The 109,680-nt window shown below is 38.6% G+C and overlaps 2 protein-coding genes and 1 long non-coding RNA gene across 9 annotated transcripts; 1 reads left to right on the top strand and 2 right to left on the bottom strand.

The window, feature by feature from the left end:
* Positions 1-11,925: 11,925 nt before the first annotated feature.
* Positions 11,926-27,671, top strand: ADNP2 (ADNP homeobox 2). 5 transcript variants are annotated; one of them, XM_080579189.1, is made up of 5 exons: positions 11,926-12,307; positions 17,732-17,883; positions 18,962-19,081; positions 22,695-22,784; positions 24,256-27,671. In XM_080579189.1, the coding sequence occupies exons 3-5, from the start codon at positions 18,974-18,976 to the stop codon at positions 27,265-27,267; spliced, it is 3,210 nt and encodes a 1,069-aa protein (XP_080435315.1). In that variant the 5' UTR covers positions 11,926-12,307; positions 17,732-17,883; positions 18,962-18,973; the 3' UTR covers positions 27,268-27,671. The 5 variants fall into 5 exon arrangements, with proteins under 5 accessions (XP_080435315.1, XP_080435314.1, XP_080435317.1 ...); XM_080579188.1 differs by having other exon boundaries at positions 14,460-17,883; XM_080579191.1 differs by lacking the exon at positions 11,926-12,307 and adding an exon at positions 12,381-14,647.
* An 8,392-nt stretch (positions 27,672-36,063) lies between these two features.
* On the bottom strand, positions 36,064-95,890 carry RECK (reversion inducing cysteine rich protein with kazal motifs). 3 transcript variants are annotated; one of them, XM_080579195.1, is made up of 23 exons: positions 95,635-95,691; positions 92,463-92,521; positions 91,933-92,077; positions 85,698-85,772; positions 82,763-82,799; positions 76,900-76,985; positions 71,168-71,215; positions 70,101-70,142; positions 62,875-62,908; positions 61,789-61,986; positions 58,988-59,255; positions 57,379-57,558; positions 56,208-56,420; positions 55,303-55,439; positions 53,536-53,676; positions 52,467-52,655; positions 50,526-50,648; positions 49,846-50,017; positions 47,602-47,794; positions 45,262-45,472; positions 43,811-43,884; positions 39,598-39,753; positions 36,064-37,347 (listed from the first exon to the last, which is right to left on the bottom strand). In XM_080579195.1, the coding sequence occupies exons 4-23, from the start codon at positions 85,698-85,700 to the stop codon at positions 37,132-37,134; spliced, it is 2,721 nt and encodes a 906-aa protein (XP_080435321.1). In that variant the 5' UTR covers positions 85,701-85,772; positions 91,933-92,077; positions 92,463-92,521; positions 95,635-95,691; the 3' UTR covers positions 36,064-37,131. The 3 variants fall into 3 exon arrangements, with proteins under 3 accessions (XP_080435321.1, XP_080435319.1, XP_080435320.1); XM_080579193.1 differs by lacking the exon at positions 91,933-92,077 and having other exon boundaries at positions 95,635-95,890; XM_080579194.1 differs by lacking the exons at positions 70,101-70,142; positions 91,933-92,077 and having other exon boundaries at positions 95,635-95,890.
* LOC308189303 lies at positions 87,553-91,924 on the bottom strand. Its single transcript, XR_013946269.1, has 2 exons — positions 91,109-91,924; positions 87,553-88,726 (listed from the first exon to the last, which is right to left on the bottom strand). It is a non-coding gene; the product is annotated as an uncharacterized lncRNA (long non-coding RNA).
* Positions 95,891-109,680: the final 13,790 nt, after the last annotated feature.

Below are 109,680 nucleotides of genomic sequence, written 5' to 3'. Positions count from 1 at the left end.
AACAGATCATAAGCAGTAAAATTGTGCATTATTTGCTCAGTGGAAAGTCAGTTCCAGTATTTTTGTTCTTCTCACTGCTGAGATGCATTGCAAGGAAAAGGGAAATTTCTTCCACTCTTCATTCTTCCAAATTCTCCTGTTTGCAAAAATTCCAATGGAGATCAGGCTCACTTTTTAAAAAAAATATTATTATTTTTAATTTTTGTAATAAGAATGGCATTAAAAATTATGAGGGAGCAAGCTGGGACAAGCTCTGCATATCATGTCATCAGTGTTTGAATGCTAACAGGACACAGCTAAGTACTCTCTGTGTGCCACTCTGGTTTGGATACCTGAATTTTGACTTCCTCATTGGTACTTCTGACTTCTTTGTCAAAGAGCTCGATATTGTGTGCTTTTATATTTCTGTCACAGCAGCAGTAGTTGGTGGGAGTCAACACTTGTATTAGAATACAAAATGAATGTGTATCACTTAGTAAGCATCAGATCCTCACGTTGATGTTTGCCTTTTGGTGTATGATTCTTCATACTTGTGTCCCTTTTGTGTTAGGATCTGTAGGATGAAAATCTTTAAAAGTCATTATTCTGATTGCATTGCATATCAAGTTCATACTTTTTATTTATGCTGACAGGTTATTTGCTGGCAGATTCACGGGAAGTTTGTCATAGTAAAGAAACACCCCAATTTGCAAGCCCAAAAGGTTAGGCTTGCTTCTACTTTTCCCAATAGGTTTGCCTTTCAGTTTTATAAACTATGCAATTACTTTGTGTTTTTGATCTTTCTGGGAACATTTCCAGTAAGTTTCCAGTAAAATGAGATGAGATGAACTGAGGGAGAACAGAACACGCCTATCAAATAGCACTGCCTCTTGCAGTTGTGGTCCTTTCTGGTCTCCAGGTCCTAGCATTTTTGATATCTGACTGTGCGCCATCTCCTGTGTAACTGTTAGCTGTAACAAAGTTTTATTTGATAGTGCCCAAAGAACATTTTTTTTTCGTATTATTTCATGTGACTTTTTACTTTCCTTTTCTTTTTAAGACTACCTTCCCAATTGTGTTACCTTACCTTATCTTAACAGATGACTGTCTTTGACAGTATTCTTCAGTTTTCTCTCTTCAGAGAGGTTGGCAATTTCAAGGGAAACTAGACACTATAGAAGAGTTGACGATAAACTGCTATATAAAAGAGCCGTGAAAAAAGAATACACCTCACATTAATGGAAAGAAGTACTTTAATGTATGTGTTTATCTTATGGAAAAGTATATTGATATTTTGTCTTCAAAGCAGAATCTTCCATTCCAAAGAATTGAAGACAGTGTAATTTTTCAAGCTCACTAGCCTGCTCTAGATAATTACAGTCTGACTATGGTTTCTGGTCAGCTGAAAGTGAGAATTGCAGTAATATGTAGGATTAGCATGTTAATCGCCTTCTTGATTTGTCTCTTCAAATTCATTAGTGCTTTACGTGAGTGAGCAACTGTAATCTATGCAGCTCTACCTATGTGGGGACGAAGTGTGAGCCGAGAGCCTATGGGTGAGGATTAAAGGGCAGGCCAACAGAGGTGACATTGTGGTGGGTGTTTACTACAGGCCACCAGACCAGGAAGAAGAAGTGGATGAGGCCTTCTACAGGCAGCTGCAAGTTGCCTCATGTTCACAAGCACTTGTTCTTATGGGTGACTTCAACCACACAGATATTTGCTGACAAGACAACATAGCTCAGAAGAAACAGTCCAGGAAGTTACTGCAGAACACTGAGGATAACTTCTTGATGCAGGTGGTAGGCGAGCCAACAAGGAGAGTGGCCCTGCTGACCTGGTACTAACAAACAGAGGTGGTCTAGTTGGAAATATGAAGGTTGAGGGCAGTCTCGACTGCAGTGATCACAAGATGTTGGAGTTCAAGATCCTGCGAGAGGGAAGCAGGGCAAAAAGTAGGACCGCAACCCTGGATTTCAAGAGAGCTAACTTTGACCTATTCAGGGACCTAACTGGAGGAATCCCCAGGGCCAGGGCTCTAGAGGAAAAGGGGGCCCAGGAGAGTTGGCTTATATTCAGGCACTACTTCCTTCAAGCTCAGGATTGGTGCATCCCTCAGAGAAAGAAGTCGAGCAAGTGGGGCAGAAGACCTGTGTGGATGGGCAAGGAGCTCTTGAGAAAACTTAAACAGAAGAAGAAAGCTTTCATGATGTGGAAGAAGAGACAGACTACCTGGGGGGACAATAGGAACACTGTTAGAGAATGCAGGGATACAATGGGGAAGGCCAAGGACCAGTTAGAATTAAATATAACAAGATACATCAGGGACAACAAGAAGGGCTTCTTCAAATACATCAGCAGCAAAATGAAGACAAAGAAAAATGTGGGTGTGCTGCTAAATGAGGTGGGTACCTTGGTGACAGTGGTTGCAGAGAAGGACGAGTTACTGAATGCCTTCTTTGCTTCAGTCTTCACTGCTAAGACTAGCCCCCACGCACTAGTGAGCCTGGAAACAAGAGAGAAAACCTGGTTGAAGAGGATTGGGTTAGAGGTTATTTAGGCAAGCTAGACACCCACAAATCTATGGGCCCCAATGGGATGCAGCCAAGGGTGCTGAGGGAGTTGGCAGATGTGATTGCCGGGCTGCTTTCTGTCATCTATCAGCGGTCATGGCCGTCTGGAGAGGTCCCAGATGACTGGAGACAGTCCTGTACAGGCCTGTCTGCCTGACCTCGGTGCCAGGAAAGGTGATGGAGTAGGTCATCTTGAATGCAATCACACAGCATATGCAGGACAACTGGGGGATCAGGCCCAGCCAGCATGGGTTCATGAAAGGCAAGTCCTGCCTGACCAGCCTCATCTCCTTCTGTGACTGGGTGACCTGCCTGGTGGATGAGGGAAAGGCAGTTGATGCAGTCTACCTAGACTTCAGCAAATCCTTTGACACAGTCTCCCACAGTATTCTCCTGGAGAAGCTGGAAACCCATAGCTTGGACAGGTACACTCTTTGCTGGGCTAAAAAATGGCTGGATGGCTGGGCCCAGAGAGTGGTGGTGAATGGAGTGAAATCCAGCTGGCAACCGGTCATGAGTGGTGTTCCCCAGGGGCTGGTGTTGGGTCCCATCCTCTTTAATATCTTTATTGATGATTTGGTTGAGGGAATCAAGTGCACCCTCAGTAAGTTTGCAGACAACACCAAGCTGGGGGGTAGTGTCGATCTGCCAAAGGGTAGGAAGGCCCTGCAGAGGGACCTGGACAGGCTGGATCGATGGGCAGAGGCCAATGGGATGAGGTTCAACATGGCTAAGTGCTGGGTCCTGCACTTTGGTCCACAACAACCCAATGCAATGCTACAGGATTGGGACAGAGTGGCTGGAAAGCTGTGCAGAGGAAAGGATCTGGGGGTGCTGATTGATGCTCGCCTGAACATGAGACAGCAGTGTGCCCAGGTGGCCAAGAAGGCCAATGGCATCCTGGCTTGTATCAGGAATAGTGCAGCCAGCAGGACCAGGGAGGTGATTGTCCCCCTGTACTCTGCTCTAGTGAGGCTGCACCTCGAGTCCTGTGTTCAGTTTTGGGCCCCTCACTACAAGAAGGACATCGAGGCCCTGGAGTGTTCCCAGAGAAGGGCTAAGAAGCTGGTGAAGTGCCTGGAACACAAGGCCTGTGGGGAGCGGCTGAGGGAGCTGGGGTTGTTTAGTCAGGAGAAGAGGAGGCTCAGGGGAGACCTTATTGCTCTCTACAACTACCTGGAAGGAGGTTCTGCAGAGCTGGGGGTTGGCCTCTTCTTGCAGATAACCAGCAATAGGACTAGAGGAAATGGCCTCAGGTTGTGCCAGGAGAGGCTTAGGTTGGAAATTAGGAGACATTTCTTCTCAGAAAGAGCAGTCAGGCATTGGAACAGGTTGCCCAGGGCAGTGGTGGAGTCACCATCCCTTGGGGGTGTTTAAGGAGAGGCTGGATGTGGTGCTTGGGGACATGTTCTAGTGGTTGATATTGGTGGTAGGGGGATGGTAGGACCAGATTATCTCGGAGGTCTTTTTCAGCCTTAATAATTCTATGATTACTTTTTTTTTTTTTTTTACTGGTAGTGTCAGTTCTGTCTGATGAGCTCCAGATAACGCTGCTAATGCCTTGTCTTGGCCTCCGTTCAGTAGCTTTAAAGCAGAGCAGTAACTGTGTTAGTGAGACATGCTGAACTAGCATGCTTGGTGACTTGGAGAATTATGAATGCAAGTAACTTAAGCTCAGGAGACTTGACCTCTTCACTCCTACCTGTTCTACCTGTTTTGTTGTTGGTGTTTTGCTTTGTTATTTTGTTTCTTTTGTTTTGTTTATTTGTTTGTTTGTTTTGGTAAGTAGGTGATAATCTGGTAAAGAGGTTCCATCAGATGTTTATTATCAGGAATGTTAATGACAACTGGGTTTGTGCCAGTCCTTTATTCAGAAAGGCTACTTACAACTTTGAATTATTTCTGTTTTGAAATGTCCACCCCTACAATCATTTTCAAGTCTCCCATACACAAATAAAAACACAAATCATTTTAAATTCTATAGACCTTTCCAGTTTTATGATTAGTGCACGTACGTTGTTTTTGGAAAAACAGGTATGTTTTTTTCCTATTTTACTACTACTTGCATCCTGCTCCTTTCAGCCTAACTGCACCTGAAGTGGTTGTACTAGGAACTGATCACAAAAGGAAAAAGAAAAAAAAAATCCAAACTGACTCTTTGCTGTTTAAAAGGGAATAAAATAAACAACACAGATGATTTATAGGATAGAAGATGAGTAACTGGTATTCCATAATGAAATGTGTAGGGAATCTTTTATATGTGAGGCAGCATGAGACCCAAGATGATACGATTTTTACTTAATTGGAACTAGCAGAGGAGGACCCTCTGCCACCGCAGATCCACTTGGGACTGTTCTGCTGTTAGGTTAGTTTGGTCTATATTAAATAGTTTAAAATACGAAACCCAACAGGTCTTAAGATGAGTGTGTATAATGAGTGTGTGTGTAACTAAAATAATGAGTGTCATCTGAGTCACAGATATTTTTACATTGTTCTGGACATACCAATCTATGTATATGTATATACATATATGTATATATGCGATTTACAAAAAGGAACTCAATAGCACAATTGCATTTCATTAACTGTGTTGCAAAAAAAAAAAGTAATTTTAACCACCTGAATGTCTGTAAATGAAGTAGCACTTTAATGGTGAGTTCGCTCACAGTGTAGCACTGTGGACAGGAACTCTTCCACCTGAGTCAGTGGTGCACAGCCTCTGAGGAACAGTCACAGGTAGCATGTCTTCCTGTTAAGCGTTTTTCCCTTGATGAAGACTATAGTGCAAAGAGGCCAGAATAGCTTCATTGTCTGCTCTGTTGCTCATTTTGGCATATTTAGTACTCTGTAGGTTCCAGAGAGGTAGAAGGGGTGAGGGCTGGAGTCCTATTTTCAATGTTGTTATTCATGATGGCTTATAAACCAATTGACAATGAAAAAAGCAGTTAACTTTTTTTTTTTCTCCCAATGGAGAGAGATAGATTTATTTATTTATTTATTTATTTATTTATTTATTTATTTATTTATTTATTAGGGGTGTGTGTGGGGTGTGTGCCAGCTAAACTGATACGCATCGTTTGTTGTTAGTGGGAATGTCCAAACTTCCTACAGGTTGATGATTAATCTTAAGTACACAGGCAGTGGTAACTCTTTCCCCATTTTATTTTTGGAAAAAAATAATTTATGTTCAGTAACTTTCAAATTGTGAAAACTGTGGTGAATGTCTTGTTATGATTCACAGGTAGTGTTCTCAGTCTCTTTTCGTTTACAGTAAGAGAAATTACCAAGTGAGCAATTGTTTTCCACCCTCCTATGCATGGTAGAGATGAACTAAGGAAATGCTTTCTTAATAGAACCGTTGAGCCCTTTGCATCCTATTTTCTCCCCCTTTCCCTTTGAGGAGGGGGAGTGAGAGAACGGCTGTGGTGGAGCTCAGATGCCCACCTGAGTAAAGCCACTAGAATACTATCAGGATAAGATAAGCTGAAGACCCTAATTTTTATAAGGTGGTCTCAGAATATTGTCTAAATCAACTTCATAATTTGCCTTCTCTTCAAGCAATACCTAGAATCTGAAGAAAAGAAATTGTATGCACCTAACTTAATCAGAATTTGCTTTGCTACATTGACAGAACCAATCTTTTCTTTTTCCAACCCATGTATTTCTAGTCCAGACCAGCCATCAGAACAGCCAAATTATCTTCTTGCTGTACTGTCAGCTGACCTTTGTACCTCTCTCACTCAACATAAATTTAATCTCTCACAAAACAGAAGGCAAACCTTTCTGTTTGCTTTAGGAATACGTACAAACCAGACATCTCTGAATCTTGCACTATGGAATTCTCTCTTATCCTTTTTAAATATTGTGACTTGGATTTATTTGTCAACGCTGGGAGAGGAAGCAACATTACAACCATTTTTTCATTTATACAGCTGAAACATCTCTTTTCCAGGAACAGGTTGCAAGTCATCAGTGCGGGACACTGGCTAAACTGTCTAGACAGACTGCTACAACTCCAAAGTGACCTTTCATTCTGTTTTATTATTATTACTATTACTTTTTTTTTTCCCAGCAATATTTCATTAAGCCTCTGAATCCATGCAAGAGTAGGCATTGATTGGGGTGTTATATAGGGATATCGTTATAATTGCAAATTTATGTCTTTTCTCTTGTGCAGATGGCAAAGAAGTTTCAGCACTAGAAATATTCAACTGTTATGTTTTTAAAGTGAATAAACTTTTAACTTTTTGAGATTGACTATGAAGACTCATAGTCTCCATATTTAATAAAATTGTTATTTTTTTGGACTTTAAGTTATTGCCTTTCAAATCAATGGGAAAATTCCTTAACATGTGAATAGCATAGGATCAAATATTTAAACATTCACTCAATGATTTCAAGTTCATATCTAGCACACTCTGTGGAAAAATTAAGCTGGAATTTATTTCAAATCGCTCTGCAAACATTTTATCTGGACTGGCCAAAATCAGCTTAGCTACATGGAATTAGCTGAAAGACATTGATTTTATACCTTGTCAAGGACTAGATATAGTATCTGTTCAGTCAGGTAATTTCAAAAACTCCACTTAATGTTAAATCCGGTGACAATGAACCACAGAGTTTGGCTCTGATTATTCCCTCATAAATTACTCTGGAGTTTTGATTAATATCAGCCATTCTATGTTTTGTTTGATCTTATCTCCCACGAAATGCCCAGCACACCATGCTAAGCTGAGATGGGGTACGCATCCTGAAATGCTGCTTTTCCTTAAAGAGTATACCCTATCCAGATCCAGTCACTATTGTGTCTATATAAATACATGCAAACACAAATACAATCTGTTCTAAGAATTTACTAAATATTATTTCTGAACAAAGAAAAATACTTGAAATCTTTGCATAGGGTATGTGTACACACTTTAAATAGAAGCTTGGATATACTGGCTTATAGCTGTCTCTCTAATAACTGTTTGATGGAAACACTCTTTAGTGGAACATAGAAGAAAAGCTGAGTAGGTTAGTAAGAATCTGCATATATAAACATTTATCACACAAATTACATGTGACATGTGCATGTGGGATAATATTAAGCACTATTGAAAACTTACTTGCTGATAAAACTTAAACAAGGAGAAAACAATACTGGTTCATTCTTTATATTATATTCTCCAGTTTAGTAAGTTCAAAGGAGAGTAGAAATGTTAAAATTCTAATAGGATTTATTAGCCTTATTAGTATCACACATTATGAACTGAATATGTTCTCCTAAAGAAAGTGGTATTTAGTTTTGATCCCTTTGATGTTGGTAGAAACAATTCCATGTACTTTCAGGATTACATTGCAAAATTTGGACCAAACTTGAAGGAAACGGGATGGCTGGTTAAAAAGGCAGTGACTGGAAAGATATAATACATTGCTATAACTGTTTTTTTTTTTTTTAATTCTATTTCCTCTTTGAATAATAGTGAATATGTGAAGAATTAAATATCAGAATTGTGTGTGCTAACACAATTTAAAATTACTAGGAGTAATTTTAAATCTATATTTGTAGATAAAACCACATTGATAATTATTGTTTACTTTAATAAATAAGATGATTTTACTTTAGCTGATAATTAATATTGCAATATATATATTTTTTTTTCTTCTGGAAACCTTTACAGTATGGTCATATAGAAAAATATTTGTATAGAAACTGAGGAGAGGTAATTTCATTAAGTATCCAAACTAATACAATTCTTTTAGGGATAAATATCAAGCACAAGTTAACCTTACCTAGATATTGTACTTTGACATATGCCTATGATGTTTTGTTAAAATTACCTAATGAGGACTGAGGTTAGAGGTTGGCACATGCCTCTTCTTTTGTTACTAATGTATCTAACTTCAGCACAGAAATGAAAATCCATTGTGCAATTTCCAAATTAGAGTTTGAGTTTTAAAGAATTCTCAGAAAAGTCACATGCCCTCTAGCTATGACAGCTGCTTGCAGTGAAGAGTGGAAACTCAAAGAGTTGGGATTTGTTACAGTAAATGACACAATAGCTTCCTGAGAAGGAGCTTCTCTACCATTGTTGTTGTTGTTGTTGTTTGTTTATACAATGGTAGTCAATTTTTTCAACTCTGTCATCCTTTTCACTTCTCCAGCACTCACTTGGTAGTGTGAATTAAGCTGTGAAAGCAACCAGATTTTTTGAATATGGTTACTTTTTGCATAACTTGTTTGTGTTCCATTTTGCTTTACCGTTTCTTTGTGTTTTGCTTCTTGACTTCATTTTATTTTCCCAGAGCTATTGCTCTTTCATTCTTAATAAGAACTTGCTTCTTTGTCTACTGCATTCAGTAATAGTCTTTCTAGACTTCAGTGGAATCTTGGGTCATTTTAAGGAAATAGGCTCTATCAGCGTCACCAAACCCTGAGCACAGTAGATATTCTGCTATTTTCACTGGATTTCAGTGAAAAACTGCACTTCAGCCCTTAATACATAGTTGTGTTTGAATTGAGCAATCCAGGAGTTGTGACTGTAGGGTATTGTTGCTTAGGAAGTATGGACTAGAGAATGAAGGGAGCAATGCGGGGATGACAGTGGGAGAACGGTGCATGGACCCTTTGGAAGCTCTTCCTGAACCATCTAGGTCAGTTCCAGTTTGGGATCATACTCCAGGACCTAGAAGACAGCTATAGAACTTAATTCTTCTGTCTTTAATATAGATACTGATGATTCCCTTCTGCCAACACAGCTGTTGGCTGTACTTCTTCAGGTAGGTGCTCTTTGCTCCCGTTGTTCTGTTTGAGTAGAACTAATGTGAAAGAGCTGAAGTTGTGGATCTTGCCTTCAAGAAGAAGACAGGACTAAAGTGCTCAGAAGTCACTGCAAACTGCCAAAGTGCTTGCTTGCTGTTGTCCCTTCCTCCAGACCTGAACTGTCACATAGGATAAGCTAAAATGTTACTTGACATGTTACTGTTAAATGTTAATTAAAATGCTACTAAAAGGGTGCAATTAGCTGAACAAATACTTAAGTCTGTTATGAGAGCAAAGTTACTTGTAAATAAAATACAATCCACCAATTTCTTATGTCCATAGAAAATGCCTTGGAGAACTATTTGTCTTGAAATACATTTCAACGTCTAATCCCATTGTATTTAGTTGCTCAAAGCTATTACTTTTATCTAAGAGGAAATAACTCATCTTTTTACTTTTTTCTCTTCTCTACATTGTGTGTTTTTGACTTCTCTTTTAAATCTACCGTTGTCCTCAGAACCACTTATTTTTATTTTTTTATACAAATATTTTTTATATTTTCACATTGTTGTTGATTTGTGGGAAAAATACATGGCTCCTCCGTTTTATCCCTATCCATTTTTATTCTTCTATGTCATCCTCGTATTTTAATTCTGCATGTTGCTATCCTGTTTGTCTTCTGTAACTGGAGGAATTTGAAGTCTACCCACCAGTTTCACTTTAGAAAGACTTAAGCACATGCTGGAAGCTATTAGACCTACTTTCAATGTGTATAATTAAGTGCTGGTCCTGCAATGTGAAAATGTAACCTCCCGTTCCAAGTAAATGAGCAATAACTCAAATTAATTCAAATAGGAGCTGAATTTATTGAGCACACTGCAGGATTTGACAGCTGGAGATAAGTACATAACAGATTTACAACTTAAATTACCATGTAGGTAGATTTATTTATGCATTTTATAAAGTACCTCCCATTTTTACTACAGTGCTAGAAAACGGGCTGATTTCCAAAGTTGTCTGGAGATGGTCCTCGGCAACCGAATTTAGACGGCGCTTCTTGAGCAGTGGAGTTGGACCAGATAACCTCCAGAGGTCCCTTCCAACCTCAACCATTCAGTGATTCTGCAAAAGTTAAGAGGTTCCCGTTTTGCAGTTCGGCGGTGGAAGGCCCCTTTCACGACCTTTTTCTCTATTTGAGTTAATCTTCTTAACACATCCGCTGTTTAAAACACTCCGTAATTATTTGGTGATGCTTTGTTGCAACAGAAATTTAATGTTGTTGATTATATGGGAGCCACTGGGTGTTTCCATTTTGGCCATGCCATATTTCATTATTTATGAATTATTAGCAACATATTAAAAAGAAGCTAACAAATTTATAAAAAAATTTATGTAGTAATTTACTGTGTCAAATTGTAACTCCTGGCACTAATAACTTTTTATAATATTGTGGCTGTGTATCTACTATGAATAATATATCTTTCATAAATGGCTGCCATTTTTTTGGCATTAAATTTTCTGAGTCTTGACTTGCCTACACCATTATTGACTATACAATTGTGCTGAAAATACTTCACTAATGAATTTGTATTTTATCAGTTTTTAATATAGGAAAGGTATCGTACAAAACATTCTACAAGTAACGTTTCAATATAATTATTGGAACGTTGAATACAAAGATGATTTTTTTTGTGTTCATTACGGTAAAAAAAAACAAAACCAACAAGCTGGATAATTGCCCGTCAAGGTGAAAATTTTATTAGTATTGTTTTTTGGGATGATTCCAGTCAGTCTACTGCTATGGCCTTCACAGCCTTTGATGGGAAGTGGCCAACACATTGACCTGCATATGATCTATATTTACACATACGGTGAAATTTATGGCTAGGCAAATGGCAAAATTTTCTTTCACTTCCATGGGATGACCATTTCATTCACAGCAAAGTCTTTAGTTTGAGAACATTTTGGAGATGCGCCCAAGAGAGGCTGAGTGAAGCCAGAACAACCTTGCAGAGAGAAGTGACACTGGAAGGCACCCCATGAAGGCGGCAGAGGTGGTGGGAAGCGTCTTGTGGCGTGCCCAGAATGGGATCCAGCATGGCGCCACACACTCCTACTGCAACACAACTCTTGCCATGACCTGCATCCCAGCTCTACCAGCCACGAAGCCACACCAGGTGCCCCAACAGTTGAGAGGCACCCACGCCAGCGGTGTGTCTGGCGGGTTTGGTTGCGGTAGGGCTGGTTGATGTGGTCATGCCACAGAGGACAGCCCATGGACACGACCCAAGGGACCAGCCCATGGAGGTGAACCCTTGGATGTCCACCCATGGAGGTGAGCTCCATCAATGCTGCTTGGCCCCGCCCCTCCCAGGATGACGTCACGGCCCGAGATCTCGCGAGACCTGCCAGTGGTGCCCCTCGGGGGGCACGGCCAGGAGGGGCAGGTGCAAGGGCTCAGGTGCGCCCCCGGGGCGCGGCGCCCACCCTCCCACCTGAGGCCCCGCCCACTTCCTCGGGGGAGCCAATGGGGGCCTTGCCCAAGCCCTCTCCCCATTGGCCGCCTGCCTGGCATGCAAATGACCCGCGACGTCACTTCCTGCGGTAAATCGAGCGCCATTTTCTCTTTCTGGCCGCGGATGAGGAGCGGGCGGAGGCCGGGGGCCAGGCGCGGGGCCCGGGCTGTGCGCGGGGCCGGGCTCGGGCCGTGCTAGTGCGGCCGCCGGCCTCGTGGGGCGCGGGGCGAGCGCGGCGGGCAGCAGGCGGCGGAGGACCAGGAGGAGGAGGAGGAGGAGCCGCGGGGCGGGGCGGGGCGGCGGGCGCAGCGCGGCGGGGGCGCGGCGGCGGAGGCGGCGGCGGCGGGGCCGGCGCTGCGCCGAGCGGGAGGCGGAGGCTGCGGAGCGGGCCCTCGACCCGGCAGGCGGCGAAGGCGGCGGGAGCAGCAGCAGCAGCAGCGGCGTCGGCGGCGAGGCGGCAGAGCGGCGGTGGGCGCCCCCTGCTTCCCGGCCGGGTAGGTGCAGCGCGGCTCAGCCCGAGCAGCCCGCGGGCGGCCCGCCCCGAGGGGGGCGCGGGGAGCTGGGGGCGGCGCTGGCGGCGGGGGCGTGCCGGCATCCCGGCCCGCTGGCGGCTGGATGGGGATGCCGGGTGAAACGGGGCTGCCTGGCTCGCTTCTCGGCTCGCTTCACAAAGGGTGTGGGGATGAGGGAGCACGGCAGGGGACCGGCTGCCCTGGGGCTGTGCCGGGCAGCGAGAAGGTCGGCGCTGATGTCGGTGAGCCGGGGCGCTGCTGTGAAGTTCCCAAGTCGTACATCCCGGCGAAGCACCTCGAGGTACCGGAGGATGTTGTGCCAAAGCCTCTCCAGCCATCCCATGTGGCCCGGGCAGGAGCTGTCAGAGGGGCTGTGGCCCTTTGGCAGCCACCCTTTCCATCAGGCCCAAGGTTGGCTCCTGTTGGCTACCAGCACCCCAAAGCCCATCCAGTCCTCCAGGAAGATGCTTTCAAAAGAATGCCAGCATGCTGGCGTGGTGTAAATCATCAATTGACATGCTTCTAGGGATGTAGCTAGCTGCAGAAGACTAAAGCAGGAGGTAGGCAAGGCACGACTCCAGGGTGCTTGGCTTCCTGGTGTGGCTGCTGGATGCCTCTGTCCCTTGGGGAGACTGCAGCCATAGTTCACTAAATTAGTGATGTCCACCTGTTTCTTCTTGCAGACAGCCTTCTGTCTCAAAAGATTGTATCAGAATAATCTCCCTTTCCTGCGTTTGCATTGCACATGGCTGAAAGAGGGACTTCTGGGTTTGCCTGTGATCGAGAACTAGAAATTAGCGTAATGAGGTTTTTTAGCACAGAGTTTTAATGCCTTATGATTAGTGTTTCCTAAACAGCTTCTTACAGCCACATTTTGTTCCAGTTTCTGTCTACGCTGAGTGATGGAGTACCTAAGGAACTGATTTGAAGTGTCTCAAAGTCTGTGGATGATAACTTTTAATTACTTCTAGACAAAATGGATATTTGAAATAGTTTTCTTTCCAGAAAGCTGTAGTGTCCACATGACTAGTATGCGTGCGAAATTACGAATGAAAAGCTAAGGAGTGTTAATGGGATAAAAACTATAGGAAATATTCAGAAACAACGAAAAAGGATATAAAAACAGTTCTAATGTCTTATGTTTTAGCACTGGAAATCCCTTGATTGGGGTTAGTCTTGCTGAACACTGGTAGAACTGGTTTGTGTTTGAATGATTTAATCTTTCAATTGAAACCTATAGCGCAGTCTTAAATAATTTTCAGTTCTGTCCCCTTGCTGAATTACTCAGGTTGTGGGTTATCGATGCTATGGAATCTGTATATGCATCTGTGTGAGATGTCTTTGAGTCATGCCATACCTATGATTGAAGTACAAACACAGTTGAGCTTCTTCCTGGAGTAGCTGGGCTTTGCGTGTGACTCTTCTCCTAACATGCATGGGGCTAATGAGCCCTGCTGGAGTTGAGTAATCTAGAAATAGATGCTCCAGGCCTCCAGAAGAAGTTTGTGTCCTGCTGTTTTTGATCTTTGGCTAATGCTGAATTGCTGACTTTGGAAAGGAGTCAAGCTCTGTGTGATACTACAGCGCTCTAGGAAGGATCCTTGCTCTTGAGGGATGTAGTCCCTTTCTCATAGTAATTGCAGTATTTATTTAAGCCAAAGTAGCTAAAGTTAGTGATCCAAATTTGTTTTGGCTTGACTTTGCAGATAAGATGCAGGCTGATATTGTTATCTATATAATCACATATCTCAGTGCTTTTTACTTTGTTAGCAAATACTGAATTGATGGCCATCTTTTTGTTGGATTAGAGGACTATTTTAAGTGGTATGTGACTTATAGCTAAGAAAAGAGCAACGTTACTGTCATTAGAAGAGATGTATACTTCCAGACCCCTAAAAGTTTCTGATTTAGTTGCAGGAAAAAAAAAATGTTTCACCTGAGATTTTTATCAAGTTGTGCTTGGATTAAAAATTGAAATTTGAGAAGATACAGTGCATTACCTTGTTTGAGAATTACTCTGTTTTATTAATCTGTGTTTTTTCCCTGTAGTCAATTTAATACTAATTTACAACAAATGAAATAGTAAAGAAAAAAAATACCGATTCTAATCAGTTGACTGTTTTTCTATTTTCAGGAGTCAAATCTTTCAAAGCTCTTAAGACACCTACAGATGTTGATAGAAAACTATATATATTTCTTCTCTCCCTTCAAAGGCTTTGGTACAAATGTACTATTAAATTTGGTTAGGGGTATGTCACAAGCATGGATAAGAGTCCAGGGAATGGAGCCATCCGTATAACACACGGTTGAGCGGATATCCAGGCATGACTTCTTTGAGGGCTTGTATGCCTTTCAGAATGGTCCTTGACTGAAACAAAATTGATGAAAGTATAATTTGGCATGACCAAGCTGACCTTGGATTCCATGAGGCAGTTTCGTAGTGTGCGTACCCTCCTCTCTGCTGTTTTTGTCATTCAGAGTTTTTGTTTAGATTTTGAGAATTAGTAGATTGCTTGCTCTCATTTCATTTTCAGGAATGGAATTGGTTTTATTGTTTTCTCAACTAAAATTGACTTACCAACTTCAAATGAGTTTATTAAAATGAGAATAAAAAATTCCTTAGTATTTGTCAACTCTGGGTATCATGGAAATATAACCTAACAAAGAAACCTTTTAAAATGCTTCTGACTGAAATACCTCAAAGCTGTCTTCATAAAACCAATCTTTACAACTCTCCTTCCAGAGTTACTCATTAAGCAGTTTCCTAGTTGAGAAGGTGTAAAAACTAAAAATGAGTGAATTTCCAAAGCAGATAATATGAAAGGATGAAATTCTGTAAACATTTCATAATTTTTCTATTGTAAACAGTTCTATGAGCAATGGCTAGTGAATGTTGGCTTCCTAAGAACATGTCTGCAGATTTAGCTTCTGTGTAGATTATCTGATGTCTAAAAAGGGCCACACTGCGGCCTTTTCTTCTCTGGGTTTTTCTAATAGGGTTTCTATCTAGCTGCCCGTTTGCATGAATTTTCTGGAAACATCTTGCATGCGCGAGGACAGCCTGCTTGTATGTCTTTGGTCCAGCTCCATATCAGCCTCATATCTAATTGGATTGCAGATACCTAGTTTCCTTAGGGGCACAAATTAAAATGGTGCTGATTGATATAAGGAAAAAAAAAATATTGTGAGGACAGTCCATCAGTGGAACAGGTTTCACAGAGCGTCTGGGAAATTCCTCCGTGGAGGTTTTCAAGACCTGAATGGACAAGACGCTGAGTACCATGGTTGCGATTTGTTGTTGTGCCTGCTTTGTGTAGCAGGCCGGGCTGGGTCACCTCCTGGGTGAATGAGAATTGTTTTAAAAAATGTCTAAAAGGAAGGCAAGCAGGAACTTTCATGTTGTGAGTTCTCACTTTCAAGAGGTGAAATGTTGATATTTTTACTTCTTTTTCTAATGCAGAGAAGTTATACTCAAACATAGTTACTTGGTGAACAGGTAGTATTTACCTTTTGCTAGGATGACACTGTCCTGTCTGTTACCTTGTTGTTTTGTGTTGAAATACTTGTTATTACTGAAAGGGGTAGAGCTGCGGTAGTGGTCTTTGTTGAAAAGCTGAATGTAACTGTACATTATAACATGTGATCACAGAATCATCTAGGTTGGAAGAGACCTCCAAGATCACCTAGGCCAACCTCTGACCTAACACTAACAAGTCCTCTGCTAAACAGTTTCGCTAAGCTCTACATCTAAATGTCTTTCAGAGACCTTCAGGGATGGTGACTCAACTTCCCTGGGTTCCCTGGGCCCATTCCAATGCCTAACAAGCCTTTGAGTAAAGAAGTTTTTCCTAATATCCAACCTAAACCTCCCCTGGTGCAACTTCAGCCCATTCCCCCTCGTCCTGACACCAGGCACGTGGGAGAATAGACCAACCCCTACCTCACTACAGCCTCCTTTAAGGTACCTCTAGAGTGTGATAAGGTCACCCCTGAGCTTCCTCTTCTCCAGGCTGAACAATCCCAGCTCCCTCAGCCGCTCCTCATAAGACTTGTTCTCCAGACCCTTCACCAGCTTCGTTGCCCTTCTCTGGACACTCTTGAGCACCTCCATGTCCTTCTTGTAGTGAGGGGCCCAAAATGTTGTAGATGTTGTAGAAAGGGAAGGGAACCTTTAGTGTTATGTAAAACTCCAATGAAGTGTATTGTTACGGTTGTGTTATCTACTTGAACACTAGATGCAGGAATAGATCAATAGATAAAATGCCCAGGAAATGGTTGAATGACCTGTTCAGAACTGTTGATGTTAACTGAGTTTGGATTGGGACACAAGCTGCTGTAATGATTATTTTATCATGCTCTTGTTTCCTTTATAAAATGTGCTGTCTCTGAAAACTTAGTGGACTAGTAGTTTTTCGTAACAATGGTTGGGTACAATTTAAAATAAATTTACCTTCAACAACACAGGAAATGGATCAAGACTCTTTCGCTAGAGTAGCTCAGGTTTAATTTTACTGTAGTGCTTTTATGTTCAATTTGCTGGTTAAGAATGGGGTGCATACTGACAAAAGGTTGACGAAGTTACAGATGGAAACAGTGTAGAAGCTAAGGCTTGAAGAATGTCCAAAATAAGAGAAATAAATCCATAGAAAATGAGTATGGGTAATAAACTGTATAGTAATCTAGGTATTAACTGAGAGCTTGAAGGGTTAACTTAAAGTTGAAATTTCATGACCTTTATGGTAGGACATCGATGTATGTAATGGATACGAGTACACTAGGTGAATAACTTAAAATCTTACTCACAAGCAGCTTGTTTAAAGACCAGCTGAATAACCTTGTACATGGTACAGAAACACATCTGTTTGGACTGAAGACCAACTACTTGAAAACTGGAAAATAATTCACCTGTATTCAAGATTCTCTTTTGCTATTGTTTTTACTTATCTTTCTCCTGGATTAATGGCTGGAAGTCACTTTTCAGAAAGTTTGCTGGTTAAGAAAATTAAGATGTGTGGATGTGATGTACTATATAACCTTTATATACTAATATTTCTGTTTTGTGAGATAGACTTGGCTCAAGAGATGTCTACTTCTTCAGTAGTGTCAGTGTGTAAAATAAAGGACTGAGATGAAGGAACTGTTTCCAGTGGAATCTAATGTATTGAACCCCATCTCCCTCTTGCTGATCTGAGCATCCTGTCAGCTCTGTCATTATCTGCAATGGACCATGGGGTTTGTGCACATAACCTGCTATCATAGAGTGACTGATAATAAAGCTTTAACCAGAGAATACAAGTACCCAGTTGACTTTAGTTTAAAAAGAGGATTTCAAATCTTCATTTTACTGCTTGGATTTTGATAGTAGAATGTCAGACTAGTCACTGTAATTTATTCCATTCCGTATAGGTTCACCCACACCCATGGTGGTATCAAAATGTCTTCCAGACTTCTTGCTAATGAAGATTAGAAAACAAGACTAGCATCTGTCAAATGGGTCTCCATCTCCATTTCTCTCTACATACCTTTCCTTTGGGGGGAGAAGAAGAGGAGAATAGCATGTGAGTTCTTTGACTTTTTTTTTTTTTCAGATTAAACCATTTCAATTGTATGTTTTGTCCACAAATTAAGATTTTCATACAAATGATGCCCCCATAGCCCAGCTGTTGGGGAAGTACTAGGCCATTGCTGGTGGTATGTTTTAGACAGATGGACAAACACATTTGGCAACAACCCTTCAAATAGGTGACCACCAGCAGATTAAATTATCTTTCTGCAATCTGACTGCAGTCATCTTCCTCCTCTATTTATTGACCTCCAGCTATCCCACCTTTCTGGAGGGATTGGGATAGGGTGTAAATCCAAATTCTGGAGAAGGGCAAGGCAATAAAGCTGTGTACACTTCAGAGGAGGGCACTAAAAGCATATATGCATTTCAAAAATTTGCTCTGCTTTAGCATATTTAGCCATCAGTGCCATACAGTTGTAGTTTTTAATGACTTTTTTTTGCTACTATGTTAATCTTGGAATAGCCTGTTTTATGTCAGAGCCCATAAAGCAGCAGATCTCTTTAGGAAGAGGAGAAAAAAGGAAATTCGAGGTTCTGCTAGCAGTCGTATTTAAGACATATATGCATGTGTCAACATACCAGATTATCAGAGTATCTCATCTAGGCACTGTAACATTCAAGGTGAAAAAGTGTTGATATTCTTCTTTCCTAAAAGAACTGATGGCAATTTTTTTTTTTGAAGACAGCTTAGTAAAATTCTTATGTTCACGTTCTCCAGGGAAAAAAAAAAAAGCATTATAGCTTGCATGTAGACATGAAGAGATTTGAAAGAAGGAACTTGAAATTTTGTTTAGATAGCAGAGAAGAAACCAAGGGATTCCATCCTACTACACCTTCACTTCCTACCCTGAAGAAGGAATTGATCTACTGGCTACTATTAATGAGACCACTTCTTTGTTTTAAAGCTTTTGCTCTTACATTTTGAGGAATATATTTTTGAGATTTTAATGTTTTAATACTTTTATTGTTAAATGTTAATACTTTTATTGTTAAAACATAATATTGTTAAATGCAAGTGCCTGTGTTCAAATATGACTTCAAATATTACTTTTTAAATATTTCTTTTTCAGGAAAAGTGCAAAATGTTTCAAATTCCTGTGCAAAATCTTGATAATATCAGGAAGGCTCGAAAAAAGGTGAAGGGCGTTCTTGTGGATCTTGGGCTTGACAGCTGCAGGGAGTTGTTGAAGGTAAAGCATTTGAAATAATGTAAAATAATCTTGAAGAAAAAAAAACTTGAAAAATGTTTCAGTGTTTAGTGTATATATCATGTTTCTCTGCCCTAGATCTTTATGATGGGGTAAAGAAAAGAAAATTGCATATTGACTTGAAGGATTACTTAAGTATGAGTACTTACTTGCTAGGTGTGGAACTTAGTTTTTTAGTACATCAGGTTGAAAGACGCTCCATTTCTCAACAAGATATGTTATACATGGTACTGCGTATTCTCTACTAGTAATAGTGCAACAAAAGGAAACAGTACAACTTGAAGAAAAACACGACAAGTGAAATGTTTCTGTGTAATACACAAGTGACTTTTTTATGATTCTTTTAAAATCACAAGCAGATGAAGACTTGAATCAAATCTCTGAAGAATATACAAATTACTGGAATTTTTAAAACCAACAAGCAGTTGGATCCAAGTAATCTTGCTGCAGGCCTCTAAAACTTGTTTTCAGGGAGAAATACCAAACTTGGCTTATTGAGTTGTAGTTCAGTTCTATATCTCCAAAAGTGTACGTAAGTGTACTGAGGTGATCAAAGTGAATTTAGTGCCATTGTCACCACTTACTTCTTGCACAGTACCTTCCCCTGTATGAAGAATTTATGCCATCAGATTGGCAAGCCTAGTACCAGAAAAAGTGCAAGTATTAGTAATGCAACTCAGTTACTAAACAGTAGTGTATTTCAAACAGCTGATAAGTGGCCTTTTTTGGCTGTTTGATATGTTCATAACTTCACATTGACTGTAGGCAAGAGTTTGGATTAATTCTCTGTGATGGGACTAAAATAATTTAACTCTGTGTAGGGGTGCTGTTGTGTCTTTTGTGGTATGTTTTTTTAAATGAAAATGCATAAGCATTTTTTCAAATCATTTACCTAAGATCTACATGCATATCTAATTCTGGAACATTCTTGGTTATTGTGGTTGAACAACGTTAGCTCTAAATAAACGTAAGAGCTCAGAAAGTGTATTTGTCTAGTAATTGTTGTGCACTGTTTTCATTGTGTTATATATTGTTTGGAAATTAACATTCAGAAGCTGTTCTATTTTGATCCTTTGAAGTAAACATGTTTTGATTATGTTAGTTTTTTTGTTGTGGAATTGATTACAATCTTAAGTTTTTGAAGGCTCTTTGAGGTTTAATGGTGAATAAGGAATACGTATTTCTGTTTTAACTTAAAAAAAAAAAATAAAAAAATGGTGGCAGGGAACCCAGTGACCATTTTGATTCTGGAAATGATGTGAAATGCAGGCCCCCAAAATAGCATTTTAGTATATTTTGCAAATAATTCTCTCTCAACCAAGCTTATAACTTAACTTTTGTTTTTCCAGACAATCTGGGGCTGTCCATGACTTAACCAGCAACAAGGATTGTTTTTAGGATTGATTTGTACTTGGCTTGTATGATGACAGACTGTCGTTTTAGTAGAAGAGGGTGTCTGATATTTTAGTAGGAGAGAAGTAGCTTAAGGTTTTTTGTTTTTTTCTTCAAATATTAAGGTGGATTTCTGGACATCGTGCTTTTGAGGAGGCAGGACAATTGAGAAAACGGTATGAAGTGATATGATGCAGACTTGACTTCTTATCTGGGCTTAAGATTGGTTTTAAAACATTCTAATAAGGCATGACAGTACGCAGTAGCTTGAGGAAAGTGAAGGAACTTAATGTACAGCTCACTATCTCTTTGTAGCTCAGACCAGCAGGATTAGGTGTTAGGCTCAAAGTTCTTAATTGCTCTCTGCTAGGGAGATAACAACCTTTTGTGCTAAATTACATTCGTTTCTCAAAGTAACACTATTAAGTATGATTACTCTAATGTCAGAGTTTTTCAGGTTCTCGGAGGGTTTTATTCTCCTGTTGTTACCTCTCACTTCTTCAGTTTTCCTCCCTGTTTTCCTCCCCTTCTGGTTCCTTCCCTTTCTGGTTGTTTCTGAGACATCAAGCAAGAATTCAAAATAAGCCATTTGCATCACTTACCAGTTGTAGTGATAAGAATGGTTCTTTATCAGTGAATATTTCTCTGTACAAAATAGACATTTCAGCAAAATGATCTAGACCTACTAGCACACGCCTGGGTTGTAGGAATCTGGTGTTCAAGTCTAGGAGCCTCTCTTGGTGGAGGGTACTCAAACAAGAAGCAAAACATTTCAGGTAGGCCACATAAACTTCAGGAAGCTCACTCTGGTGTGTTCAACTAAACAATTGTTAGTAAATCTTGAGTCTTTTTCTCTATCAAGACTTAAAATCACTGTATGCTATAAGGGTGTGGAACTTAACTTCTCTTGCTCAGGGTAAGGGTTCTCTCTAAGTTCATGAGCTTTCAGGAGTGTTTGGCTTAAGAAGTAAACTTGGGTAGTACCAATACCTTAATTAGAACGCAAAAAGTTGGTTCATTGTTTTGAGCTTTTCAGGATTCTCTTTGGGGCAACTTGCAGGTTGAAAAAGCTAGAAAGCTTATTGCAGACTTGATTACACTTCTCTAAATCCTGGAAAAAGTTCATTTAAATCAAATTATCACTAGCATGCCTTTCTGTCGCACAGATAGTGATGCTTACATTAGCACCATGCAGGCAGGAACCTAGTGCAAACAAAGCCTGCATTAAGTAGCATTGACTGCTACAGGATTTTTTTTGTTGCTACTTATATTCTGCGTTGCTTGTAAGTATTGTATCATGTTTTTGACCACAAACTATGGGGATGCATAAATTCCACGTCTCTTGTAGGTGAGCTAATCTTAGCTAGTCTTAATTACCTGCTTCTGCTGTTCCAGTGGTTTTGGTGCATAAATGAAAACTTTTGTTTCACCTAAGACACCCTAGTGTATTGTTGGAGTTGGCCAAGGATCTTTAGAAATGCCTAGTAAACAGGAATCTGTTTTTTTATTTTTATTTTTTTTCATGAAGTTTGTACTTGGAGGTATGTGGGCCTCAGAAAATTGGAGAGGAACTTTATAGTAGTATTTGACTTAAGGTTGGGGAACTTATTGTTCTAATATAATTGCATAGAAGAATGCTGTAAGGAAAGTTGTTTACTCTGATATGGTTGTTCCAGATATAATAATAATGCCACTCTTACAGATTTAGGAGAAATACTGCTAGTCCTTGGGAAAAGGTTCTGGGAATGTCTTTGTCTTTGCAAGTTAAAAGTATAGTAACGCTATGGAAACTTAATACTAAAACCTGTTGCAAAGTAAACCATAGTGATAAGTTAATAAATGGAAGTAAATGCTGAAATACTACAGTTTTAGAAGGAGAAGGTAGAGGGAGAAAAGGTCTTTCATTGTTCACTGTGAACTTGGCTAGAAGCAAGGGAATTAAAGTATAAATATTTTTGCTCCCATATTATTTTAAGTAACCATGAAGTTCTCAGAATTCCCACTATCACAGGAGGCAGTCATTTGAGCTAGTAATTGAGGTAAAATAAATCAAAGTTGAGTTAGAGAAGTAACTCTGGACTGAGTTTTGAAACCTGTATCTGAATACTGTATGAACTTTGCATTCATCCTGTTTACTTGCTTTGTATTGAGACTGTTTCTGTGTTGAGAACAGACCTACCAGATTATTTTTTTTTTTCTTTAGAATCTTAAAAGTTTTGACCCAGGTGAAAAATACTTTTGCAACACTTCATGGAGTGATGTCTCTCCTTGGGAGTCTGTGGGCAAAAGGAAGGTATGTTTTTGTATTAGAAATTCTGAATAGATGTACATGTGGAATTGCTGTATCTTACTAATTTCAGAAGTCCTTCTAAAGCTAAAATACATGTTTATGGGTAAAAATAAATAGCTTTGTTTTCTAAATACTGTTGGGTAATAATCTTTCATTGTCTATGTTCTTTTCTGTAATTCATCAGGTTATAAAGACTATTCTGTTTGCTGTTTGGCGTCTTGAAGGATACAACCCTGAACATTAATATTTCATGTATCATGCTAACATTCTGCCTTTTTAGCCTCATCTGATATGTAGTCTTAACGTGGTTTTGTACACAACATGCTTCTTTTTCCTTCGGAAGGATGAAAATGGGATTACATAGGTAGAAGTGGATTAAGCTGAAATTCTCATTAGCAGCTTGGGATAGGGTTGTAGTGGAAAACACATTCCAGTTAGATTTACGTATGTGAAACAGCTTTTACTTTTTATATAGAATCTTGTGTGAAGCTAGAATCTCGAAGAAAGGCAGGGTTGAGATGGATAAAACGAAGTATCTTAGAAACCCATTGGAGTATAAAATCATCAAAATCCTGTATAAAGCATAGGAGCATATCCAGAGAAAAGATAGTCTTTTCTGAGTCTTGCTGAAGAGTCTTGAGACTCCTTTTTCCATGAGGAAGGCCTTTACAACTTGTAAACAGTAGTAGGTCTCCTCTTTTCATCCTAGTAAAAAGGTAATGGTTTAGAATTGTATGGCGGTGGTTTGCCAGGATTTTTTATCTGCATTTACTATGTTTAAAATGAGAACTAAGGCTATCAAGTACAGTAGTTGCCTTTAATAACAAAGCCTTCAACATCCAGGCTTACCAAATCAATCAGACTTTGCCAAGCTCATTTAGTAGGAAGTGACTTCCCCCTCTCCCATGACCTTTGTCTGCTTTGTCTTCTAGTTCTTAGTTCTCCTTTTCTGAACTTGGATTCACAGGTTTGGGACCAGATGTTGATCCGATTTGCCAAGCTATGTCTTTTGAATGCTAAGCTTGTCTTTCTCTTCAGACAACCTTGGTTCTTTGATCTGTGTCATTCACTTATTTGGTTTCATGCTGCCTAGATTTGGGAGAAAAGAAGATGGTCCTTCAAGGTGTCCTATTCCAAAGTTGCTGCAATAAGGGAGAAAAAGTTGTCAAATCTGTGTTCTTAAAAATGGCTTCATAATTAGTTTGTATGACCTGGAGTAGAAATGAATCCACTCAAGGCGTAATAAATTACAAGGGAAGAAGGTGGGCACAAATTTTTCTCCCTTTAAGTATGCCATCTTTAAGTCTGCTTTTCAACAAAAACAGATCTCCGTGAAACTGAGAAGATACATGCTATACATACAGTGAAAGCATTTTTGACAGGTGATAGAGCAGACTTACTTTAAAACAGATAACAGGGATTTAGGAAATGGCGGTTTCTAAGTGGATTTTGTTTGTTTGTTGTTTGTTTGCAGAGATACAGAACAAAGCCGTACTGCTGTAGTTTATGCAAGTTCTCGTCAAAATTGCTTACTTCATTCAAGAATCACTTGCACCGTTGCCATGAGGATGAAATGGACCAAGAGCTTGTGGTTCCTTGCCCAAAATGTGCATTTGCTTCTGAGCCAAAAATAGTGGGAAAACATATCCGGATGTTTCATTCATCTAATAAGAGAATACAGAACTATACAGTCAGCATTTTGGATGGCATGAAACAATTCAGGAGTGATATCATAAACTTCACGTGTCTAAAATGTAATTTTACAGACACATTGTATTATAATATGAAGAAACATGTTCTGATGAACCACTTTCAAAACTTAATAAGTATATATTTTGGCCAGAGATCTGATGAAAGTGAAGAGAATTTGGTTGAGCACTACTGTAAAAAATGTAATGCTTCTGCAAACAGCCAAGATTCTTTAATGTATCATGTCTTGACAGCTGAAACACACAGAGACCTGGAGAACAAACTTCGGTCTGTGATTTCAGAACATATTAAGAAACCTGGACTTGTGAAACAAATGCATATTGCTCCAAAGCCTCCTCAAAGTGTGGCTGCGCCTGCTCCATCTTCAGGGCCTCCTGCAGCCTCAGCAGGTTCCATCACAGCTCCAGCTTGCATCCAACTTGCATTTCCGCAGAATAATCAAAACCAGACTGTGGTGCAGTCAAAACCAGTTCAGAACACAGTCAGATCTCTGACTGTTCCAAGTGCCTCTGGTAGTGTTCCACATACAACTTCTGCTCCGATTGTTACCCCATCACATGTTACTCTTGTATCCAGTCATCTTCCTGTAGGTCAGAATAGTGTTAATATTCAGCCGTCACCTTCTCAGCCTATAATTGTTTCTCATAGGCTTCCTCTTAATCAGCCTGTCAGGACTGCAGCTGTTCCTCTTCATCATTCTGTTGGGACCCTAAGTAGAACCGTGGCCCCTGCAGTTCTTCCTCTTAATCAACATGTCGGGCCTGGACTCTTTCCTATTAATCAGTCTCTTGGTACTATAAATAGTCCAGTTGCAGCTGCGACGTTACCTGTTACTCAGCCTGTCAGCCCTGCGAATCAGCTGGTTGCGCCAGGAGTGCTCCCTGTGAATCAGCCGGTTGCACCAGGAGTTCTCTCTGTCAACCATGCGGTTGGGAATGTGAATAGACCCACTGGTCCTGGAGTCCTTCCTATGGCTCAGACGGTTGCATCAGGGGTTCTCCAGCTTAATCAGCCTGTCGCACCTGGAGTTGTTCCTGTCAGACAGCCTGTTGGACCTGGGTTTCTTCAGCTTAATCAACCTGTTGCCCCAGCAGTTATCCCTGTAAATCAGCCAGTTAGACCTGCAGTTTCCCAAAATGCAGCTTTTTTGACTGCAGGTTCTATACTTCGGCAGTTGATTCCAACTGGGAAGCAGGTTAATGGGATACCCACATACACGCTTGCCCCAGTTTCAGTGACATTGCCCGTACCTCCTGGCGGTGGAGTAGCAACAGTTACTCCACCACAAATGCCTATCCAACTAATGCAGTCTGGAGCAGTAACTCAGTTATCTCAGTCACCAGCTAGTGCACCCTCTCCACCTGTGCTTTTAACGTCTCAGAATATATCATTACAAGCTCCCCCACCTGGTCCTGAAACAAGTCAGGCTGTCAGACAGGCTAAGCAATGGAAGACTTGCCCTGTTTGCAATGAGCTCTTCCCATCAAATGTGTATGAGGTACACATGGAAGTGGCCCACAAACATAGTGAAGTAAAAATTGAGGATATGCAGCAACCTGACAAACTTGCAGCTTGTGCACCCTTTCTAAGGTGGATGACAGAGAAGACTGTCCGGTGTTTTTCTTGTAAGTGTTTTCTCTGTGAAGAAGAGCTCATGAAACATCTCTTGATGCATGGCTTAGCTTGCTTGTTTTGCACAGTTACTTTCCATGACTTAAAAAGCCTTGTGGAGCACAATAAAACTACTCATAACGGGAAAAAGCAGTTACATGCAGATTATAGCAACAGAGGATTTCAGTTAGGTAATGAGGCTCAGGGTGACCTTGTATTTCCTCACTTTGATTTCAGTACAGTGTTACCAAAAGAAGACATCGGTGAAAGAGAAGTACATTTGGCAGTGCTTGCTGGAGTAAATTCGAGGACGCTAGTCCCCGTTTACATCAAAGTGAAACCTCAGGCAGCAGAAGTGAACAACAGGTGCAGCAAAAAAGTGTTAACCTGTCCCTTTTGTTTTGGAACATTTGTTAGTCAAAGAACCTATGAAATGCATTTGAAAGAAAGGCATCATATTATGCCAACTGTACATACAATTTTAAAGTCTCCTGCTTTCAAGTGCATCCACTGTTGTGGCGTGTACACTGGAAATATGACTCTAACAGCTATTGCTGTGCATTTGCTCCGTTGTAGAAGTGCTCCCAAAGACAGCAACTCAAGCATGAAGATGCAGCTTGAACGTACTGAGAAGAAAGAGTTACTGTTTGTGAATGGTGAAAAGCATGATTCCGTGATACTTAAAAGAAAGCTATCTGATTCCTGTTTCATTGCGGAAGACCAAAGGAATAAGGAACAGCAGCCTCTAAGCTTGTGTACTGGCATAGCTCTATCTCCAGAAGAAGAATTGTATTCAGGGCTAGTGCCTTTCAAACGACAGAAGATTAATAGGACTGAGATAAAGAAAATTCCTTCCAGTGAGGATCTGCATATTCTAGCAGTAGATCCTAAACAATATGATCACAATTCGTATGATGCTCAGAAACAGTTTTTGACAGACTACTTTCATGAGAGGCCCTATCCCTCAAAAAAAGAGTTGGAATTGCTATCCTCGCTGCTGTATGCTTGGAAAATCGATGTTGCGTCATTTTTTGGGAAAAGGAGGAATACATGCTTAAAGGCAATAAATAATCACAAACCATCTGTGCTGCTGGGTTTCAGTATGTCTGAACTAAAAAACATTAAGCACCGTTTGAATATAAAAGATGAAGCGTTAGATATGTAAACAAGCTTTTTATAACAACTAAAAGCAATCCATAATTGTATACTTAACAATTTTGCAATTTATTATATTGAAATATTTGTTTTAACTTGCAGACTGGCCTGTTGAAGGGTTGCAGTAGGACAGAAAGTCTCATTCAGTTGTGACTGTTATTGTGAAAGGCACACATAGTTGTGTATTTGAAACAGCTAAAACCTTCAGATTTACACTTCTGGAATTTGTTTTAGCTTTTTACTTTTTTTGGAGTCTTTTTTTTTGTTCTGTTTCCCTTTTTCCTCCTCCAGGCTCCCATTAGACTTTTTATACCACCATGTAAAACTTTTTGTGCTATTAAATACAAATTTTATTTTATTTTTCTGCAATGTCATCATCTTTTCTAAACAATAAAATGTATAATGTTTAAAATACTGAGGTGAACTAGATGAAATACATCTATTTGATTATTTGTATTTTTCAGTCCTTGTAATTTTTAAACTTCTTTTTTTAATCTGCTGAAGAACTGCTTATAGGCTTTACATCCATTGGTCCCTTCAAATTCTGAATGTGCTGGTAGCAATAAAGTTCCTGGCATTCTCTTTTCTGAATCATAATAACACCTGTGCCAGTGAAGTCTGGTGACTCATAATACCCAACTAGTATTAACGTGGTGGGGATTTGAGGGGCTGGGGGTGCTTACTGAAGTGTTACAGTTAACTGACTTGAAATGGTTGTGTTTATTATCTGTTAAATAGATCTTGCTAACCAGAACTGTTTACTCTTTTTTTTGTTGGTGTTGAAACCTGGTTGTTTAAATGCTGTTCAAAGCTTGGTACCAGCATTTAGTTTTTCCTTTTTCAAAAAGCAAAACTGCTTTGGGTTGTGTCACATTGCTCTGATAGCGTGGAATATGACTTCCATGCACGTAACCGATCTCTAGAAGCCCTACCCAAGTATCACTGAAGTTTGGTGAAAAATCTGATTTTTACTTTCATTTTAAATGGGTGTTGCATGAGGTAGTAACTGAGCAGTGCTTCTTCCCCAGCAAATTAAGTATATCTTTAAGTGCTTGAAGTGAGGAATAATACGAACACAAACTGGTTGAATAGGCGGCATTAAGACTCTGAATTGTCCATTTCCTGAAACAGAGCTATATATATATATAGTGATTATTTTTATTACAGAGAGCATAAGAATGGTATAAAACTCCAATAGATTATCTTGTTCAGTATGATTTAATATCCCTACTACAGGAAAGTTGGTTATAACAAATTGTATATTGAATTATTGGTGGTTACATTGAGGTCTTTAGTTTTGTTCCTTTTTTCAGGATATGCTTGGTTTCAGCTGGCTTGTAAGACAGTGCTTCCAAAATTCATTAATAGCCAGTCATGTAATAACCTATAATTTTTATTATTTTCCTTCCTCCCCCTTGTCTTTCGTAGAAGACAAAAAAAAAAAAAAAAAAGGAAACTGTTCTACCGGTTAATTTGTGCCAGTGTTATAAGGAAAAGGTAATGTCCCCAAACTATTTTCTATTTTTTTAAATTAATAAGCATATGTTTATCGTATGCAATATTTTTTAAAGCAGATGCAGGATTGTTTTTGTGCTGTTTCTAAAAGGATGTGACATTTTAACATAATTTTGTAGCAGCCTACCTGAGGTTCTATAAGCAATTAAAAATTCTATTTTTGATACAATCTTGATATTTTCGTATTGACCCCTTCCAAGAATTTTAATGTATATGTAACATGCAGTTACCTAAACAGTCTATTTGCAAAAATCTATTTGTTTAATACCGAAAAAACTTAGTTGAACAAACTTAATCACCTTCGATGGGTTTGCCCACACCTGCCACCCTGCTACAACAAGTAGTAGTGCATTCTTAGAGCTTAATATTAGCTCATTAAAAAGTCAGTGAATAAACGGTCAAAATTGAGATTTATGCATAGCGCAGTTTATAAAGCAGTTTGAAAGACTCTTAAGTGAGAAAGAGGGATGCTGTAAAAGTCCTGAAATCTTAGGCACTCATTTTCAGTCTCAAATGTTGATACTTTGTGCTGTGTCATCTTTGGGGTAGTTCTGCTGATATCGGTGAGACTCTGGCAGGAAGGAATTTGCCAGTGTGCATCTGGGGAAGGCATATGATAAATGGTTGAAGATTCACCTTTGAGATGAGAGTGCTGCTTGGAGTGGGTAGCTGGGAAGTCATATCAGAGTTCATCTATGCTTGGGGCATCAAGGAAACAGTCCAGTCTTACTGGCTTTTTCCTACATAGCATCTAGAGGTGATGTTAAGCATTTTATATATTGGATTTCACAGTTTTAAATAAACCAGCTTTCTAACCTTCTCTTAGGTGTGTGCGCAAATAATTGTGTGGCGCCCCACTCTACCCCCCCCCCCCCATTATATTTATTTATGAAATAAAATATTCATGGAACTTGGTGTTGAAAGAGACACAAAAGTAAAGTAGGACCTAGATCCAGATGCTTTAGGTAAATATTAAAATGAAATAGTGCCTTATAGTAATACTGTGCATTAAATACTGACTGTTTTCCAGGGAACCGAAGTCTCGGTACTAATTTGCTATTGCTAAATACTCCTTTCTTCATTAAATTAGGACTCCAAAAACGAGCAACAAACATACATTTTGAAATGTGAAACAAGTAACTGAAATATCAAAGCGCAGGTTACAGTACGGTTGTGGTGATCAGAAAAGCTGAGGACGCTGTGTTTAAAAAAAAAAAAAGTTAAACTTGTCTTTTTATCTAAATTAAGCTTAAGCTTTGCTATAGGCTTCTCAAGTGTGAAGTCACTTGGTGAGAAATTTTTATTCTGGGAAGATGCTGCACCTGTCTAGGAGTACATGGTGTGGGTAGTCTGGTAAGTGCGCGTCTCTTTTTGTAAGGAAAGAGCTTAACACTCCTGGTACCTGCTGTTGGGCAAGATGGGTCTAACCAAGTGCTCTGTCTGCAGTAGGCTTTCCAAATGTAAATCCTTAAAGCATGCAGGTAAAGCTCTGATCCGCTGTAAAAGAAATACATTTGGAAGGAATGCCTGGTTCGTTCACAGGAAGATTGTGGCAAGTATTTGTTCTTCATGGAAATAAAGCAAACAAAACTGTATTTATTCTTCTGTAATCTATTGGTTTCATAGAAGCATTTGTGTTTGAGAAATACTTTGTTGTGGTCTCAAGTTTTTGAGCAGGAAAATCATGTTTGTGAAATACTGTGATGGCTTATTATTTGGATATGTAATAGGAAGGATTGTTACTCTAATGGGATTTGGTCGCACCTATTCTGCATACGTTCTAGAGGTTAAGTTCTTAGTGTTTGGTAAACTGACTTTTTCTTGAGGGACAAAAAAACACCAGTGTGATTATTTTCAAATCACAATAGTTCACAGAATCAAATGCTTTTTGTCCTTCACTGCTTTATATTGCTTAGCAAAAATCAGGGGCTTATCGAAGTAGCTGCTATATACAATTTTGGGTCTGCAATTCCTAACAGATACCTCTATAAATCTAGTTCTGCTGCACCTGGCTATGCAGTTTTCAAACATAACAATTGTCATACTTAACTGTGGGCACTTTGCAGGGGGAAAGATGCTTGAAGTCAAGTAGCAAAGTACAGATACATGGAAAGAAAAAAGCAGCAGTCTAATAAATAGCAAGGGGAAAAATACAAAAAAAAAGCCTTCCAAAAATATGCATGGCTTATTTTAAAGTTCATATGAATTTTCACTCCTTCCTTTGCACAACGTATTTGAAAATGACAAATCGAGGGTATTAATGAATGAAGCAGAACTTGGTGGTGCTGCATTTAAAGTCTGACCTAACGGTGTGCTTTAGTGCCATCACTGTTTCTGCTGCTCTGACTTGAGGGGCAAGTTGCAACTGTGACCATAAGTATTTCTTTTTTTACTTAAGTACAGCATCCCCAAACATTTATGACATAGTCTTTATCTCTTTCCTTTGAATTTTAGCTTAACGTTCTGAGTTATACAGGGCATATGCAGCATGTGCTTACAGTACTGCCCTATGTGTTCGAGAAGAATGTGGTTCTGCAGATACGTGGAACGTTAACATGGACTGGATGCCTATCTTCTCATTCTGCATAAAGTGTTATTTGTTAGTGGTATGTTAAAATGCACTTCATAATGAAATCAATTTAGGCTTTGGGTGTCTTTGAAAGTACTGTTCTTTATTTTGGCTGTCTGTCAAAGAAATAGCGGTTCTTGCTATCAATAGCATAAAGTCGTAAAGACTGAAACTGGTAGGTACTTCATGCACTGACCTTCACCAAGAAAGCAAATTGTTGAACAACTGACAGTACAAGCGTATGTCTGAAAGCCATCGGGCATTGACGTTTTTGGAGAAAGATCTGATGAACTGCATTATCTGAGTCAGTGCGTCATTTTAGCTTACAACCCATTTGGAAGTGAAAAAGATACTCAATTTTGAATGAAGTGAAAAGTGTTTAAAGAAGTGTTGCTTTTCATTTGCTGTATGGGTATGTGACAGGCTTGCTAAGGAAGACATTGATGACTTTAGATAGCTGTCCTCAGCATGCTGTATTGCATAGATCTGTGGTGAATGAAAGGACAACAGTAAGATTTGGGTTTTGGCAGTCTTCCTGGTATAATTGCTGTAGTTTTTGCTGCTCCGTGTTTCTTGACTGGCCCACATCGGGAGTGGGACACGTGGTTTTAGAGCAGCTGTTGTATAACCGAAGAACACACAGCTTAGGATTGATGAACTGCTTCAGAAAAACACCAAGGCAGCAACTCGAGCACAGTCAGTATTAGTAAGTGAGTAGCAAAGAGAGATTACAGAGTAAACACTGCAGATTTTATTTATTTTCAGAAGAACAGTGAAAGGGGTGAGAAGTTCATCTGGCACATTCCAGTCTCCACTGAGAGATGCGGAAGATTGTCGCTTGTGGATCGGGCTTGTTAGCCGTGCTGTCATGCACATGGTATACCAAAAGGTCACTTTTTAGAAAAGGTAGTGAAGAAAGGATGCTATTGGAGACTCTGTAAGATACTATCCTTGGCATATCACATAGAAACCTAGTTCCAGAACATGGGTTGTGAGGTATAGTTTCTACATCATGAAGGACAAGTCTCCTTAACAAACTCCCCTTAATTCATCTTGTGTGGTGCAAAACCATGCACCATCATCCATCTACCTGAGAACTGGCATCACGTGCTAAGATAGAGGGTGAGGACTGATTTACGTGCTTGGAGCTTTCAGGATGGTTTCCTCTCCTGATCTGGGTAGAGGATTAGGGTTGCCAGGGTATTACTTATGCCAAAAGAGGTAGTTACCTTTGCAAGTTCTGCCAGTCAGCTCTATGTGCGACCATGCATGTGATAAAGTTCTGTCTGATTACTGCCACAGTGACTGCACTTCATCTTCCAGTGATCAGTAGAGCTAAAGGTAAAGTGTGCTGGTCAACAACGACCCTACATGTGGCAGGGCTGTACGTTAGCAGAGATGGAGGGTAGACAATAGACATGGTAGACATGGACAGTGCAGCCAAACCTACTGTATCTTGGCTTGCTTATTCTAGAATAGAATGCTTAAGGTACTTTTTAGGACAGATCTTACTAATGTTAATAATGTGAAAAATGCAGTTGTGTTAACCAAACTTGTTAATGGAAGAAAAGCTGTGAGCATCTATATAGAGCAGAGCCAGTATCATATTTGAAGAACAGGAGTGCTTCAAAGAGAAAGAAATGGCTGCTGGAAGTGAAGGAGCTGCTGTAATGTGAAACCTGATCTGAAACAATCTAGTGATCATTCTACCACCGTTATAGTCATCTATGCTAGAAGAGATTAATTCAACCTAGTAGAGATTCAGTGAGGGCTACAACCTCAGTGCAGTTAGGGCAAAAAGCCCGTTTTCTGATTAGGGCACAGGACTTTTTCAGTTCTGAAGAGCGAGGTGTGTGTGATAGTTCCGCGCAGTAGGAAGGGGTTGGCTGTACAGGTTTAGGACCTTGCTTCTGGCACTTCTGTGAGGGTTTCTAGCAGCAGAACCTGTAGGGATGAATTTAGTTCTTTTAGGGGAACACAAGGGCCTCGCCTGAAGATGGAGCTGCTGGAGAAACTAGCTGTGTGGTCACCCCAGTGGAGCAGTGGTGCCACCTAACACCAGGCCTTTAAAGGCCTTACTTTGTGCACTTCAGGTGCTGGTATGCAACTTGGGAAACCTATGGAGAATACATGAGCCCTAGTGCCAAAAAGTAATGAAAGAAATGAGCTGATAGTAAACAGTGCTAGGCAATCTCAGTAGAAATAATTATCCACCATCTCCTGTAAAATGATGGTCAATTTACGTACTTCTGGACAGCAGATTATACACATCTCCAGGTGGTTGCATATCAAACAATTCAACGTTGCCATAATTAGAAGATGGGCATTCTGCCCTGACAACCATCAGCAGAGGTGGGATGTTAGCTTTGTGAACTGGAACTGGATCGCATGCACCAAACTGTGTCCTTGACTCTACACCAGTCTTCCCAGTACTCCCCTTACAGAGGTCCCTAATATCAGAGAAGACAATGGTGCTGGTGCCTAGAGTTTATTATTCAGGTTTTAAAATACTAGTTAGAAACACATGATGTCTTTTTTGAATGATAGATAAATGGTCCAGCAACTTGAGATGTTGCCAAATACAGTGTAGAAGGCTTAACGTCTCTTGTTCTTGTCTTCTCCACTGGCATCTCCAGCTATAACTTAAGTTTCCTCCTTTGCTAGTTTTTTTTTTTTGCTATTTTTTTTTTTTTAAGTTTCCTCCTTTGCTAGTTTTTTTTTTCATTACAGCATGACTGAAGAGCAGGGCTATGAAATGACACTGTGGCTCTAGGTGCAGATTTCATGCCCTCCAGCTCCCCAGAAAACTGCTTCTTACAGAACTGAACTATTACCATGCTGAAAATTCAGAGATCCTGGCTCCTGCTGGGCTCAAAGCTCAATAGAACCTGTAAGCCAGAAATCGCTTACTCTGATATTTGTTCCCTTGGCTGGTCCACTCCGGGGGGGGGGGGGGGGCGGGTCATATGAATATGCACTGCTGGCATCTCAGCCTTACTACCACTCTGTTGAGAAGAGTCAAACTAAACAAGCAGAAACAGGACTGAAGCATCTCGCTAGAGCCAATTATTGATGTTAACTCTGGTTTTCAGGAGACAAGAAAATAATGTTTTGTATGTTTCAGCCATATCCTGTAGAAAAACAACAAACAGCCTTATGCTGCTTTGAATTGCTCTCTGTCCCTTCTTAAGAAAACCCAGATTTCCATTCAGATATTGACAGAACTTCATTAACGTTAAATGGAATAGCATCTGAACACTCTATCAAATGTCTCCCCAGTAAGCTCAAATTTCACAAATTGCAAGTAAAATTGTGCTTGGTTTGCTCAGTCTCTTCTGGTTCTTTTGAATTCAAAACCCATAAGTAAATAAGTTTCTTCAGTCCTGTGAGGGAGCCAGAGATCCTGAGAATACCTAGAAAATATTCAAGTAATTTTGTTAATTCAGCAAAAAAGAACCTAAGCCCTGTATGCTTTTGATGCTGGATTTATATTTGGGATTATACTAAATTTCATTGGTTCTGCCTATATTTAACATACCCATTCAAAAGCATCACTGTTTTCCATGAAGTACTAGATGTTCACATATGACTGCAAAAATCCCTGGATTTAAATTCTGCTTTTTCCAGCTTCTTAATTCAGTGTACAAATTGAGAACTATTTTTATATTATCTTTCATCAAATAAAATCTTTACAGGTGTACAAAAAAAAAAGTCACAATATATGCTTATGCAGTTCCACTAGGGCTATGCTTTTAAGAGCTTTCTTACTTTTTCCAGTGTGGTGTAGATTTAATTTCAGTAGACGTCAGATTGCTTCAGCTAAGCACTGAACAAGGTAATAGGATAGATGCTAAAGAGGTACTTACTAATGATTTGGAAAATAGAAGGAATTCAATAAATCTGAATTGCTTGCAGTTTCTGGTGAGATCATCTCAGCCACTCCAGTTAGAAAAAAAAAATAATCTCTTCAAATGTATTCATTACACTTGTGTCCAATTTTTTCATACACAAAAGAATCTTAGAAGCAGGTGAAGATACTCGACAAGTTCTTTCTGTCAGGACTGATGATTATGTGCATCAGTCTTCCTGGAGATACTTGGTGAGAACAGTTCCCAAGAACAGCTGCATTTGTACTAACCTATTGTAAGAATTCAGAAACTATATATTTATATATAAAATATAAAACTACTCTCCACTTATTCACAGACCACAACAACAACAGATAATACATAGACAAGTAGTTGATGGAGGTTTCAAATAAATTCTCTCTGTGGACTTGCAAGAATTCACATCTAGTCACCAGACTAGTTTGCTTTGGAGGAGGTTGAGCCTTAAAGTTTAGGTACAAATAAGGTATTAATTATGTCCTTAATATTTGTGCAGATTTCCAGCTGCACAGGGTGAGGGAAGTGTCTTCCAAATCAAAACTGGATGACAATAACTGTACAAAGAGGGCCCCATAAACATATTTATATGTCTTCTGTCATCAGTCAAGTCTGACACTCATTGCATTGATTTGCATGCATGTGACATTACAAAGAAACGTGGTAAGAAAAAAACCACAAGAAACAAAGACTTGAAATTTACTTCCTTTGGAAAGATTAAGCTATGTAAGACAAATGTATGTAATTGCAGTTAGTTCTAAGCATTGATTTGAGAAAGAAGAAAAGAAAGAAGCACTGTAATGCAGACTTCTATAAAATTACATGCTTTCACATATAAGGACACACAACAGTTTTATTAAAATAAAAAAGCTTTAATACTTTTGTATTTAAAAGATTTAGCAGAAAATAATTGATACAGACATGCTACAGTAACATACATGTTTGAAAAGTTTTCAGTGCTTTCTTTCGACGTTCAGCATTTTGGCAAAAATAAGTTTTTCTGTATATACTTCAAAAGTTGGCTATCATAATACTGATATAAAATACTTCATGTAGACTAAGGTCATGTGCATAAAATAAAATAAGTAATAAAACATACTGTTTGTATAATCATTTAAACATATTTAAAGTATAAATTTCATTAGATAACATGCAAATACTGCAATATTTTAAATGGCACTTAAATATAGATACTGAGATTCTTTATAATTTTGCATCCAATATGAGATTCTGAAATGTACAAAATTATAAAAAGAACATATTTCTTCATTGAAGTCAGGTACTAGTATAGAGCTTGATTGTCATTTCACAAGCATTGAGCCCAATGTCCTGCAAATCTTCACTAGTCCAAGCAAAGATGTCTGTTGAAATAGGCCCAGGGCTAGTTTTCTTCATAATAAAATATGAAAGTGTATTTACATGAGAATAAACTCTCATATTTTTGGTAAGGTAATTAAGTAGCAGCATTTTTTTTTCTTCCAAAAATGATGTTTAGAATAGGTGCATACTTTTTGTTGTCACTGGTATTCATCTTAATAATATAAAATTAAAATTTTTCAATAAACTCAAAACACTATTTGTTCATTTCTGAAAAAAACCACCTGTAAGATCCCTTCTTTCAAAAATCATAAATCTATAATGTCAGAACCTTCCAGAGTACTTTTATGATTGCAAAATCAGTGGAAAATGATCTAATTGTGCTGAAACAAACATCTGACTAGTAATGAATAAAAGAATCATGTTTCACATTCCAAATTTCATATTCCAAATATTCTTCATTCTTCAGTGAAAAATATTAGTACACCAAGTGTTCTGGAATTTTTGTTTTCTGGTTCAGTGATCAACAATTCTCAATGTCCTTCACAATACAAAACACCCTCAATACTCATGCATATTTTCTAAGCAGCTATATATAACACGTTAATGTTAACAAAGTAAATAAAAGGCTTACAAACAGGGAGTGCAGAACAGACAACACTTTAACAGAAGTAGAAGAAATGCTAAACGATACTTGTACTTGGGATGCAATTAGAGCTGACAGCGGCACATGTGATGCTAATGTTGGACTGTCTGAATTTATCAGTGATTCTATCTTTTCTGCTTCTTTATTGCAGGCTTCAATCTAGGAAGAAAAGTGTTATTATTTCTCTTCTTGTCACGTAAAATGCCAATGCAAAACTATTTCTAGATAGCAAAATTTAGAAAGAAAAATCTGAATTATTCCAATCGACATGTAAAATTTACATTGATGATTTGGAGTAGTCATTAAACAACCTATTGGAGCTCATAGACTTTGGTACTAGGAAAACTTCTGCAGAAGCCCTGCAGAAGCCCTGAGTAGCAGCAACAGAGAAATAAGGAAGCTCGATACAATGGATGATGTTTCTGAATGTTGACTCCAAAAAGCTCACAGTAAATTATTAGTTAATACCTCTAAATTGAGGAGTTCCTTTCTGATCAACCAAGATATAGTACCTTGAAGTCTGCAACAGTGGAAAATTGGGATTTTCTAGTTACTGGGCTTTTGCTTTCCAATCAGGGAAATCTGATTTCTTTTATGGGAAAGGAATAGAAGAATGGAAATAATAGGAAAACCTGAGAAAATCAAGATAACGTCATTCACTTTTCATTCTCCCACTGACATAATGATAATCATAAATTTATTTATAAAATCAATTTTTTCCACCTTAGCTTCTAATGTATCCCAGGAATAAATCTAGTATTAAGCCTCTTTAGCAGCTTCGGAAGCTGTTGCTGATAAAGTTTTAACTTGACAAACTTAACATCTGAGGTCCCAAAGCTTTGAAAGTTGAGGATCTTCTAGCTCAGTAACGTGTCAGCAGTGAGCAGAGCAGCTATTCCCTGGTTTCAGACTGCCCTCCTCTCCCCAAGGGTCTGACAGCATCTGCTGCAGACTGGGTGAGAGCTGATCAGATTGGTTAAGGCTCAAGACCTTGTTTCCTAAGTTCTGGCAAAATTCTGAGCTATTTCTGTTCAAGGAATAATATTTCTGTTAAAAGTTGAGCAGACTTGGACGTAACAGGTTTGCTCCAGTAGCAAAGTAACAACTGCCCTATTTGATACTGCAGCTTGCAAAATTTTTGCCAGCAAATCTACCCACTCACACTATACCTGAACTTTAGCCCATCCCAGAAGCAATACTGAAAATACAAAATTAGACCATAGAAATAAAAGGGAAATGGAAGCAGACATGGATATAAAACAAACAGCAAAGAAGCGAACCCGCCTAAACTGTAAAAGATGAGATTGTTTTCTCGTCTCTTTTTTGTTCTCAAAGCTAAATCTTCCATTTTAAAGTAGTGCACATCAATGTATAAGGTGACAGAATGAACCAGTCAGAGCACCCCAAAGGGACTTCATTATAACGTGCTGTCAGCAGGGCCAAGCAAGACCATTAGAAACAACTATAAAAAGGCATTAAAAATGGCATTAAAATATTGCTTTTAATAGGAAGAAGATATCCTCACTGGTCTTGCACAGGTTAATGATCAGAAAGTAAAAATGAAGCGAGAGCTCCAAGATAATAAAAATGCAATATATAGCCAAAGCCCTACTTCTACTGTTCTAAAGCATTCCTAAGAAAATACTGTAAGACTGTTGACCTTCATTTGTTGGTTTACATTTAGAGTTTAGTACTGTGAGCTTTTGGTGCTTATTTGCTAGCATGAATTAGCTATGACACGGCATGCTGGACAACTTATTGGACTCGCATTTCCCTTTTAAGATAGTAACAGGATTTTGGGATCTCCCTGAACTTTTTACCTTGAGTTGGAAAGGATCATCAAAACCGGGCTGGTCTCAGAATATAGGGTCAGCAGATTCCCTTTGGAATGAACTGCTGCTTAACATCAAGACAAGCACAATGTAGCAATATGTATGATGTGCTTCAGTCTAATATCCCATGTACTTCAACCTACTTTTAAGCCTAATACTAGAGACAGAAGAGCACCATTTCATACACAAGTATCCATTTATTTTACAATTAATATAACTTAAGATATTCAGTAATAAATATATTTTCATCAGTTTATATTTTCTGCTATTTTAGCTGTAAAATGTTGGAGGTTCTGCATGTATTCATTTTAAAACAAAAAATATGTAACTCCATCATTCACGTTGCCCCTTTAATTACCCATACTCAAAAGCCTCTTACCAAGACAGCAGGATTCTCAAAGACACATTTTACCATTAATAATACTTACTATTCGGATTCAGGTAATTAGAAAAATCCCCATGTATTCAGCACACAAGAAAATGAACAACTTTAGAACTGCTATATTGAAAGTAATAAAGTGTATACATTAAAAAAAAAAAAGTAAATCCATACTGGGTAAACAAGAATATAGCCTACCTGCAATGGTTTGGGGTTCTGATCCACAGGAATGATGAGAATCACAATTTCAGATTCTATGCTTAAGTATCCAAACACATCACACTGTGGCACAGAGACATGCAGGCGGATTTTTTCAAGTATGTCAAGTACAGTTATAGGCTTTTTATTTGTTACCTGGAAGAAAACAAAGAACTTCCTGGATGATGTGATATTATGCAAAATTACATTTCTACTTTTCAGTTTTAAAAAACTTGCTATCATTCTAGAAAATCTTTTAGCCACTAAACTACTCAGCACTAATCTATAGCAAAAAGGGTAAGAAAAGGGGCTGGGAATAAATGACTTCTTAAATTAACCATGGTTTTGATATATGTTGTCCTCCACCTTCATAGTTGGTATGTCTGTGTATCACATCCCTCAAAATAACATAAACAGTCATCTGTCACAGTTGCTTGTACTCAAAACAACAGGCAGAGAAGACCTATCAACTGGCACTCCTTTACCCATCACAGAATCTAGGTGTTCCAAGAGCCACCAGAAATGAGGAGAACGATGATGGGAATTTCTCTGCAAGATGGAACAGATTGCTTTGGGAGATCTAAACAGACTAATACCAAGGTGTCACAAGAGGGATGTGATCTGTTTGTCCAAGCTGCATTTGTAATCATCCGGAAATAAAAACTGACTTTGCTTCAGAAAGGCTGAGTGGGACTGTCAAGGATGAATAGAATCACAGAATATCCCGAGTCAGAAGGGACCCATAAGGATCATCGAGTCCAACTCCTGGCACCACACAGGTCTACCCAAAAATTCAGACCACGTGACTAAGTGCACAGTCCAAATGCTTCTTAAACTCCGACAGGCTTGGTGCCGTGACTGTGTCCCTGGGGAGCCTGTTCCATTGTGCGACAACCCTCTTGGTGAAGAACCTCTTCCTGATATCCAGCCTGAACCTCCCCTGCTGCAGCTTGACTCCATTCCCTCAGGTCCTATCGCTGGTCACTATAAAGAATAGATTGGTGCCTGCCCCTCTGCTCCCCTTCGTGAGGAAGCTGTAGGCCGCGATGAGGTTTCCCCTCAGCCTTCTTTTTTTTCAGGCTGAACAGGCCAAGTGACCTCAGCTGCTCCTCGTATGTCTTCCCCTCTAGGCCCTTCACCATCTTAGTAGCCCTTCTCTGGACACTCTCCAATAGTTTCACGTCCTTTTTGTGCTGTGGTTCCCAGAACTGCACACAGTACTTGAGGTGAGGCCACACCAGCGCAGAGTAGAGCAGGACAATCCCTTCCCTCAGCCGACTAGCAATGCCGTGCTTGATGCACCCCAGGGTACGGTTGGCCCTCCTGGCTGCCAAGGCACACTGCTGGCTCATACTCAGCTTGCTGTCAACCACAACCCCCAGATCCCTCTCTGCGGGGCTGCTCTCCAGCCTCTCGTTGCCCAGTCTGTACGTATAGCCAGGGTTGCCCCGTCCAAGGTGCAGGACCCGGCACTTGCTCTTGTTAAACTTCATGCGGTTGGTGATCACCCAGCTCTCCAATCTGTCCAGATCTCTCTGCAAGGCCTTTCCACCCTCAAAAGAGTCAACAACTCCTCCAAGTTTAGTGTCATCAGCAAATTTGCTCAAAACACCTTCTAGTCCTACATCCAAATTGTTTATGAAAACATTAAACAGCACTGGCCCTAAAATGGAGTCTTGGGGGACCCCACTGGTGACCATCCGCCAGCCAGATGTGGCCACATTTACCGCAAACCTTTGAGCCCTGCCCATCAGCCAATTGCTCACCCATCATATGATGTTTTTGTCCATCTGTACGCTGGACATTTTGTCCAGTAGGATCCTATGGGAAATTGTGTCAAAAGCTTTACTGAAATCCAGAAAGATCACATCAGCTGGTTTCCCTTGATCGACTAGATGGGTGATCTTATCACAAAAGGAAATCAAATTTGTTAGGCAGGACCTACCCCTCATGAACCCATGTTGGCTGGGACCAATGGCTGCATTGTCCCCCAGGTGTGCTTCAATAACTTCAAGGATAATCTTCTCCATAATTTTACCAGGCACTGGTATGAGACTGACAGGCCTATAGTTATCAGAGTTTTCTTTCCTGCCCTTCTTGAAAATTGGTACAACATTTGCCAGCTGCCAGTCTACTAGGACCTCTCCAGATTCCCAGGACCATTGAAAAATAATTGAGAGAGGTCCTGAGATAATGTCAGCCAGTTCTCCGAGCACCCTGGGATAAATCCCATCCGGATCCATGGACTTGTATGGATCCAGGTGGAGCAGCAAATCCCGCACATGTTCAGGGTCGGTTGGGAGTTTATCATTCCCACCATCACAGTCCCCCAGCTCAGGGCACCCAGGGTCCCGAAGCCCATCAGCAGCGTTGAAGACAGGCAAAGTAGGCATTAAACGTCACTGCTTTACCTATGTCCTGTTTGTGAGGTGACCATCCCCATCAAGTAGTGGACCTATGTTTTCTCTGGTCCTCCATTTTCTATTCACATATATAAAAAAGCCCTTTTTATTGTCTCCCACAGACCTGGCCAGCTTCAACTCTAATTGGGCTTTGGCCACATGAATTTTCTCCCTACAAAAGCGAACAGCACCCTTGTAGTCCTTCCACATTGCCTGACCCTGCTTCCAGAAGCCATACACTTTCTTTTTATGCCTAAACTCCAGAAGAAGATCCCTGGTCAGCCCTGCCCTGCCTGCTTGAGTTCCAATATTTTGGAATTGCCTGATCCTGTGCTTTTAGGAGGCAGTGCTTAAAGACTGACAAGCACTGATGGACGCCAATGCCTTCAAAAGCAGTTTCCCAGGGGACCTTGCTAACTAGTTCCCTGAGCAGCCTGAAGTCTGCTCTCCCCATACCCAGGGCTGAAGTTCTGGTGGCAGTTTTCCTCCTGTCACCAAAAATTTTAAACTCAACTGCTTCATGGTCACTATGACCAAGACAGCTGCCAATTGCCACGTCCCCCACAATACCCTTTCTGTTTTCCAGTAACAGATCTAGTGGGCACCTTTCCTTGTTGGCTACCTTAGCACCTGCACCAAGAGGTTATCATTGAGGTACTTTAGGAACCTCCTAAAAAAGAAAAAAGCAACTAATATATATCCTAAATCCAGGTATTCTTTAAATGAGAGGAGATTAGTTATCACCAACTACTTGAATAACTACTTAGTAAGTCCAGTAACTTTCTCTAACTAAAAAGACAGTAATTCTTTTTCATATCCACATCATAAGGTAGGAACAAAGAAGCTGCAGTGGTCACCATGTTCCCACTAGTGTTAAGACAACTACAAGGTATTCCAGGATGCAGTCATGACCTAACGGACACTGTTACTCAACAAAAACACCCAACATGCAAGCACACAAACATAATCTTAGAGAAAATCATTAGTACAACATGAATTGGCAGCGCACCCTTGAGATGAAGGCCAACCACATAACTGGGCTGCAAACGCAAGAACAGAGCCAGTGGGAAGGGATCACCTCCCCATACTTGCAACCATTTTGTTGCAACGTAGTGGTGAAAATCAAGTGTTGTGCTCTGTTCCATTTACCAAAGCATGAAAGCAAGGACCAACAGAGAAGTGTAATCCTTTTACACACCCCACAGTGGGGTTGGGTGTAGAATGTTTTGTTCAGTAATGAACAATCAACATTGTAAGATTCAGACTAAACTGGAGGTTTTCAAATAGCAGCAATGAAGAATGTATCTACCTTGCAGAGATGTTAAATTAAAAACCAACATTGTAGCTGAAGAGCAGCAAAATCAGTGGTAACTATCTAGATGATCCTGAAGAATGTAAAAACAATCCAATATAAACATCAGACAATGTCAGAACTAAGTTGCTTATATTAGTAAATAGTGAGTCAGCAGAATAATCTTAACGAAAAGGCCATAAATAACAAATATACACTGTATTGCTACCATGAAATAGATGCAGTTCCCTTAGCATGTCTTTACTGTAACAAATCACTTATACAGCAAGGTTAAAAGGCTTGTTTGTGTCTACACTGATTTTATTTTGCTTTGCATTGTCATTCAATTTCTGTATCTGAATGTTAAGAAATAAAGGGAAGTATAAACAGTGTAAAGAAAACAACAAATCATATACTATCTACTGAAAGGTAATTGACTGTATAATGCATTATACAGAAAAGTATAAAGTAACTTGACTTTTCCGTGTACCATTTAACATAAGGAATGATTGAACTTTACCCTTGCAAAATTGTCCAGCTTGTCTTTGTCATATAATATTCTCAGCATTCCAGCACACAGTGGACAGCAGGCTCCTGTGTGATAAAAAACAAATAAACTACAAAACAAAACAAAACCCCCACACACCATAAAATCCCAGAAATAAAAGCAAACTGTCTTTTCACTTTACAGTGGGTACAGCTCAAAAATTGATTACTGACAATAAAAATATCAAAACTACCAAAGCAAAGCAAGTCTTTCAACTTGATAGCAAAATTGCACACTTTTTTTTTTTTTTAATATTGAAAACATTTGCAATGCAAAACCAGTCACTTTTCAACACAGACACTTACTACTACTAAAGTGAAGCAGCAAGATTAACTTTTATTTGTTTAAATACGGTATTGTATGCTAAAAACACAGGTACATTAAGTATTGCAAGCCAAGGTTCTGTATGGATACATGCATGCATATGCAACTATAGTAGTGATGAATTTCAAAAGCTGAAATAGCTAGGATACAACAGAAGCGAAACTGCACATTGCAAACATCAATTTATGTGGTTGTACCATATTAGAACTCAGAATCTTTATATAGCAAGGGGGAAAGAAAACCCAGCTTTTCTATCAGATCTGTGTTTAACATGCAAGCATGTCATATTTCCCTTACTACTTTCCCTCACTATCTTAGAAACAAAAGGGCTAATACTTCAGCTTTCCGCCTACCCATAGTTTTATGTTTAATTCATACCCTCGACTACATAATTCACATTCCTAGAATGACTTTCACAATATTAGAATAATACTAAAAGCACATAGGCCCTTTTTCAAACAACTGATTGAGAAAAAAACACATGAAACTTTTTGAAAACTGACCTTTCCTTGCTGTGTGATTAGTTACTGACCGTTTTGTTGAGAAGTATTTGTAAAGACAATGAAAAAAACATTTAAAAATAGCAAAACTGCAAAAACTATTCCTACTGTCTTCCTTTTTCACAGTACTGTAAATACAACTATATCTTACTCTGTCTTCTAATTAAATAGAAGTTTTTTTATTCCGGGAACTTTACTTTGAAGACAATTTGGCTTTCCAATGTGGTATCTGCACTGCCAATTCTGAAAAATTACTCATCCAATTCCCACTGACATTCTACCCTAGACACCACAGACCTCATTCATTTCTCCAAAACAGGTCCTATGAGGACAGCTGCACACATTTCTAAAGACTGAAGGAGAGTGATTCCTAAAACCAAAAGCCTTTCCACTTTGGAATTACTCTGCTGAGTCCTGACACTGTCTTGTTCTAGCCTTAACTAAAGACCTCCACTTCATCCTTTCTCTTAGATGTCTCAAGGACGTAATGGAATACAGTATTTTACAGCATAAGTTTAGTTCCAAATATACACCTATTAATACATGTAGCCTGGAGACTCTCTCCTATCTGCGGTAAACTTCAACAATGAATTAACATACCTGGTGCAATGACTGGTTTGCAGGCAGTAGCAGGAAGCTGGGGACACTTCACAAAGGCACACTCTGTATGAAAGCTATAGTCTGAGAGCACACCTACAGCCTGACAATGTCCATGGTAGTCAACAGCCACACGGTCAGAATAGGCAGCACAGACACTGCTGTAGGTTTCCCCATTATGTCCACATACAGGTTCTACCAATTTGCAAAATGGCTGAAACACACAGAAATGTTTTAAAGATCAGTTTGTTCATGCTACAAGCAAAAATAAAGAGCATTTTATAACATTAGGAAGAACAACGTTCATGGCAAAGTTCATTTGCTGATAATACTGTTAGTAAATCTGGAGTAAATTAACTGCCAGTTTATGTACAAGTAATAAATACAGAGAATAAATACTTAAAGAATAATCTAAGCTGGAATCTGAGAAATGTACAGTAAGACATGTTTTGGGGAAGACAAATTGTAGGTCTGTTCTAATGCTTAAATAATACAACTAATTTCATTTAACTTATTAAATTATTTATTCATCTCAATGTGTTCTTGGAATTTAGTGTGTGCGCATGCATTTCTTACACATTATTTGAGAAGCTACATGTCTACATTTATTTCAAAAGAATAGAATCTATTACTAGATACCTCTGGCAAAAGTATTTATTATTGAGACCTTTACAACTATAAAAATACATTTATTTATTGTATCCATTTTCTTTCCCAAAAGCATATCTAGTGTGCCATTTGATTCAAATACACATAAAAATCATAGAAAAATGTATTTTTCTTCCTATCTTGCCTATACAGATATATTTGTCCAACACATTCAAGAAGTCAAATGCCAACGAACTTATGCTTCTGAACATAGACAGAAGTAAATGGAACTGATGATTCTTCACAGACAAGGTATGAATATACTTTTGTTCAATTATTGTGAAATTACACAGTTCATTCCATAATTTCTTGCTAATATCTAAATATTTTATTAAACTAACGTTTCAAGCAAATCACCATACCTCTATCATCACTGTGCATGCTCTAAAGTAGCAAGACAATTACAGTTTCTATGTTACATGCTGAAGTTAATAACAGAAATAATAGAAGACAAGTAAATGTGAACACCACAAGCAGTTTCATGTCTTGCAGTCTACTTCCCCATTAAAGGAAAATTGTAAGAGCAAAAACTTAAAGCTACCAGTGTTAAAGACTTTTTGAGCACAGATGCAACTGGACATGTAAGTGCTGTAGAAAAAAAAACAGCTGTGCAATATCCTTCAGTTCTTACTGTTCAAGAGCAGTATCTCGTGAGGTATCTGATATGCTATGAGAAGAATTATATGTACGTAATGAGGTTGCTGAAAAAGGGCAAAAAAAAAAAAAAGATGACAAAGGCAGAAACCTGAAGTGGATAAAAAGTGCATTTATTACACAGAAAAACCCTCAACAAGGGTTCTGTATTTCTACAAACATTCATCAGTTGAGACCAAGAGAATGTCTCAAATTCATCTTCATCATTTGAGAAAAATCTGGAAATGACCAGCCTATCAATGGTAAAGCCAGTGACTTTGAAAACAGTAGCTCCTAGCTTGTCTGTAGAGTGACAGAAACAGCCTGTCTACCAATACTGTAGGGAATGGTGGGATGGAAGAACTAACCTAATCCTAATACTTCTGAGGGATTAATATGAAGACCAATTCAATCCAGACTACCTAAAGAAAATACTACAGTCTGCTTAGTCTCAAAAAAGCTTAGGAGTATTGTGAACAATGAAATTGCTAAAGGAAGAACGCAATCAAACAAAATGCTAAAGACTTGCTAGAGAAAGCCTATTGCTGCCAAGACAGCAGTGACTCCGAGCCTCTAACTCCACTATTTAAGCAGATAAAAGGGGAATTTAACATGCAAGTCAAATTGTCCTGACATTTTCTGAATAAATTAGATTTACTGTAATGGAGAAATAAACAAGCATTAATTTTCATTTACAGAAAGTTCAAATTGATGAAAATTGGTGTTACTAGCCAAGGAACTGCTTTAATTAAAGCTTACATTGAGGTATGCTTGCAGTAGTAGTGAAAAATATAGGAAGACTTAATACAAATATCAGAGTATTTCCCCCAAGAAAGCACAAGCAAAGGTTTTGTTTGGTTTTGAGACATTTGTTAACTAAAGGAAAGAAACAGTTGACAAAATCCTGAAAACCATTTTGTGCAGAGTATTTTTTATTCTAGTTGAAACTACAGTTCTAAAGGACTACAATCTATGAATATTTTTGGTAAACTATAAAAACAGAATATTGCAAAGTGGAACACTGAAGAACAAAGATTTAATATTGCTAGAACCACTTCCTACCTGGCACGGTCCTCGATATGCTAAATTTTTTCCTTTTTGGTACAAAGTACACAAGTTACTGTATTCCACGTTGTCTGTGTCGCAAACAGGATCCCGTGTCTGGTCACAATTTAATTGCCTTGGCACACATTCATGCTGGCTACATTTGAACTTTCCAAAACTAGTCAAGCAAACTTGTTTCTTTGGTATGCACCTGCATAAAGTCATAATAATTTCATGTCATCGTAAAAAAAAAACACAACCAACCAACCAACCAACCAAAAAACCCTCTCAAAATAGTCAGAAAAAAAAAAAAAAAACAATAGTGAAATCTTTTCCAGTGCTTTATAGAGCACTGGTTCAGCAGAACTGAAGGAAATGCATGTGACAAAACATTCTGATTAGACAATTTAGACAATTACAAGTTCATTACAAACCTAGAACTTGTTCACACCACATTTAGTCAATGTATGTGCACACAGCTATAGGTTCCATAAAAATTAATCTTTTACCAAGTATTTTACTGAGTATGGATTTCTCAGAAAGTCTTGAATAAACTTCTTACCTACTCCCAAGCTTCACTTTTAAAATGTGTATTTAAGGAAAACTAGATAAAACACCAAAACGTGCAATGAATTGCAGGTGAAAATGATTACATTATAGAGGTATAGCCCAACCCCCTCTTGAGAGGGTAATGAAAACAAGACTTAAAAGATTATGAGGATTCAATTACAAATATCTAATTGTATTTTAGCTTTGTAGGTTCAGTACATTATATCACATCTGATCTTGGGGATGACTTAAAAGAAACAGAAAAATCCAGTACTAATATAGTTTCCTTTTTGGCCTGTCACCCCTCTCAAGCATTCATAGAAGTGAAGATAAAAACCATCAGATCTTTATATCAAATGTGTACTTCCCACGGTCTTATCTCCAAAACGTTTGCCGTATGTCCTGCAAGACATCCCTCTACTAAAGAGATGACAGCCAACAGAATTTGAAGAATAGACTGATGAAAGGTCAAATGACTTTCTAACAATCTCTTTTTTTCCTACAAATTACAATAATCATGTAAAATATGTCCTTAATATGAGTGTTGCTGTTTTATGCATTACACATTTTCATTTTATATGAGGAAAGACTCAGAAATTCTGAGATTTAAATGCTTTAAAAATAGAAGTGGAATGTAAGATTTTAAACATGTTCTAAGCACTTCAATTTTAAAATGAGCTTTTACACATTTAGTTTATGCTACAATATCAAACTGACCCAGAATACATGTACAGTCTTTAATGAAACAACAAGTTGAGGTTCTAAGCATAACGATTATTCCGTAAATCTGGAAAACCTTTCAATACTTTCAAAATTAAAAATATAGAAGTCAAAGAATGTATACCAACAATGCAGCTTTAAAATTGATAGTTTTCAATGCCTCAGCTACAATTATAGCTGCAGAACTATTTTGTTTTCTCTGCAGTTTTCTGCATCAAGGCATTGAAATGGGCAGGAAAAAAAAAAACAAAATACTGTAATTAGTTTTCAGGAAAGCACAGTATTACACAACTTCTTATGGTGGCTTTCTTTCCAAACAGAACATGTACAAATTCAAAGAGACTGAAGGATTACACAACACTAAGAAAACTGAAAACAGAGACCAATATTAAAAGCCGCAGACACTGATTTCTGTAAGAAAGGTCTGACTTTCTTGTGTCAGTAGTACAAACCAAAGTTTTGTTTTAATGTTTCACTGTACAGACATGGCTTTAACAAGATATCAATATAATTACGTAAGAGAAACTTAAGTCTTCCAGAGTGCTAAATATTTTCCCATTTCAGAAATAAAAAGCACAGATTACTGACAGAATAAGCAAGACTGAATCCAAATATTCAATTCAAGTGATTTTGTTTTTTTGGTAAATACTGGAAGAAAAGTATGAAACAAAGTAGTAAAATGTCCAATTATTTATTGCTTTTTCAACAAAATTTGATTCTCCCATTTTTGAAATTATACATCATTTCTGTTTTCTTGCTAGAACTGAGATCTGCATAATGAACTTAAATGATATAGTGCTACATAAACAGAACCAAAAATTGGCAGTTATTACAGTCCATTACTATGATAAATAAAAAGTAGCTACTTCAAACAGTTCTTCTTATTGGAGTATTCAAAGGTACAATGGACTATACAATACATTCACCAAGAAAAAGGTATATTTGCTTTATGAGTAAATGTCAAAGAAAAGCTTAAAAACATTCTGCTTTTACCTTTGATTTTTATTACAAGGATTAGGGTTACAAGGATCCTTGGAAATACATGATCCAAATTCAAATTGATTGTCTTGGAGACCAACGCATCGAGCTATACATGCACTTGGATATGTGCGCCCATTTTGACCACATACTGGTACAAACTGATCTACACAGTTACATGGTAAACCTGCAAAAGTAACACATAAAACAGGAATTTGGTGCACACTTATTTTCTCTGACAGAAGATAAACAAAAGGTCACTAAGCCATCTTAGTCATCCAGCAAATGTGAAGATATACCATATCTTGAACCCGGTACCTCCTGTAAATAAGCAATACTGTAGCACATATACATTTATAGGTAGTAGGAAGGGAAGTCTGTACCCTGCCTCCTTGCTGATTCTACTCAGCTTTCTGTTTTTTTTTTTTTTCTTTTTTCTTTTTTTCCCCAAACTCCTTGTCTCTCATTCCCAGTGGCATTACCTTTTCTCTACTTATTTCCACGGATTACCTGAGGTTTAATTTTCCAGTACTGATTTTTTTCAAAGGCATGCATTTTTTCTTACGTGCAGGATGAACATTAGAAAAGAACATCTTCACAACAAATTATTTCCATAAATACTGTAGAAAGAATTTAGAAGCTAAACTTCACTCTAAGAATAATAACCTTACAGTTTCTGTAGTTTGGAAAGTTACCTGTAAACTTCCGACGTTCATCTTCTGAACTATGCTCAGTTAGGCACTGACGAGTAGAACATATCAGATTTCCAGCAAAACATGAACAGACATTACAATCTATATTAAAGGATGTTCCATGACCTTAAAACAAATAAGTAAACATGTACAATTACTACAAATATACCAGAAGACTACATAGTCTTCTGTATAATACATACTCAGATGTATTATACAAATACTACCATTTTCATTATTGTTCCCTTAATTTCCCTTATTCAGTTTCTTTTACAACTGCAAATTCTATCTTTTGTGTGTACTTCTATCCTTGGTGTGTACTTTCTGTCAAGAAGTAGAAAGTGTTAATGCTTCATTATTTTTGTCATTCATTATGTCTTTGTTGTTTTGCAAATGTCCATTACAGCCTTAATTTCAGTCTCAGCAAACAGTTTAGTTTTAGTTTAGTTCAAGTTTAAGCTTTGTCCAAAGCATGGAACAAGAAAGGTTCTAGCAAAGCCAAACAGAAACCCAGTAGAAGCATTCAGTACAAGAATACAAAAATACAGAGGTGTATGCTGACCCACTGGCTTTCAGAAAGGAGCCTTTAACAATGCAACTAACACCATCACAGCTATCTATTTTTAAGGATAGAGCACTCTGCCTGATTTCTGCATCTTTAGAAAATATAAGTGCATCTTTTAAGTCACTAACTTTCTAACGTCTGAATCTGAGAATCAGACACTAAATGTAGGGATTTTTTCTTCAGTTTAGAAATTCCAGTTTGGTTTTGTGAACTCTTCATATGGCTGCCCTTCACTGCATCGTTTGTCTTATATAAAATCAACTCATATTAATGACTGCCGGTTTATCCATAACTAGGTCAGTTATTAAAGACTACTAGCAAACACACAGCTCTTCAGGAAAGCACAAAAGTGACTGTGCCCTACAAAATAAGACATTTTGCTCTAATCTCTACACTGAAGGTTCAGTTGATTATATATGGCAATCTGTATATATGTATCTGGTGGATGATATGTGGTTAATTATGAAATCACTTGCTGTGACCTCTTTGTGAAGCTGGGAAACTCCAAACATTTGTTTCAATAAATAATCTTTTCAGAAGTTCCAAAGAAGCAATTCAGTTGACTTACTAGTTTAGTAGGGTGATGGTTGGACCAGATGATCTTGAAGGTGTTTTCCAACCTTAATGTTTCTATGATTCTATGATTAGAATTTTTGTAAAATACTAAAGGGGCACAAGTAAAATCCTCAGCATTGAGCAATGTGGAAGAGGTACTCCCAGACAAATGGCAGCTGACCAAATGAGGATGGAAGAGGAAAGCCTCTGTAGCACAAAAAGCTGTTTAAATCACAGAACTACCCAAGAAAGAAGGAATTTGTCAGCAGTTTGCAAAAAAAGTTTCCAAGATATTTTTCAGTTGATTTACACACAAAATATCACTGATTTTGCAACTGAGGAGCGACTTACACTGTGCTTAAATCTCAGAAATACAGCACGTTTAGAATAAATACTGTTGTTTCACTGTTCTTGCTTCATCCCTAATGCCTACTGGCTCCCCTTAAACCTTTGTCTTCCTCAGTCCCCAGAGTTCTCAAAAGTTAACTTCTGCTCTCAGAAAAGAAGCTACGTATTATCAAATACCATAAAACACGGGGCATGTGAGGCAAGTCAGTGACCTTTTTGTTGAAAAATGGCATAATAAGAACAAGCTTTGCACAGGACTTTCATTGGTTCAGCCAGACGTTGTTAGATATTGATTTAAATAATGCAACCCTCCAGCATATAAAAGAATTAAGCAAGTATTATAGGGATGCAGACATTAACTTTTGTATTTTCTGATAAACTCTGCATTCAGATTCTCTGGATCATCGTATGCACCCCAGATTTCATTGCTTAAAGAACAAGACCTGTATAGATATAATAATTGTTCTGAAACTTACTTTTTCTTTGTCCTCCAACAATGCACGATTTTTGGAGGTCAACACAATGCATTTCCATGCAGTTTTCTAGCAATCCACTGTGTCCACAGGTGCAAATCTTGTAACAACCAGCATCACCAGCTGACGATGGAACCTGAATAAGCGTACCTTGACGGACAATAAAATCCGAGGCTTCTCCCAGTTTGCAGCCTACGTACAAAGAGAAATTTAAGTTCATATTTAGTAAATATTTCATCAAGTGCCACTTGAAAAAAGGAGAGGCAGATATAAATTATATGCCATGTCACTTGCTTCTCAAGCCCTGAGCCTGGGCATTCCGAATCCAGTGAAGTAAGAGGTTGTAGTAACAGTGAAGAGCTCATAATAGAAAGTTTGGGTGTTAATTTATTTAGTTACTGAATTGGTTACTTGTGAGCTACCAGACAGAGTTTGAGAAGTCGTTCTGGCCTATGAAGAGTGATTTGGAACAACTGCACCTACGAAACCATATCCTGAACTTTTAATACAATACCAGAATTGCTGCCAATGCAAACACAGATCCTTGATCTCCCTGTGTTTGATCAGACTCTCAGAGCTCTCAGAATGTCCTCCCAAGACCGACATCCTAATTTTCATTAATTTCAAGGCAGGCAATTCAGGGAGATTGTGTCCACTATTTTCACCAATAAGAAAAATTATGCAGATATGGCTAATAAGATGTGGAAATACAGGGCAATACATGCCACTGTGCTCTGAGAAGCAGCAAGCTGCACTGTGTTTTCAGTACTTCATGCCTGTAATTTTAAATAGCAGGTAAGATGCTTAGAGACCATGTCTGGACATTTATTTCTTCTGAAGTAAAATAAGTAATATATCTTCCAATGAGACATTATGTTTCAGTCAACAATAAAAATAAGAACATATGAATAAATGAAAGGAGCTACAAGGCAGGCTACAGGTTTTGAAAAGACAAGATAATATTGATAATAGCTTTTTGGGAATATCGGCAATTTATTCTAAAGCTTTCATCAAAATTTCAGTAACATTTTTATTACCAAAATTCAGGCAAACAGAAATTCAAATCCCTTACCTGGTACACACAGATATGGAAGACACAATTCTCCAGACTGACATCCTTTTCTGTTTACTTCACATAACTGGTTAGCTGCACATGGATTTGGATTACATGGATGTGTAACATCTTCTACAACGTTTCCTAAGGAACTTGGGCCTGAAAACAGAATATACAATATATATGATTTAAATGAGGTTTGTTTCTCCTCAGGAAAGCAAGGCATTTTTTATGTTCAGTAAAATCCTATTTTTGAAAACTCTGTGAAATCTTTTTTATTTTTAATTATACTTTTAAAAACTTGACAGGACAAGTTAGTTTGTAGACTTACTTTAAAAGCTTAGTACTCAATCCTGGAAACACTGACCCAAGTGTTTCTTCATAAGAAAAATTTATTTCCCTATCTTGTTTTCCCAAGAAATTTTTATACATGACAAAAATACAAACTGACAATGACCCGTAATCTAACAAGAAAAGTGTTACAGTCAATAATCAAGAAATTGTAGGTCTGAAGTAGACTTGATGTTTAACCAACTTTGGTATCACTGACAGAGTTTGGTTCTGTTTTCCCTTTAACTCAGTAGCAATATTCTCCTGTTACAAGATTAAAGAAAGGAAAGACAACATGGAAATGAAGCAGCTAAATGGAAAGAACCACCCAAAACTTTAATACATTGTCTCTCTGGGAACAATATGCACATGTTGAGGCACACTTTCAGTTGAAGCTTTAAACAAAATTTTATTATTTTAAAAGTTTGTGGGATTCTAAGACGGAAATAACAAAATTTAATTTGGAAGGTCTAAAACTGATAGATACTGTAACAATAAAAAAGTTTAAGTCCTACAGATATAAGTATGTAATATGAATCAGTAAAAGGGAAGAGCAGATTTGGAAAAGAATGTAAAAAAGATGCATTTAATAAAATCTAGAACTAAGATAAAATTTTACTAATACGTTTGTATTCCACATTGAGGGCTAACATGCCTACTAAGCTCACATTCTATTACCCCAGTAGCTAATATATTTTTTGGTTATTCTAATTGCACAGTTAAAGAACATTAACACAGTTTATATATCAGAAAGAAAAAGCATCATTTTGTACATCAACAATTTATGTTCAAAATTCTGCTATTGTGTAAGTGATATTTATTTGATATCAGTCCTCCCAAGCATTGTCCACCTTTTCTTCTGTAAATAAATTGTGCTGGTGGTTTTATTATTGCTCAGTACCTTTTTGTCAGGCGAGATCATAGAATGGCTTGGGTTGGACAGGACCTTAAATATCATCCAGTTCCAACTCCCTCGCCATAGGCAGAGACGCCACCCACTAGATCGGGTTGCCCTGGGCCCCATCCAACCTGGTCTTGAACACCTCCAGGGATGGAGCATCCACAGCTTCTCTGGGCAACCTGTGCCAGTGCCTCACCACCTTCTGAGTGAAGAATTTCCACCTAACATCTAACCTAAATCTCCCCTCTTTTAGTTTAAGCTTTGTTTTGCGCCAGCTGTGGCTGGCACAGAGCAGTCCCTGACTTCCTCACATGCAGCCCCTGCAGCCTCCACTGCTACTAAAAACCTCGCCGCATATATCCAGTACAAGAAGGAATAAATGTAATGAGCTATGGCAATTTGAACAACACAATTTTCTCTAATATACTAAATAAACAATGTTTCACATTTTAATACAATTTTATTTGAAATATAACAAAAATTATTAAAACTAACAATAAGTGTTCAACGTATCTTGGTTTCTAGTTTTGTTGCCTACGTATGTTGATACTTACTCAGGTATGTATCCAAAGGGATACAGTTCTCCAAGTCATCTGTTGGAGATAAGAGCTCACAAATACTTTCAGCTGAGTGGCCTTCAGGGAATTTATTATGATCTCCACATTTCTTCAGTATTTCCACGCAATCTGATCTTCAGATAAATAAACAAACAGAACTTCATGAACATCACTTGAAAAAAAAAAAGGTCTTGTATTAATATTCTTCCCTTTCTCAAATCCACACCTTTCCTCTACTGCCTCATAAGACATGGATATATATATATATATATATATATGCACGTATATGTGTATATATAAAAATCACACACATATCCATGCATGTAAAGAGTAGCAGAGGTAGGAACAAAATTGCAATACAAAGACAGGAACTATTTATTATACTAAACTTTACTTACTTTGGGTTTGGTGATTTTTGTTTCTATGGCTTCTTATGCATGTATCTTTCAAGCATTTCCTTGATTTAACATTTAATACAGATTAAACGCGTATCTCTCTACCCGTACCTATTAACTGGTCTCTTTTCTATCCAATCATCTATTTCAAAAATTATTTTTTCTTTAAAGCAAACTTTGTGATTTTCAGAGCCTTCTGTCAGTTAAAATCACTGATGGGTCCAAAAGCCGAAAAAGAAAAGAGAGTTTTATAGACAACACAGAGTCAAAAAATATAAAAATAAACTTCACAATGGAAGCGCATACATCCATGTCATTAGCAGGCAAGCATCTTCCCTTTACAGTGATGGAAATTCAAGCAACAGCAACTATGCAAGCTCACGTTCTTCCCACGCTTGCTTTGCCATGTCTTCCTAATATAAGTCATACACAGTCCTACAGCAGCTTTTCAGTTCTCGTTAAAATCCTTAGCAGAACCTCTCAACTGCTTTTTTCCATGGTACTTACTTGCAGATAATACTTCCTCTAGATTTGCTGTGGCAAGGTTTAATCTGAAGTGAGCAGGCAATTGCCTTCCACATTTCTGGTTGGCATTTTTTAATATCAAGAACAGGAATATTTATAAATGGCATCTTAATACTCCCTTTTTCCCAAAGCTTCATGTCATTCATGGCTCCCTGGTCTGACTGTGTATTGCAGCTCCTAAAAAGTTCTGTTGGTCTTAAAACAAGAAGTTAAAATATAGCATGTATATAAGAGGAAAAAAAACCAAACAAACAACACATATTTTAGCTTTCACCATATGAATTCTACAACCTTGATATGGCTTCCCTTTTGTGTCAAAAAAGACATGAATCCCTTCCACAGTTAAGCATGACCAAAATCTGTTTCAATTTTATCTTTAAGGAAAGTAAGCTCTTTAAGGCTCAAGGCTGAAATACCATTTTCAACTCTCTCTTAGATCAAATATCATTTAAGCTTTTCATACCTGAAGGAAGTTGACTTAAAAGCAAGTATTTTGAACGTTCTGAAAATCTGTATGAATGTTTCTCGGTGAATCACTAATGCAAGTTGATTTGTCATTTATTTTTGCCCAGGCTGCATCTATCACACATATACTTTACTATTGAGAATACAGTGGCATGTCTGTTAGGTATTTCAAAGAAATCCAGAGATCCCTAAAAGCTAACTGATAAAATACTAAATGTACTTTTGAAACTCAAACACTATTTAGCTCGTAACCTTGCAATTACAAATTCAGACAACACTTTTAAATTACGCATTTTCCCCCAGAGTATAGGAAAACAAAAGGAAGACATATGAACCCTCTTAGGAAAATGTTAGCAAGTAACATGTAAATTCAACAAGCATTTTTACCTTATTTATAATATATAATATTGCAGCAATTATGACTTATTAATATGTTAAGACAGAGGAATGTACTAGTAATATATGACATTTTACAATTTCATGAGTTAGCTTTTATTCTAATAAGTTCTGTAATGTTGACTAACTATAATTCCAAAAGTTTATTCTAAAGAAAAATGATTTATTTTGTAAATTATCTGAAAAAATATCAGAAAGACAGCTATATACAATCTCAAAACAAGACTGAAAAATTTTTTTTAATTGAAGCACAGAAATTCCTTTTATAAAATATTCAGTGTCTCTCTCTTACCTGTTATTAAAATTGGTGCAGTAAGTAAGATTTCTACATCCCAGCTGGCAAGGTTCACGTACATCTGCTAAACAGGTCAGCATGGAAACTTCAACTGCGTTATACTCGCAAAAGCGATCAAATTCTTGCCAACTCTGTGAATTGCCCCAACTTGTGCTATAAAGTTTTGTGCAGAGCTCTCTGAAAAAAATATATAAGAAAAAAATCAAATGAAAAAAGCAGTTGTTGTTCAGCTATAGCAGAGACTATAGTCTCTTTCAGATCCCAACAGTCTACACTCACTGTAGAAACATGTTAGCGCCCACACAGTCTGCAGGAGTATCCAAATGTTGTGCTCAAAGTAAGTAACTACTCTCCACTGTTTTCTAAATTTTCCAGTTTTGCTTAAGAATGCTAGCAAATCTTTGAACTAGTAAGACTGAAAGACTTCTGAATATAAAACTGTAATACCCAACATAAATATGCTGCTGCAGTTTTCAGAAAACCTGAACTAATGCCGTATAATAAATCACGTTGACACAACAACGAACAGCTAATCCCATCCTTCAACTTCAGATCACACCTAATCCTGCTACAAAAAAGACTGACAAGCAAAACACTTCTTCCTTTGCCCTGATATTTGAATAAGGCGTACTGTTTGTTTGAGATGTTTTCTGGTGTCAACAATACCCAGGTCCACTTTGTTCACAGCAATAACCCACAAACTACAATTGTCCCCAACCCAACTGAAGTTGTGGAACCTCATTGTATTATTAAAATTAATTGCATATTGAAAACGTGAGGGAAGGAACAATTAAAAAAAGATGATCAATATAAGCAAAAGATACTGTATCAACTGTCTGATGCTACAATGTTCTATGTAATATAATTCTAGAGCTCTACAACGAAGCTGACTGTAAGATCCTGTTGCAGTCCGGTCTGCTGCTTTGTTAATGAAAACTTCAATACAAACAGTAGTAACTGCTCAAAAAAATCAATGTTAAATTGATGAATTTAAAATGTGATAATCATCTTTTTAAAGCAGACAGATGACCACTCTAAACTAAAAAGGCCCCAATAACACTTATTTGCAAGTATATACCTATTTACTTCTTTTTTTTTTTTTAAATGTAGGAATAGTTACTTTCATTACTTAATTAACAGATACCCTGCGTTATCTTTTATTGATAAAAATCTAAACAGTATATAGTACAGAATACTACTAGGGTTATAACATGCTGTGAACAGAAGACAGTTTGTACTGTTCATTGTCCCCTTGGCTCTCATTAGCATTTGGTTAAGGCTTCTTCAGCTTGTTGCAATATTGGATATTACCAGGAGTAAGATAAGGTACAGGTTTTATTAAACTTAGTGTGTCTGCTAAATTAAACCAGTTCTAAAAACGAGAAAAGTGTGATTCCTCTGATAGAACAGTATTTTTTTTTTTAGACAAGTAGTAAGTATTGGACATAATGTTACACCCATTGGATTACCTAAACCTGCTTCCTTTCTAAGAATTCACATAACTCATTTCACACATACTCACACAGTAGGATTTGGGTAAAGGACTGACATGAAACAACTTCAGAAGCATTTTCACAATTGGAAAGAAAGGTAGAGAGATACTGACCTACATGTCGAAGAGTTTGCTTTAGAACAGCAATGGAGCTTAGCTCCATCAAGACCTGTTGAAGGTGGAGGGTGCACAGTGACTCCTGGGTGAACAGATCTTGAACTCTCAAGAAAACATTGCCAAAGTGGATCCTGAGGAAGAGGCATTGTTTTGCAGCCTTCTATAAGTCCATCAACAATTTCAAGCTCTGTTTTCATTGACATTAGAATTCTTTTACAAGCCGTCTGACAAGCGTAGTCTTCTGCTCTATCACAGCAATACAAACCTGTTGAAGAATTAAAAACTGTTATTTCTCGAGCATATAAAAACCACCAGGATATGCTACATAATAGCCTTCAGAGAAAAATGTTATAGGACTTTTTTTCCTTTCTTTTTAAATAATTAAGTTTTTGGTGAAATAAGGAAAATGGTCAGCAGAGTTCTTAGCCCGGATTTTAAGAGAGCAAACTTCAAACCACTCAGAAAGTTAGGTAGCAGGGTCCCCTGGGAACCTGCTTCTCAGGGCTTAGGGGAGAGACCATGAGAGCTGGTCACTTTCTAAGAACCACCTTCTAAAAACGCAGGAGCAGGCAATTCCAGTGCATTGCAAGTGAAGCAAGTGGGGCATTAGACAAGCTGAACGGGGAACTCATAGAACTTGAGCAGAAAAAGAATATGACCTTTCTAAGCAAGGTCAGGCCACACAGGAAGGTTACAAAGCTGCAGTTCACACTTGCAGGAAGAAAACACAAACAACCAAAGCTCAACTAGAGTTAAAATTGGCCAGTGATATTTCAGATAACAAAAAAGGCTGTTTAAGTATGCTAATAGCAAGAGGTTGTCTATGGAAAACACTGGACCATTACTCGATGAAGATACTCACTTGACAAATAGGGATGATGAAAAAGCAGGGGCATTTAATGCCTTCTTTGCTTCAGTCTTTAATATTAATGATAGGCCCTTGGGTTGTCCAGTCCTCTGAGTTGGAAGACTGTAACTGAGGGAGCATAAACTTTCCATTTGTGGACACCAAAATTGTAAGGAACCAGTTGTACCAGTTGAATATTTTTAAGTCCACAGGGCCTAATGGGATTCATCCTGTAGTACTGAGGAAGTTAGTGGATGTTATAGCTGGACCCCTCTCAACAATTTACCAAAGGTCTTGGGATTCTGAGGAAGTCCTCACTGACTGGAAAATAGCCAACCTTATCCCTGTTTACAAGAAGGGCTTGAGAAAAGATCCTGGAAATTATAGACCTGTTAGTTTAACTTCAGTACCTGGAAAAGTTATGGAGAAGATTATCCTGGGCGTCACTGAAAAGTACTTAAAGGATAGATAATGGAATCAGCAGGCCCAGTCAACATGAACATAAAGTTCTGCCTCACTAATTTGTTATTCTTCAATGATAAGATCACCCACACAGTAGACAAAGGTAAGATGGTAGATAATAATTTTAGTAGGGCTTTTGATATTGTCCCTCACCGTATCCTTCTGGAGGAATTGTCCAATTGTGAGATCAACAGGCTCATGCTACACTGGGTGATGAACTGGCTGAATGGTAGAGCTCAGATTGAATGGGGCTGTATCTGGTTGGCAGCCAGTCACTAGTGGTGTTCCCCAAGGGTCAGTCCTGGGGCCAGTTCTGTTCAGTGCTTTCTATCAATCATATAGATGCAGGAGTTGAATTTTTGCTGGTGATACTAAACTGGGAGGTGCTGTTGAAACTCTTGAGGGAGGAGAGGCTTTGCAAAGGCACCTAGATAGATTGGAGCAATGTCATGAAATTTAACAAGAACAAATGTCAGATTCCGCAGCCGGGACAGAGTAATGCCAGACACGGGTACAGACTGGGAGATGAGTGGCTGGACAGCAGCCACGTACAAATGGATCATGGAGTGCTGGTTGACAGTAAGCTCGAAATGAGTCGGCAGTGTGTTCTGGCAGCCAAGAGGGCAAACTGCATTTTGGGGTGCATTAAACACAGCACAGCCAGCTGGTCAAAACAGGTGATCTGTATTTAGCATTGGTGTGGCTTCACCCTGTATACTGTGTGCAGGTCTGAGCTCCACAATATAAAAGCGTATCAAGGTACTTTAAAGTGGCCAAAGAAGGGCAAAAAGCTGGTAAAAGAGCTGGAAGGCATGTCCTATGAAGAGCGTCTGAGGACACTGGGTTTAAGCTTGGAGAAAAGTAGGTTGGGGGTGACCTCACTGCTCTCTACACCTTCCTGAGGAGGGGAAATAGAAAGGGAGGTGCTTATCTTTTCTCCCTGGTATCGAGTGACAAAATCTGTGGTAATGGCTCAACTCTGCAGCTTGAGAGGTTCAGACTACACATTAGGAAAAACTTATTTACTGAGAGGGTAGTCAGACACTGACACTGGAACAGGCTTCCTACAGAAATGTTTGATGACCTCTGCCTGTCCGTGTTGAAGAGGCATTTAGAGAATGCTCATAATGGTAGTCTTCAATTTTGGGTCAGCCCCACAGTAGTCTAATGATCTTTGTAGGTGCCTTTGAACTGAAACTATTTTATATTCTGTTCTATTTCAAATAACATCACTTCTTTGAAATGCAAACAGAATCAACTCTGAATGGAACTGACATGTAGAATTAAAAAAAAAACAAAAATGAAATAGAAAAATTAGTAATGTACCTACAAACAAAAGTTATTGCATACATTTATATATTTACATTACATAGAAATGTATCAATACAGTTTATATAATAAACTTATACAATAACAATTTATATAAAAATTATACAATCCTCAAACTTTTAAAGAAAATTTTCAGAAAAGAAAAAAAATTTATACTTACTATCTGTAGGATTTCTCATTGGATATGACTGGGTATAGTTGTTCACACAGTGTATTAGCTGAGGGCTAATAGTTGCACAATAATTTTCAACTGCTTTTATTTGTGAAGGACCAGGAGATGAGTCTGTCCGAAAAATTGCTTGACAATATTCCCGACAGTTTGTATGATGACCTGCATAACTGCAACAGACTGACCCCACTGGGGAAACAAACAAACAAACAAAAATCTATGGTTTCCTACACAGAGGAATAAATTAGTGAGCATGTCTGTAACCCACACAATGATGCTCAAGATATTACTGGAGGAGAAAACAAACAAAAAAAAAACAAAACACAAAAGACCAAACTCTCCTAAACTCCATTAAAATAATCTGCCTACAGAATGAGTGGAAATATCTGTAACTAGCCAAAGCATCTTTTTCTGGTTTAGCTGGAGAAAAAAGTCCCTAAATACATCTCGAATTCAAGTTCAAGTCACAAACAAGACAGCTGAATTTTATCTTCAGATGTTTTTTTTTCTTATTTAAAGTAACTAGTTTTGTCTTATAATTGAATTAGTAGACAAATACCAATGGTAAGCAAATAAATATGAAAGCAATATCCCAAAATTTGTTTCAAGAAAAAAAAAGAGATTAAATCATTGTGATTCATATATTTTTTCCCTGTTATTAAATACACTGTTCTTGAGAAATACTACTACTGAAATTAATTCTGAGACACTGAGTTCTTTATGTCCTGCTATTTCATTTTCTGTAGACAGACATCAGGCAACAGGACACTTGTATGGTGCAAGATTTCACCTATATCTAACTCAATTTTGTTACTTAACAGTCATCAAGTGAATAAAGCAGGAGAAATGATCTTCTAAGCAATCTTCAAAATACGACAGAAAAAACAAATACAGATACATAAATTAAAAATTTACAGCAATTATATAAACAGTCCTATCCTCTTATCACTTGAACAAAAATAATTATGCATGTGGCTAGCCGTTCTATGGAACCGAATCCATGTGATTTGTTATATGTACACCTCCAGAAGTTCTTACATTTTAAAGAAAAAAAGAAACTATTCATTACATACTTACTTTCATTTCTGTTAATACAACTAAAGAGAGCATTCTGAAATCAAAACAAAAATAGCATTACAAGCCTGAAAACTTCAAATAAACATTTAGGTGCCCAGTTATTTCTTATCATGAACTAACATTTATTTTTTGTTCATCTAATACAATTTAATTGGAACAAATAACACTATACAGAAACACTAAATGAAAGAAAAGATCAGGTGTCACCTAAGTTCTGTGTACACTGTTACTGAAATATATTCAAGTAATAGGAAGATTCTGCTAGATCACCTTAGAAAAAACAGAACTGGATGTAACAAAATGTTTTTGTATGATAATTTTAAAGGATCTATGTGGAGAAAAAAGAACTCTGCACATGCACACATGCAAACAGAAAATCTCAAAAAACTAAACAGCAATTAAAATCTAATGCATGCTATCAACACCCAAACTAGACCCAAACACAAACTATAGCACCCAAATGGTACAGTTGGGAGTTATACAAAATGTTAAAATACAGAAGGGGGAAGACATATACCCAATCGCTTGGTTTCAGAAGACTGTAATGCACAGGACAATAAACTGAAAAACTACATATCGAACTCCTGCCCAGAACAACCATCATCTTCCCCACATTAAAAACTGATCTCTTCTTGAGAAAACAGGTAGCACTTATACACTTTCTGGAACTCAGTGGAAAGATGAAGCCATGAGGCTGAAATTCTAAAATTGCATCTACCAGTTATGAAATATTTTAAAATTACATGATTGTGAAAAAGAGAAATTTGAAACTCTCTCCACGCTTGTTCAAACATGATTATCAAGTGATCAAACCCATTAACATAGTGACAAAACACAATCCACATCTTCATAAAGTTCCTGATCACCTTCGTTTCCCCTGTCACCAATATTATATAAATTTGTATTTTACACATCTAGACAATAAAACAAACACTGTAATATTGATCCTCACACAGTGTGGGATTAAAATCTGATGTTTTGCTGTACTAAACCAAGATGTGCTACAATCTTTAAAGAAAAGACCTCAAAATGCAGACCTAACATCAGCTTGGTAGCTCACCAGCTAGCAAAAACACCCAGCCTCACTCAAGTCTGAAAACAAAATGGTTGTCTCAAGCTGAACAGCTTGTAGAACTTGATCTTACAAAAGTACCAGATATTTTGCTTCACTTTGAAACAAGTTAAACACTGCTACTTAAGTATAATAAAATATTCAAAGAGTTCATCAGATTAATACTGAAAAAAGTGTAGGTCTAAAATAAGAAAGGAAAAGTGAACAGTATTTTTATTATGAGAAACCGTCATGAAAATTCTCGAGAATTTTCATCTGTGTTAGTTACTTATATTTACTACATTGCTGGGAAGTGGGTTATCCCCAATAATCTTCGTGATATTTTTGTGAAAATTTGTATTGCTACAAACAGATGGACATGTTAAATTTTTTAAAGTGAAGATGTATTAAGAATCATATTTCCTATTTTTCGTTTTTTTTTTTTTCTTTCCCTCCCCCCCAATTCAAATTCTTTATTTGCATTGTTTTTGGAGATCATCTGGGTCAATCTGATTTGGCAGCATCCTTATTTTCTCCCCTGAAGTCTAATCTAGGTAGGATTACTAGGTAGGATTACAGAGCAAAGCAAAGTCAATATCAAAGTAACTAAATCTCCCCATGGCTAACTCATTTTTATGAGTTAACCATAACCAGTAATTGCAACATCTGAATGCTGAGGACTTCCTTTGAAGCAGCTTGCTCGTATTTGGTTACACTGAGTTGGGAACTCACGTAAACACAACACGTTTCCTTTCACAGAGGGTTAGAACTAGGTGATCTTTATGGTTCCTTCCAACTCAAACCATTTTATGATTGTGTGTACACAAAATCATCATCCTACATCTGTAAAGAACTGATGTATACTATTGCCTACAGGGTCATGTCATTTTTATAGCACCGTACTTTCTTCTTTGGGACCTTTGGTGTATTAAAGAAGAAAAAAACTGTCAAGATAGGAACTGCTGCCACACACCACATCAGTCTGATCCAAGACTGACTGTCCTCAGAAGCTTCTGAAATTAGATTCCGCACCCATCCTGTACCAAGCACTGGAACACGGTGAACAAAACAGCCTGGCAGAAAGCAACACTAACTGTGTATGAATTAATGCACAAAAACAGTAGAGGCTGCTGAAAAGATATAACCATGACAGACAGACCTCAGCCTAAGTACTGAACATACTATCATTTAGCACTAACAATGTGTAGAATGACGATGTAAAGTTGCTATAAACTCAGGTAAGATTTGTCACATTATTAAAAGTAGAATATTATAAAATAAGTTATTAAAAAGCTGTTTGGAATAACAGGATCACTGACCCTTTTTTGCTCAGCTTATAACCACAGACAAAAATAGAGAAGAATGTTGAGAAGATTATGGAGTACCAGTATTTCTCTTATGAAAAAGGGCTCAAGTTGAGACAAAATTATCCTCTTCTACCTATTTTAAAAACCTTTCTGTTCTTCTAAGACAGACACGATCCCCATACCAGGTAATCAATCCTCCTTCTGTACTTGGAAACTGCCATTCCACAGACTGCTGAATCACTGTAATAATACTAATACTGCAATTAAAAGGAGGTTGTCTTACTTCCCTTTTCCATTTTGTTTTCAACTCTTCTCTCCATGCTTCTGGTTGTATAATTTGTGTATGCCTTCACACCAGCTCTGACTCTACTCTTCTCCTCATGACCTGATTTTTCCCAGTAACCCTGCAGAAAGCATTTTTCTCTTGTGCTAGCAATTTAAATAATCTTCTAGAACGACCTGCAAGATGCCAGATTCAGAATAAGGTACGCAAAAGTGTATTCGTATAACTAGAACTTCAGCTGCACTGAGTTGTTGAAGCAACTCACCATATCGTGAAACTGTAACCTGTAGCCACCACAGGTTACAGTGATAATTAAGATGCTGAATTTGCTCTTCATGTAGCTCTGGACAACTGTTCAGTTTCCCAGAAAATACAGGTACATGTGCGAGAAGCATAGCTATACAGACATGAGAAAATCTTAGAAAAATTAATGTATGTATGTATATATGTCCTCTGTTTGTAAATAAAACTAATAACAGCTTTAGACCATCATAGTCTGTCTTGAGTTACTAACTGTAACTTCATTATAGAATACAGGGTTAATCCCCATCTCTTTTATAAAACAGCAATCATATTTAAGATATCAGCAACTTTTCTGCCCATTCAAGCTTCCTTCTGAATTGCCTACCAAAATCTCTTGAAACAGTGAACTGTGAGAAAAGACAGAAAAAACGAGCAAAAGATAAAACAAAGACATATTTAAAGTCAAACAAACAAACTAACTAACTAACTAACTAACAAACAAAAAGAGCAGAAAAGGATATTTGCCTTAAAGGAAAAACTACGTCACCAAGATCTGTGAAAATGAGGATAAAAAGCCAATAGTATAATCTCTCTACCCCCAAAACTCCATTTTCAACTCATGAATAAAATATTAAGTGAACAAAGATGGTAATATTGAAATGTAAAGAACAAATGCAGAATTATTTATTCTACTTGTAAAATGATCTCATCTGAGAAGTCTTAAAGATACTTCAGTTGGTTGTTCAAAAAAAAAAACACACAACTGCTGAAATTGGTCATCAAAACAAATGAGACTAAAGACAGAAGGAATGGAAAGTAACAGGCAGACTCAGCCAACACAAGTGTGTATGCCTTAAGAAAACAGTTGCATTATGGAAATTGAAAAAGGCAATTTAAGTTTATCTAGCAGATAACACTTTCCAGTCTTCCTCACCATAGCCAGTACTGCAGGACCTAACTGGTTTCGCTCTTTTTGGAGCTCATCAGCTGCAGGTAACGGCTCAAAAACCAAAACACACAAATACAAATAGAGCTAAAAAGAAAGAATTCTTTTGCATCATAAGGCATGCTTTCATATCACATGCCCATTTTTTCCAAATGTCTGCCTCTTGAATGAAAAATAACAGTGAAGCTGTTCTTTTGCACAAGAAAATATAGAGAATTCCCCCAACAGCCTCCCCCCAACAATTATTATTTTTCTTCCTGAAAATCATAATGGTATCTGTATTCTATTAACTCTGGTGGACATATACATTTAGTACTGTTGTTTTGGGAAAACTAACCACATTAAGTATCTCAATACAGATCGTATTCAAATAAGGACATCTTAATTTAGAAATATTACTTTCAGTTAAAAATATAGCAGGAAACTCATTGCTACTCTCACACAGCAAAGCACTTTAAATTCTGTTAATCTTTTCTCAACTTCATTTAAACTTAGAATTTATCAATACAAGTTAAAGTCAGAAGCTAACATACTAAGGTTTAGTGGATGCAGCTGAAGTTTCAGATGATGGTGGACATCTGTTTAGGTTTTTTTAAAACCTGCAAAAATTAACAATTAAGGCTAAGATTTTCCTCGATTATGTTAAACAGTAAAAAAATGAAAACACTAGCACGGTAAGTTTGAACTTAATCACTGGAACTTCATTTTTGGCAAGATCATTGTTTTTAATCAACTTTCTTTGAACTGTACGGAACAGAAACAAAATGCAATAGAAGATCACAATATTATTAGCTATAATGTGTGGTATACAGAGTCAAAGTCTGCCCAGAATTCCTAAGCAGTACTTCCAGAAGCCACAAATAAGCTGTGTGCTTTAGGGGTTCATTAAAACCATTTTGGAACCTTTCACCGAACTATGTTCTAAACAGAACCTTGAGTTATAATCTGTTGTCTGTGAGTAACCCCTACAATTATATAAGGGTTAAAAACTTCTCGCAGCATATTTTCAGAAGGGCTAATCGGTAGCCAAAATTCACTAAAACCTCAGCATAAAGCAGGATCATATGATCCTGGAGGATTAAACCTGCCAGTAGTGTAGCACAATTAATACATTTCTGAATACTTACTGCAGCAACTGAAGCTGCAGGCTTTGCATTTGAAGTTTCTGTATTTAAAAACTGTTGGAAAACCACAAGCCAAATTAAACTAAACACTGCTCAAATCTGTGAGAGCAAAAATACCTTTTTACAGTCCAGGGACATCAAAAGTGTTCACCACTGTGTCCAAAAAAAAAAAAAAAGGCTTGAAGAAGAGAAGTGAAATAACATAGAACATTTGAATAATGCCTTATTTAAGACAAAAAAAGAAAAGTAAGAACTGAAGTCCTTAATGTGCAGAGAGGAGAACTCAGGGGAACTTGGTATGCAGTGTAAAGACTCAAGAGTTGCAATCTAATAAAAATTTTAGCTTTCCTGTTTCCATGCACAATAGAAATAAATGTGATTTTAAACTCAGTAATAAACTTATCACAGTTTATTTCAAGCATTATGAATTATTTTCAGTTACTCCTCCAAGTGCATACTCCGTTTGTTTTATTCAAAAAAGAACCTTAACTTTACACAAAACTTTTAAAAGTGATAAATCAGAAAATCCTACATACAATCCGTACAGCTTCCACTTCTTTCTTCTTCTTTGACTATTACCTACCTTCTTTTTAGAGCAAGATAGTAGAAAGCTGGAAGAAGTAGTGAAAGATAAAGGTGATGAGATGCACAGAACTAGAGAGAAAAGGAACATGACAAAAATGAGTATCTGAGAAGCAGAAGATGGGAAAAAGAATAACAGGATAACATCTTTCAAAGGAAGCTAAATAATGTCTAATAACATCCAAAAAATACTCAAGGATGTTGTGCTGTTTTTTAAAAATTTCTGTATGCAGTGCTACTTGAAATTAAAAGACACTTAATAGGGCTTGCTTAAAATCCTCAATGTACTGATCAAAAATGAACAGATAATTACACCATGATCCATTTCTAAAATGTGTATAATCTCCAAATGACAAGAATCACAAGCTACATTAACATTTACAGTAAAAGTAATCCAGAAAAATATGATCAGCAGAAAAAGCATATTTAATTAATCTTGTGAAAAGCTGGCACATCAGTGTTCAAGTGATTCTGTTATTGCACAGTCTGAGACACTGCTTAGCAACTTCTTTGTGACAACTATCTGGAGGTTTGTGGTTTTTTTCCTTCACTGCTCTGAACCCTGTGCCTTACCCTTGAAGACTTACCACATTCTTTGTTCTCACTGACTTAGTGGGAAGCTGAAGTGTATGTCATAAAGTTGCTTCCCTGATCTCTAAAGACCACGGAAAAGTACTATGGACAGTTCAGTCAACTATTGCAAGAAGATTTTGTAAATTCTCTGTGAAATCCTTAAGTGATTGTATAAGATTAAAGAGTTAGTATGCTATCACAGTGTTTGCAAAAAGCGATTTACACCTTTATATTTCTTAATTCAGCTAGCTTTTACTTACAAGTTATATCTTTATTATATTCAATACCTCAATAATTTATTAATAAACTAATTCTCAAATTGGATCCTCATGTTAAGTGACTCAAATATGGATTCTTAAGCAAAAGGCAACGCAGCATGTATAACATTGCATTTATGTGATTCACAAGCAGTTTCTGATCTTATTTGTCATTTAGTGTTTTAACTTGGCACTCCCTTCCCAGTTCTTCATTTTTTCCCTAACCAACCCAACTGAAAACAAAGTATGGTACTAGTCACAGATATAGAAGCTACTCAGAAGACTACATAAGGAGCAGGCCACATTCACCAAGACATCAACTAAAAAAAAAAAAAAAAAAAAAAAAAAAAGGAGGAAAAATGAAAAATGGCTAGGATGCAAAAAAAAGTGCAGATTCCTTCCAGAAGCAGCTTTTCAAATCTCATACCTTCGGCAAAACTTCCCTGAATTTTATACTTGCAATAGGTATCTTCAGAGCATAGCAAGCACTATTTTTTATGTGTACCTATAAGCCTAGATACATAGGAAGTTCTATTTTTGTACAAAAATATGTAATAACTGAAGATCTACCATTGCACATACTTCATTTCTCTCCTTAACACAGAATCGGTATCTACTGCTCCTAGTGCTCATTTAAAAAGTTCTCTTTGTTTCTTCACCAATCGGAAAACCGATATCTACTTCCATAATTTTTCTGCCTTTCCTTCTTCTGGTGTTGCACAGGTAGAAAGAGCTAAGGTCTTCTGTGCAATAACAGCAAGATCCCACTTTCCAAAATTCCAGATAAAAAACTGGAAAAAGGCCTAGGAAAGTAAATAAGATGACTATCACCATTTTGTAGGTGTTCTTTAATCTCTTACCTTTCCTTTCCCGTTCTCCTTCAACACATATTGGCCAACCTCCTACAGCAATGCAGAAATCCAGAAAAAAAAGAAGGAAACAGACCAGCATAATAGAGGAGAAGTTTACAGATGTTGACAGTATAGCATATCACAGCATGAGAGAAGACAGAACTACTTAAAATTCATTTTTAAGAGAACAAACTATACTAGTTTCAACAGTGAAGAATCTAGGAAAATACTCTCTAGATTTAGATAGAAATATGAAAGGGGAAAAAAAAAACCACGGAATTTATAGTTTCTTGGAAAACAGGAAAACTGCTGTATTTCTGCCCAAATCAAGAAAACAGAGAATTGTCTGATAACCTGGACTGTTTATTAAGAGCTGAATTTACATAGGACTAACTAATTCAGGGCAGTAGGCAGGAGGAAAGGGGATGGATGAGTGTGCAGGAGGAGGAGGAATCTGGTTTTTAATTAAGAAATATTGAAAGTGAAAAAGTCCTAGCAAAATAACTTTTCTACAAAATGTGTTAAAAAGAATACAGATGAAGGCAGAATTCTGAAAATATCCTAACAATTATTTTTAAGAGTAAAACAATAGAAATAACTGCTACCATTTGCAGTTTCACTGATGTTAACAAAAATTATTCATTTTGAATTATATATATTAGGATAGACTACTTAAAGGATTACTCTTTCCTGCGTTTATTTCTTTAAGGTCGGTTTTAAGCCGAATCTCCCATTACAAAACTCAAAATGTTCCTGACAATGAATGCCTACTTTCATCAGAACTCCTATTAAACAAAGTATTTAGAATCCATGTCTCCCTTTTGAAAGCTGCATCTTTATCAATCAAATTAAGATATATGCAAGTCTAAAAAAAAGACAAGCCCCTTTTCACAGAAAGTGATTGTACTTCACAAAAAATGCAGAGAGGCAATTTACATCTGGTTGAAAGTGAGTATATACAGACATACTACTACACGAGAAAACTAGACTTTCCCTCTTCTACATGACACTTGTCACAGAATTTATAAAACAGATGACTTTTAATAAGATATATGCACACACACACACATACATACCTCATATTCCTTTCTGCAGACTTTTAAAACATCATTCTTTGAAGAAGCCTGAAAAACAGAAAATTTCCCCATTTCAGGCAGAAAATAATAAAAACATGTTGCAAAATAAAAATTGTTCTACCCTTATGTTAACTATGGTAATCACGGATCCATGATCTATCTAAATGTTCCTTCTTAAGAACCTAAAGAATCCGTTTAAAGTTTCAAGAAAAAAAGCAGAAACCACAACTTTGTCAATACTACATATAATTAAAGACCCAATTTTCTTATTTTTGCACCAAGTTTGTTGGTACTGGATGCACACACAAAGCAAGTTAGTTATCATCAAATGTTTACCGGATAAGGTGGAATATTGGAAACATTTAGGAAATGGAAGACCTTGAGCACTAAGTTTCACCATTTTCCATGCTCAATGGCATTTGTGTCTTGTCTTGTTCCCTTCTAAAACATGCAGTCCTACAGTTCCTATTGTAAAAACAATTTGCAGAAATTCTCCTTTCAAAGTGCACATCAGTTTCTTCTGTAGAATAACTCCTGCTCCTTTTTCATGTCAGATATTAAAAATCACTATTATTACTTACATTAGACGTCTCCCCCTCCAGTAATTTAAAATACCATGGTAAAATCTGACCTCGGACCTATAATAGCACCTTCTTCAAAATGCCTGTAAAACTCCCTCAAGTTTCAAGAATCAAAATTAGTATCCAAGCATTTCCCTATTATCCTTAATGTTTTGCCAAAGTATGTATTTTTTTTAGTCTAAATCAAAACCATGTGAAATGTATCAACCAGAGTGCACTCAAGAATAAAATACAGCCAAGATTCCAAGACAGCATAGTCTACAATCAACAATACAGCATTTGATTTTGAGAATAAAGAGAAACGATACAGCAATCATAAGATTAAATTAACAGAATTTCATAGGACATGATAAATGGAGGTGTTTTTTTTTTTTAAATCAGATCTGGAAAAGACGTAAATGTTAGGATAAATTTGAAAATTTTACTAACAAATACATTTGGAGTGATATATGCACATTCTTTCCAGAAGAACGAAAATATTTTTTGAACTACATTTATATTTCTGTCCCCATTTTTCCATTTATTTACTCCTCACCTTTTTTTCACACTACTGTTTGTATACTCACTGCTCATCTCTTATCAAATAGGTTAAACTAACTATATGCTCTTTGATGGAGGTAGTCTTTTTTTTTTGTATTTTGACAACAATTTGCAGTAGGCTGCTGGTTCAAGACTAAGTTTACACAGGTAATGTGCAAGATACTATAGTGAATGCATCTTAATACATCTGTGCTCCAGAACTGAGTTATAAGAATGACAACAAATAGCTGCACACTTTTTGTTTCTGAAAATATATTTATAGTCCTATATAGTCATAAGCATATGCTGAAAAATATAAAATCAGAAAATGCTTCCCAGATTTTTGTTGAAAAGGTAATTGCTAATTTATGTGTTGTGCTTAAAAGTGTCACCCGACCAAAACAGTGATATAGTAACACCAAAGACTGAGTAAACATACTTTATTCCATCTGATAAATTAAAATCTCTTTGAAGAAGCACAAAAATCTATTTGGGGCTGTAACTCCAATGTTGCATCACTAAATACAGCACTGCAAAAAAAAAAAAAAGAGAACTTTGAAAAAGTCACGTTGCCTTCCAGTAGCATGGTTTTAGAATAAGAACTTTCATGCAGATTGTAAATATATGTATATATATATATCAAGAAATTATGTTTATCATTGTAGTGGATTTACGTGGCAAGGTTTTGGTAGCAGGGGGCCATAGGGGTGGCTTCTGTGAGAAGAATCTAGAAGCTGCCCCATGTTAGGTAAGGGCCCCACTGCTGACCAGAGCCGAGCCAATAAGTGATGTTGTTTGCGCCTCTGTAAGAGCATATTTAAGATGGAAAAAACCGCTGCACCACCCAGCAGCTGGGCGAGTGAGAGGAGTGAGAAACAGCCTTGCAGGCGCCAAGGTCAGTGAAGAAGGAGGGGAAGAGGTGCTCCAGGTGCCAGAGCAGAAGTCCCCTGGGGCCTGTGGTGAGGACCATGGTGAAGCAGGCTGTCCCCCTGCAGCCCATGGAGTACCACGGTGGAGCAGGGTTCCACGCTGCAGCCCATGGAGGAGACCACGGTGGAGCAGGTGGACCTGCACCAACGGAGGCTGCGGCTTGTGGAAGACCCCTGCTGGAGCAGATTCTGGGCTGGACCTGTAGCCTGTGGAGAGGAGACCATGCAGGAGCAGGTGACCTGGCAGGAGCTGCTGCATGTGAGGGACCCAGGCTGGAGCAGTTTGCTCCTGGGGGATGGACCCCGTGGTACGGACCCATATCTGGAGCAGTTCTTGAAGAGCTGCTGCCTGTGGGCAGCCCACGCCGGATCAGTTCACCAAGGACTGCATCCCATGGGAGGGACCCCACAGCACAGGGGACGAGAGTGACCGAGAAGGAGTGGCAGAGAAGCGCTACAGACTGACCATAACCCCCGTTCCCCCGTGCCGCTCTTGGGGAGGAGGTGGAAGAGGGTGGATGGGGGGGAAGGTGCATTTAGTTTCTTTCCTTTGTTTCTCGCTTCTCTAGCTTGTTAGTAATAGGTAACAAATCTTACTGTCTCCCTGTGCTGAGTCTGTTTTGCCCATCACCATAATTACTGCGCGATCTCCCTGTCCTTATCTCAACCCTTGAGCCCTTTTCATCATATTTTCTCCCCATTCCTCTCTGAGGAGGGGAAGTGAGAGAGCAGTTGTGGTGGAGCTCGGCCGCCCACCCGAGTAAAACCACCACAATCATAACCAAAGCAAAGATACCTTTGGAACCGCTATAGATGTAGTTAGTAAATTACTACTACAAAGCAACAAAATAGAGCATAGCAGCAGCAATCACACACCAAATGTTTGCAAACCAAAACTAGAGTGGATTAGCTCCATTTCCCAAGTGACATGTTAGGACATGGCTGGAATAGTGTTGCACCCAAAGTTCAGGACACATTTGAAGAAATGGCAGCCTCCAGGGCTGCCAGGAGGGCCATGGCAGCCAGGAGGGCCAACCGTACCCTGGGGTGCATCAAGCACGGCATTGCTAGTCAGTCGAAGGAAGTGATTGTCCCACTCTACACTGCGCTGGTGCGGCCTCACCTCGAGTACTGTGTGCAGTTCTGGGCACCACAGTACAAAAAGGATGTAAAGCTGCTGGAGAGCGTCCAGAGGAGGGCTACAAAGAAGGTGAAGGGCCTAGAGGGGAAGACACATGAGGAGCGGCTGAGGTCACTGGGCCTGTTCAGCCTGAAAAAGAGAAGGCTGAGGGGAGACCTCATCATGGTCTACAGTTTCCTCATGAGGGGGAGTAGAGGGGCAGGCACCAATCTATTCTCTTTAGTGACCAGTGATAGGACCTGAGGGAATGGAGTCAAGCTGTGGCAGGGGAGGTTTAGGCTAGACATCAGGAAGAGGTTCTTCACTGAGAGCGTTGTCGCACACTGGAACAGGCTCCCCAGGGATGTAGTCACAGCACCGAGCCTGTCAGAGTTTAAGAAGCGTTTGGACTGTGCTCTTAGTCACATGGTCTAAAATTCTGGGTAGACCTGTGTGGTGCCAGGAGTTGGACTCAATGATCCTTATGGGTCCCTTCCAACTCGGGATATTCTATGATTCTATGACTCAAGTACATAATTGGCACCAACTCGGAAGGACATACGGTTCTCTCCCTGGTAGAACAATAGAACCGTATCTGAAATGTTTTATGAACAGATAGGCCAAACCTATTGTGTTTAGTTAAATAGATGGAAGTTTAGAAACTTTGTAAATCTGGTGCTACCTTACTCACTTATTAATTAGCCTTATCTGTAAGACCATACATAATTGCATCCCAGGACATGGAAGAAGGGCAAGATAACCCAGGCTTGGTTTCTGAAAAGAACAGGTGAGAAACTCATGGTATGCCCATGTCCTTGGACATGTAAATGACTCTTCTTAGTATGCATGTCTAAGTTGAAATAATAAGATAAGAAAGAAGCAGATGACCTGAGCATGTGCAAGAATTGAGTTCAACCAGCAAACATAGCGAGGAAGGCTACCGACAACCACCAGAAACCCCCGAAAGACCAGTGGAAACAAACACACACACATCAGGGACATTTACATACTTTTATGAGTTCCAGGAAATAGTATGAATATACTGATTATTTATCAGATATCTAATAAATACGTATAATAAATATGTATGTTTTGATTGTATGTTACTCCTGTAGCTTGAATAATTCAGTGCACACACTAGGTGAAGTGATCCCCTGTGCATCCGGTGCTGCAATTAAAGAATGCCTGCTTTCTAAAACTCCAAATTGAGTCTTAGAGAGTTTCTTTGACTGACTTTTACAGTAACATACTAACACAGGACAGGTCAGACAGAAGCTTCCTTAAGTATTCTAATAGCGAGAGAGTGTTCGGGCAGCATCTTCCCCTCTAATCCCTCGCTCTCTGCCAAGCGATTGCAGAGCACTGACTAAGAGGTGAGGAAAAAACACTAATGTTAACAAAGCCAGGTGTCTACCCAAACAATCATTTATGTTTTCATAGAATACCCAAGCTGGAAGGGTCCCACAAGGATCATCAAGTCCAACCCCTGGGTCCACCAAAAAAAAATAATCTGCCAGATCAGATGTCTGAGAGCATCATCCAAACACGTCTTGAACTCCGCCAGGCTCAGTGCTGAGACCACTGCCCTGGGGAGCCTGTCCGTGTGCCTGACCACACTCTCAGTGAAGAACCTTTTCCTGATACCCAGCCTGAACCTTATGTTTATAAGGTCAAGTACCCTTGGATGGTTGGACTCCAGACAACCATCTGAATGTCAACAAAGTAAGTACCCATGCTCGTAAGAGAGACTGACTCCTTCATTAGCTTGTTAACTGCCATGTTTGGCACTATGGAGAGATTGCTCTTGGTGGAGTCTAGGAACATCACATACAGCATTATCTAAGCTCAGAAGCGGGGGGTTCGAAACAATCACAGACTGTGCTTTTAGTCAAAAGGCACGTTCTTTTAGTTAGGATGAACTTCCTAGTCATACCTCCCAAATCTTAAATGTTAATTTTACCACCACACGGCAGCATCACAGTTGGTAACGTTTACAAGGTTCTAATGTTTAGTATTTTACACTAATAGAGAGCCAGTCAAATCTGCTGACCCTGATGAAATCTCACTGGAGTAGAAAGACACTCAAGAATCTCATGTGCTTCTTACATATCTGAAGTAAAAACCAGGCAGACTCTATTTGACTTCAGTACTCTTACAGAACAGGAATCACATTTAATTACATTAAGCTTTTCCCCCTACTTCTATTGCTTTGTTCGGGCTTTTCTTTGTACCCTGGCTTGCCCATCTTGTAAAAGTTTTTCAGTATTTTCAGGATGGCTAAAACCTCCTTTGTGGAGCTACAGCAGACTTCAGCTTTTACTTTTTTTATTGAAAACTGACTCTAACCATGTAAATTCTCTTTTGGTTCTTGAAACTTTGTGGCTGACATCTATCACCAGTAGTACTTCCTGGGAAGTTTCTTGTATTTTGCAATTTTAAAAAAAGAGTTTGTGTGATAATCTAATTTTGAAAGAGTTTGTGTGATAATCTAATTTTGATGTTAAAAATGCCTGAAGATCACACACAGGGTGAATTCAGAGTTATTTGACATTAACCATGGAGAAAACAATTAGAAAGCCTTACCTGTTTACATGCTTGCCGACATTCCACAGCAATAGCTAGCTCACAGCAACCTAAACCAACCCAACCATCAGACTTCTTCAGAACTCCTTTAAAAATAAAATTACAGTACATATTACAGTAGTAAAAGATCCTGTGCCATCATTTTTCCTTCCCTACCCATGACTATGTTACTTTTCAAATATGATACTCATGTTCTTGTTTAAAAAGCCAAGTTACATATTACATTTTATTAGAATTTATTAAGTCATTACAAACCAAATTTAAGCAAGACAAGAAAAATAAGTCCGTGCCTTAATAAATGTAGAACTTGACAATTAAGTACCTTCTATACACCGAATTTAAAGGTGTTTTATCCAAACCATTTTATATGCTCACTGAAAATATCACAGTTTGATAATTTTACTTATGCAATGTGAAGTGTAAGCTAACAGAAACCAATAGGAAAAAAAAAGTTAAAAACAACATTGTCTCAGACACATCCTTTTACTGGCTTCAATAGCACTATAGTTTTTATTAATAAACATAACATGACACACATACATTGTATCCTTTATGTAGAAATAAGAAGTAGGAGGTAAAAGAATCAGCTGCTTAATTAAAAAAAAAAAAGTTCCTAAGCCCAGTAGAAATGCCTTCTTAGAAAAGTCAAATGGGATGTCCAGCTTTGAAAAGAAGAGACAGAGCTGGGTGTAATAAACCATTGAGCTTAAATTTAAATGCTAAGAAAATATTGGGAAAAAGAGTCATCAAAAATCATTGCAAGCAATGGAAAACAATCACCAGTAGGTATGTATTGTGAACAAAATTGCTTTAACAAAAAACACTTGGCTGGCTCTGCAAACACAGCTGGCATAGAAATGGATTTGTCTTTTGCTTTACCAGTATCAGTCTCATGACATTCTGATAAATTAAGAAAATACATTAATATTAAATTTATAAAGAAGCAGCAAAATCCTCAGCTAAGTGAGCATATTTTCCAGCAAATTGAAATATCAACTTTTTTAAAATGCAAATTAACACATTAATGCTTGACATAGTAGGTGGAAGGTACAGAGAGGCAAAGGTGAAGAACAACTTTTGGATGAAGCCTGCTTGAAGTGCAGCTTGACTACAGTCAGCCTGAAGTAGCGCTGTATCATCTGAATAGGCCAGACCTTCTGGAAGCACTGTAGACCAGTGACACAATGATCTTTTTGAAGATTGTCCAAATCCTCTTTACCTCTGCTCAGAGTCTTGGCTCACCTTTCCAATTCAACCTAGTTGAAAGCAGCAGGGAAGGCCATTAACAACCGCAAATTCAGCTCACCTTCCACTTCCACAAGCAGGGTAAGGAATTTGTTTTTCAGAGATCGAGCATCTTTCTGAAAGTGTTTAAAAACTGTTGTTGTAGATACATCAACAGCTTGTAAACAAAGCTGAAAAATTCTGAGTTGATGAACTGTTTTAAACTAATTCCAAGTCACACAAATATATTTAACTACACATCTACAGGTAATTGCCAAAACAGGTACTCACTACGTTCTATTTTAGGCCTAAAAATTGCACTTGTTTCTGCACAACTTTTGTAAGTTGAGCTACACATAAACTCCGTTTGGTGAAAACTGTAATAGTCAGTAGCATATTTATTAGTAATATTGACATTTTAAGTTTATTTCTAAAGATTCTTTTAAGGTAAAAGAAAACTAAGAAACGTTAAATATCATGTGCAATCAATATGAGAACAAGATTTCCAGAAATCTGTTCCAATAACCAGCTATATCCAGGTGAAACATGATATCCATCTGTATAGCTTTATTGAAGCCTCCACAAGGGTACTGAAGTCAGAAACAGTTGAAGAAGGCTGCACAAAAGTGACAAATTGGAATGCAATCTCTGATACACATTTTGTAATGAGATAATCAAGAAACAGGATCACAGTGGTCCCCAAGAAACAGAAAAGGAGAACAAAAGAGCTGGAAAAAGAAGAAACCGAGGAACAAGTATGCTTATTTGCATGTGTCAAGAAGTGTACAAGAAAGCCCAAGTCAGAATTTTGATTCCTCTGATGAAGTCTTCTACAGTCTGCTTACAGAAAGTGATAAAACTTAAAAGCAGAACACAGTTAACATCTAGAATTATAGGTTCCTGGTCTCCCCCCACCCTCTCAACTGGAGCCTCTCAATCACCCTTTCTAAGTAGCTTCTTCAATAACATAATGTGTGCATGGTGGCAAAGAACCTTTCATTTCCTAGACAGGTTCCAAAAAATAATTCACATAGTGTAGGCCTACTAGTTTTAATAAACAAACATCGACAGACTCGTGGTTTTTAAAAAGAATTTCTCCATTAAATCACTGATTAGTATTCACCTTCTTTTTGTATCACAGAATACTTAAATTCCTTAATATCTAATCTTAAGTATTTAGAGATTTATAGGAGGCTTATAGCACAGCATTGACGAGGACAATAAAACATGACTTAACAATACTGTTTTGTGAGGATGAGCCATACAAGAAAGTTTATAAACCACTATCACAATCAGTTTAAGGATGCAGGAAAAAAAAATGTGAAAAGGAATGATAGCTCAAGTGGTAGCTGTAAGAATATTAACATTTTAAGGTAACTATCACGATGAAGTTTCTGGTAAATCATACAATTTCAAAATGTTAACAGAAATCAGTAACATCAAGCAGAAAAGAACGGGAAGAGGAGAAAAGACAATCTATGAGAATACACTAAGGGTATCTCAAGCAGCAAATTATAAGGCAGAGTCCCAAACTATCTATATACTGTGGTATGACAGGATGCCGTTTAAACCCATATGTAAAACAGGTTTTCATCTACATTGTTAGCTAAACAGCTAAGCATTTCATACAGAAAGAAAATAACTATTGAAGTCATTTGTTTATCTGGTCAATTTTCCACAATTGTGTGGTAACAGCAACATTGAGATAGCTGTATCATCACTGTGCATGTGCATGCATCTGTGCGTAAAAACATATTGTGGATGCTGTATTATGAAATAATCAGAGATGACGATCCAGTCAAAACTCATTTCGTGGCTGTGCTGTAAACTTTATCATGAAATATTTTCTGTATTGAAAGTAGTCAAACAGCAGAAAAATCATAGAGAAAACCACAGAATTATTGAGGTTGGAAGGGATCTCTGACGATTGCTTAGTCTAACTACCTTGCTAATAGCAAGCTCAGTAAGAGCAAACTGCCCAAGACCATGTCCAATAAGGTTTTGAATACCTCCACAGCTGGAGACTCTACAACCTCTCTGGGCATCCTCTTCCACTGTTTAATCTTCCTTAGAGCAAAGTTTTTTCTTATGTTTATTTGGAAGTTACCATTGTTCAATCTGTCCTCACTGACTCTTGTCCTGTCACTGAGATACCTGGTAACAGTGAGATGAGTAGATTTCCACCTTCTTTACACCCTACGATCCGGTAAGTGTACATATTGATAAGATCTGCCCTCAACTTACTCTTCTCGAAAAGGATAAACAATCCCAGCTCTCAGCCTGTCCTCGTATCATGTTCCAATCCCAGTAATGTTCCAGTCCTTTAATCATCTTACATGGACACCTTGAAGGAGCTTTTTGCTGGACTTGTTCCAGTCTATTCTTGTCTTTCTTGTATGAAGATGCCCAGAACGGGACACAGAATTCCCAGTGTGGTCTCATCAATACTGAAAAGGGGACAAGAAATCACTTTCTTTGATCTGCTGGCAACGTTCTTCCTAATGCAGCCCAGGTGCTGTTGGTCTTCTTTGCTACAAGAGCAGATCACTGGTGCGTGTTCTACCTGTTGTCCACTATGACCCTGAGGCACTTTTCTACAAAGCTGCTTTCTAGCTGGTCAGCTCCCAGTGTGCTGTGGAGCATGGGGGTCTTCCCCAGCTGCAGGACTTCACACTTTTTCCCCCATGATGTTCCTGTTTGCCAGCTTTCTCTGGTTTGTCAACATCTCTCTGAATGACAGCATAAATAACTGGCTTATCAACCACTCCTCCCAGTTTTGTATCATCTGCAAACATGTGCAGGTTGCATTCTGTCCCACCATTAGTGAAAACATTAATAACAGGACTAGAACCAGCACTGACCCCTAGGGTACTGGCCTCCAACTGGACTTTGTGCCACTGATCACAAACCTTTGAGCCCAGCAGTTCAGCCAGTTTTCAATCTACCTCCACTGTCCACTTACCTAGTACATGCCTCAACAGTTTGCCTATGAAAACGTTATAAAAAAAAAAAAAAGATTTACATCACCATTGAAGTAGTTTTCTTTCATAAATGAGAAGATAATAAAATCCTACCACAAAGACACTGAGAGGCCTCACACCAATTCAGAAAGCTCAGGAAGACAATTTGGGAGTGGTTCATTAACAAAGACTCCCAATGCTTTTTTGCTTGCTTACACAAACCTAAATTTCAAACCAAAATGTGCATTGCTCAGTTACAGTAAATCCATTACCACTCATTTGTGTGTGGCTATTAAGCTTCAGTGAAGAATGGGTTTTATAGAAGCACAGAATCATCGAATATCCTGAGTTGGAAGGGACCCACGAGGATCACTGAGCCCAACTCCTGGCTCCACTCAGGACCACCCAAAAAATCAGACCATATGTCTGAAAGCATTGGCCGAACACTTCTTGAACTCTGTCAGACTCGGTGCTGTGACCACTACCCTGGGGAGCCTGTCCCAGTGCCTGACCACCCTCTCAGTGAAGAACCTTTTCCTGATATCCAGTCTGAGCTTCCCGTCACAACTTCATGCTGTTCTCTTGGGTCCTATTGCTGGTCACCAGGAAGAAGAGATCAGTGCCTGCCCCTCTACTCCCCTCATGAGGAAGATGTAGGCCATAATGAGGTCTTCCCTCATCTTTCTCTAAGCTGAACAAACCAAGTGATTTCAGCCACTCCTCATACATCTTTCCCTCTAGATCCTTCACCGTCTTTGTTGCCCTTCTTTGGGCACTCTGTAATAGTTTTATATCCTTCTTGTATCGTGGTGCCCAAAACTCCAAGTACTCAAGGTAAGGCCACAGCAGCAGCAGCTCAAAATTTATCTGATTTTAGGTGAGATAAAATTACCATAACTCCAAAAGATATTACAGATTTTACTAGTTTTACTTACACCTAAGAAAGCAAATGTCTCTTAATGCAGTAGAATCAAGTTTGCCTTTGAAATAGTGGCAGAAATCTGAGTAGATGTAAAATTACTACATTCTCCTCTTTACTCACTGCCACTTCAACCCATAGCATGCTCATTTCACTCAGTCTTCTAGAAATGACACATGATACAAGAATACTAGTTAAGAACAAGTTCATCTGGTTTTGGTCTCTCCTTTTAACATAACAGTCCTGTCTCAAAACTTATTCTTTAACCTTATAAATCTGCCTGCACCAAGCATTCTGGTTCTTGTTCTTAGCCTCCACATTTCTTAAATTATGTTTGTCTGGTTTTCACTTTTTCTCCCCATTACTCAGTTTTTTTCTACATGATACCGCAGCTAGAACAAAGTTGCAACAATCCATGATTTTATAAATCAGGTTAAGGTATACTGAAACTAAAAATAATAAAAAGCCTTTAAAGGAAAGAAACTCTGATATTTCTTGGATACATCACAGAAACACACACATTTAATCATACAAAACATATTCAATGTTTTCTAACTAGGAAAAGAAAAGAAGTGTTAGAACAAAAAGATGCAGAGGTAACCCAGTGTACATTAGAAGAAACTAGAACCAAAATACAGTTTATAATGGAAACATAATGAAAGTTAAATTATCATAACATCTATGGATGCAGGTGGTAGACACTGAAACATACATTTGGTGAAAAAACAACACAATCCAATGGTAAACTAGTATTTCTTACCTGGCAGTGAAGAATTTATACAACCCCACACTTCTCCCTGAAAAGTGAAATGCAAATAAACAAAAGTAAGTCTACAAAATAAAAAAGTTTCTGACAAAAAAAAAAAATAGTATTTTCAGTTTTAAGAGTTCTTCCAACCTACGTACCATTTGCTTTGACAAGAAGATTGCCATGTCCAGAACATATAATCAATAGCAGCATTTTTGTAGGTGTAGACCATACTTTGCTTACCTCACCTATGCTAGGTAGTCAACTTTTTCCACCAGTATTCCAGTATTTACAGTATCAAGTAGCAACTGTTTAGACAAAGAGAAAGATTTATCTTGAACCAAGACCTGTTGAGAAGCTTGTTACCCTATCACTCCTTTCCACCATTTATTTTAAACAACAAGACCAAGCCATACGCAAAATTAAACAAAGAGGTTTTAAGGTTCCCCAGAGATAGACAGCTTCAGGGAAAGTTGGATCTGCTGGGTTTCTCCTCACCCCGAAGCATTTCTGGTCCTGCTAAATGACCTAAGTGGCTGATGGTATCAAGCATAAGAATTATGTAAATACATATTTTTTTTTTGGTGGGGTGGGGAGAGGGCAGGAAAAAATCAGATGGTGAAGAGCTTACCAAAGAGTTCTTGCCCCATCTCCCTCATTACTGGTATTACCAAGACTACTCAGCTAAAATAATGACTGTGGGGGATTATTTTTATTTTATTTATTTTTTTTTTTACAGTGGGGTTAGTATAAAGAACTCAGGTCAGATGCTGGTGTGCCACAGGTTGTTCTGTTATCTACCCAATAAAACTTAAAAATGTCCTGGAAGATGGAGGTTTAGGCAGCAGAGGAAGGATTCAATCTAAGTTAAGAATTTTAGTTCCCATGTCAAAAACAACTACGTGTTACAATGGGTGTGCTGTGTTAGAAGGCTGACAGAACTAAAAGCTATGTTAGATGGTCAGTGTCCTATAACTGGAGTCTTACAACATGATTGTTAATATCGTAGTTAAAAAAGATGAGTACAAACAACTCTTCAAGGATTACATGTATTTCAGTATAGTCTAACTGAATTCAACTTTTTTGAGCAAGCACTTGGAGAACCTTAATTAGACGAAATTAGAGGAAAATTATTCAGTCAAAGAAGACAAGAGACAGGTCTTAAGGGGCTTTAAATGAACTGATGTTAAACATGTTCTTCAAGAGAAAAGGAAAAATTCAATTCAACCATACGAACAGCAAGCTCTGTTGTCACGCAATGACTCTGTCACCACAGGAATCACTGACTTTCCAAAGTTAAAATTGATCTGTATCTAATCACCTAAAACTGTCCTCCTCTGTATTTCTGGGAGCTTCCCACCTAAGAGTAGAGTCAAAGTCAGCTCAAAAGAAGAAGGTAACGATCTGCCACTTCTACTAGTTATACTCTATTGGTTCAATTGATTTCCTTTATTTCATGAGAAGATGGTCTTCTCTTGTTTTGGCAATCAGTGCGCTACTTAATACCCGGCAAAACCCCTTCTATCATATTAACTGAAAGAACAATGTCAGTGCTCTATAAAACAGACCAACTGATTAAATTCATAGCCTATCCACTCTTCGGTGGATTGTCACTACAACACCCTTCCAAAAAAGTGGGGTGGTATCTGAAAAGAGCAAACTGTTAACTTAATGTAATATTTAACTATTTTATATCTAGATGTTTTTAAAAATGTTAAAAAATATTATCAGTGCAGCAATATTAAGATACACACTAAACAGCAAACTTGCCATTTATAGAGACGGTATTGTTAGTTGAAAAAAATTGTATCAATCATTTTCCCCCTTTCAGATACTCTCCAGTGCTGTCCCCTAAAAATCTATTAAACAGATAAATCCTATTCTTCCTATCAGGGGATAAACAATGAAGAAAAAGAGTACCAAAACAAATTCTATACACTACTTTAATAGGCTTTCCTGCCACAAGTTTTACTCATACCATCAGCTGTCTATAACTTACCAAGACCTTACAGCTGATGATCCACAGAAAGCAAACCTTTAAAAAAATACTTTTGACACACAGGAGGAAAGGATCTATAAGCAAACATTCTTGCAAAGTAGCCTGCAAAATGCTACGCACAGATTTACTACTACACATTGCCCATTTGGGCTGGGTATGTGCTTCTAACTAGATGGATTTTTCTCACAGTCAACAATCTATCCATCTGATCTTTTTTAGAAAGGTCTGATTTCTTTCTTGCAATTTTTGTTACTTCCAAACAAAAACAAACATGTTGACATGTTTAAGTTACCAAGAGGGAAGAATTAAGAATTAACTATTCCAGAATTAAGAATATAAATGCTAGTGTTTGTCTAATCCTCAATTAGATCATCACCAATATAGGGAACAAATTATTTTTCATTCCTTTTTTGAGAATATATTAGGATATATATCACTTCTAGGAAACTGTAATCTTCCTTATTCAACAAGAGCATTACTTCAGCTTGTCAAAAATGCCCATAAACCATTCAGAGCAGCTATAAAGGTATTCCATGCGTTAGTCCACCTGCCAGCTTTGTCTCATACACAAGCTGGAACACACAATCCAATTTAAGTCACTGCTATTAACTTCCAAGTGACAGTCACTCAGCACAAATTTTTACACTATAAATCAGATTTTCATTGGATTTCACAGCTTACATGACCACCAAGTAGTGTAACATTTAAGAGCTTTATAAAGAAATCCTACTTTGAGGATCTAACTGCAGTTCAAGAAAATTTCTAGCCCTTAAAACAAGGAAGAAAACATTTGAAGACACACATACAGGCTATATCAGCTCAAAACTCAGAAAGTAACAAAATAACTCTACAAGTTAAATTCGAAATTTAGCTTTTGTAATCAAAACTTTGTTAATATAAGATTAATGTTTTGTTTGTTGTTTTAAATTAAAAACTAGCAAGCCTTACCATTGATTCTGGACAATACTCAGGTGCTCGCTGCAGTAAATGCTTCAAACGGGAATCACTCTTAGAAGATAATATCTGTTAGAAACAACACATAGAAAGATATAATCACATATTGAACAGTTATTTCAATTCACTTCTTCCTTTTTAGTTTCATTACTGTCTACTTGTTGACAACTTCTGCTAACAGTTAACACATAAACAATGTAAAGTTAAGATTTTTTTTTTATATATATTTATAGTCTTCCAAATATGTTGCACTTTTTGCAAAGGAAGGACTTATTTTTTAGAAGTGATTGAGAATTTTGTCCTCAAACTCTTCTCTCCAGAAGTTTCTATTGAATAGGCAGTGTGAAAAACAACTTCTGTTCCACGTATCAAAATATTACACAGCTCTATTTACTTAACTAATCTTCTGCTAAATACTATATGACCTCAGGCAATTAAACTCCTTCCAGGAAAAAAATAAATTGTTATGGAATACAAAAAGTAAAATTAACAGGAGGAATGAATAGTTGAGCAAGATCAAGTTAAGCAGCACTTAAGCAAATGGATCATCTAGAAGTTCATGGAACTGGACGAGATGCCAATGAAGATGCTGAAAAGCTGGCCACTATAATTGCAAAGCAGCCTGCTATCATTTTTGAACAATTGTGGTGGTTGGACAAGGCTCACAATTATTGAAAAAAGGCAAACGATGTATCCATTGGAAAAGTAAGGGCAATCCAGGGAATTACAGACTGCTCAGCCTATCCCCACCTCTCAAGACGACTACGGAACAAATTCTCCTGAAAGCCATGTCAGAGCACCTGAAGAACAAGAAGGTGACTGAGAATAGTCAGCAAAGGCACACCAAGTGCAAATTTAGCCTGAGAGCTTCCTCTAAGAAAAAGACTGAATCAGTAGGAAAAAAAAAAAGTGGAGAACAATGTATGTTGTTTACCCTGACATTAACAAGGCTTTTGCATGGTCTCCCATAGTATTTTTAGAGCCAAATTAGCGAAACATGGATGAGATAGGTGAACTATAAGGTGGGCGGCAAACTGTCTGCACAATAGGTCTCAAAGATTGGCAGTCTGCTGTTCAACACCTAAGTGAACTCTTTATACCACTTTCAAGTGGTAATAAAACAGGATTCACACCAATACTGTTTAATAGCTTTACCAGTGTCAGAAAGAATCCTCAGCAAGTACACAAATAGTCCTGAACTGGGAACTGTCAACTGCAGGGTGGAGCTGCTACTGAGATGGGCTGATAAGAAACACAAGCATCTTTCCTTGCTGAATTTCATAGAGTTCTTGCTGGTCAATTCCTTCCACTAGTCCAGGTCACACTGGATATTAGGTAGTACTGCCTTTGAGATTATCAGTTCTTCTTCCCAGTTTGGTATCACCTGAAAACTCAACAAGAGTCAATCTGTTGCTTCCTCCAGGTCATTAATAAAGATGTTAAACAGGACAAGTCCTAGCATAGACCCCCTTTGGTCTTACTGGCCTTCTTATTGGCCTGCAGGTAAAATATGACCCATTTAAACTTCTATCATCTTAGCCCAATCATCTAAACAATTTTTTACTCAACTACCTTTCCATCATCAAAGCCATCATATCCAAAAATGGATGGAAATATACTGAGGGAGAAAGTGTTGAAAGCCTGAAAGTCATTGTAAATGACATTCACTTCTTTCCTCTCATCCAGAAATCCAGCTATTTTATTATCAATAGCAAGCAAGTTTGACAGGCATGACTTACCCTTCACATGCCCAAAAACGTGTTTCAGGAGGACTCTGTCCATGATCTTCCCAGAGATTTAAGAGAAGATTACTAGTTTCCTGGACTGCAAACAGTCCTTTGGCTTTTTCTTTTTCCTTTTTTTCCTTCCATATTTTTTTCCTTCTGGAGTGAGGGCAGTGGAGAAGATGGGAACATTGTTTGCCTTTCTCCAGTCACCAGGGTCATCTCCTGTTCCACAACCTTTCAAATATGATAGAGTGTACATAACCTTGCTGTGACACCAGCCAGCTCTCATGACACTCTCAGATGTAATCCATCTTGTCCCACGGACTAGTATGGGTCAAATTTTCCCTCAAGCAATTCCTGATTCAACCCTTACTCAATCCTGGCAGTACTCCACCTTGAATCCCCTCCCTATGCATAGGGGACTCAGATCTTATTGACAAACTCAGGAAAGATGACATTCAGTACTTCTGCCTTACCTGTGTTTGCTGACACTAAATTGCCCTAAATAAGCTGTATTCAATAAGTCACATTTTACTTTGTTCAGCCTTTAACTACTGCCATAGCAGGTAGGACTTTTCTTGCACTTGGTAACTTTTGCAAATCTCAATTCCAGCTGAGCTTTCCTAATATCGCCCTGACGTGCCTGGGCAAAGTTTCTCAGTTCTTCCTTTATAACCTTTCCCTGCTTCCACATTACTTCTACATTTTATGTACTACCTTTCTGTATTGCAGCTCTGTCTTGACTTTACTGTTTAGCCAAGCCAGCCTCCTGAAACATTTATTTGTTTTCCTGAGGACTGAGATGGACTGCTCTTATGCCTGAAGGAGGATAAAACCTCTGGACTGGTACATAGATGAATGCTGCCAGGAACTGTATCATCATGAAACTTCCCAGAAATAAGCTTAGGAAAAAAAGTTAATTAAATAAAGACAGGCCCACTTATTCCTTGATACAACATCCAAAAGACTGAATCAAATAATCACTAAATGAAGGGATACTAAAACTAAGTTTTTAATAATATTTTTCAAGAATTTAATATATTTTTTTAAGAATTGAAAAAATACATGTTTGAATCATGTTAGTTTTAGAAAAGTCAAGCAAATCTGTAACCGCCATAATGAGAAAAATGCTTACAGAAAATGTCTGTTAAAACACTCACAGAAAAAAATGCCTGCCAGTCTGGGAACTGCTAGCTTGGGAACAAGGCATGTAAATCAAGAATGTTCTTAAGAAACACAGGTGGCCTCTTTGAAGTACAGCTGGGTACCTAAAAACTTGAAACATCCTGAAGATATCTACAATCAATAAGGGCAAAGACAAGGAACTGTAATGACAACTTATTTGGAAAGGAGAAAAACAGTCCAGAAAACTACAAAAACATAAGTAGGAATCAGCAACAGTTATTGACTTTGTTAGCTGAAGGAACCGAAAAATTGCCTGGGAAAAGTTAAATTTTGTCTGAGAGGAAAGGAAACATCATCTCAGGTGAAAACCTGAAATTAGCAGCATCTCTTGGCTGCTCTAAGTGGCATCATCCTACTCCCTCGTAGGTCTCTGAGATATAGAAGTGACTTGCTTCCAACTGAAAACAAAGCTTGTCTTTGACAACTTCCTGCGCATGAACTTTTACTACAGGACTTAGACAGATTTCTCCTTTGCTGGAGACACTTGGCTGACTCCAAACTCAGTGACACTGACCATTTCTGAAGCAAAACTTGTCCATTTTCAATTGGCTCCACTTTTGGGAATGGTCTGACAAATGCTTGGTACAGGTAACATAACACAAAATAGTATACATAATTGCATATACCATATATATATATATATATACACATACTTACATGCATATTTGCTACTTTACTAGTGATAAGTTTGTAGTAGCTTGTAATATTAAAATGTATTTGCTGCTACTAACAATTACTGCTACTACTGAATATAAAACACGCTTTCTGGTAACAATTTTGTAATAACTTGATATATACTTGCTTTATTAATCATAAGGATACTTGCTATTGATGATTTGTAGCAATGATCCGTAATGAAGTAATGAAATTTAGGAAATAGTCTCCATGTCCTTGTGTATTATGGAATCCTGTGAACCCACTATTACCTCTTACACGCCCACAGGCAAGGTAACCTTTTAGGCTGTGACACTCAAAGCAGTTGAACTAGTAGTAGTTCGCAGGATTCCTTAGTCTTACCCAAGTCTTTTTTCTTAGCAGGCAGGAAAGTGTCTGTAGTTGCCCTTTATCCACATGAGGCCTCTCTCAATAGTACCACTGGCATCCATGCAAACAAACATCCAACGGATAACAGCCCAAGGACCAAACAAACCTGGAAGTTTTTTCCCTTAAAAACAAACCTCCTGCGACAGCATGCCTAGTCAGGGGATGATTGCCTCTATCCCCTGCAGAAGGGAGTCTCTCTCTTAATGGCACTGTTATCAACCAGTGGGTTAGGCCCAGATGGCTCCCTGATGGAGCTTGTTCCTTCTCACACATACCAAGGCCCCATATCTATTCTCTAAGCACAAATCCAAAGCCAGGCAAAGAAACTTCTTCCTGTCAGTAGCCACAAACTTTCAGTATCCAATAAGCATACCCTCTGGCCATCTTTCTTTCCATTCAATGAATGATTCGGGCTATTGCTCTTGCAGGGTCTCTATGAAGAGCTTGTTTTACTCACATTTATCCACTTTGAGGCAATGCTTTTATCCTCAGCTCCTTCACCTGACAGTTCAGGAAGCGGACCAGAACATGACTTTGACAGCTTAAGCGCTGTAGACTCAAAGCAAGCCACCGGACTTTCCCTGTAGTCCAAGGCTCGCACAGCCATGTTCCGCCTCAAGAGTTCCATCTGTGTCAAGGCCTCTAACACGTCTCGAGTGTTTGGTCCACACAGTACCAGAGATTGTACTGCTGGACATAACCGATACACAGTCTCAAGCGTTACAACTGAACCTCCAGCCGGACCTTCTCCACAAGAAATGTATTAACTCCCAGACTCCTGTCACTGCACCTATAGTTGCTGGCATTTCCTAAGCATTAGTTAAAAATAAAAGTAATGAATACAGGCCTGCCCTGCCCTCCCTGGCAAGCAACTTCAGTATTTTATGACTCAAACTAGCATGTCCAAGAGGAAAGCTTTTTTTTTTTTTTAAATGCATTATCATGTAATGGTGGTACAGTGCAGTGGCACACAAAGTGCAACAACTCCATAAAAATATTTTAGAAAAGGGGTTTGGATGGATGAAAGTAAGGCAAATCACTCAGCCAACTCTGTACCTTTAGAGTCACCACCCCATGTACATAAGCCTTCATCCCACAAATTTTATGTTTAAGACAAGCAAGTAAGTATCAAACCGTAGAATGGTTTGGGGTGAAAGGGACCTTAAAGATCATCTAGTTCCAACGCCCCAGCCATGGGCCGGGACACTTCCCACTAGAACAGGTTGCTCAAAGCCCCATCCAACCTGGCCTTAAACATTTCCAGGGATGGGGCATCCACAACTTCTCTGGGCAACCTGTTCCAAATAACACATTCCAAGATTGATTCAACAAAGACAAAATAGATAAAAGTTACAGAACATGAAAAACATCAGAAAAATAGTAGACAGCCCCTTCAGCTAGTTTGTTAGCCTACATCAAAGGGTCGTTCAGAGTAAGCATACCACCAACCTGATCTAAGACAGCTCTTTATGGAATGAGGGGACGACCCTGCTTTAGACTTGTTATAGGCCTCTCATCACAAAGACTCTGAACATGGTGATCATCTGCATAGACAGATACCATCTGGATAAGCCAAAATCAGAATAACTTAGAAACAATAAAACAAAACAAACAAACAACCACAAAGAAAACCCTACATACTAATTAGAACTGTTATAGCAGAATTGGGATGAAATTTGACAGTGAAAAACTCAAGGCCTTTCATGAAGAGCTAACAGGAATTCACGTGATAAACTGGGAACTTAAGTCAGTGGAACAAAAAAAGAATTCGACAGATTATTCCAAATGCTTTCTCAATGCAGCTGCTAAATCTGCCAACTGGAAACAGCTGCAAGAAGAGTGTTAAACATGTGATAGGCTTTTGCTTATGATACCATCTACAGTTTTGTCTACCTGTATTCAAAGAAAGAAATTTAGTCCTGAAGGGCCGCAAGAATAATTACAGGACTTGAGAGTATATTTTATGCGAAGAGACTCAAGACCCCCTTGTTTGGCCTAGATGGTTTTACTCTATAAATATAACAGGAAGAAAGAAGAGCAATGTAACCTAAAAGTTTTGTTAATATCATCACAAATAAATAGCATCTTAACCATAATCAGGTTCAGTGCTTGAATAGCCTCAAAACATGTAATTAAGAAAGGGGGGCAGGTACAATGCAATGGCACAATTTTAATATAAAACCTGTGTATATGTGTGCTTTATTTATAGAAAATGTCTATGTACACAAATATATACGCATACGCACACAAAGTTGTATAACATATATTTATACCTTTGGATAATAAGTCGTGGAAAAATACTTCCCAAGCTTGGATTTAACATAAATGGCTCTTTGTTATTACCATACGAACAGGGTATGAATAGATTTTTGTGGATTCACAAAGCCTTATATCATAATGAATATCTCAGATGGTTAGCTGAAAAACAACAAGGAAGAAGAAAGTGCAGTACCAACATTTTGTTCTTCGTTTTCAATTCTCCAAAACTTGGAAACATACATGATCCAGAAATTTAGTACCTACACCCCTCTCATTTCATAACGTGCTTATCCATTCTTGACAAAATCCTGACCTCAAATTTGTATCTGTCTCCTCAACTTCAACAGAACCTGCTGAAGAACACATGACAAAAAGGAAGAGGACTACAGTATTAAACACTTATGCTCTCATTTAAATAACAATAATGTTACATTTCATGATTCACACATAGGTAATCATTTACTTAAAATGCTAATCTTGCTACATAATCGGCTAAAGGCATGATTTTAACTCTGAGATAAAACAAATTTTAAAACAAGCTTACCTGTTCACAAACATCACGGCACATTAGGTTGTCCTTTGCATGGTAACAACAAGACAAGCCTGTGGAAAAGTAGGGAAGGGAATAAGGTGTTTAAAAGATTTGAAGCACTTAACTATCACTTCTGAACAGAATTACCCAGTTGATGGCCTATCGGGTCAATGTATCTGATCCACAGATAATATGAGGAATTTTCCTTAAAAATAACAAACAAAACAAGCAAACAAACAAACAGCCATGAGAAATTTTTGTTCCCAAGTTGACATTCATTAGCAGCTTCCACCATGTTTACACTTCGCTTACTGTTTCACTGAAGTGAAAAGCTTTGGTTTACACTTTCATATTCCTGTTACAAAGTCATGGTGTTAGAAACACATGACTAGCATACAACAACTGGATTGCAAGCACATTAACAAAGTGATGGAGAAAACATCTTAGACTCATAATGAAAAAATAACCAGCAAATGAATTGTCAAAAAAAAAAATCCAGAACACCTAACCAGATGTACATAAATGAAAGCTGTACTTAAAAACAGAAATAATGGTCAAAATACTCAATCAAGTTCGTGCTGCTTTGTTTCACTATAAATCTCAGAAAATTTTCATCACATAAATTCACCTTGAGAGTAAATGCTACATCAAAGAACTAAGAATTCAGTTTCCAATCTATGAAGAGAATTCACGTTGGCTTAGGTGCCAACGAATATATTCAACTGTATGTGCCAGTATGATTTGAGTCCATGAATATCCTGGACAACATTCAATTATTTAGTATTTTCTGACCTTTTATCCATTAGTTTGTAGTGGCTGGTAACCCTTCCATTATGAATTAACATACATTAAGGCTAGTCCTTCTGAATCACTTCCACTGCTGAGTTTCAAGTCTTATCAATTATACCAAAGAGCATCACAATGAAATATCAGTATACTAAACCTTATGATCATTTAATTCCTTTTATACAACCCTAATCATGTATACATAGAATCATAGAATGGCTTGGGTTAGAAGGGACCTTAAAGATCATCCAGTTCCAACCCCCCTGCCATGGGCAGGGACACCTCCCACCAGACCAGGCTGCCCAGGGCCTTGTCCAACCTGGTCTTGAACACTTCCAGGGATGGGGCATCCACAATTTCTCTGGGCAACCTGTGCCACTGCCTCACCACCCTCTGAGTGAAGAATTTCCCCCTAACTTCTAATCTAAACCTCCCCTCTTTTAGATTAAAACCATTCCCCCTTGTCCTGTCATTATCTGACAGAGCAAAGAGTTGTTCTCAGTCTTTTTATAAGCCCCCTTTAAGTACTGAAAAGCCACAGTGAGGTCACCCTGGAGCCACCTCTTCTCCAGGCTGAACATCCCCAGCTCTCTCAGCCCTTCATAGCAGAGGTGCTCCAGCCCTCTGAGCATCTTTGCGGCCTTCCTCTGGACCCGCTCTAACAGATCCACGTCCTTCTTGTGCTGGAAGCCCCAGACCTAGACACAGTACTCAAAGTGGGAGGGCAGAGTAGAGGGAAACAATCATCACCCTCAGCCTGCTGGCCACCCCTCTGTTGATGCATCCCAGCACGCAGTTGGCCTTCTGGACTGCAAGTGTGCACTGATGGCTCCTGTCGAGCTTTTGTCCACCAGAACTCCCAAGTCCTTCTCTGCAGGGCTGCTTTCAGTGAGCTCTTCTCCCATCCTGTACTCCTGTTTGGCACTGCCCCAACCCAGGTGCAGCACCTTGCACTTGGACTCCGTTGAACCTCATTAGGTTCACGTGGGCCCACTTCTCAAGCTTGTCCAGGTCCCTTTGGATGGCATCCCTTCCTTCTGGTGTATCAGCTGCACCACTCAGCTTGGTGTCATCTGCAAATCTGAAGGGGGTGCCCTCCATCTCACTGTCTATGTTGTTGATAAAGATATTAAGCAGTACGGGTCCCAGGACAGACCCCTGAGGGATGCCATTCATCATGGGCCTCCACCTGGACATCGAGCCATTGACCACTATTCTCCGAGTGCAACCTTCAAGACAATTCCTTATCCATTGAATGGCCCACCCATCAAATCCATATCTCTCTAATTTGGAGAGCACGATGTCTTGCGGGACTGTGTCAAAGGCCTTACAGAAGTCCAGATAGATGACATTGGTCGGTCTTCCCTTGTCAACTAACGCAGTCACTCCATCATAGAAGGCCACTAGATTGGCCAGGCACGATTTGCCCTTGGTGAAGCCATGCTGGCTGTCTTGGATCATCTAATCAAGCAACGGTATCTTAAATAAGTAGTAAATTTAACTGGCTAAAAGTGATGTGCTTAAGTCAGAAATTTAAGTTATGAGCAATACTCATTCCAAACACAATTCCTGAGCTCTGTCTTTCTGCCTCTAGTTAATCTCTTCTGAAATATCTTACAACTTCTCTCTCTCAGTCAGCCTTTTTCTGTCTCATTCCAACTTTCCTCGATTTTACTAAAAAATCCCCAAGGTTTAAATTCAAGATTTTATTCACATCCAACTACCGTGAACATGAATACACCTCTTTCTTTGATAACTCTGCTACCTCAGCCATCTGAGCAAGTCCATCAAGGAAAAGTTGACTTTTTTCCTAAAAGCGGAAATCGAACCTATAGAGCAACGATACGATACACCCACAAATGCCTTGACAACTGCGGTTTTCTGCGTTCGGCTATTACATTTTTCATATTTTCCACTGGTGTGACAGCACTGCCAATGTGATCTATTTATTAAAATAGATCTATATATGAGTATATATGCTTGTGCTGCCTTATTAATTCCTCTTTTTTTTCTTTTTTTTTTGGTGATACTAGTTTTAGTACAAGGAACTATTTTTTTACCGCTATCCTTCGCCATATCCGATGCCTTTTAAAAACATTTAGCACTTCGCTCAATACCACGCTTTCACTCGGCGAGGAGAGAGAGGGCCGACACCGCGGAGGCGGCGCTGCCCCTTCCTGCCGACCCTCGCCCACCTGCTGCTGCTCCACGCCCGCCGGCGACAGCGGGCACCGGCGATGCCACCCCCCCCCCTCAGTCGCCCGGGGCTCCCGGCAGCCCAACCCCGGCGGCGACCCCGCCGTGCCTGCCCCGCCGACAGCCTCGCCCCTGCGCCATGTTGTCGAACGGGGTCCCGCGGAGCCGCCTCCCTCCCCGCCCTCCGCGCCTCGGTACTCACCGGCCGCCCCGGGGCCGAGCAGCGGTGCCGCCGCCAGGCAGAGCAAGGCCCAGGGCCACGGGGCAGCGGCCGCCGCCTCCATGGCCCGGCCGCGAACGCGCCCCGCAGCGACGCGCCGAGCTCCCGCCCGCTCGGCTCTGACGCCGGCAGCTCCCCCTTCCCCCCGCGCCCGCTGCCGGCCTCCATTGGCTGCGGCTCCCCCGGCCGACCCCGCCCCGCTCCGCCCGGCCGCCGCGGACATTCCGGCGGGCGAGGGCCGCCGCCGCCGCCGCGGGGAGATGCGTCCTGCCCCGCCCCGTGAGGCGGCCGGCTGCTGAGGGAGCGGCTCCTTGGTGCCCCTGTCGTCCCTCGCCGTGCAGCTATTCGAATTGTTGATACGTTTCTGCACGTGATTTTAAAATTCCTGATTGTAAGCCTACCGCATAACATTACGCACCTATACCACGTAGCCGTAGGTACTTGAAATTATCACAGGTATCCAGTTACCTGGTGGGAGAAGTGAAACGAGCAGCACAAAACACGTCACCCAACACGAGAAGAAACAAACTGGGAGGCCGTCCCGCTCACAGCCCACCACAAACTGACAGGTTGGGGCATTGCTGCTCGAACCGGTTGACCCATAATCAATCGGCTTCTGACCACCCGCTCCATGCCAGGCATCTGCTCCGAGTCAAGCCAAAAGCACTCAGGCCGGTGTTTGCACAGCTCAAACCCGCTGCTGGCTGAGGGTGGCTCATGCCCGGGTGAACAGTCACAGACAGGCGAGTTCCCTCAGCCAGCCCAGTGGGCAGCCAGCCTTCCCGCTACCCACGCAGCAGCCACACACCTCTCTTCAGATTGTCGCATACTATAGATTCCACTTTGGGAAAAGAACCTGAAGCGCTCTGTTGGGCTGCATTTTTTTTTCCCCCTCTTCTTTTTATCCTTTCATTCAGACTGTGTTGCTCATCAGTATGTGCTGCAGCCCAAAGTCCAGTATACCTCAGTTATGAGAAGCTCCTATACCTGGCAGCAGGAAGGCAGTATAACCCGCTGAGATTCAGTCCTCAGTGGAGACAAGTTGGAAGCAAGGCTTTGCAACTGTATTTTCTTTTCTACAGAGATCACATCAACCCATTTTTTTTTTAGAATTCAAGAGAAATTAAATCTCTTATGCAATGAATTGAAAGCAGATTTAAATTACTGCTCATTTCATAGCTGGAAACTATTTTTGCCTCAAAGAAAACTGACCATTTCAAAGCAAATGGGCCAACTTCTGACAGTTCAGACTTTTTGGCTAAGTACCTTATCCATCCCATTATCAGATTCTCTGCCAATAGTAATACAGGAAAAATTAACTCCTTCCTCTGAAGACAGTCTGAACAGTCACCAACCTACTAATGTCTCCATGCTTTTTTACAGCCTGGAGAATCTGTAGTAACTGAGTGCTCTTTAGTTCCAGTATCAAATTCATAAAAGGTACAGAAAGCAAAACAAAACAAAATAACAAAATAAAACAAAACAAAAACAACAACAAGATAATAGTGGAGAACACTACAATGAAATGAAGAAGTTTTGTATCTTATCCATCTTCTTATACACCAGTATAGAATAAGTAAATCGTACTACATTATGGAACAAAGCCATAAGAAATAAAAACACACTTAACTGTATTTTAATTTGAAGTTAAAGTTGTTGCTGTAATGTCAATTCAAGAAACTGAAAAGCAGCCAATATAATCTGATTATAAAAAATAATGGTCTTTTTCTAACGTTGATGTATAAGTGGGCCTACATGTATGTTAAACAGGTAGGATTTTCCCCGTAAACCCATATGCCAAACCTAAGGCATATTCTGCTAGTTTTCAGCTGCGTTATTTGAGCTCTTATAATTCACCATAGGGCCACTAGATGGCAGCAGATCCAATACCAGAAAACAAAACAAAACAAAAAAAAACAACAAAAAAACTCGGCCATTGCACACTGGTTTAGTTTCACTGAATTACAAGGAGGTCTGAACGACTTAGATGATTTTTCCCCAGTTATGCTAAATGGTTTTATTGGGCTCAGCTTCAGATGTGGGGGATTGCTGTGCATTCTGTTTCCTCTGAATGCTTTTTAAGTGCAAAATTATCATCAGTAATAATAATTAACTATTCCACAATCAAACAGGCAGAGGAAAGACATGCTGCTATGTCTGGTAATTTAAAGGCTCTGGATTTTCACACCAAGACACATCTGCAGGTCCAGAAGAAGTAACTGAGACCACTGAAAGTATTACTTCTCTTTAAAAAAGCATACTGAACTTTGAAATAATACAAGATTTTATGATTTGGATTTCAGTTATGGCAGCACAAGTTCTTCTTAAAACGGGTTATTGTTTAACCCAATTGTTCCAGAAAGCAAGAACTTTTTTTCCTTGGAGCTTGGATATTAATCTACAGACTACTGTTTTCCAGTTAAACTATGCATATGGACCTTATTAAAATAGAACACATTTCAAAATAATTCCTACCCAATGTCTAACAGTGAAAAGTGGAATCTTGGGGCTTGAAATAAATGCCTTTGTGTAAACCAGCTTGTTAGAATTATACTGACAGCATACTTGCATACTTTCTAAGTCTAGTGATAAGACAAACCCTGCTCATTCAGCTACTTTTTTCTGTAGTATCTTGGTTAGATCATTATATTTTGTTCTATGTAGTGTTTAATCATGCTTTGTTATCCTAAAAAAATTGCTGAAAAATTTAGAACTTTGAATGTCAAATTTTATATTGAAGCCTCCATCAGCACTAAGTGAAGATTCTGATGCGGTCATGATCTGAATTACTAGTCAAAACATACATTTTTATTGTAAAATATTTGACCTGATCAGGATCACCTCAAAAAGTAAAGTGATGCCACATTTTTCTTATATCCCGAGAGAGATCATACTGTCAATAAGGCATATCATATATCAATACATTTCAGCAGAGCACTCTTTGTACTGGAAATATACTGTTCTATATTTTAATTTAACATATCTACTTTGGGAAGATACACAAATTGGCTTCCAAACCTTTTAAGAACTTCAGAGCCACCCCTCTCAAGACAGTACTTTACCAGATGAAATTTATTTTCACCTTGGATTCCTTCTGTTTCTCTTTTTAATCTCATTACTAGAAGACAGTAGCATTTTTACTCGTGATAATTTTTAAAACCATTGTATTTTAGCTATGAATATTTTAAAAAATTGCTTTGCTGTAACTCTTAGGATAGCTGCACCTTAAAATTGGAAAGGTGCTTGCAACATTTGTAGACTTATCCTAGTTAGCATTAATTTGCCTAATCTATGTATCAACAACTAGATAGCTGCACAATAGCGCAGAGCCAGAGTTTTATCACTTGTTAAATGCCTTTCCTATACTAAAGCTTGTTCTGTACCATCTGTCTGTTGGAACTAGGTAGGACTATAGAACTACCTCAGATGTATCCATGCACAAACTGCCATTGTTACGAGTTGTGGGACCAGCATAACCAAGACAATCTGTAACAATGCTCTCTAGCTGGTAAAGGAGGATGTTGTCTGTTTTGTTTTGTTTTTTTTTTTTTTTTTTTTCAGGCTAGGTTCAAATTGCAATAACAAAGACTCTTTCAGAGAGATTTTGTTCTCAAACAGGTAAACCTTTTTGTTCAGGCAAACCTTAGCTACTTTATTCTTTTTTCTCTTTTAATTCTCAGTCAGCATTTAATAGTTGGCTTTCCAAATAATGGATAAGAACGTTCAGTTTATTTTCAAATTACCTTTTTTTTTTTTTTTCTTTCATAGTAATTATATTAAAATAAAAACACAAAAATTGCAAAATACAAAAGCAAAGTTTGGTGACTGGTATCACACACATCACATGAATTGCTGTTACACTGATAAAGTTGCGTATTTGAAATTAAACCCAACAAAGATGTATATTAATGCTAAATAAAATGTCTGCAATTAATCTTAAGCAAGTTAAGCATGTGGTGCATGTCGGAGTTCACGAAGTCTTGCTATAGACAAATAATGTTGCATACATCAAGTATATCCCTGGAAGGACAGACAATTTAAAGTTATAAAATAAGTGTGGAGTATATAGTTAATTACAATTTACTCTGATGGTAATAAAGAAGTAAATAAGATTATCTCAATCAGTGCGTATAAGGAAATAAACTACTCTAAGTTTTGAAAAGGAATTTGAAATAAATGTCATGTTTATTAAAGAAGGCAGTTTTGATGTTCATAGAAGGTACCATCAAAAATCTGTCTGCTTTATATTGTGAAGTTTTCTCAACAGAGAAAGTGATCTGAAACTAAAGTCATCTGACGGTTTAAATTTTAAAACCTTGAAATCAGTAATGGAGTTAGAGACGTATCTGCTTTTCTACAAATAAGAATGCTGAGGGAAGAAAAATGCGCTTCTTGGTAAGAGAGTTTATGAAATGGATAATTTAAAAAACAGATTGTGGACTGATGAAGGCATCAACAGTATTCATTCTCTTTGATGTAGAAAAACTGCATCAGTAAAGCCTGATTACCATGTCAAAGAAGGTGATACGAAAAATAATGCCTAAAAAATGTCACCAAGATACATTTACATTCATGTTATGTGGTCAGATGCTTTTTATTCTCTGTATCACTTTGTACACTGTATAGAGTGTAAAGAGTATAATGGAGTTATGTATTAATGTAACTATATCAATTTGGTACCTTCAGAACTGCTGCATGTAGGTCAGGGTTGCTAGCAATGGTTTATATGTAGGTACCTACACATAAATGGCTTCTCTAATGGGATGGAATTTTAATTTGATTTCTCGAATAACATTCAGGCATTGATTTAAAAAAAAAAAGTCAGTTTGAGAGACTGGAAATTAGGGAAACTATACCGGACGACTAAAGTTTAGGGAGCAGAAAACTGACCCCTTCAAAATGTCAAAAAAATATTTTAAATGGAATTCTGTTCAGTCCAACCTAATCCTTCAACCATTCTAATTGTCTAAATCTGAATCTAAACTCAAGTTTCTAAATATAAAGTCTGGTACAGCAGCGAGGCCAATACTCATGTCAACAGAAATCTATCTTTATGGCCCTGACTTACTATGCAAGAGGACAAATGACAGATGTGTTACCACTTGCTAAATGCTACGTCCTTGAATATAAATAAAATGAATATTCATTTTTCTTTTGGACTCAGTCTTCAGGATCAGCAGTGCATATGCCAGTGTATTATAATCGTGGTTTGGAGACAGAAAAGGATGTTGAAGAACATTTTGGATGCCATATGGAAATTCTTCTGTGGATTATACCACTAAGTCATCTAGTCATATACAGGATTAGTTACTTCTCCATATGGTGTTTAAGGACAAAATTGTTGCTGAAATATTTTCCAAGAGCTATTTTTATGTCTTGTTGTACCATGCAACTGTGGTATAATCACATCATGACCTGCATCTACAGTGTGATATTTTAATGCATCCGTAGAGCATTATACAATTTCCTCCATATTTTAGCAACTGCAATACTCTCATTTAGTCATCTCTGAAGAACCATATGTAATCCATTCACTGCTATACATACATTTCTGTATTAACACAGTCTGTAAGACTGCAAAAATGGGTGTGGGTGGTATGAAATCACTTATGCTGCTAATTGACAATTATCCAGTTGCTTCCAGTTGCAAGCAGAAAAAGTCAACGTGGAGTGGCAGATTAAAATAAAATAAAGGGGAAGGCATAAAATTATATTTTTTTCAGCCTGTTTGTTTAATGCTATTTTAAATTAGTTTTAGTTGAAAAAGTTAAAATATTTAGCTACAATAAGATTATTTTATTCTTTCTGTTCCATACATTAGCTAGCAAACTCTGTCAAGATGGCGTAATTGTAAGAATTACAGACCAATGCCTATTCCCATTTGCACCAACACTTGAGTAAGCTAGGGTAGAAATTTTTTAGTATGCATTAATCTCCAATATTTCTCAAAATACCTTTATAAAATAACAATACAAAACAAAACTTTATTCTAATTCTGTAACTTTTTGTAATAAAATTACATATGCGTAGTTTACATATTAAGCTTAGTAGTGAATGAGATTACTAGAGAACTCTGATTTCTATACTAGGAAAGGAAAAGATACGTCTGAGAAATGGAGAGGGAGTCTCAGATCACATCTGCCATGAGAATGAGTTCAGATATGACAACACCAACACGTATTAAGTTATCAATATTCCCATTTCACAGCTGTACTCTTAGTGGAGAGATCTTTTTCCACAGTAGCATAGTAATTATAAAGCAGTGATGCAGAAAATACCTATCTTGGTTCAAGTACTTCCTCAGCCCTGCAGCTTTCAAGCTTTCAGGGTAAAAGTGAATTAACCAATATGTTGTAGGCTACTGAAGAGGTGTGAAGCCATGGGGTACTTTTCCACCCATGCCGTGAAACTGAGTTAATGCATGCTGTGGATGACAAGAATGGACAGAGGGAAGATGGAAAACCAGTGCTGAAGTGTAGGGGTTTAGGCCCTTTCCAAGGGGAAAGGGAGTCCTATTTTGAGTCATTCTTCTCTAAGTTGCTTATATCTTTCACTGTCCTAGGTGTAGAGGGCTTGTTCATTTGTCTGGTGCAGTGAGGCCCTCTTTATGAGAGAGGACATGCCCACAAGGGTGCAATGCTAGGCTCTGCTCCACTTGGGAATCTGGGCTGGCATGTAAGCTTTGGCAAAATTTTAATACTAAAAGAGAAAAGTTTCTGCAGTTTTGCACTGGCTACCTCCTGGCAATGCTCATTTGGCCGTTACCGACCATCTCAGGCTCCACTGTCCTTCCCTTTTCCAGTGGAAGAAGGGACAGACAACTTGGGGAGAGTACAAGGAAGTTGCCAGCATATGCAGAGAAAAAATCAGGAAGGCTAAAGCCCAACACGAGCTCAGCCTGGCCACTATAGTTAAGGATAACAAAAAATGTTAATATTAACAGCAAGAGGAGGGCCAAGCAGAATCTCCATCTTTTATTGGATGCAGGGGGGAACATGACTACCGAGAGTAAAGAAAAGGCTGAGGTCCTTTATGCCTTTACATCTGTCTTTACTAGTCAGACCATTTATCCTTGGGGTACTCAGTCTCATGACATGGAAGTCTGGGATGGAGAGAAGATGAAATCCCCCACAGTTCAGGTGGAAACAGTTAAGAGACCTGCTGCTCCACTTGTCACAAGTCCATGGGGCCAGATGGGATCCACCCAAGGGTGCTGAGGGAGTTAGTGAATGTGATTGATGGGCCGCTTTCCATCATCTATTAGTGGTCATGGTCATCCGGAGAGGTGCCAGATGACTTGAGACTTGCTAAAGTGATGCCCATCTATAAGGAGGGTCATAAGGAGGATGTGGGGAACTACAGGCCTGTCAGCCTGATCTTGGTGCTGGGAAAGGTGATGGAACAGGTCAAAACTGAAAAAAAAAAACACAAAAAATGGAAAAAATACCAGCTGAAAAGAGATCATGTTTAGAGCTACTACAGTACTGCAGAAATTTTACATTCCTTGCCCTTCCTCTTACATTCCCTGAATTTTTCCTGGAGGATCATATTATCATCATTCATGTATCCATGTAAATCATGCTGCAGCTTCTGAATACCTTACATATTGGCAAAACATGTCATTTTAAACAACAACTTGCAATTCTAAAAGTATCTTTTCTACAAAATACCTAATGGCTCCATCTTGCTCCTAAAAAGATGGTATGCAACTAAGAGAATTTTTTTTCTTTTTCCCTCTAGAACACATTGAGGGCATGTTTCCAAATGCAATGCAGGCAACTGAAAAGAGCATTCTGGCATATGGATTTTCTAGCTGGCTCAGTTAATTTGTGTGTGTGCATGTTTATTGTTGCTACAGAACAGATTTTATGCTAGTAATACAATTCTAATATTAACTAGCCCCTATAAAAACTAATTAATTGACACAAGATCCCTAATTCTACTTAAAGGACTAGAAAAACTCCATTTAAAAGTTTTCTTTTTCTTTTGTTTCTTTTAGGATTTAACATTTTGAATGTTCTTTTTGTTATCATCCATAAAACAAGATCAAATGCCCACATGCCAATATGCTAATAGACAAAGTCAACAACAAAAATTGAGTCATCAAGAAGTTCTAGTGGCAGGTACTGTGTTGTGCCAACTCCAGGACTGTTTCCAACATCTGATGAGTTGTTTGTCAGGGAATGTGTTACTGCAAGGCCTAGATTTAACATAAAAAGTACTTCAAAATGGAAGTTTAATTCATACAGATTTGAAGTTAACATTATCACATTTAATTAATATTATCTTTTTAATATCAAATCAACTATGTAGAAAGGCTGAAGTGCTGCAGCAAATCAGAAATGCTCTAACAGGAAACATCACATTATTTCATCTATGCTAATTAAACACTGAGATTATCGAAAGCTGCTAGCTAGCTGATTCTATCCTTTAGTGATAGAAAGTGAGAACAGGTCAGATTAGTGTTAGATTGCCTTCAAATTTGTTCAAGGTGATTTGCTCATTACAGGATTTTAGGGAAATAGCTGAAGCAATGTTGGGACTTGCTATTATTTTGACAGGTTGTGAAGGTTTGGGAATGTACCAAAAGGTTGGGGTAGGAAAAATGCAATGATTCATTTTTTTAAGGACAAAGGAAAGAGACAAGAAATTATGTATTGGTCAACTTTGTTTTGATTCTTTAAAAAAGAACTAGAATGAGTCATTTGACATATTATTTTTGAGTACCACCAAGGCACCAGGCAAGAGTCAACATGTATTTTGTCACAAGCTTTGGCAACATATCTTTTTCCCTTCACAACAACTGAAGCAAGGAAAATTCAGCTTGGACATCAAAAAATCTTTCTAAAGATAAGGGTGGTGAAATAATGAAATGTATTGCGTAGGAAAGTTGTAGCATATCCACCAATGGAGACCTTCAGAAGTAGTCTAGGCAAATATTTGCCAAGAACATGGTTGATCTTACTTTGGATGAGCGTGAGAGGTTTGATGATTTCTGGAATCTTGCAGATCAGATCAAATTCTTAATAAGCAGCACACAATACAATAGTCAAACCTAGACTCAGACTTAAAATAAAATGGAATCACTCAATCCTCATAGGAAGCTGTCATGCTTTTGGCTGTAATAGAGTTATTTTCTGTGTAGAGCTCATATGAAGCTGTGTTTTGGATTTTTAATGCAAATAGTGGTGATAACACACCAATGTTTTTAGCTGTTGCAGAGCAATGCTTACACAGAGCCAAAGACTTTTCTACTTCTTGTGCTGCCCTGCCAGTGGGGGTGCACAAGAAGCTGGAAGGGGACACAGCCAGGACAGAGGACAGCAGTCACAAACTGACCAATTATATAAGACCCATACTTACTAGAATTTTGTGGTAAAATGGCAGTGCTGAGTCACTTCCTGAGGTGCAAGAATAATCAAGAAAATCACGAATATGCAAGAGATTGTTTTGTTTTGTTTTAAACAAAGAATCATTGAAATAAACATTATCAAGCAAGTATATTCCAGGATTTCCCTGAAATTCAGGAATTAGAAGCAGCGGAAAATTGAAAGAATCCAGATACTCTCTTGTCATAGTGAAACACCATAATTAGGTATTGAAGATAGCTTCAGTAGCAAACTTGAATACATTAAGAAGGCAAGAACAAAAATGTGCAAGAAGTATGAGGCATGCCTGCAGCTGAACCTAGGTGACTGAGTAAAACAAAACAGTTTCTGAAAAATAAACAAACTTCCATTTCTCAATGTGTCATCATTCCTGGACTCTTTGAAAAATATGACAGTACTGTGCTGTAAACCTTGTGCAAATAGTAGTAGCCGTGGAACTTTTGGTGGTAAAAGGTCCTGTTCCCAAGAGATCCAAGGGTAGCTTTGTGGATGGCTGCAGCATGACATGAACGCACATGCACAGAGACACGCACGACTGGAAAACCTACATTTTCCAATGAGAAATGTACAACCACTGGAGGTTAGAAGCTCCTCACCCCAGACAGTATCTATGAAAAGCAGACTGCTTTGGGGTAAGACGGTCAGCAGTGGGCTCTAGCATGGTAAAGATGGCATTAAGAAATGTTATTACACATTATAAGGCTGTTGATCAGATACCTACACCTTCTCAGTCAATAAAGACTATAACTGCCCTGCTCTGCAAATGTGGGATTAGTTTAAACTGTTATGAAACTGAGATTCCTTTTTTTGTACCTTCTAAGCCAAACTTGCAAGCTGATAGACCACAGAAAGACTTGGTGATAAACTTGTCTCTGACATTTGTGACAAGCATGCCACTGTTACGGTGGTGCAGTCTGGAAACATTATCAGTGCTGGAATTTTCCTGACTGTAATCGCTGTCCTACTTTCAGATATGGTCTTCACATTTCCTGATATGCTACTTGTCAATGGCTTTGCAATACATGTATTGATAACGGTCCTTTTCTGAGTAACTGCACGGTGAATCAGAGCATGCAGTGGGAAGCTAAAACATGGACTGCATCTGTTAACAGAAAGGTTAGAACTGTCATGTAGTGCTTGCTACAGGATAAAGCTATCAGTTACTTTTCTGTGAAAGCAAGGAAGCGTCATCATCACAGCCTTGGAAGCCAAAGCTCACCACTTCTTCTGGCTTCCTTAAGCCATCAGCAACATGTCCTTTGCAGAATGGAATAATCAAGGAAAACTTGTCCCCTACATTCACAATAGAAACATAATTTATTACATCAGTATTTTCCAGTTTGTTTTATGTTCTTTTACTATACTGGAGATGGCTGATATACAAAAAGACTCGTGGTTTTCCTCCTACCTAGAAAGTGTGTTTTCCTTAGGTGGTTATAATTTCATGCCTCTTTTCTGTTCTGAGGAGCTGTGTTTTCTTACTCTCTTGGTGTTCTAGCTAGATTACACAATCCATGTCTTGGGGTCACTTTTTTTTTTTTTTTCCAAAGTGCATTTGAAAACAAACTAATCGTTTGTTGAACTTCTGTATAAAAGAACAAAAATAACAATGCAGACAACGCTTGCATTATCTTCACCACCACTTTCAAAACAGGATGCATCAGCAAAATTCTGTCTAGCGCCTCATCGTATGCACAGATGGCATGAAAACTGATAGTAAAACAGCTTGGTTTCTTTCTTTCTCACTTTCCTATCCTTGATTTTTCATCCTTGATTTAATTTATCGTTTTCAAATCTTTTGAATTTTTATTACATCAGATCATTTTTGTAGCCTTGCACAGACATTTCTTTACTGAGAGCTTAAAAGATAGCTGCATTATGTTCCTTGCAATAATGCTTTTCTTTTTATAATTATTTCTAGCTTGACAGATGACTCTGAAGCCTTCCTCAAGGAAGATGACTTCATTTCTCAGTGTGTGTGTCACTGTTGCAGTGCTGTTTTGAATACAGTACTGGAGATATTTGTCTGGGTAAAAAGCCATCAATCTATACTAAGTTGTGCCTAAGCAACACCCAGCGCCCTCCCTTCTCCCAACTGAGCGAAACACTTTTTCTAAGAAAGCTTCACTCAGCTGTTTTCAAGCCCATTCGTCCCTCCCAGCCCCAGTGGGCTCCCAGTGAGCTCCGCCAGGACCCTGCAAAGGGACTCTGCAGAGTGTACCCCTGCAAAATCTGCTTACACTTGTGAGATTTCAGACCATTAATACCAATTAAAACATCACAGCTCAATAGGTAAAGAAAACTAGAAAGAACGTTGAATAAAACCTTTGATTTTTTCATTTCCTGGTAACCATTTGTATTTTCTACCAGGACCACAGTTACTTTATAATTTCCTGTTACATTACTGTATATCAGTTACCTATTTAATAAAACTTGATAAAAAGAAAATCACAATATGTATTTGGAACTACATGCTTCATCTATAAACTCTTTATTCACGCTGCACCTACATAAAATATTCATTACTTCAGTGCAGAGGTTATTAGAAAGAAGCTGTTTCAACTGCCCCACACTGTTAAAAAACAAACAAACAAGCAAACAAACAAAAAAAGGCAGGAATTTATGTAAAGCACAAAACCAAAACCCAGCCTGAAAATTTGCCACTTTTTAGGCTGACATGTAACTTTTAAAGTATTTATCCATCTGAAATCTCATATGAAATCACTCATAAATAGATAAAAAGGCATTCCTAGTGTGTTTTTATCTTCCAAATTTCTAATTTTAACATTTGCTAGACAAAATGCATAAATGAATGCAGGCCTTTAGAGATGCATGAGGTAGCACATGCTCCCCCTTCCTGGTGTTCCTCAGTATCACACAGGGAGAGAATTTATACAAGCAGATCATCAAGCCTGTAGTTGGATGAGACTGTTGAATAAAAGTTCCTTTACCTGTAAAAAGAGCCACAAAATAGTGCCCGTTGGGTGCCTCTACTGCGTTTTTATACCTGGCTGAATTAAAGACATTCAGTAGCATTATTTTCTTACTCATGAGTGGGGCACTGGCTCCCAAAGAACACAGAGGCCTAAGTTACAACCATATGTAATGTAGGGTGTGTGAAAGCAGACTCCGTCCTGTTTTCCTCTTCTTCCAAGCCTTTTCATTATGATTTAACCCAGTGACCACTCTTCACTGCTAACATATGAACAAGAATACTGTGCAAGCGGTTTGTGTTGGCCAACATCATACTTTCACTCCCTGCCTCAATATTAACTTTTTAATTGCTCTAGCAACAATTAAGACCAACAGCATCAACAATCAATACCATACGAGCTTGCTTTTTGTACGACCTATGTGAGAGGGACCTTTACAGAAGGTGCTTTGTCCCTACTAATACCAGAGTGGAGCAGAATGATGGTCAAGATCTCATCTTTGCCTTTGTGGGTGGGAAAGGAAGCTCGTATTTATTTAGACTACTGCATTTATTTAGATTAGAATACTGAACCATAACTGTAAGGATAAAACCTATATGTTAACCTAAGTGTAAGGTTCCTCTGCTTTAAGAAGGGAGTTTTATTTATTTATTTTTTTTTCCCAAGAGAAGGTCTTAACTGGCAACAAACACAAGGGAGACAAATATTCAATTCCCTGGGACATAAATTGCTAAAATAAGTACTTACTGATACATAACAAAAGCTCTTCTACGACAAATCAGTGTGCAAGGAGTAGAGCAGTCCTTGGCTGGTGTTTGGACAGGTTAGGCACAAAAGCTACATCTAGCAGTGAGCTTGCATCTGGTATCCATTACGGTCCATGTAAACCCATGCTAAACCCCATGTAAACGTGGGTTTACGTGGCAAGGTTTTGGTAGTAGGGGGCTGCAGGGGTGGCCTCTGTGAGTAGAGTCCAGAAGCTGCCCCATGGCAGATAAGGGCCAGTTTGTCAGCTCCAAAGGGATCCACCACTGGCCAGAGCTGAGGCAATGAGCAATGCTGTTTGTGCCTCTGTGAGGGCAAGTTTAAGAAAGGGAAACTGCTATGCTGCAGCAGCTGGGAGAGCAAGGAGTGAGAAGCAGCCCTGCAGCCCCCAAGGTCAGTGCAGCAGAAGGGCAGGAGGTGCTCCAGGCAGGCAGCAGCAGTTCCCCTGCGGCCTGTGGAGAGGCCCCTGGTGGAGCAGGCTGTCCCCCTGCAGCCCATGGGTCCCACACGGAGCAGATCTCCACGCTGCAGCCCATGGAGGAGCCCCCGGTGGAGCAGGTGGATGTGGCCTGGAGGAGGCTGCGGCCCATGGAGAGCCCCCGCAGGAGCAGGCCCCGGGCCGGAGCTGCAGCCCGTGGAGAGGAGCCCACGCAGGAGCAGGGGGTCTGGGGGGAGCTGCCGCCCGTGGGGGACCCGTGCTGGAGCAGTTTGCTCCTGGGGGATGGACCCCGTGGTACGGAGCCGTGTGGGAGCAGTTCCTGAAGAGCTGCTGCCTGTGGGCAGCCCCCGCAGGCTCAGTTCGGGCAGGACGGCATCCCGTGGGAGGGACCCCACGGGGAGCAGGGGCAGGGAGTGACTGTGAGGGAGTGGTGGGGATGAAGCATTAGGGACTGACCGCAGCCCCCATTCCCCGTTCCCCTGTGCCACTTGGGGGAGGTAGA

The sequence above is a fragment of the Anser brachyrhynchus genome (genome assembly GCF_964034855.1).
Source record: "Anser brachyrhynchus genome assembly, chromosome: 2".
In the NCBI taxonomy this organism is placed as follows: Eukaryota; Metazoa; Chordata; class Aves; order Anseriformes; family Anatidae; genus Anser; species Anser brachyrhynchus.
This window is presented reverse-complemented; position numbering and strand designations above follow the sequence as displayed.

Bases quoted from the DNA above. Each gene is read 5' to 3' on its own strand.
- ADNP2 (XM_080579189.1), top strand. From the start codon at position 18,974: ATGTTTCAAATTCCTGTGCAAAATCTTGATAATATCAGGAAGGCTCGA. The intron at 19,082-22,694 runs GTAAAGCATTTG...TTTTTTCTTTAG, and splicing joins GCTGCAGGGAGTTGTTGAAG to AATCTTAAAAGTTTTGACCC. The intron at 22,785-24,255 runs GTATGTTTTTGT...GTTTGTTTGCAG, and splicing joins AGTCTGTGGGCAAAAGGAAG to AGATACAGAACAAAGCCGTA.
- RECK (XM_080579193.1), bottom strand. From the start codon at position 95,875: ATGTCCGCGGCGGCCGGGCGGAGCGGGGCGGGGTCGGCCGGGGGAGCC. The intron at 85,773-92,462 runs GTAAGCTTGTTT...TGTTTCTAACAG, and splicing joins GCCGTGATGTTTGTGAACAG to ATATTATCTTCTAAGAGTGA. The intron at 70,143-71,167 runs GTATGTATGTGT...GCATTGCTGTAG, and splicing joins TCTGCAGAAAGGAATATGAG to GAGGTTGGCCAATATGTGTT.